Source organism: Heterodontus francisci, unplaced genomic scaffold (assembly GCF_036365525.1).
Source record: "Heterodontus francisci isolate sHetFra1 unplaced genomic scaffold, sHetFra1.hap1 HAP1_SCAFFOLD_313, whole genome shotgun sequence".
Taxonomy (NCBI): Eukaryota; Metazoa; Chordata; class Chondrichthyes; order Heterodontiformes; family Heterodontidae; genus Heterodontus; species Heterodontus francisci.
This window is the reverse complement of record NW_027141364.1, coordinates 446,226-585,891: the sequence shown is the minus strand read 5'-3', so window position 1 is coordinate 585,891 and position 139,666 is coordinate 446,226.

Sequence of the window (139,666 nt, the reverse complement as noted above, 5' to 3'; positions counted from 1 at the left end):
TGTCTGTGTTACTGGGTATCAGTGTATGTCTTTGTTACTTGGTGTCAGTGTATGTCTGTGTTACTTGGTGTAAGTGTGTGTCTGTGTTACTTGGTGTCCGTGTGTGTCTGAGTTACTTGGTGTAAGTGTGTGTCTTTGTTACTTGGTGTCCGTGTGTGGCTTTGTTACTTGGTGTAAATGTGTGTCTGTGTTCCTGGGTATCATTGTATGTCTTTGTTACTTGGTGTCAGTGTATGTCTGTGTTACTTCCTGTAAGTGTGTGTCTGTGTTACTGGGTATCAGTGTATGTCTTTGTTACTTGGTGTCAGTGTATGTCTGTGTTACTTGGTGTAAATGTGTGTCTGTGTTACTGGGTGTCAGTGTGTGTCTGTGTAACTTGGTGTCCGTGTGTGTCTGTGTAACTGGGTGTCAGTGCATGTCTTTGTTACATGGTGCCATTGTATATCTGTGTTACTTGGTGTAAGTGTGTGTCTTTGTTACTTATTGTAATTGTATGTCTTTGTTACTTGGTGTCAGTGTATGTCAGTGTTACTTAGTGTAAGTGTATGTCTTTGTTACTTGGTATTAGTGTGTGTCTGTTTTACTTGGTGTCAGAGTATTTCTGTGTTCCTGGGTATCAGTGTATGTCTTTGTTACTTGGTGTAAGTGTGTGTCTGTGCTACTGGGTATCAGTGTGTGTCTGTGTTACTTGGTGTATGTGCATGTCTTTGTTACTTGGTGTAAGTGTGTGTCTGTGTTACTTGGTGTAAGTTTGTATCTTTGTTAATTGGTGTCCGTGTGTGTCTGTGTTACTGTGTGTCAGTGCATGTCTTTGTTACTTGGTGCCAGTGTATATCTGTGTTACTTGGTGTAAGTGTGTGTCTTTGTTACTTGGTGTAATTGTATGTCTTTGTTACTTGGTGTCAGTATATGTCTGTGTTACTTGGTGTAAGTGTATGTCTTTGTTACTTGGTGTAAGTGTGTGTCTGTATTACTTGGTGTACGTGTGTGTCTGTGTTCCTGGGTATCAGTGTATGTCTTTGCTACTTGGAGTCAGTGTATGTCTTTGTTACTTGGTGTAAGTGTGTGTCTGTGTTACTGGGTATCAGTGTATGTCTTTGTTACTTGGTGTCAGTGTATGTCTGTGTTACTTGCTGTAAGTGTGTGTCTGTGTTACTTGGTGTCCGTGTGTGTCTGAGTTACTTGGTGTAAGTGTGTGTCTTTGTTACTTGGTGTCCGTGTGTGGCTTTGTTACTTGGTGTAAGTGTGTGTCTTTGTTACTGGGTGTCAGTGTATGTCTTTGTTACTTGGTGTAAGTGTGTGTCTGTGTTACTGAGTATCAGTGTCTGTCTTTGTTACTTGGTGTAAGTGTGTGTCTGTGTTACTTGGTGTAAGTGTGTGTCTTTGTTACTTGTTGTCCGTGTGTGTCTGTGTTACTGGGTGGCAGTGCATGTCTTTGTTACTGCGTGTCAGTGTGTGTCTATGTTACTTGGTGTAAGTGTGTGTCTTTGTTACTTGGTGTCCGTGTGCATCTTTGTTACTTGGTGTCAGTGTATGTCTTTGTTACTGGGTGTCAGTGTATGTCCTTGTTACTTGGTGTAAGTGTGTGTCTGTGTTACTGGGTATCAGTGTATGTCTTTGTTACTTGATGTCAGTGTATGTCTGTGTTACTTGGTGTAAGTGTGTGTCTGTGTTACTGGCTGTCAGTGCGTGTCTGTGTTACTTGGTGTAAGTCTGTGTCTTTGTTACTTGGTGTCCGTGTGTGTCTGCGTTACTGGGTGTCAGTGTATGTCTTTGTTACTGGGTGTCAGTGTATGTCCTTGTTACTTGGCGTCAGTGCATGTCTGTGTTACTTGGTGTAAGTGTGTGTCTGTGTTACTGGGTGTCAGTGTGTGTCTGAGTTACTTGGTGTAAGTGTGTGTCTTTGTGACTTGGTGTCCGTGTGTGTCTGTGTTACTTGGTTAAAGTGTGTGTCTTTGTTACTGGGTGTCAGTGTGTGTCTGTGTTACATGGTGTAATTGTGTGTCTTTGATACTTGGTGTCCGTGTGTGTCTTTGTTACTGGGTGTCAGTGTATGTCTTTGTTACTGCGTGTCAGTGTATGTCTTTGTTACTTGGTGTAAGTGAGTGTCTGTGTTACTGGGTATCAGTGTCTTTCTTTGTTACTTGGTGTAAGTGTGTGTCTGTGTTACTGGGTGTCAGAGTATGTCTTTGTTACTTGGTGTAAGTGTGTGTCTGTGTTACTTGGTGTAAGTGTGTGTCTTTGTTACTTGGTGTCCGTGTGTGTCTGTTTTACTTGGTGTAAGAGTATTTCTGTGTTCCTGGGTATCAGTGTATGTCTTTGTTACTTGGTGTAAGTGTGTGTCTGTGCTACTGGGTATCTGTGTGTGTCTGTGTTACTTGGTGTATGTGCATGTCTTTGTTACTTGGTGTAAGTGTGTGTCTGTGTTACTTGGTGTACGTTTGTATCTTTGTTACTTGGTGTAAGTGTGTGTCTGTGCTACTGGGTATCTGTGTGTGTCTGTGTTACTTGGTGTATGTGCATGTCTTTGTTACTTGGTGCCAGTGTATATCTGTGTTACTTGGTGTAAGTGTGTGTCTTTGTTACTTGGTGTAATTGTATCTATTTGTTACTTGGTGTCAGTGTATGTCTGTGTTACTTGGTGTAAGTGTATGTCTTTGTTACTTGGTGTAAGTGTGTGTCTGTATTACTTGGTGTACGTGTGTGTCTGTGTTCCTGGGTATCAGTGTATGTCTTTGCTACTTGGTGTCAGTGTATGTCTTTGTTACTTGGTTTAAGTGTGTGTCTGTGTTACTGGGTATCAGTGTATGTCTTTGTTACTTGGTGTCAGTGTATGTCTGTGTTACTTGGTGTAAGTGTGTGTCTGTGTTACTTGGTGTCCGTGTGTGTCTGAGTTACTTGGTGTAAGTGTGTGTCTTTGTTACTTGGTGTCCGTGTGTGGCTTTGTTACTTGGTGTAAATGTGTGTCTGTGTTCCTGGGTATCATTGTATGTCTTTGTTACTTGGTGTCAGTGTATGTCTGTGTTACTTCCTGTAAGTGTGTGTCTGTGTTACTGGGTATCAGTGTATGTCTTTGTTACTTGGTGTCAGTGTATGTCTGTGTTACTTGGTGTAAATGTGTGTCTGTGTTACTGGGTGTCAGTGTGTGTCTGTGTAACTTGGTGTCCGTGTGTGTCTGTGTAACTGGGTGTCAGTGCATGTCTTTGTTACATGGTGCCATTGTATATCTGTGTTACTTGGTGTAAGTGTGTGTCTTTGTTACTTATTGTAATTGTATGTCTTTGTTACTTGGTGTCAGTGTATGTCAGTGTTACTTAGTGTAAGTGTATGTCTTTTTTACTTGGTATTAGTGTGTGTCTGTTTTACTTGGTGTCAGAGTATTTCTGTGTTCCTGGGTATCAGTGTATGTCTTTGTTACTTGGTGTAAGTGTGTGTCTGTGCTACTGGGTATCAGTGTGTGTCTGTGTTACTTGGTGTATGTGCATGTCTTTGTTACTTGGTGTAAGTGTGTGTCTGTGTTACTTGGTGTAAGTTTGTATCTTTGTTAATTGGTGTCCGTGTGTGTCTGTGTTACTGTGTGTCAGTGCATGTCTTTGTTACTTGGTGCCAGTGTATATCTGTGTTACTTGGTGTAAGTGTGTGTCTTTGTTACTTGGTGTAATTGTATGTCTTTGTTACTTGGTGTCAGTATATGTCTGTGTTACTTGGTGTAAGTGTATGTCTTTGTTACTTGGTGTAAGTGTGTGTCTGTATTACTTGGTGTACGTGTGTGTCTGTGTTCCTGGGTATCAGTGTATGTCTTTGCTACTTGGAGTCAGTGTATGTCTTTGTTACTTGGTGTAAGTGTGTGTCTGTGTTACTGGGTATCAGTGTATGTCTTTGTTACTTGGTGTCAGTGTATGTCTGTGTTACTTGCTGTAAGTGTGTGTCTGTGTTACTTGGTGTCCGTGTGTGTCTGAGTTACTTGGTGTAAGTGTGTGTCTTTGTTACTTGGTGTCCGTGTGTGGCTTTGTTACTTGGTGTAAGTGTGTGTCTTTGTTACTGGGTGTCAGTGTATGTCTTTGTTACTTGGTGTAAGTTTGTGTCTGTGTTACTGAGTATCAGTGTCTGTCTTTGTTACTTGGTGTAAGTGTGTGTCTGTGTTACTTGGTGTAAGTGTGTGTCTTTGTTACTTGTTGTCCGTGTGTGTCTGTGTTACTGGGTGGCAGTGCATGTCTTTGTTACTGCGTGTCAGTGTGTGTCTATGTTACTTGGTGTAAGTGTGTGTCTTTGTTACTTGGTGTCCGTGTGCATCTTTGTTACTTGGTGTCAGTGTATGTCTTTGTTACTGGGTGTCAGTGTATGTCTTTGTTACTTGGTGTAAGTGTGTGTCTGTGTTACTGGGTATCAGTGTATGTCTTTGTTACTTGATGTCAGTGTATGTCTGTGTTACTTGGTGTAAGTGTGTGTCTGTGTTACTGGCTGTCAGTGCGTGTCTGTGTTACTTGGTGTAAGTCTGTGTCTTTGTTACTTGGTGTCCGTGTGTGTCTGCGTTACTGGGTGTCAGTGTATGTCTTTGTTACTGGGTGTCAGTGTATGTCCTTGTTACTTGGCGTCAGTGCATGTCTGTGTTACTTGGTGTAAGTGTGTGTCTGTGTTACTGGGTGTCAGTGTGTGTCTGAGTTACTTGGTGTAAGTGTGTGTCTTTGTGACTTGGTGTCCGTGTGTGTCTGTGTTACTTGGTTAAAGTGTGTGTCTTTGTTACTGGGTGTCAGTGTATGTCTTTGTTACTTGGTGTATGTGTTTGTCTGTGTTACTGGGTATCAGTGTCTGTCTTTGTTACTTGGTGTAAGTGTGTGTCTGTGTTACTTGGTGTCAGTGTGTGTCTTTGTTACTTGGTGTCCGTGTGTGTCTGTGTTACTCGGTGTCAGTGCATGTCTTTGTTACTGGGTGTCAGTGTGTGTCTGTGTTACATGGTGTAATTGTGTGTCTTTGATACTTGGTGTCCGTGTGTGTCTTTGTTACTGGGTGTCAGTGTATGTCTTTGTTACTGCGTGTCAGTGTATGTCTTTGTTACTTGGTGTAAGTGAGTGTCTGTGTTACTGGGTATCAGTGTCTTTCTTTGTTACTTGGTGTAAGTGTGTGTCTGTGTTACTGGGTGTCAGAGTATGTCTTTGTTACTTGGTGTAAGTGTGTGTCTGTGTTACTTGGTGTAAGTGTGTGTCTTTGTTACTTGGTGTCCGTGTGTGTCTGTGTTACTGGGTGTCAGTGCATGTCGTTGTTACTGGGTGTCAGTGTGTGCCTGTGTTACTTGGTGTAAGTGTGTGTCTTTGTTACTTGGTGTCCGTGTGTGTCTTTGTTACTGGGTGTCAGTGTATGTCTTTGTTACTTGGTGTAAGTGTGTGTCTGTGTTACTGGGTATCAGTGTCTGTCTTTGTTACTTGCTGTAAGTGTGTGTCTGTGTTACTTTGTATCTGTGCATGTCTTTGTTACTTGGTGTCAGTGTATGTCTGTGTTACTTGGTGTAAGAATGTGCCTGTGTTACTGGGTATCAGTGTATGTCTTTGTTACTTGGTGTCAGTGCATGTCTGTGTTACTTGGTGTACGTATGTGTCTGTGTTACTGGCTGTCAGTGTGTGATTGTGTTACTTGGTGCAATTCTGTGTCTCTGTTACTTGGTGTCCGTGTGTGTCTGCGTTACTGGGTGTCAGTGTATGTCTTTGTTACGGTGTGTCATTGTATGTCTTTGTTACTTTGTGTAAGTGTGTGTCTGTGTTACTGGGTATCAGTGTATGTCTTTGTTACTTGATGTCAGTGTATGTCTGTGTTACTTGGTGTAAGTGTGTGTCTGTGTTACTGGGTGTCAGTGTGTGTCTGTGTTACTTGGTGTAAGTGTGTGTCTTTGTTACTTGGTGTCCGTGTGTGTCTGTGTTACTTGGTGTAAGTGTGTGTCTTTGTTACTTGGTGTCCGTGTGTGTCTGTGTTACTGGGTGTCAGTGCATGTCTTTGTTCCTGGGTGTCTGTGTGTGTCTGTGTTACTTGGTGTAAGTGTGTGTCTTTGTTACTTGGTGTCCGTGTGTGTCTTTGTCACTGGGTTTCAATGTATGTCTTTGTTACTGGGTGTCAGTGTATGTCTGTGTTAATTGGTGTAAGTGTGTGTCTGTGTTACTGGGTATCAGTGTATGTCTTTGTTACTTGGTGTAAGTGTGTGTCTGTGTTACCGGTTATCAGTGTATGTCTTTGTTACTTTGTGTAAGTGCATGTCTTTGTTACCTGGTGTCAGTGTATGTCTTTGTTACTTGGTGTAAGTGTGTGTCTGTGATACTGGGTATCATTGTGTGTCTGTGTTACTTGGTGTAAGTGTGTGTCTTTGTTACTTGGTTTCCGTTTGTGTCTCTGTTACTGGGTATAAGTGTATGTCTGTGTTACTGGGGGTCAGTGTGTGTCTGTGTTACTGGGGGTCAGTGTGTGTTTCTAACTCGGTGTCAGTGTGTGTCTGTGTTACTGGGTATCAGTATAAGTCTTTGTTACTTGGTGCAAGTGTATGTCTTTGTTACTTGGTGTCAGTGTATGTGTTTGTGACTTGGTGTCATTGCATGTCTTTGTTACTTGGTGTAAGTCTGTGTCTGTGTTACTGGGTATCAATTTATGTCTTTGTTACTTGGTGTAAGTGTATGTCTTTGTTACTTGGTGTCAGTGTATGTGTTTGTGACTTGGTGTAAGTCTGTGTCTTTGTTACTTGGTGTCCGTGTGTGTAAGTGTTACTGGGTGTCAGTGTATGTCTTTGTTACTGGGAGTCAGTTTATGTCTTTGTTACTTAGTGTAAGTGTGTGTCTGTGTTACTGGGAATCAGTGTGTGTCTTTGTTACTTGGTGTAAGTGTGTGTCTGTGTTACTGGGTATCAGTGTATGTCTTTGTTACTGGGTATCAGTGTATGTCTTTGTGACTTGGTGTCAGTGATGTCTTTGTTACTGGGTGTCAGTGTGTGTCTTTGTGACTTGGTGTAAGAGTGTGTCTGTATTACTGGGTATCAGTGTATGTCTTTGTTACTTGGTTTCAGTGCATGTCTTTGTTACTGGGTGTCAGTGTGTGTCTTTGTGACTTGGTGTCAGTGTATGTCTGTGTTACTGGGGGTCAGTGTGTGTCTGTGTTACTGGGGGACAGTGTGTGTTTCTAACTGGGAGTCAGTGCGTGTCTGTGTTAATGGGTATCTGTGTATGTCTTTGTTACTTGGTGTCAGTGTATGTCTGTGTTACTTGGTGTAAGTGTATGTCTTTGTTACTTGGTGTAAGTGTGTGTCTGTGTTACTTGGTGTAAGTGTGTGTCTGTGTTCCTGGGTATCATTGTATGTCTTTGTAACTTGGTGTCAGTGTATGCCTGTGTTACTTGGTGTAAGTGTGTGTCTGTGTTACTGGGTATCAGTGTATGTCTTTGTTACTTGGTGTAAATGTGTGTCTGTGTTACTGGGTGTCAGTGTGTGTCTGTGTTACTTGGCGTCCGTGTGTGACTGTGTAACTGGGTGTCCGTGCATGTCTTTGTTACTTGGTGCCATTGTATATCTGTGTTACTTGGTGTACGTGTGTGTCTTTGTTACTTGGTGTAATTGTATGTCTTTGTTACTTGGTGTCAGTGTATGTCTGTGTTACTTGGTGTAAGTGTATGTCTTTGTTACCTGGTATTAGTGTGTGTCTGTGTTACTTGGTGTAAGAGTGTGTCTGTGTTCCTGGGTATCAGTGTATGTCTTTGTTACTTGTGTCAGTATATGTCTGTGTTACTTGGTGGAAGTGTGTGTCTGTGTTACTGGGTATCAGTGTATGTCTTTGTTACTTGGTGTCAGTGTATGTCTGTGTTACTTGGTGTAAGTGTGTGTCTGTGTTACTGGGTATCAGTGTGTGTCTGTGTTACTTGGTGTAAGTGTATGTCTTTGTTACTTGGTGTAAGTGTGTGTCTGTGTTACTTGGTGTAAGTGTGTGTCTCTGTTATTTGGTGTCCGTGTGTGTCTTTGTTACTGGGTATCAGTGTATGTCTTTGTTACTTGGTGTCAGTGTATGTCTGTGTTACTTGGTGTAAGTGTGTGTCTGTGTTACTGGGTATCAGTGTGTGTCTGTGTTACTTGGTGTAAGTGTATGTCTTTGTTACTTGGTGCCAGTGTATATCTGTGTTACTTGGTGTCCGTGTGTGTCTGTGTTACTGGGTGTCAGTGTATGTCTTTGTTACTGGGAGTCAGTGTATGTCTTTGTTACTTAGTGTAAGTGTGTGTCTGTGTTACTGGGTATCAGTGTGTGTCCTTGTTACTTGGTGTAAGTGTGTGTCTGTGTTACTGGGTATCAGTATATGTCTTTGTTACTTTGTGCCAGTGTATATCTGTGTTGCTTGGTGTAAGTGTGTGTCTTTGTTACTTTGTGTAATTGTATGTCTTTGTTACTTGGTGTCGGTGTATGTCTGTGTTACTTGGTGTAAGTGTATGTCTGTGTTACTTGGTGTACGTGTTTGTCTGTGTTACTGGGTATCAGTGCATGTCTTTGTTACTTGGTGTCAGTGTTTGTCTGTGTTACTTGGTGTAAGTGTGTGTCCTTGTTACTGGGTGTCAGTGTATGTCTTTGTTACTTGGTGTAAGTGTGTGTCTGTGTTACTGGGTATCAGTGTCTGTCTTTGTTACTGGGTGTCAGTGTGTGTCTGTGTTACTTGGTGTAAGTGTGTGTCTTTGTTACTTGGCGTCCGTGTGTGTCTGTGTTACTTGGTGAAAGTGTGTGTCTTTGTTACTGGGTGTCAGTGTATGTCTTTGTTACTTGGTGTAAGTGTCTGTCTATGTTACTGGGTATCAGTGTCTGTCTTTGTTACTTGGTGTAAGTGTGTGTCTGTGTTACTTGTTGTAAGTGTGTGTCTTTGTTACTTGGTGTCCGTGTGTGTCTGTGTTACTGGGTGTCAGTGCATGTCTTTGTTACTGGGTGTCAGTGTGTGTCTGTTTTACATGGTGCAATTGTGTGTCTTTGTTACTTGGTGTCCGTGTGTGTCTTTGTTACTGGGTGTCAGTGTATGTCTTTGTTACTATGTGTCAGTGTATGTCTTTGTTACATGGTGTAAGTGTGTGTCTGTGTTACTTGTTGTAAGTGTGTGTCTTTGTTACTTGGTGTCCGTGTGTGTCTGTGTTACTGGGTGTCAGTGCATGTCTTTGTTTCTGGGTGTCAGTGTGTGTCTGTGTTACATGGTGTAATTGTGTGTCTTTGTTACTTGGTGTCCGTGTGTGTCTTTGTTACTGGGTGTCAGTGTATGTCTTTGTTTCTATGTGTCATTGTATGTCTTTGTTACATGGTGTAAGTGTGTGTCTGTGTTACTGGGTATCAGTGTCTGTCTTTGTTACTTGGTGTAAGTGTGTGTCTGTGTTACTTGGTGTAAGTGTGTGTCTTTGTTACTTGGTGTCCGTGTGTGTCTGTGTTACTGGGTGTCAGTGCATGTCGTTGTTACTGGGTGTCAGTGTGTGCCTGTGTTACTTGGTGTATGTGTGTGTCTTTGTTACTGGGTGTCAGTGTATGTCTTTGTTACTTGTTGTAAGTGTGTGTCTGTGTTACTTGGTATCTGTGCATGTCTTTGTTACTTGTTGTCAGTGTATGTCTGTGTTACTTGGAGTAGGAGTGTGCCTGTGTTACTGGGTATCAGTGTATGTCTTTGTTACTTGGTGTCAGTGTATGTCTGTGTTACTTGGTGTAAGTGTGTGTCTGTGTTACTGGGTGTCAGGGTGTGTCTTTGTTACTTGGTGTCAGTGTATGTCTTTGTTACTTGGTGGAAGTGTGTGTCAGTATTACTTGGTGTAAGTGTGTGTCTTTGTTACTTGGTGTCCGTGTGTGTCTGTGTTACTGGGTGTCAGTGCATGTCTTTGTTCCTGGGTGTCTGTGTGTGTCTCTGTTACTTGGTGTAAGTGTGTGTCTTTGTTACTTGGTGTCCGTGTGTGTCTTTGTTACAGGGTGTCACTGTATGTCTTTGTTACTGGGTGTCAGTGTATGTCTGTGTTAATTGGTGTAAGTGTGTGTCTGTGTTACTGGGTATCAGTGTATGTCTTTGTTACTTGGTGTAAGTGTGTGTCTGTGTTACCGGTTATCAGTGTATGTCTTTGTTCCTTTGTGTAAGTGTATGTCTTTGTTACTTAGTATCTGTGCATGTCTTTGTTACTTGTTGTCCGTGTATGTCTGTGTTACTTGGTGTAAGAGTGTGCCTGTGTTACCTGGTATCAGTGTATGTCTTTGTTACTTGGTGTCAGTGTATGTCTGTGTTACTTGGTGTACGTGTGTGTCTGTGTTAATGGCTGTCAGTGTGTGTCTGTGTTACTTGGTGTAAGTCTGTGTCTCTGTTACTTGGTGTCCGTGTGTGTCTGCGTTACTGGGTGTCAGTGTATGTCATTGTTACTGGGTGTCATTGTATGTCTTTGTTACTTGTTATAAGTGTGTGTCTGTGTTACTGGGTATCAGTGTATGTCTTTGTTACTTGGTGTCAGTGTATGTCTGTGTTACATGGTGTAAGTGTGTGTCTGTGTTACTGGGTGTCAGTGTGTGTCTGTGTTACTTGGTGTAAGTGTGTGTCTTTGTTACTTGGTGTCCGTGTGTGTCTGTGTTACTTGGTGTAAGTCTGTGTCTGTGTTAAAGGGTATCAGTTTCTGTCTTTGTTACTTGGTGTAAGTGTGTGTCAGTATTACTTGGTGTAAGTGTGTGTCTTTGTTACTGGGTGTCAGTGCATGTCTTTGTTACTGGGTGCCAGTGTATGTCTTTGTTAGTTTGTGTAAGTGTGTGTCTGTGTTAAAGGGTATCAGTTTCTGTCTTTGTTACTTGGTGTAAGTGTGTGTCAGTATTACTTGGTGTAAGTGTGTGTCTTTGTTACTGGGTGTCAGTGTATGTCTGTGTTACTTTGTGTAAATGTGTATCTGTGTTACTGGGTGTCAGTGTGTGTCCGTGTTACTTGGTGTTCGTGTGTGACTGTGTAACTGGGTGTCAGTGCATGTCTTTGTTACTTGGTGCCATTGTATATCTGTGTTACTTGGTGTAAGTGTGTGTCTTTGTTACTTGGTGTAATTGTATGTCTTTGTTACTTGGTGTCAGTGCATGTCTGTGTTACTTGGTGTAAGTGTATGTCTTTGTTACTTGGTATTAGTGTGTGTCTGTGTTCCTGGGTATCAGTGTATGTCTTTGTTACTTGTGTCAGTATATGTCTGTGTTACTTGATGAAAGTGTGTGTCTGTGTTACTTGGTATCGGTGCATGTCTGTGTTAATTGGTGTAAGTGTATGTCTTTGTTACTTGGTGTAAGTGTGTGTCTGTGTTACTTGGTGTAAGTGTGTGTCTTTGTTACTTGGTGTCCGTGTGTGTCTGTGTTACTGTGTGTCAGTGCATATCTTTGTTACTTGGTGCCAGTGTATATCTGTGTTACTTGGTGTAAGTGTGTGTCTTTGTTCCTTGGTGTAATTGTATGTCTTTGTTACTTGGTGTCGGTGTATGTCTGTGTTACTTGATGTAAGTGTATGTCTGTGTTACTTGGTGTACGTGTGTGTCTGTATTCATGGGTACCAGTGTATGTCTTTGTTACTTGGTGTCAGTGTATGTCTTTGTTACTTGGTGTAAGTGTTTGTCTGTGTTACTGGGTATCAGTGTATGTCTTTGTTACTTGGTGTCAGTGTGTGTCTGTGTTACTTGGTATAAGTGTGTGTCTTTGTTACTTGGTGTCTGTGTGTGTCTGTGTTACTTCGTATAAGTGTGTGTCCTTGTTACTGGGTGTCAGTGCATGTCTTTGTTACTTGGTGTAAGTGTGTGTCTGTGTTACTTGGTGTAAGTGTGTGTCTTTGTTACTTGGTGTCCGTGTGTGTCTGTGTTACTTGGTGAAAGTGTGTGTCTTTGTTACTGGGTGTCAGTGTATGTCTTTGTTACTTGGTGTAAGTGTGTGTCTGTGTTACTGGGTATCAGTGTCTGTCTTTGTTACTTGGTGTAAGTGTGTGTCTGTGTTACTTGTTGTAAGTGTGTCTTTGTTACTTGGTGTCCGTGTGTGTCTGTGTTACTGGGTGTCAGATCATGTCTTTGTTACTTGGTGTCCGTGTGTGTCTTTGTTACTGGGTGTCAGTGTTTGTCTTTGTTACTGGGTGTCAGTGTATGTCTTTGTTACTTGGTGCAAGTGTGTGTCTTTGTTACTAGGTGTCAGTGTATGTCTTTGTTACTTGGTGTAAGTGTGTGTCTGTGTTACTGGGTATCAGAGTCTGTCTTTTTTACTTGGTGTAAGTGTGTGTCTGTGTTACTTGGTGTAAGTGTGTGTCTTTGTTACTTGGTGTCCGTGTGTGTCTGTGTTACTTGGTGTAAGTGTGTGTCTGTGTTATTTGGTGTAAGTCTGTGTCTTTGTTACTGGGTGTCAGTGTATGTCTTTGTTACTTGGTGTAAGTGTGTGTCTGTGTTACTGGGTATCAGTGTATGTCTTTGTTACTTGGTGTCAGTGTATGTCTGTGTTACTTGGTGTAAGTGTGTGTCTGTGTTACTGGGTGTCAGTGTGTGTCTGTGTTACTTGGTGCAAGTGTGTGTCTTTGTTACTTGGTGTCCGTGTGTGTCTGTGTTACCTGGTGTCAGTGTGTGTCTTTGCTACTGGGTGTCATTGTATGTCTTTGTTAGTTTGTGTAAGTGTGTGTCTGTGTTACTGGGTATCAGTTTCTGTCTTTGTTACTTGGTGTAAGTGTGTGTCTGTGTTACTTGGTGTAAGTGTGTGTCTTTGTTACTTGGTGTCCGTGTGTGTCTGTGTTACTGGGTGGCAGTGCATGTCTTTGTTAGTTTGTGTAAGTGTGTGTCTGTGTTACTGGGTATCAGTTTCTGTCTTTGTTACTTGGTGTAAGTGTGTGTCTGTGTTACTTGGTGTAAGTGTGTGTCTTTGTTACTTGTTGTCCGTGTGTGTCTGTGTTACTGGGTGGCAGTGCATGTCTTTGTTACTGGGTGTCAGTGTGTGTCTGTGTTACTTGGTGTAAGTGTGTGTCTTTGTTACTTGGTGTCCGTGTGTGTCTTTGTTACTGGGTGTCAGTGTATGTCTTTGTTACTTGGTGTAAGTGTGTGTCTGTGTTACTGGATATCAGTGTCTGTCTTTGTTACTTTGTGTAAGTGTATGTCAGTGTACCTAGGTATCTGTGCATGTCTTTGTTACTTGGTGTCAGTGTATGTCTGTGTTACTTGGTGCAACTGTGTGTCTGTGTTAATGGCTGTCAGTGTGTGTCTGTGTTACTTGGTGTAAGTCTGTGTCTCTGTTACTTGGTGTCCGTGTGTGTCTGCGTTACTGGGTGTCAGTGTATGTCATTGTTACTGGGTGTCATTGTATGTCTTTGTTACTTGGTGTCCGTGTGTGTCTGTGTTACTTGGTGTAAGTGTGTGTCCTTGTTACTGGGTGTCAGTGTATGTCTTTGTTACTTGGTGTAAGTGTGTGTCTGTGTTACTGGGTATCAGTGTCTGTCTTTGTTACTGGGTGTCAGTGTGTGTCTGTGTTACTTGGTGTAAGTGTGTGTCTTTGTTACTTGGCGTCCGTGTGTGTCTGTGTTACTTGGTGAAAGTGTGTGTCTTTGTTACTGGGTGTCAGTGTATGTCTTTGTTACTTGGTGTAAGTGTCTGTCTATGTTACTGGGTATCAGTGTCTGTCTTTGTTACTTGGTGTAAGTGTGTGTCTGTGTTACTTGTTGTAAGTGTGTGTCTTTGTTACTTGGTGTCCGTGTGTGTCTGTGTTACTGGGTGTCAGTGCATGTCTTTGTTACTGGGTGTCAGTGTGTGTCTGTTTTACATGGTGCAATTGTGTGTCTTTGTTACTTGGTGTCCGTGTGTGTCTTTGTTACTGGGTGTCAGTGTATGTCTTTGTTACTATGTGTCAGTGTATGTCTTTGTTACATGGTGTAAGTGTGTGTCTGTGTTACTTGTTGTAAGTGTGTGTCTTTGTTACTTGGTGTCCGTGTGTGTCTGTGTTACTGGGTGTCAGTGCATGTCTTTGTTTCTGGGTGTCAGTGTGTGTCTGTGTTACATGGTGTAATTGTGTGTCTTTGTTACTTGGTGTCCGTGTGTGTCTTTGTTACTGGGTGTCAGTGTATGTCTTTGTTTCTATGTGTCAGTGTATGTCTTTGTTACATGGTGTAAGTGTGTGTCTGTGTTACTGGGTATCAGTGTCTGTCTTTGTTACTTGGTGTAAGTGTGTGTCTGTGTTACTTGGTGTAAGTGTGTGTCTTTGTTACTTGGTGTCCGTGTGTGTCTGTGTTACTGGGTGTCAGTGCATGTCGTTGTTACTGGGTGTCAGTGTGTGCCTGTGTTACTTGGTGTATGTGTGTGTCTTTGTTACTGGGTGTCAGTGTATGTCTTTGTTACTTGTTGTAAGTGTGTGTCTGTGTTACTTGGTATCTGTGCATGTCTTTGTTACTTGTTGTCAGTGTATGTCTGTGTTACTTGGAGTAAGAGTGTGCCTGTGTTACTGGGTATCAGTGTATGTCTTTGTTACTTGGTGTCAGTGTATGTCTGTGTTACTTGGTGTAAGTGTGTGTCTGTGTTACTGGGTGTCAGGGTGTGTCTTTGTTACTTGGTGTCAGTGTATGTCTTTGTTACTTGGTGGAAGTGTGTGTCAGTATTACTTGGTGTAAGTGTGTGTCTTTGTTACTTGGTGTCCGTGTGTGTCTGTGTTACTGGGTGTCAGTGCATGTCTTTGTTCCTGGGTGTCTGTGTGTGTCTCTGTTACTTGGTGTAAGTGTGTGTCTTTGTTACTTGGTGTCCGTGTGTGTCTTTGTTACAGGGTGTCACTGTATGTCTTTGTTACTGGGTGTCAGTGTATGTCTGTGTTAATTGGTGTAAGTGTGTGTCTGTGTTACTGGGTATCAGTGTATGTCTTTGTTACTTGGTGTAAGTGTGTGTCTGTGTTACCGGTTATCAGTGTATGTCTTTGTTCCTTTGTGTAAGTGTATGTCTTTGTTACTTAGTATCTGTGCATGTCTTTGTTACTTGTTGTCCGTGTATGTCTGTGTTACTTGGTGTAAGAGTGTGCCTGTGTTACCGGGTATCAGTGTATGTCTTTGTTACTTGGTGTCAGTGTATGTCTGTGTTACTTGGTGTACGTGTGTGTCTGTGTTAATGGCTGTCAGTGTGTGTCTGTGTTACTTGGTGTAAGTCTGTGTCTCTGTTACTTGGTGTCCGTGTGTGTCTGCGTTACTGGGTGTCAATGTATGTCATTGTTACTGGGTGTCATTGTATGTCTTTGTTACTTGGTATAAGTGTGTGTCTGTGTTACTGGGTATCAGTGTATGTCTTTGTTACTTGGTGTCAGTGTATGTCTGTGTTACATGGTGTAAGTGTGTGTCTGTGTTACTGGGTGTCAGTGTGTGTCTGTGTTACTTGGTGTAAGTGTGTGTCTTTGTTACTTGGTGTCCGTGTGTGTCTGTGTTACTTGGTGTAAGTGTGTGTCTGTGTTAAAGGGTATCAGTTTCTGTCTTTGTTACTTGGTGTAAGTGTGTGTCAGTATTACTTGGTGTAAGTGTGTGTCTTTGTTACTGGGTGTCAGTGCATGTCTTTGTTATTGGGTGCCAGTGTATGTCTTTGTTAGTTTGTGTAAGTGTGTGTCTGTGTTAAAGGGTATCAGTTTCTGTCTTTGTTACTAGGTGTAAGTGTGTGTCAGTATTACTTGGTGTAAGTGTGTGTCTTTGTTACTGGGTGTCAGTGTATGTCTGTGTTACTTTGTGTAAATGTGTATCTGTGTTACTGGGTGTCAGTGTGTGTCCGTGTTACTTGGTGTTCGTGTGTGACTGTGTAACTGGGTGTCAGTGCATGTCTTTGTTACTTGGTGCCATTGTATATCTGTGTTACTTGGTGTAAGTGTGTGTCTTTGTTACTTGGTGTAATTGTATGTCTTTGTTACTTGGTGTCAGTGCATGTCTGTGTTACTTGGTGTAAGTGTATGTCTTTGTTACTTGGTATTAGTGTGTGTCTGTGTTCCTGGGTATCAGTGTATGTCTTTGTTACTTGTGTCAGTATATGTCTGTGTTACTTGATGAAAGTGTGTGTCTGTGTTACTTGGTATCGGTGCATGTCTGTGTTAATTGGTGTAAGTGTATGTCTTTGTTACTTGGTGTAAGTGTGTGTCTGTGTTACTTGGTGTAAGTGTGTGTCTTTGTTACTTGGTGTCCGTGTGTGTCTGTGTTACTGTGTGTCAGTGCATATCTTTGTTACTTGGTGCCAGTGTATATCTGTGTTACTTGGTGTAAGTGTGTGTCTTTGTTCCTTGGTGTAATTGTATGTCTTTGTTACTTGGTGTCGGTGTATGTCTGTGTTACTTGATGTAAGTGTATGTCTGTGTTACTTGGTGTACGTGTGTGTCTGTATTCATGGGTACCAGTGTATGTCTTTGTTACTTGGTGTCAGTGTATGTCTTTGTTACTTGGTGTAAGTGTTTGTCTGTGTTACTGGGTATCAGTGTATGTCTTTGTTACTTGGTGTCAGTGTGTGTCTGTGTTACTTGGTATAATTGTGTGTCTTTGTTACTTGGTGTCTGTGTGTGTCTGTGTTACTTCGTGTAAGTGTGTGTCCTTGTTACTGGGTGTCAGTGCATGTCTTTGTTACTTGGTGTAAGTGTGTGTCTGTGTTACTTGGTGTAAGTGTGTGTCTTTGTTACTTGGTGTCCGTGTGTGTCTGTGTTACTTGGTGAAAGTGTGTGTCTTTGTTACTGGGTGTCAGTGTATGTCTTTGTTACTTGGTGTAAGTGTGTGTCTGTGTTACTGGGTATCAGTGTCTGTCTTTGTTACTTGGTGTAAGTGTGTGTCTGTGTTACTTGTTGTAAGTGTGTCTTTGTTACTTGGTGTCCGTGTGTGTCTGTGTTACTGGGTGTCAGATCATGTCTTTGTTACTTGGTGTCCGTGTGTGTCTTTGTTACTGGGTGTCAGTGTTTGTCTTTGTTACTGGGTGTCAGTGTATGTCTTTGTTACTTGGTGCAAGTGTGTGTCTTTGTTACTAGGTGTCAGTGTATGTCTTTGTTACTTGGTGTAAGTGTGTGTCTGTGTTACTGGGTATCAGAGTCTGTCTTTTTTACTTGGTGTAAGTGTGTGTCTGTGTTACTTGGTGTAAGTGTGTGTCTTTGTTACTTGGTGTCCGTGTGTGTCTGTGTTACTTGGTGTAAGTGTGTGTCTGTGTTACTTGGTGTAAGTGTGTGTCTTTGTTACTGGGTGTCAGTGTATGTCTTTGTTACTTGGTGTAAGTGTGTGTCTGTGTTACTGGGTATCAGTGTATGTCTTTGTTACTTGGTGTCAGTGTATGTCTGTGTTACTTGTTGTAAGTGTGTGTCTGTGTTACTGGGTGTCAGTGTGTGTCTGTGTTACTTGGTGCAAGTGTGTGTCTTTGTTACTTGGTGTCCGTGTGTGTCTGTGTTACTTGGTGTCAGTGTGTGTCTTTGCTACTGGGTGTCATTGTATGTCTTTGTTAGTTTGTGTAAGTGTGTGTCTGTGTTACTGGGTATCAGTTTCTGTCTTTGTTACTTGGTGTAAGTGTGTGTCTGTGTTACTTGGTGTAAGTGTGTGTCTTTGTTACTTGGTGTCCGTGTGTGTCTGTGTTACTGGGTGGCAGTGCATGTCTTTGTTAGTTTGTGTAAGTGTGTGTCTGTGTTACTGGGTATCAGTTTCTGTCTTTGTTACTTGGTGTAAGTGTGTGTCTGTGTTACTTGGTGTAAGTGTGTGTCTTTGTTACTTGTTGTCCGTGTGTGTCTGTGTTACTGGGTGGCAGTGCATGTCTTTGTTACTGGGTGTCAGTGTGTGTCTGTGTTACTTGGTGTAAGTGTGTGTCTTTGTTACGTGGTGTCCGTGTGTGTCTTTGTTACTGGGTGTCAGTGTATGTCTTTGTTACTTGGTGTAAGTGTGTGTCTGTGTTACTGGATATCAGTGTCTGTCTTTGTTACTTTGTGTAAGTGTATGTCAGTGTACCTAGGTATCTGTGCATGTCTTTGTTACTTGGTGTCAGTGTATGTCTGTGTTACTTGGTGTAACTGTGTGTCTGTGTTAATGGCTGTCAGTGTGTGTCTGTGTTACTTGGTGTAAGTCTGTGTCTCTGTTACTTGGTGTCCGTGTGTGTCTGCGTTACTGGGTGTCAGTGTATGTCATTGTTACTGGGTGTCATTGTATGTCTTTGTTACTTGGTATAAGTGTGTGTCTGTGTTACTGGGTATCAGTGTATGTCTTTGTTACTTGGTGTCAGTGTATGTCTGTGTTACATGGTGTAAGTGTGTGTCTGTGTTACTGGGTGTCAGTGTGTGTCTGTGTTACTTGGTGTAAGTGTGTGTCTTTGTTACTTGGTGTCCGTGTGTGTCTGTGTTACTTGGTGTAAGTGTGTGTCTGTGTTAAAGGGTATCAGTTTCTGTCTTTGTTACTTGGTGTAAGTGTGTGTCAGTATTACTTGGAGTAAGTGTGTGTCTTTGTTACTGGGTGTCAGTGCATGTCTTTGTTACTGGGTGCCAGTGTATGTCTTTGTTAGTTTGTGTAAGTGTGTGTCTGTGTTAAAGGGTATCAGTTTCTGTCTTTGTTACTTGGTGTAAGTGTGTGTCAGTATTACTTGGTGTAAGTGTGTGTCTTTGTTACTGGGTGTCAGTGTATGTCTGTGTTACTTTGTGTAAATGTGTATCTGTGTTACTGGGTGTCAGTGTGTGTCCGTGTTACTTGGTGTTCGTGTGTGACTGTGTAACTGGGTGTCAGTGCATGTCTTTGTTACTTGGTGCCATTGTATATCTGTGTTACTTGGTGTAAGTGTGTGTCTTTGTTACTTGGTGTAATTGTATGTCTTTGTTACTTGGTGTCAGTGCATGTCTGTGTTACTTGGTGTAAGTGTATGTCTTTGTTACTTGGTATTAGTGTGTGTCTGTGTTCCTGGGTATCAGTGTATGTCTTTGTTACTTGTGTCAGTATATGTCTGTGTTACTTGATGAAAGTGTGTGTCTGTGTTACTTGGTATCGGTGCATGTCTGTGTTAATTGGTGTAAGTGTATGTCTTTGTTACTTGGTGTAAGTGTGTGTCTGTGTTACTTGGTGTAAGTGTGTGTCTTTGTTACTTGGTGTCCGTGTGTGTCTGTGTTACTGTGTGTCAGTGCATATCTTTGTTACTTGGTGCCAGTGTATATCTGTGTTACTTGGTGTAAGTGTGTGTCTTTGTTCCTTGGTGTAATTGTATGTCTTTGTTACTTGGTGTCGGTGTATGTATGTGTTACTTGGTGTAAGTGTATGTCTGTGTTACTTGGTGTACGTGCGTGACTGTATTCATGGGTACCAGTGTATGTCTTTGTTACTTGGTGTCAGTGTATGTCTTTGTTACTTGGTGTAAGTGTTTGTCTGTGTTACTGGGTATCAGTGTATGTCTTTGTTACTTGGTGTCAGTGTGTGTCTGTGTTACTTGGTATAAGTGTGTGTCTTTGTTACTTGGTGTCTGTGTGTGTCTGTGTTACTTCGTGTAAGTGTGTGTCCTTGTTACTGGGTGTCAGTGCATGTCTTTGTTACTTGGTGTAAGTGTGTGTCTGTGTTACTTGGTGTAAGTGTGTGTCTTTGTTACTTGGTGTCCGTGTGTGTCTGTGTTACTTGGTGAAAGTGTGTGTCTTTGTTACTGGGTGTCAGTGTATGTCTTTGTTACTTGGTGTAAGTGTGTGTCTGTGTTACTGGGTATCAGTGTCTGTCTTTGTTACTTGGTGTAAGTGTGTGTCTGTGTTACTTGTTGTAAGTGTGTCTTTGTTACTTGGTGTCCGTGTGTGTCTGTGTTACTGGGTGTCAGATCATGTCTTTGTTACTTGGTGTCCGTGTGTGTCTTTGTTACTGGGTGTCAGTGTTTGTCTTTGTTACTGGGTGTCAGTGTATGTCTTTGTTACTTGGTGCAAGTGTGTGTCTTTGTTACTAGGTGTCAGTGTATGTCTTTGTTACTTGGTGTAAGTGTGTGTCTGTGTTACTGGGTATCAGAGTCTGTCTTTTTTACTTGGTGTAAGTGTGTGTCTGTGTTACTTGGTGTAAGTGTGTGTCTTTGTTACTTGGTGTCCGTGTGTGTCTGTGTTACTTGGTGTAAGTGTGTGTCTGTGTTACTTGGTGTAAGTGTGTGTCTTTGTTACTGGGTGTCAGTGTATGTCTTTGTTACTTGGTGTAAGTGTGTGTCTGTGTTACTGGGTATCAGTGTATGTCTTTGTTACTTGGTGTCAGTGTATGTCTGTGTTACTTGGTGTAAGTGTGTGTCTGTGTTACTGGGTGTCAGTGTGTGTCTGTGTTACTTGGTGCAAGTGTGTGTCTTTGTTACTTGGTGTCCGTGTGTGTCTGTGTTACTTGGTGTCAGTGTGTGTCTTTGCTACTGGGTGTCATTGTATGTCTTTGTTAGTTTGTGTAAGTGTGTGTCTGTGTTACTGGGTATCAGTTTCTGTCTTTGTTACTTGGTGTAAGTGTGTGTCTGTGTTACTTGGTGTAAGTGTGTGTCTTTGTTACTTGGTGTCCGTGTGTGTCTGTGTTACTGGGTGGCAGTGCATGTCTTTGTTAGTTTGTGTAAGTGTGTGTCTGTATTACTGGGTATCAGTTTCTGTCTTTGTTACTTGGTGTAAGTGTGTGTCTGTGTTACTTGGTGTAAGTGTGTGTCTTTGTTACTTGTTGTCCGTGTGTGTCTGTGTTACTGGGTGGCAGTGCATGTCTTTGTTACTGGGTGTCAGTGTGTGTCTGTGTTACTTGGTGTAAGTGTGTGTCTTTGTTACTTGGTGTCCGTGTGTGTCTTTGTTACTGGGTGTCAGTGTATGTCTTTGTTACTTGGTGTAAGTGTGTGTCTGTGTTACTGGATATCAGTGTCTGTCTTTGTTACTTTGTGTAAGTGTATGTCAGTGTACCTAGGTATCTGTGCATGTCTTTGTTACTTGGTGTCAGTGTATGTCTGTGTTACTTGGTGTAACTGTGTGTCTGTGTTAATGGCTGTCAGTGTGTGTCTGTGTTACTTGGTGGAAGTCTGTGTCTCTGTTACTTGGTGTCCGTGTGTGTCTGCGTTACTGGGTGTCAGTGTATGTCATTGTTACTGGGTGTCATTGTATGTCTTTGTTACTTGGTATAAGTGTGTGTCTGTGTTACTGGGTATCAGTGTATGTCTTTGTTACTTGGTGTCAGTGTATGTCTGTGTTACATGGTGTAAGTGTGTGTCTGTGTTACTGGGTGTCAGTGTGTGTCTGTGTTACTTGGTGTAAGTGTGTGTCTTTGTTACTTGGTGTCCGTGTGTGTCTGTGTTACTTGGTGTAAGTGTGTGTCTGTGTTAAAGGGTATCAGTTTCTGTCTTTGTTACTTGGTGTAAGTGTGTGTCAGTATTACTTGGTGTAAGTGTGTGTCTTTGTTACTGGGTGTCAGTGCATGTCTTTGTTACTGGGTGCCAGTGTATGTCTTTGTTAGTTTGTGTAAGTGTGTGTCTGTGTTAAAGGGTATCAGTTTCTGTCTTTGTTACTTGGTGTAAGTGTGTGTCAGTATTACTTGGTGTAAGTGTGTGTCTTTGTTACTGGGTGTCAGTGTATGTCTGTGTTACTTTGTGTAAATGTGTATCTGTGTTACTGGGTGTCAGTGTGTGTCCGTGTTACTTGGTGTTCGTGTGTGACTGTGTAACTGGGTGTCAGTGCATGTCTTTGTTACTTGGTGCCATTGTATATCTGTGTTACTTGGTGTAATTGTATGTCTTTGTTACTTGGTGTAATTGTATGTCTTTGTTGCTTGGTGTCAGTGCATGTCTGTGTTACTTGGTGTAAGTGTATGTCTTTGTTACTTGGTATTAGTGTGTGTCTGTGTTCCTGGGTATCAGTGTATGTCTTTGTTACTTGTGTCAGTATATGTCTGTGTTACTTGGTGAAAGTGTGTGTCTGTGTTACTTGGTATCGGTGTATGTCTGTGTTAATTGGTGTAAGTGTATGTCTTTGTTACTTGGTGTAAGTGTGTGTCTGTGTTACTTGGTGTAAGTGTGTGTCTTTGTTACTTGGTGTCCGTGTGTGTCTGTGTTACTGTGTGTCAGTGCATATCTTTGTTACTTGGTGCCAGTGTATATCTGTGTTACTTGGTGTAAGTGTGTGTCTTTGTTCCTTGGTGTAATTGTATGTCTTTGTTACTTGGTGTCGGTGCATGTATGTGTTACTTGGTGTAAGTGTATGTCTGTGTTACTTGGTGTACGTGTGTGTCTGTATTCATGGGTACCAGTGTATGTCTTTGTTACTTGGTGTCAGTGTATGTCTTTGTTACTTGGTGTAAGTGTTTGTCTGTGTTACTGGGTATCAGTGTATGTCTTTGTTACTTGGTGTCAGTGTGTGTCTGTGTTACTTGGTATAAGTGTGTGTCTTTGTTACTTGGTGTCTGTGTGTGTCTGTGTTACTTCGTGTAAGTGTGTGTCCTTGTTACTGGGTGTCAGTGCATGTCTTTGTTACTTGGTGTAAGTGTGTGTCTGTGTTACTTGGTGTAAGTGTGTGTCTTTGTTACTTGGTGTCCGTGTGTGTCTGTGTTACTTGGTGAAAGTGTGTGTCTTTGTTACTGGGTGTCAGTGTATGTCTTTGTTGCTTGGTGTAAGTGTGTGTCTGTGTTACTGGGTATCAGTGTCTGTCTTTGTTACTTGGTGTAAGTGTGTGTCTGTGTTACTTGTTGTAAGTGTGTCTTTGTTACTTGGTGTCCGTGTGTGTCTGTGTTACTGGGTGTCAGTGCATGTCTTTGTTACTTGGTGTCCGTGTGTGTCTTTGTTACTGGGTGTCAGTGTTTGTCTTTGTTACTGGGTGTCAGTGTATGTCTTTGTTACTTGGTGCAAGTGTGTGTCTGTGTTACTGGGTATCAGTGTCTGTCTTTGTTACTTGGTGTAAGTGTGTGTCTTTGTTACTAGGTGTCAGTGTATGTCTTTGTTACTTGGTGTAAGTGTGTGTCTGTGTTACTGGGTATCAGAGTCTGTCTTTTTTACTTGGTGTAAGTGTGTGTCTGTGTTACTTGGTGTAAGTGTGTGTCTTTGTTACTTGGTGTCCGTGTGTGTCTGTGTTACTGGGTGTCAGTGCATGTCGTTGTTACTGGGTGTCAGTGTGTGCCTGTGTTACTTGGTGTAAGTGTGTGTCTTTGTTACTTGGTGTCCGTGTGTGTCTTTGTTACTGGGTGTCCGTGTGTGTCTGCGTTACTGCGTGTCAGTGTATGTCTTTGTTACTGGGTGTCAGTGTATGTATTTGTTACTTGGTGTAAGTGTGTGTCTGTGTTATTGGGTATCAGTGTATGTCTTTGTTACTTGGTGTCAGTGCATGTCTGTGTTACTTGGTGTAAGTGTGTGTCTGTGTTACTGGGTATCAGTGTATGTCTTTGTTACTTGGTGTCAGTGTATGTCTGTGTTACTTGGTGTAAGTGTGTGTCTGTGTTACTGGGTGTCAGTGTGTGTCTGTGTTACTTGGTGCAAGTGTGTGTCTTTGTTACTTGGTGTCCGTGTGTGTCTGTGTTACTTGGTGTCAGTGTGTGTCTTTGCTACTGGGTGTCATTGTATGTCTTTGTTAGTTTGTGTAAGTGTGTGTCTGTGTTACTGGGTATCAGTTTCTGTCTTTGTTACTTGGTGTAAGTGTGTGTCTGCGTTACTGGGTGTCAGTGTATGTCATTGTTACTGGGTGTCATTGTATGTCTTTGTTACTTGGTGTCCGTGTGTGTCTGTGTTACTTGGTGTAAGTGTGTGTCCTTGTTACTGGGTGTCAGTGTATGTCTTTGTTACTTGGTGTAAGTGTGTGTCTGTGTTACTGGGTATCAGTGTCTGTCTTTGTTACTGGGTGTCAGTGTGTGTCTGTGTTACTTGGTGTAAGTGTGTGTCTTTGTTACTTGGCGTCCGTGTGTGTCTGTGTTACTTGGTGAAAGTGTGTGTCTTTGTTACTGGGTGTCAGTGTATGTCTTTGTTACTTGGTGTAAGTGTCTGTCTATGTTACTGGGTATCAGTGTCTGTCTTTGTTACTTGGTGTAAGTGTGTGTCTGTGTTACTTGTTGTAAGTGTGTGTCTTTGTTACTTGGTGTCCGTGTGTGTCTGTGTTACTGGGTGTCAGTGCATGTCTTTGTTACTGGGTGTCAGTGTGTGTCTGTTTTACATGGTGCAATTGTGTGTCTTTGTTACTTGGTGTCCGTGTGTGTCTTTGTTACTGGGTGTCAGTGTATGTCTTTGTTACTATGTGTCAGTGTATGTCTTTGTTACATGGTGTAAGTGTGTGTCTGTGTTACTTGTTGTAAGTGTGTGTCTTTGTTACTTGGTGTCCGTGTGTGTCTGTGTTACTGGGTGTCAGTGCATGTCTTTGTTTCTGGGTGTCAGTGTGTGTCTGTGTTACATGGTGTAATTATGTGTCTTTGTTACTTGGTGTCCGTGTGTGTCTTTGTTACTGGGTGTCAGTGTATGTCTTTGTTTCTATGTGTCAGTGTATGTCTTTGTTACATGGTGTAAGTGTGTGTCTGTGTTACTGGGTATCAGTGTCTGTCTTTGTTACTTGGTGTAAGTGTGTGTCTGTGTTACTTGGTGTAAGTGTGTGTCTTTGTTACTTGGTGTCCGTGTGTGTCTGTGTTACTGGGTGTCAGTGCATGTCGTTGTTACTGGGTGTCAGTGTGTGCCTGTGTTACTTGGTGTATGTGTGTGTCTTTGTTACTGGGTGTCAGTGTATGTCTTTGTTACTTGTTGTAAGTGTGTGTCTGTGTTACTTGGTATCTGTGCATGTCTTTGTTACTTGTTGTCAGTGTATGTCTGTGTTACTTGGAGTAAGAGTGTGCCTGTGTTACTGGGTATCAGTGTATGTCTTTGTTACTTGGTGTCAGTGTATGTCTGTGTTACTTGGTGTAAGTGTGTGTCTGTGTTACTGGGTGTCAGGGTGTGTCTTTGTTACTTGGTGTCAGTGTATGTCTTTGTTACTTGGTGGAAGTGTGTGTCAGTATTACTTGGTGTAAGTGTGTGTCTTTGTTACTTGGTGTCCGTGTGTGTCTGTGTTACTGGGTGTCAGTGCATGTCTTTGTTCCTGGGTGTCTGTGTGTGTCTCTGTTACTTGGTGTAAGTGTGTGTCTTTGTTACTTGGTGTCCGTGTGTGTCTTTGTTACAGGGTGTCACTGTATGTCTTTGTTACTGGGTGTCAGTGTATGTCTGTGTTAATTGGTGTAAGTGTGTGTCTGTGTTACTGGGTATCAGTGTATGTCTTTGTTACTTGGTGTAAGTGTGTGTCTGTGTTACCGGTTATCAGTGTATGTCTTTGTTCCTTTGTGTAAGTGTATGTCTTTGTTACTTAGTATCTGTGCATGTCTTTGTTACTTGTTGTCCGTGTATGTCTGTGTTACTTGGTGTAAGAGTGTGCCTGTGTTACCGGGTATCAGTGTATGTCTTTGTTACTTGGTGTCAGTGTATGTCTGTGTTACTTGGTGTACGTGTGTGTCTGTGTTAATGGCTGTCAGTGTGTGTCTGTGTTACTTGGTGTAAGTCTGTGTCTCTGTTACTTGGTGTCCGTGTGTGTCTGCGTTACTGGGTGTCAATGTATGTCATTGTTACTGGGTGTCATTGTATGTCTTTGTTACTTGGTATAAGTGTGTGTCTGTGTTACTGGGTATCAGTGTATGTCTTTGTTACTTGGTGTCAGTGTATGTCTGTGTTACATGGTGTAAGTGTGTGTCTGTGTTACTGGGTGTCAGTGTGTGTCTGTGTTACTTGGTGTAAGTGTGTGTCTTTGTTACTTGGTGTCCGTGTGTGTCTGTGTTACTTGGTGTAAGTGTGTGTCTGTGTTAAAGGGTATCAGTTTCTGTCTTTGTTACTTGGTGTAAGTGTGTGTCAGTATTACTTGGTGTAAGTGTGTGTCTTTGTTACTGGGTGTCAGTGCATGTCTTTGTTATTGGGTGCCAGTGTATGTCTTTGTTAGTTTGTGTAAGTGTGTGTCTGTGTTAAAGGGTATCAGTTTCTGTCTTTGTTACTTGGTGTAAGTGTGTGTCAGTATTACTTGGTGTAAGTGTGTGTCTTTGTTACTGGGTGTCAGTGTATGTCTGTGTTACTTTGTGTAAATGTGTATCTGTGTTACTGGGTGTCAGTGTGTGTCCGTGTTACTTGGTGTTCGTGTGTGACTGTGTAACTGGGTGTCAGTGCATGTCTTTGTTACTTGGTGCCATTGTATATCTGTGTTACTTGGTGTAAGTGTGTGTCTTTGTTACTTGGTGTAATTGTATGTCTTTGTTACTTGGTGTCAGTGCATGTCTGTGTTACTTGGTGTAAGTGTATGTCTTTGTTACTTGGTATTAGTGTGTGTCTGTGTTCCTGGGTATCAGTGTATGTCTTTGTTACTTGTGTCAGTATATGTCTGTGTTACTTGATGAAAGTGTGTGTCTGTGTTACTTGGTATCGGTGCATGTCTGTGTTAATTGGTGTAAGTGTATGTCTTTGTTACTTGGTGTAAGTGTGTGTCTGTGTTACTTGGTGTAAGTGTGTGTCTTTGTTACTTGGTGTCCGTGTGTGTCTGTGTTACTGTGTGTCAGTGCATATCTTTGTTACTTGGTGCCAGTGTATATCTGTGTTACTTGGTGTAAGTGTGTGTCTTTGTTCCTTGGTGTAATTGTATGTCTTTGTTACTTGGTGTCGGTGTATGTCTGTGTTACTTGATGTAAGTGTATGTCTGTGTTACTTGGTGTACGTGTGTGTCTGTATTCATGGGTACCAGTGTATGTCTTTGTTACTTGGTGTCAGTGTATGTCTTTGTTACTTGGTGTAAGTGTTTGTCTGTGTTACTGGGTATCAGTGTATGTCTTTGTTACTTGGTGTCAGTGTGTGTCTGTGTTACTTGGTATAATTGTGTGTCTTTGTTACTTGGTGTCTGTGTGTGTCTGTGTTACTTCGTGTAAGTGTGTGTCCTTGTTACTGGGTGTCAGTGCATGTCTTTGTTACTTGGTGTAAGTGTGTGTCTGTGTTACTTGGTGTAAGTGTGTGTCTTTGTTACTTGGTGTCCGTGTGTGTCTGTGTTACTTGGTGAAAGTGTGTGTCTTTGTTACTGGGTGTCAGTGTATGTCTTTGTTACTTGGTGTAAGTGTGTGTCTGTGTTACTGGGTATCAGTGTCTGTCTTTGTTACTTGGTGTAAGTGTGTGTCTGTGTTACTTGTTGTAAGTGTGTCTTTGTTACTTGGTGTCCGTGTGTGTCTGTGTTACTGGGTGTCAGATCATGTCTTTGTTACTTGGTGTCCGTGTGTGTCTTTGTTACTGGGTGTCAGTGTTTGTCTTTGTTACTGGGTGTCAGTGTATGTCTTTGTTACTTGGTGCAAGTGTGTGTCTTTGTTACTAGGTGTCAGTGTATGTCTTTGTTACTTGGTGTAAGTGTGTGTCTGTGTTACTGGGTATCAGAGTCTGTCTTTTTTACTTGGTGTAAGTGTGTGTCTGTGTTACTTGGTGTAAGTGTGTGTCTTTGTTACTTGGTGTCCGTGTGTGTCTGTGTTACTTGGTGTAAGTGTGTGTCTGTGTTACTTGGTGTAAGTGTGTGTCTTTGTTACTGGGTGTCAGTGTATGTCTTTGTTACTTGGTGTAAGTGTGTGTCTGTGTTACTGGGTATCAGTGTATGTCTTTGTTACTTGGTGTCAGTGTATGTCTGTGTTACTTGTTGTAAGTGTGTGTCTGTGTTACTGGGTGTCAGTGTGTGTCTGTGTTACTTGGTGCAAGTGTGTGTCTTTGTTACTTGGTGTCCGTGTGTGTCTGTGTTACTTGGTGTCAGTGTGTGTCTTTGCTACTGGGTGTCATTGTATGTCTTTGTTAGTTTGTGTAAGTGTGTGTCTGTGTTACTGGGTATCAGTTTCTGTCTTTGTTACTTGGTGTAAGTGTGTGTCTGTGTTACTTGGTGTAAGTGTGTGTCTTTGTTACTTGGTGTCCGTGTGTGTCTGTGTTACTGGGTGGCAGTGCATGTCTTTGTTAGTTTGTGTAAGTGTGTGTCTGTGTTACTGGGTATCAGTTTCTGTCTTTGTTACTTGGTGTAAGTGTGTGTCTGTGTTACTTGGTGTAAGTGTGTGTCTTTGTTACTTGTTGTCCGTGTGTGTCTGTGTTACTGGGTGGCAGTGCATGTCTTTGTTACTGGGTGTCAGTGTGTGTCTGTGTTACTTGGTGTAAGTGTGTGTCTTTGTTACGTGGTGTCCGTGTGTGTCTTTGTTACTGGGTGTCAGTGTATGTCTTTGTTACTTGGTGTAAGTGTGTGTCTGTGTTACTGGATATCAGTGTCTGTCTTTGTTACTTTGTGTAAGTGTATGTCAGTGTACCTAGGTATCTGTGCATGTCTTTGTTACTTGGTGTCAGTGTATGTCTGTGTTACTTGGTGTAACTGTGTGTCTGTGTTAATGGCTGTCAGTGTGTGTCTGTGTTACTTGGTGTAAGTCTGTGTCTCTGTTACTTGGTGTCCGTGTGTGTCTGCGTTACTGGGTGTCAGTGTATGTCATTGTTACTGGGTGTCATTGTATGTCTTTGTTACTTGGTATAAGTGTGTGTCTGTGTTACTGGGTATCAGTGTATGTCTTTGTTACTTGGTGTCAGTGTATGTCTGTGTTACATGGTGTAAGTGTGTGTCTGTGTTACTGGGTGTCAGTGTGTGTCTGTGTTACTTGGTGTAAGTGTGTGTCTTTGTTACTTGGTGTCCGTGTGTGTCTGTGTTACTTGGTGTAAGTGTGTGTCTGTGTTAAAGGGTATCAGTTTCTGTCTTTGTTACTTGGTGTAAGTGTGTGTCAGTATTACTTGGAGTAAGTGTGTGTCTTTGTTACTGGGTGTCAGTGCATGTCTTTGTTACTGGGTGCCAGTGTATGTCTTTGTTAGTTTGTGTAAGTGTGTGTCTGTGTTAAAGGGTATCAGTTTCTGTCTTTGTTACTTGGTGTAAGTGTGTGTCAGTATTACTTGGTGTAAGTGTGTGTCTTTGTTACTGGGTGTCAGTGTATGTCTGTGTTACTTTGTGTAAATGTGTATCTGTGTTACTGGGTGTCAGTGTGTGTCCGTGTTACTTGGTGTTCGTGTGTGACTGTGTAACTGGGTGTCAGTGCATGTCTTTGTTACTTGGTGCCATTGTATATCTGTGTTACTTGGTGTAAGTGTGTGTCTTTGTTACTTGGTGTAATTGTATGTCTTTGTTACTTGGTGTCAGTGCATGTCTGTGTTACTTGGTGTAAGTGTATGTCTTTGTTACTTGGTATTAGTGTGTGTCTGTGTTCCTGGGTATCAGTGTATGTCTTTGTTACTTGTGTCAGTATATGTCTGTGTTACTTGATGAAAGTGTGTGTCTGTGTTACTTGGTATCGGTGCATGTCTGTGTTAATTGGTGTAAGTGTATGTCTTTGTTACTTGGTGTAAGTGTGTGTCTGTGTTACTTGGTGTAAGTGTGTGTCTTTGTTACTTGGTGTCCGTGTGTGTCTGTGTTACTGTGTGTCAGTGCATATCTTTGTTACTTGGTGCCAGTGTATATCTGTGTTACTTGGTGTAAGTGTGTGTCTTTGTTCCTTGGTGTAATTGTATGTCTTTGTTACTTGGTGTCGGTGTATGTATGTGTTACTTGGTGTAAGTGTATGTCTGTGTTACTTGGTGTACGTGCGTGACTGTATTCATGGGTACCAGTGTATGTCTTTGTTACTTGGTGTCAGTGTATGTCTTTGTTACTTGGTGTAAGTGTTTGTCTGTGTTACTGGGTATCAGTGTATGTCTTTGTTACTTGGTGTCAGTGTGTGTCTGTGTTACTTGGTATAAGTGTGTGTCTTTGTTACTTGGTGTCTGTGTGTGTCTGTGTTACTTCGTGTAAGTGTGTGTCCTTGTTACTGGGTGTCAGTGCATGTCTTTGTTACTTGGTGTAAGTGTGTGTCTGTGTTACTTGGTGTAAGTGTGTGTCTTTGTTACTTGGTGTCCGTGTGTGTCTGTGTTACTTGGTGAAAGTGTGTGTCTTTGTTACTGGGTGTCAGTGTATGTCTTTGTTACTTGGTGTAAGTGTGTGTCTGTGTTACTGGGTATCAGTGTCTGTCTTTGTTACTTGGTGTAAGTGTGTGTCTGTGTTACTTGTTGTAAGTGTGTCTTTGTTACTTGGTGTCCGTGTGTGTCTGTGTTACTGGGTGTCAGATCATGTCTTTGTTACTTGGTGTCCGTGTGTGTCTTTGTTACTGGGTGTCAGTGTTTGTCTTTGTTACTGGGTGTCAGTGTATGTCTTTGTTACTTGGTGCAAGTGTGTGTCTTTGTTACTAGGTGTCAGTGTATGTCTTTGTTACTTGGTGTAAGTGTGTGTCTGTGTTACTGGGTATCAGAGTCTGTCTTTTTTACTTGGTGTAAGTGTGTGTCTGTGTTACTTGGTGTAAGTGTGTGTCTTTGTTACTTGGTGTCCGTGTGTGTCTGTGTTACTTGGTGTAAGTGTGTGTCTGTGTTACTTGGTGTAAGTGTGTGTCTTTGTTACTGGGTGTCAGTGTATGTCTTTGTTACTTGGTGTAAGTGTGTGTCTGTGTTACTGGGTATCAGTGTATGTCTTTGTTACTTGGTGTCAGTGTATGTCTGTGTTACTTGGTGTAAGTGTGTGTCTGTGTTACTGGGTGTCAGTGTGTGTCTGTGTTACTTGGTGCAAGTGTGTGTCTTTGTTACTTGGTGTCCGTGTGTGTCTGTGTTACTTGGTGTCAGTGTGTGTCTTTGCTACTGGGTGTCATTGTATGTCTTTGTTAGTTTGTGTAAGTGTGTGTCTGTGTTACTGGGTATCAGTTTCTGTCTTTGTTACTTGGTGTAAGTGTGTGTCTGTGTTACTTGGTGTAAGTGTGTGTCTTTGTTACTTGGTGTCCGTGTGTGTCTGTGTTACTGGGTTGCAGTGCATGTCTTTGTTAGTTTGTGTAAGTGTGTGTCTGTATTACTGGGTATCAGTTTCTGTCTTTGTTACTTGGTGTAAGTGTGTGTCTGTGTTACTTGGTGTAAGTGTGTGTCTTTGTTACTTGTTGTCCGTGTGTGTCTGTGTTACTGGGTGGCAGTGCATGTCTTTGTTACTGGGTGTCAGTGTGTGTCTGTGTTACTTGGTGTAAGTGTGTGTCTTTGTTACTTGGTGTCCGTGTGTGTCTTTGTTACTGGGTGTCAGTGTATGTCTTTGTTACTTGGTGTAAGTGTGTGTCTGTGTTACTGGATATCAGTGTCTGTCTTTGTTACTTTGTGTAAGTGTATGTCAGTGTACCTAGGTATCTGTGCATGTCTGTGTTACTTGGTGTAAGTGTGTGTCTGTGTTACTGGGTGTCAGTGTGTGTCTGTGTTACTTGGTGCAAGTGTGTGTCTTTGTTACTTGGTGTCCGTGTGTGTCTGTGTTACTTGGTGTCAGTGTGTGTCTTTGCTACTGGGTGTCATTGTATGTCTTTGTTAGTTTGTGTAAGTGTGTGTCTGTGTTACTGGGTATCAGTTTCTGTCTTTGTTACTTGGTGTAAGTGTGTGTCTGTGTTACTTGGTGTAAGTGTGTGTCTTTGTTACTTGGTGTCCGTGTGTGTCTGTGTTACTGGGTGGCAGTGCATGTCTTTGTTAGTTTGTGTAAGTGTGTGTCTGTATTACTGGGTATCAGTTTCTGTCTTTGTTACTTGGTGTAAGTGTGTGTCTGTGTTACTTGGTGTAAGTGTGTGTCTTTGTTACTTGTTGTCCGTGTGTGTCTGTGTTACTGGGTGGCAGTGCATGTCTTTGTTACTGGGTGTCAGTGTGTGTATGTGTTACTTGGTGTAAGTGTGTGTCTTTGTTACTTGGTGTCCGTGTGTGTCTGTGTTACTGGGTGTCAGTGTATGTCTTTGTTACTTGGTGTAAGTGTGTGTCTGTGTTACTGGATATCAGTGTCTGTCTTTGTTACTTTGTGTAAGTGTATGTCAGTGTACCTAGGTATCTGTGCATGTCTTTGTTACTTGGTGTCAGTGTATGTCTGTGTTACTTGGTGTAACTGTGTGTCTGTGTTAATGGCTGTCAGTGTGTGTCTGTGTTACTTGGTGGAAGTCTGTGTCTCTGTTACTTGGTGTCCGTGTGTGTCTGCGTTACTGGGTGTCAGTGTATGTCATTGTTACTGGGTGTCATTGTATGTCTTTGTTACTTGGTATAAGTGTGTGTCTGTGTTACTGGGTATCAGTGTATGTCTTTGTTACTTGGTGTCAGTGTATGTCTGTGTTACATGGTGTAAGTGTGTGTCTGTGTTACTGGGTGTCAGTGTGTGTCTGTGTTACTTGGTGTAAGTGTGTGTCTTTGTTACTTGGTGTCCGTGTGTGTCTGTGTTACTTGGTGTAAGTGTGTGTCTGTGTTAAAGGGTATCAGTTTCTGTCTTTGTTACTTGGTGTAAGTGTGTGTCAGTATTACTTGGTGTAAGTGTGTGTCTTTGTTACTGGGTGTCAGTGCATGTCTTTGTTACTGGGTGCCAGTGTATGTCTTTGTTAGTTTGTGTAAGTGTGTGTCTGTGTTAAAGGGTATCAGTTTCTGTCTTTGTTACTTGGTGTAAGTGTGTGTCAGTATTACTTGGTGTAAGTGTGTGTCTTTGTTACTGGGTGTCAGTGTATGTCTGTGTTACTTTGTGTAAATGTGTATCTGTGTTACTGGGTGTCAGTGTGTGTCCGTGTTACTTGGTGTTCGTGTGTGACTGTGTAACTGGGTGTCAGTGCATGTCTTTGTTACTTGGTGCCATTGTATATCTGTGTTACTTGGTGTAATTGTATGTCTTTGTTACTTGGTGTAATTGTATGTCTTTGTTGCTTGGTGTCAGTGCATGTCTGTGTTACTTGGTGTAAGTGTATGTCTTTGTTACTTGGTATTAGTGTGTGTCTGTGTTCCTGGGTATCAGTGTATGTCTTTGTTACTTGTGTCAGTATATGTCTGTGTTACTTGGTGAAAGTGTGTGTCTGTGTTACTTGGTATCGGTGTATGTCTGTGTTAATTGGTGTAAGTGTATGTCTTTGTTACTTGGTGTAAGTGTGTGTCTGTGTTACTTGGTGTAAGTGTGTGTCTTTGTTACTTGGTGTCCGTGTGTGTCTGTGTTACTGTGTGTCAGTGCATATCTTTGTTACTTGGTGCCAGTGTATATCTGTGTTACTTGGTGTAAGTGTGTGTCTTTGTTCCTTGGTGTAATTGTATGTCTTTGTTACTTGGTGTCGGTGCATGTATGTGTTACTTGGTGTAAGTGTATGTCTGTGTTACTTGGTGTACGTGTGTGTCTGTATTCATGGGTACCAGTGTATGTCTTTGTTACTTGGTGTCAGTGTATGTCTTTGTTACTTGGTGTAAGTGTTTGTCTGTGTTACTGGGTATCAGTGTATGTCTTTGTTACTTGGTGTCAGTGTGTGTCTGTGTTACTTGGTATAAGTGTGTGTCTTTGTTACTTGGTGTCTGTGTGTGTCTGTGTTACTTCGTGTAAGTGTGTGTCCTTGTTACTGGGTGTCAGTGCATGTCTTTGTTACTTGGTGTAAGTGTGTGTCTGTGTTACTTGGTGTAAGTGTGTGTCTTTGTTACTTGGTGTCCGTGTGTGTCTGTGTTACTTGGTGAAAGTGTGTGTCTTTGTTACTGGGTGTCAGTGTATGTCTTTGTTGCTTGGTGTAAGTGTGTGTCTGTGTTACTGGGTATCAGTGTCTGTCTTTGTTACTTGGTGTAAGTGTGTGTCTGTGTTACTTGTTGTAAGTGTGTCTTTGTTACTTGGTGTCCGTGTGTGTCTGTGTTACTGGGTGTCAGTGCATGTCTTTGTTACTTGGTGTCCGTGTGTGTCTTTGTTACTGGGTGTCAGTGTTTGTCTTTGTTACTGGGTGTCAGTGTATGTCTTTGTTACTTGGTGCAAGTGTGTGTCTGTGTTACTGGGTATCAGTGTCTGTCTTTGTTACTTGGTGTAAGTGTGTGTCTTTGTTACTAGGTGTCAGTGTATGTCTTTGTTACTTGGTGTAAGTGTGTGTCTGTGTTACTGGGTATCAGAGTCTGTCTTTTTTACTTGGTGTAAGTGTGTGTCTGTGTTACTTGGTGTAAGTGTGTGTCTTTGTTACTTGGTGTCCGTGTGTGTCTGTGTTACTGGGTGTCAGTGCATGTCGTTGTTACTGGGTGTCAGTGTGTGCCTGTGTTACTTGGTGTAAGTGTGTGTCTTTGTTACTTGGTGTCCGTGTGTGTCTTTGTTACTGGGTGTCCGTGTGTGTCTGCGTTACTGCGTGTCAGTGTATGTCTTTGTTACTGGGTGTCAGTGTATGTATTTGTTACTTGGTGTAAGTGTGTGTCTGTGTTATTGGGTATCAGTGTATGTCTTTGTTACTTGGTGTCAGTGCATGTCTGTGTTACTTGGTGTAAGTGTGTGTCTGTGTTACTGGGTATCAGTGTATGTCTTTGTTACTTGGTGTCAGTGTATGTCTGTGTTACTTGGTGTAAGTGTGTGTCTGTGTTACTGGGTGTCAGTGTGTGTCTGTGTTACTTGGTGCAAGTGTGTGTCTTTGTTACTTGGTGTCCGTGTGTGTCTGTGTTACTTGGTGTCAGTGTGTGTCTTTGCTACTGGGTGTCATTGTATGTCTTTGTTAGTTTGTGTAAGTGTGTGTCTGTGTTACTTGGTGTCTGTGTGTGTCTGTGTTACTTCGTGTAAGTGTGTGTCCTTGTTACTGGGTGTCAGTGCATGTCTTTGTTACTTGGTGTAAGTGTGTGTCTGTGTTACTTGGTGTAAGTGTGTGTCTTTGTTACTTGGTGTCCGTGTGTGTCTGTGTTACTTGGTGAAAGTGTGTGTCTTTGTTACTGGGTGTCAGTGTATGTCTTTGTTGCTTGGTGTAAGTGTGTGTCTGTGTTACTGGGTATCAGTGTCTGTCTTTGTTACTTGGTGTAAGTGTGTGTCTGTGTTACTTGTTGTAAGTGTGTCTTTGTTACTTGGTGTCCGTGTGTGTCTGTGTTACTGGGTGTCAGTGCATGTCTTTGTTACTTGGTGTCCGTGTGTGTCTTTGTTACTGGGTGTCAGTGTTTGTCTTTGTTACTGGGTGTCAGTGTATGTCTTTGTTACTTGGTGCAAGTGTGTGTCTGTGTTACTGGGTATCAGTGTCTGTCTTTGTTACTTGGTGTAAGTGTGTGTCTTTGTTACTAGGTGTCAGTGTATGTCTTTGTTACTTGGTGTAAGTGTGTGTCTGTGTTACTGGGTATCAGAGTCTGTCTTTTTTACTTGGTGTAAGTGTGTGTCTGTGTTACTTGGTGTAAGTGTGTGTCTTTGTTACTTGGTGTCCGTGTGTGTCTGTGTTACTGGGTGTCAGTGCATGTCGTTGTTACTGGGTGTCAGTGTGTGCCTGTGTTACTTGGTGTAAGTGTGTGTCTTTGTTACTTGGTGTCCGTGTGTGTCTTTGTTACTGGGTGTCCGTGTGTGTCTGCGTTACTGCGTGTCAGTGTATGTCTTTGTTACTGGGTGTCAGTGTATGTATTTGTTACTTGGTGTAAGTGTGTGTCTGTGTTATTGGGTATCAGTGTATGTCTTTGTTACTTGGTGTCAGTGCATGTCTGTGTTACTTGGTGTAAGTGTGTGTCTGTGTTACTGGGTATCAGTGTATGTCTTTGTTACTTGGTGTCAGTGTATGTCTGTGTTACTTGGTGTAAGTGTGTGTCTGTGTTACTGGGTGTCAGTGTGTGTCTGTGTTACTTGGTGCAAGTGTGTGTCTTTGTTACTTGGTGTCCGTGTGTGTCTGTGTTACTTGGTGTCAGTGTGTGTCTTTGCTACTGGGTGTCATTGTATGTCTTTGTTAGTTTGTGTAAGTGTGTGTCTGTGTTACTGGGTATCAGTTTCTGTCTTTGTTACTTGGTGTAAGTGTGTGTCTGCGTTACTGGGTGTCAGTGTATGTCATTGTTACTGGGTGTCATTGTATGTCTTTGTTACTTGGTGTCCGTGTGTGTCTGTGTTACTTGGTGTAAGTGTGTGTCCTTGTTACTGGGTGTCAGTGTATGTCTTTGTTACTTGGTGTAAGTGTGTGTCTGTGTTACTGGGTATCAGTGTCTGTCTTTGTTACTGGGTGTCAGTGTGTGTCTGTGTTACTTGGTGTAAGTGTGTGTCTTTGTTACTTGGCGTCCGTGTGTGTCTGTGTTACTTGGTGAAAGTGTGTGTCTTTGTTACTGGGTGTCAGTGTATGTCTTTGTTACTTGGTGTAAGTGTCTGTCTATGTTACTGGGTATCAGTGTCTGTCTTTGTTACTTGGTGTAAGTGTGTGTCTGTGTTACTTGTTGTAAGTGTGTGTCTTTGTTACTTGGTGTCCGTGTGTGTCTGTGTTACTGGGTGTCAGTGCATGTCTTTGTTACTGGGTGTCAGTGTGTGTCTGTTTTACATGGTGCAATTGTGTGTCTTTGTTACTTGGTGTCCGTGTGTGTCTTTGTTACTGGGTGTCAGTGTATGTCTTTGTTACTATGTGTCAGTGTATGTCTTTGTTACATGGTGTAAGTGTGTGTCTGTGTTACTTGTTGTAAGTGTGTGTCTTTGTTACTTGGTGTCCGTGTGTGTCTGTGTTACTGGGTGTCAGTGCATGTCTTTGTTTCTGGGTGTCAGTGTGTGTCTGTGTTACATGGTGTAATTGTGTGTCTTTGTTACTTGGTGTCCGTGTGTGTCTTTGTTACTGGGTGTCAGTGTATGTCTTTGTTTCTATGTGTCAGTGTATGTCTTTGTTACATGGTGTAAGTGTGTGTCTGTGTTACTGGGTATCAGTGTCTGTCTTTGTTACTTGGTGTAAGTGTGTGTCTGTGTTACTTGGTGTAAGTGTGTGTCTTTGTTACTTGGTGTCCGTGTGTGTCTGTGTTACTGGGTGTCAGTGCATGTCGTTGTTACTGGGTGTCAGTGTGTGCCTGTGTTACTTGGTGTATGTGTGTGTCTTTGTTACTGGGTGTCAGTGTATGTCTTTGTTACTTGTTGTAAGTGTGTGTCTGTGTTACTTGGTATCTGTGCATGTCTTTGTTACTTGTTGTCAGTGTATGTCTGTGTTACTTGGAGTAAGAGTGTGCCTGTGTTACTGGGTATCAGTGTATGTCTTTGTTACTTGGTGTCAGTGTATGTCTGTGTTACTTGGTGTAAGTGTGTGTCTGTGTTACTGGGTGTCAGGGTGTGTCTTTGTTACTTGGTGTCAGTGTATGTCTTTGTTACTTGGTGGAAGTGTGTGTCAGTATTACTTGGTGTAAGTGTGTGTCTTTGTTACTTGGTGTCCGTGTGTGTCTGTGTTACTGGGTGTCAGTGCATGTCTTTGTTCCTGGGTGTCTGTGTGTGTCTCTGTTACTTGGTGTAAGTGTGTGTCTTTGTTACTTGGTGTCCGTGTGTGTCTTTGTTACAGGGTGTCACTGTATGTCTTTGTTACTGGGTGTCAGTGTATGTCTGTGTTAATTGGTGTAAGTGTGTGTCTGTGTTACTGGGTATCAGTGTATGTCTTTGTTACTTGGTGTAAGTGTGTGTCTGTGTTACCGGTTATCAGTGTATGTCTTTGTTCCTTTGTGTAAGTGTATGTCTTTGTTACTTAGTATCTGTGCATGTCTTTGTTACTTGTTGTCCGTGTATGTCTGTGTTACTTGGTGTAAGAGTGTGCCTGTGTTACCGGGTATCAGTGTATGTCTTTGTTACTTGGTGTCAGTGTATGTCTGTGTTACTTGGTGTACGTGTGTGTCTGTGTTAATGGCTGTCAGTGTGTGTCTGTGTTACTTGGTGTAAGTCTGTGTCTCTGTTACTTGGTGTCCGTGTGTGTCTGCGTTACTGGGTGTCAATGTATGTCATTGTTACTGGGTGTCATTGTATGTCTTTGTTACTTGGTATAAGTGTGTGTCTGTGTTACTGGGTATCAGTGTATGTCTTTGTTACTTGGTGTCAGTGTATGTCTGTGTTACATGGTGTAAGTGTGTGTCTGTGTTACTGGGTGTCAGTGTGTGTCTGTGTTACTTGGTGTAAGTGTGTGTCTTTGTTACTTGGTGTCCGTGTGTGTCTGTGTTACTTGGTGTAAGTGTGTGTCTGTGTTAAAGGGTATCAGTTTCTGTCTTTGTTACTTGGTGTAAGTGTGTGTCAGTATTACTTGGTGTAAGTGTGTGTCTTTGTTACTGGGTGTCAGTGCATGTCTTTGTTATTGGGTGCCAGTGTATGTCTTTGTTAGTTTGTGTAAGTGTGTGTCTGTGTTAAAGGGTATCAGTTTCTGTCTTTGTTACTTGGTGTAAGTGTGTGTCAGTATTACTTGGTGTAAGTGTGTGTCTTTGTTACTGGGTGTCAGTGTATGTCTGTGTTACTTTGTGTAAATGTGTATCTGTGTTACTGGGTGTCAGTGTGTGTCCGTGTTACTTGGTGTTCGTGTGTGACTGTGTAACTGGGTGTCAGTGCATGTCTTTGTTACTTGGTGCCATTGTATATCTGTGTTACTTGGTGTAAGTGTGTGTCTTTGTTACTTGGTGTAATTGTATGTCTTTGTTACTTGGTGTCAGTGCATGTCTGTGTTACTTGGTGTAAGTGTATGTCTTTGTTACTTGGTATTAGTGTGTGTCTGTGTTCCTGGGTATCAGTGTATGTCTTTGTTACTTGTGTCAGTATATGTCTGTGTTACTTGATGAAAGTGTGTGTCTGTGTTACTTGGTATCGGTGCATGTCTGTGTTAATTGGTGTAAGTGTATGTCTTTGTTACTTGGTGTAAGTGTGTGTCTGTGTTACTTGGTGTAAGTGTGTGTCTTTGTTACTTGGTGTCCGTGTGTGTCTGTGTTACTGTGTGTCAGTGCATATCTTTGTTACTTGGTGCCAGTGTATATCTGTGTTACTTGGTGTAAGTGTGTGTCTTTGTTCCTTGGTGTAATTGTATGTCTTTGTTACTTGGTGTCGGTGTATGTCTGTGTTACTTGATGTAAGTGTATGTCTGTGTTACTTGGTGTACGTGTGTGTCTGTATTCATGGGTACCAGTGTATGTCTTTGTTACTTGGTGTCAGTGTATGTCTTTGTTACTTGGTGTAAGTGTTTGTCTGTGTTACTGGGTATCAGTGTATGTCTTTGTTACTTGGTGTCAGTGTGTGTCTGTGTTACTTGGTATAATTGTGTGTCTTTGTTACTTGGTGTCTGTGTGTGTCTGTGTTACTTCGTGTAAGTGTGTGTCCTTGTTACTGGGTGTCAGTGCATGTCTTTGTTACTTGGTGTAAGTGTGTGTCTGTGTTACTTGGTGTAAGTGTGTGTCTTTGTTACTTGGTGTCCGTGTGTGTCTGTGTTACTTGGTGAAAGTGTGTGTCTTTGTTACTGGGTGTCAGTGTATGTCTTTGTTACTTGGTGTAAGTGTGTGTCTGTGTTACTGGGTATCAGTGTCTGTCTTTGTTACTTGGTGTAAGTGTGTGTCTGTGTTACTTGTTGTAAGTGTGTCTTTGTTACTTGGTGTCCGTGTGTGTCTGTGTTACTGGGTGTCAGATCATGTCTTTGTTACTTGGTGTCCGTGTGTGTCTTTGTTACTGGGTGTCAGTGTTTGTCTTTGTTACTGGGTGTCAGTGTATGTCTTTGTTACTTGGTGCAAGTGTGTGTCTTTGTTACTAGGTGTCAGTGTATGTCTTTGTTACTTGGTGTAAGTGTGTGTCTGTGTTACTGGGTATCAGAGTCTGTCTTTTTTACTTGGTGTAAGTGTGTGTCTGTGTTACTTGGTGTAAGTGTGTGTCTTTGTTACTTGGTGTCCGTGTGTGTCTGTGTTACTTGGTGTAAGTGTGTGTCTGTGTTACTTGGTGTAAGTGTGTGTCTTTGTTACTGGGTGTCAGTGTATGTCTTTGTTACTTGGTGTAAGTGTGTGTCTGTGTTACTGGGTATCAGTGTATGTCTTTGTTACTTGGTGTCAGTGTATGTCTGTGTTACTTGTTGTAAGTGTGTGTCTGTGTTACTGGGTGTCAGTGTGTGTCTGTGTTACTTGGTGCAAGTGTGTGTCTTTGTTACTTGGTGTCCGTGTGTGTCTGTGTTACTTGGTGTCAGTGTGTGTCTTTGCTACTGGGTGTCATTGTATGTCTTTGTTAGTTTGTGTAAGTGTGTGTCTGTGTTACTGGGTATCAGTTTCTGTCTTTGTTACTTGGTGTAAGTGTGTGTCTGTGTTACTTGGTGTAAGTGTGTGTCTTTGTTACTTGGTGTCCGTGTGTGTCTGTGTTACTGGGTGGCAGTGCATGTCTTTGTTAGTTTGTGTAAGTGTGTGTCTGTGTTACTGGGTATCAGTTTCTGTCTTTGTTACTTGGTGTAAGTGTGTGTCTGTGTTACTTGGTGTAAGTGTGTGTCTTTGTTACTTGTTGTCCGTGTGTGTCTGTGTTACTGGGTGGCAGTGCATGTCTTTGTTACTGGGTGTCAGTGTGTGTCTGTGTTACTTGGTGTAAGTGTGTGTCTTTGTTACGTGGTGTCCGTGTGTGTCTTTGTTACTGGGTGTCAGTGTATGTCTTTGTTACTTGGTGTAAGTGTGTGTCTGTGTTACTGGATATCAGTGTCTGTCTTTGTTACTTTGTGTAAGTGTATGTCAGTGTACCTAGGTATCTGTGCATGTCTTTGTTACTTGGTGTCAGTGTATGTCTGTGTTACTTGGTGTAACTGTGTGTCTGTGTTAATGGCTGTCAGTGTGTGTCTGTGTTACTTGGTGTAAGTCTGTGTCTCTGTTACTTGGTGTCCGTGTGTGTCTGCGTTACTGGGTGTCAGTGTATGTCATTGTTACTGGGTGTCATTGTATGTCTTTGTTACTTGGTATAAGTGTGTGTCTGTGTTACTGGGTATCAGTGTATGTCTTTGTTACTTGGTGTCAGTGTATGTCTGTGTTACATGGTGTAAGTGTGTGTCTGTGTTACTGGGTGTCAGTGTGTGTCTGTGTTACTTGGTGTAAGTGTGTGTCTTTGTTACTTGGTGTCCGTGTGTGTCTGTGTTACTTGGTGTAAGTGTGTGTCTGTGTTAAAGGGTATCAGTTTCTGTCTTTGTTACTTGGTGTAAGTGTGTGTCAGTATTACTTGGAGTAAGTGTGTGTCTTTGTTACTGGGTGTCAGTGCATGTCTTTGTTACTGGGTGCCAGTGTATGTCTTTGTTAGTTTGTGTAAGTGTGTGTCTGTGTTAAAGGGTATCAGTTTCTGTCTTTGTTACTTGGTGTAAGTGTGTGTCAGTATTACTTGGTGTAAGTGTGTGTCTTTGTTACTGGGTGTCAGTGTATGTCTGTGTTACTTTGTGTAAATGTGTATCTGTGTTACTGGGTGTCAGTGTGTGTCCGTGTTACTTGGTGTTCGTGTGTGACTGTGTAACTGGGTGTCAGTGCATGTCTTTGTTACTTGGTGCCATTGTATATCTGTGTTACTTGGTGTAAGTGTGTGTCTTTGTTACTTGGTGTAATTGTATGTCTTTGTTACTTGGTGTCAGTGCATGTCTGTGTTACTTGGTGTAAGTGTATGTCTTTGTTACTTGGTATTAGTGTGTGTCTGTGTTCCTGGGTATCAGTGTATGTCTTTGTTACTTGTGTCAGTATATGTCTGTGTTACTTGATGAAAGTGTGTGTCTGTGTTACTTGGTATCGGTGCATGTCTGTGTTAATTGGTGTAAGTGTATGTCTTTGTTACTTGGTGTAAGTGTGTGTCTGTGTTACTTGGTGTAAGTGTGTGTCTTTGTTACTTGGTGTCCGTGTGTGTCTGTGTTACTGTGTGTCAGTGCATATCTTTGTTACTTGGTGCCAGTGTATATCTGTGTTACTTGGTGTAAGTGTGTGTCTTTGTTCCTTGGTGTAATTGTATGTCTTTGTTACTTGGTGTCGGTGTATGTATGTGTTACTTGGTGTAAGTGTATGTCTGTGTTACTTGGTGTACGTGCGTGACTGTATTCATGGGTACCAGTGTATGTCTTTGTTACTTGGTGTCAGTGTATGTCTTTGTTACTTGGTGTAAGTGTTTGTCTGTGTTACTGGGTATCAGTGTATGTCTTTGTTACTTGGTGTCAGTGTGTGTCTGTGTTACTTGGTATAAGTGTGTGTCTTTGTTACTTGGTGTCTGTGTGTGTCTGTGTTACTTCGTGTAAGTGTGTGTCCTTGTTACTGGGTGTCAGTGCATGTCTTTGTTACTTGGTGTAAGTGTGTGTCTGTGTTACTTGGTGTAAGTGTGTGTCTTTGTTACTTGGTGTCCGTGTGTGTCTGTGTTACTTGGTGAAAGTGTGTGTCTTTGTTACTGGGTGTCAGTGTATGTCTTTGTTACTTGGTGTAAGTGTGTGTCTGTGTTACTGGGTATCAGTGTCTGTCTTTGTTACTTGGTGTAAGTGTGTGTCTGTGTTACTTGTTGTAAGTGTGTCTTTGTTACTTGGTGTCCGTGTGTGTCTGTGTTACTGGGTGTCAGATCATGTCTTTGTTACTTGGTGTCCGTGTGTGTCTTTGTTACTGGGTGTCAGTGTTTGTCTTTGTTACTGGGTGTCAGTGTATGTCTTTGTTACTTGGTGCAAGTGTGTGTCTTTGTTACTAGGTGTCAGTGTATGTCTTTGTTACTTGGTGTAAGTGTGTGTCTGTGTTACTGGGTATCAGAGTCTGTCTTTTTTACTTGGTGTAAGTGTGTGTCTGTGTTACTTGGTGTAAGTGTGTGTCTTTGTTACTTGGTGTCCGTGTGTGTCTGTGTTACTTGGTGTAAGTGTGTGTCTGTGTTACTTGGTGTAAGTGTGTGTCTTTGTTACTGGGTGTCAGTGTATGTCTTTGTTACTTGGTGTAAGTGTGTGTCTGTGTTACTGGGTATCAGTGTATGTCTTTGTTACTTGGTGTCAGTGTATGTCTGTGTTACTTGGTGTAAGTGTGTGTCTGTGTTACTGGGTGTCAGTGTGTGTCTGTGTTACTTGGTGCAAGTGTGTGTCTTTGTTACTTGGTGTCCGTGTGTGTCTGTGTTACTTGGTGTCAGTGTGTGTCTTTGCTACTGGGTGTCATTGTATGTCTTTGTTAGTTTGTGTAAGTGTGTGTCTGTGTTACTGGGTATCAGTTTCTGTCTTTGTTACTTGGTGTAAGTGTGTGTCTGTGTTACTTGGTGTAAGTGTGTGTCTTTGTTACTTGGTGTCCGTGTGTGTCTGTGTTACTGGGTGGCAGTGCATGTCTTTGTTAGTTTGTGTAAGTGTGTGTCTGTATTACTGGGTATCAGTTTCTGTCTTTGTTACTTGGTGTAAGTGTGTGTCTGTGTTACTTGGTGTAAGTGTGTGTCTTTGTTACTTGTTGTCCGTGTGTGTCTGTGTTACTGGGTGGCAGTGCATGTCTTTGTTACTGGGTGTCAGTGTGTGTCTGTGTTACTTGGTGTAAGTGTGTGTCTTTGTTACTTGGTGTCCGTGTGTGTCTTTGTTACTGGGTGTCAGTGTATGTCTTTGTTACTTGGTGTAAGTGTGTGTCTGTGTTACTGGATATCAGTGTCTGTCTTTGTTACTTTGTGTAAGTGTATGTCAGTGTACCTAGGTATCTGTGCATGTCTTTGTTACTTGGTGTCAGTGTATGTCTGTGTTACTTGGTGTAACTGTGTGTCTGTGTTAATGGCTGTCAGTGTGTGTCTGTGTTACTTGGTGGAAGTCTGTGTCTCTGTTACTTGGTGTCCGTGTGTGTCTGCGTTACTGGGTGTCAGTGTATGTCATTGTTACTGGGTGTCATTGTATGTCTTTGTTACTTGGTATAAGTGTGTGTCTGTGTTACTGGGTATCAGTGTATGTCTTTGTTACTTGGTGTCAGTGTATGTCTGTGTTACATGGTGTAAGTGTGTGTCTGTGTTACTGGGTGTCAGTGTGTGTCTGTGTTACTTGGTGTAAGTGTGTGTCTTTGTTACTTGGTGTCCGTGTGTGTCTGTGTTACTTGGTGTAAGTGTGTGTCTGTGTTAAAGGGTATCAGTTTCTGTCTTTGTTACTTGGTGTAAGTGTGTGTCAGTATTACTTGGTGTAAGTGTGTGTCTTTGTTACTGGGTGTCAGTGCATGTCTTTGTTACTGGGTGCCAGTGTATGTCTTTGTTAGTTTGTGTAAGTGTGTGTCTGTGTTAAAGGGTATCAGTTTCTGTCTTTGTTACTTGGTGTAAGTGTGTGTCAGTATTACTTGGTGTAAGTGTGTGTCTTTGTTACTGGGTGTCAGTGTATGTCTGTGTTACTTTGTGTAAATGTGTATCTGTGTTACTGGGTGTCAGTGTGTGTCCGTGTTACTTGGTGTTCGTGTGTGACTGTGTAACTGGGTGTCAGTGCATGTCTTTGTTACTTGGTGCCATTGTATATCTGTGTTACTTGGTGTAATTGTATGTCTTTGTTACTTGGTGTAATTGTATGTCTTTGTTGCTTGGTGTCAGTGCATGTCTGTGTTACTTGGTGTAAGTGTATGTCTTTGTTACTTGGTATTAGTGTGTGTCTGTGTTCCTGGGTATCAGTGTATGTCTTTGTTACTTGTGTCAGTATATGTCTGTGTTACTTGGTGAAAGTGTGTGTCTGTGTTACTTGGTATCGGTGTATGTCTGTGTTAATTGGTGTAAGTGTATGTCTTTGTTACTTGGTGTAAGTGTGTGTCTGTGTTACTTGGTGTAAGTGTGTGTCTTTGTTACTTGGTGTCCGTGTGTGTCTGTGTTACTGTGTGTCAGTGCATATCTTTGTTACTTGGTGCCAGTGTATATCTGTGTTACTTGGTGTAAGTGTGTGTCTTTGTTCCTTGGTGTAATTGTATGTCTTTGTTACTTGGTGTCGGTGCATGTATGTGTTACTTGGTGTAAGTGTATGTCTGTGTTACTTGGTGTACGTGTGTGTCTGTATTCATGGGTACCAGTGTATGTCTTTGTTACTTGGTGTCAGTGTATGTCTTTGTTACTTGGTGTAAGTGTTTGTCTGTGTTACTGGGTATCAGTGTATGTCTTTGTTACTTGGTGTCAGTGTGTGTCTGTGTTACTTGGTATAAGTGTGTGTCTTTGTTACTTGGTGTCTGTGTGTGTCTGTGTTACTTCGTGTAAGTGTGTGTCCTTGTTACTGGGTGTCAGTGCATGTCTTTGTTACTTGGTGTAAGTGTGTGTCTGTGTTACTTGGTGTAAGTGTGTGTCTTTGTTACTTGGTGTCCGTGTGTGTCTGTGTTACTTGGTGAAAGTGTGTGTCTTTGTTACTGGGTGTCAGTGTATGTCTTTGTTGCTTGGTGTAAGTGTGTGTCTGTGTTACTGGGTATCAGTGTCTGTCTTTGTTACTTGGTGTAAGTGTGTGTCTGTGTTACTTGTTGTAAGTGTGTCTTTGTTACTTGGTGTCCGTGTGTGTCTGTGTTACTGGGTGTCAGTGCATGTCTTTGTTACTTGGTGTCCGTGTGTGTCTTTGTTACTGGGTGTCAGTGTTTGTCTTTGTTACTGGGTGTCAGTGTATGTCTTTGTTACTTGGTGCAAGTGTGTGTCTGTGTTACTGGGTATCAGTGTCTGTCTTTGTTACTTGGTGTAAGTGTGTGTCTTTGTTACTAGGTGTCAGTGTATGTCTTTGTTACTTGGTGTAAGTGTGTGTCTGTGTTACTGGGTATCAGAGTCTGTCTTTTTTACTTGGTGTAAGTGTGTGTCTGTGTTACTTGGTGTAAGTGTGTGTCTTTGTTACTTGGTGTCCGTGTGTGTCTGTGTTACTGGGTGTCAGTGCATGTCGTTGTTACTGGGTGTCAGTGTGTGCCTGTGTTACTTGGTGTAAGTGTGTGTCTTTGTTACTTGGTGTCCGTGTGTGTCTTTGTTACTGGGTGTCCGTGTGTGTCTGCGTTACTGCGTGTCAGTGTATGTCTTTGTTACTGGGTGTCAGTGTATGTATTTGTTACTTGGTGTAAGTGTGTGTCTGTGTTATTGGGTATCAGTGTATGTCTTTGTTACTTGGTGTCAGTGCATGTCTGTGTTACTTGGTGTAAGTGTGTGTCTGTGTTACTGGGTATCAGTGTATGTCTTTGTTACTTGGTGTCAGTGTATGTCTGTGTTACTTGGTGTAAGTGTGTGTCTGTGTTACTGGGTGTCAGTGTGTGTCTGTGTTACTTGGTGCAAGTGTGTGTCTTTGTTACTTGGTGTCCGTGTGTGTCTGTGTTACTTGGTGTCAGTGTGTGTCTTTGCTACTGGGTGTCATTGTATGTCTTTGTTAGTTTGTGTAAGTGTGTGTCTGTGTTACTGGGTATCAGTTTCTGTCTTTGTTACTTGGTGTAAGTGTGTGTCTGTGTTACTTGGTGTAAGTGTGTGTCTTTGTTACTTGGTGTCCGTGTGTGTCTGTGTTACTGGGTGGCAGTGCATGTCTTTGTTAGTTTGTGTAAGTGTGTGTCTGTATTACTGGGTATCAGTTTCTGTCTTTGTTACTTGGTGTAAGTGTGTGTCTGTGTTACTTGGTGTAAGTGTGTGTCTTTGTTACTTGTTGTCCGTGTGTGTCTGTGTTACTGGGTGGCAGTGCATGTCTTTGTTACTGGGTGTCAGTGTGTGTCTGTGTTACTTGGTGTAAGTGTGTGTCTTTGTTACTTGGTGTCCGTGTGTGTCTTTGTTACTGGGTGTCAGTGTATGTCTTTGTTACTTGGTGTAAGTGTGTGTCTGTGTTACTGGATATCAGTGTCTGTCTTTGTTACTTTGTGTAAGTGTATGTCAGTGTACCTAGGTATCTGTGCATGTCTTTGTTACTTGGTGTCAGTGTATGTCTGTGTTACTTGGTGTAACTGTGTGTCTGTGTTAATGGCTGTCAGTGTGTGTCTGTGTTACTTGGTGGAAGTCTGTGTCTCTGTTACTTGGTGTCCGTGTGTGTCTGCGTTACTGGGTGTCAGTGTATGTCATTGTTACTGGGTGTCATTGTATGTCTTTGTTACTTGGTATAAGTGTGTGTCTGTGTTACTGGGTATCAGTGTATGTCTTTGTTACTTGGTGTCAGTGTATGTCTGTGTTACATGGTGTAAGTGTGTGTCTGTGTTACTGGGTGTCAGTGTGTGTCTGTGTTACTTGGTGTAAGTGTGTGTCTTTGTTACTTGGTGTCCGTGTGTGTCTGTGTTACTTGGTGTAAGTGTGTGTCTGTGTTAAAGGGTATCAGTTTCTGTCTTTGTTACTTGGTGTAAGTGTGTGTCAGTATTACTTGGTGTAAGTGTGTGTCTTTGTTACTGGGTGTCAGTGCATGTCTTTGTTACTGGGTGCCAGTGTATGTCTTTGTTAGTTTGTGTAAGTGTGTGTCTGTGTTAAAGGGTATCAGTTTCTGTCTTTGTTACTTGGTGTAAGTGTGTGTCAGTATTACTTGGTGTAAGTGTGTGTCTTTGTTACTGGGTGTCAGTGTATGTCTGTGTTACTTTGTGTAAATGTGTATCTGTGTTACTGGGTGTCAGTGTGTGTCCGTGTTACTTGGTGTTCGTGTGTGACTGTGTAACTGGGTGTCAGTGCATGTCTTTGTTACTTGGTGCCATTGTATATCTGTGTTACTTGGTGTAATTGTATGTCTTTGTTACTTGGTGTAATTGTATGTCTTTGTTGCTTGGTGTCAGTGCATGTCTGTGTTACTTGGTGTAAGTGTATGTCTTTGTTACTTGGTATTAGTGTGTGTCTGTGTTCCTGGGTATCAGTGTATGTCTTTGTTACTTGTGTCAGTATATGTCTGTGTTACTTGGTGAAAGTGTGTGTCTGTGTTACTTGGTATCGGTGTATGTCTGTGTTAATTGGTGTAAGTGTATGTCTTTGTTACTTGGTGTAAGTGTGTGTCTGTGTTACTTGGTGTAAGTGTGTGTCTTTGTTACTTGGTGTCCGTGTGTGTCTGTGTTACTGTGTGTCAGTGCATATCTTTGTTACTTGGTGCCAGTGTATATCTGTGTTACTTGGTGTAAGTGTGTGTCTTTGTTCCTTGGTGTAATTGTATGTCTTTGTTACTTGGTGTCGGTGCATGTATGTGTTACTTGGTGTAAGTGTATGTCTGTGTTACTTGGTGTACGTGTGTGTCTGTATTCATGGGTACCAGTGTATGTCTTTGTTACTTGGTGTCAGTGTATGTCTTTGTTACTTGGTGTAAGTGTTTGTCTGTGTTACTGGGTATCAGTGTATGTCTTTGTTACTTGGTGTCAGTGTGTGTCTGTGTTACTTGGTATAAGTGTGTGTCTTTGTTACTTGGTGTCTGTGTGTGTCTGTGTTACTTCGTGTAAGTGTGTGTCCTTGTTACTGGGTGTCAGTGCATGTCTTTGTTACTTGGTGTAAGTGTGTGTCTGTGTTACTTGGTGTAAGTGTGTGTCTTTGTTACTTGGTGTCCGTGTGTGTCTGTGTTACTTGGTGAAAGTGTGTGTCTTTGTTACTGGGTGTCAGTGTATGTCTTTGTTGCTTGGTGTAAGTGTGTGTCTGTGTTACTGGGTATCAGTGTCTGTCTTTGTTACTTGGTGTAAGTGTGTGTCTGTGTTACTTGTTGTAAGTGTGTCTTTGTTACTTGGTGTCCGTGTGTGTCTGTGTTACTGGGTGTCAGTGCATGTCTTTGTTACTTGGTGTCCGTGTGTGTCTTTGTTACTGGGTGTCAGTGTTTGTCTTTGTTACTGGGTGTCAGTGTATGTCTTTGTTACTTGGTGCAAGTGTGTGTCTGTGTTACTGGGTATCAGTGTCTGTCTTTGTTACTTGGTGTAAGTGTGTGTCTTTGTTACTAGGTGTCAGTGTATGTCTTTGTTACTTGGTGTAAGTGTGTGTCTGTGTTACTGGGTATCAGAGTCTGTCTTTTTTACTTGGTGTAAGTGTGTGTCTGTGTTACTTGGTGTAAGTGTGTGTCTTTGTTACTTGGTGTCCGTGTGTGTCTGTGTTACTGGGTGTCAGTGCATGTCGTTGTTACTGGGTGTCAGTGTGTGCCTGTGTTACTTGGTGTAAGTGTGTGTCTTTGTTACTTGGTGTCCGTGTGTGTCTTTGTTACTGGGTGTCAGTGTATGTCTTTGTTACTTGATGTAAGTGTGTGTCTGTGTTACTGGGTATCAGTGTCTGTCTTTGTTACTTGGTGTAAGTGTGTGTCTGTGTTACTTGGTATCTGTGCATGTCTTTGATACTTGTTGTCAGTGTATGTCTGTGTTACTTGGTGTAAGAGTGAGCCTGTGTTACTAGGTATCAGTGTATGTCTTTGTTACTTGGTGTCAGTGTATGTCTGTGTTACTTGATGTACGTGTGTGTCTGTGTTACTGGATGTCAGTGTGTGTCTGTGTTACTTGGTGTAAGTCTGTGTCTCTGTTACTTGGTGTCCGTGTGTGTCTGCGTTACTGGGTGTCAGTGTATGTCATTGTTACTGGGTGTCATTGTATGTCTTAGTTACTTGGTTTAAGTGTGTGTCTGTGTTACTGGGTATCAGTGTATGTCTTTGTTACTTGGTGTCAGTGTATGTCTGTGTTACTTGGTGTAAGTGTGTGTCTGTGTTACTGGGTGTCAGTGTGTGTCTGTGTTACTTGGTGTAAGTGTGTGTCTTTGTTACTTGGTGTCCGTGTGTGTCTGTGTTACTTGGTGTCAGTGTGTGTCTTTGCTACTGGGTGTCATTGTATGTCTTTGTTAGTTTGTGTAAGTGTGTGTCTGTGTTACTGGGTATCAGTTTCTGTCTTTGTTACTTGGTGTAAGTGTGTGTCTGTGTTACTTGGTGTAAGTGTGTGTCTTTGTTACTTGTTGTCCGTGTGTGTCTGTGTTACTGGGTGGCAGTGCATGTCTTTGTTACTGGGTGTCAGTGTGTGTCTGTGTTACTTGGTGTAAGTGTGTGTCTTTGTTACTTGGTGTCCGTGTGTGTCTTTGTTACTGGGTGTCAGTGTATGTCTTTGTTACTTGGTGTAAGTGTGTGTCTGTGTTACTGGATATCAGTGTCTGTCTTTGTTACTTTGTGTAAGTGTATGTCAGTGTACCTAGGTATCTGTGCATGTCTTTGTTACTTGGTGTCAGTGTATGTCTGTGTTACTTGGTGTAACTGTGTGCCTGTGTTTCTGGGTATCAGTGTATGTCTTTGTTACTTGGTGTCAGTGTATGTCTCTGTTACTTGGTGTAAGTTTGTGCCTGTGTTACTGGCTGTCAGTGCGTGTCTGTGTTACTTGGTGTAAGTCTGTGTCTTTGTTACTTCGTGTCAGTGTGTGTCTGCGTTACTGGGTGTCTGTGTATGTTTTTGTTACTGGGTGTCAGTGTATGTCTTTGTTACTTGGTGTCAGTGCATGTCTGTGTTACTTGGTGTAAGTGTGTGTCTGTGTTACTGGGTGTCAGTGTGTGTCTGTGTTACTTGGTGTAAGTGTGTGTCTTTGTTACTTGGTGTCCGTGTATGTCTTTGTTACTTGGTGTAAGTGTGTGTCTGTGTTACTTGGTGTAAGTGTGTGTCTTTGTTACTTGTTGTCAGTGTGTGTCTGTGTTGCTGGGTGTCAGTGCATGTCTTTGTTACTGCGTGTCAGTGTGTGTCTGTGTTACATGGTGTAAGTGTGTGTCTTTGTTACTTGGTGTCCGTGTGTGTCTTTGTTACTGGGTGTCAGTGTATGTCTTTGTTACTGGGTGTCAGTGTATGTCTTTGTTACTTGGTGTAAGTGTGTGTCTGTGTTACTGGGTATCAGTGTCTGTCTTTGTTACTTGGTGTAAGTGTGTGTCTTTGTTACTGGGTGCCAGTGTATGTCTTTGTTACTTGGTGTAAGTGTGTGTATGTGTTACTGGGTATCAGTGTCTGTCTTTGTTACTTGCAGTAAGTGTGTGTCTGTGTTACTTGGTGTAAGTTTGTGTCTTTGTTACTTGGTGTCCGTGTGTGTCTGTGTTACTGGGTGTCAGTGCATGTCTTTGTTACTGGGTGTCAGTGTGTGCCTGTGTTACTAGGTGTAAGGGTGTGTATTTGTTACTTGGTGTCCGTGTGTGTCTTTGTTACTCGGTGTCAGTGTATGTCTTCGTTACTGGGTGTCAGTGTTTGTCTTTGTTACTTGGTGTAAGTGTGTGTCTGTGTTACTGGGTATCAGTGTCTGTCTTTGTAACTTGGTGTAAGTGTGTGTCTGTGTTACTTGGTATCTGTGCATGTCTTTGTTACTTGGTGTCAGTGTCTGTCTGTGTTACTTGGTGTCAGAGTGTGCCTGTGTTACTGGGTATCAGTGTATGTCTTTGTTACTTGGTGTCAGTGTATGTCTGTGTTACTTGGTGTACGTGTGTGTCTGTGTTACTGGCTGTCAGTGTGTGTCTGTGTTACTTGGTGTAAGTCTGTGTCTCTGTTACTTGGTGTCCGTGTGTGTCTGCGTTACTGCGTGTCAGTGTATGTCTTTGTTACTGGGTGTCAGTGTATGTATTTGTTACTTGGTGTAAGTGTGTGTCTGTGTTATTGGGTATCAGTGTATGTCTTTGTTACTTGGTGTCAGTGCATGTCTGTGTTACTTGGTGTAAGTGTTTGTCTGTGTTACTGGGTGTCAGTGTATGTCTGTGTTACTTGGTGTAAGTGTGTGTCTTTGTTACTTGGTGTCCGCGTGTGTCTGTGTTACTTGGTGTAAGTGTGTGTCTTTGTTACTGGGTGTCAGTGTATGTCTTTGTTACTTTGTGTAAGTGTGTGTCTGTGTTACTGGGTATCAGTGTCTGTCTTTGTTACTTGGTGTAAGAGTGTGTCTGTGTTACTTGGTGTAAGTGTATGTCTTTGTTACTTGGTGTAAGTGTGTTTCTGTGTTACTGGGTATCAGAGTCTGTCTTTTTTACTTGGTGTAAGTGTGTGTCTGTGTTACTTGGTGTAAGTGTGTGTCTTTGTTACTTGGTGTCCGTGTGTGTCTGTGTTACTGGGTGTCAGTGCATGTCGTTGTTACTGGGTGTCAGTGTGTGCCTGTGTTACTTGGTGTAAGTGTGTGTCTTTGTTACTTGGTGTCCGTGTGTGTCTTTGTTACTGGGTGTCAGTGTATGTCTTTGTTACTTGGTGTAAGTGTGTGTCTGTGTTACTGGGTATCAGTGTCTGTCTTTGTTACTTGGTGTAAGTGTGTGTCTGTGTTACTTGGTATCTGTGCATGTCTTTGACACTTGTTGTCAGTGTATGTCTGTGTTACTTGGTGTAAGAGTGAGCCTGTTTTACTAGGTATCAGTGTATGTCTTTGTTACTTGGTGTCAGTGTATGTCTGTGTTACTTGATGTACGTGTGTGTCTGTGTTACTGGATGTCAGTGTGTGTCTGTGTTACTTGGTGTAAGTCTGTGTCTCTGTTACTTGGTGTCCGTGTGTGTCTGCGTTACTGGGTGTCAGTGTATGTCATTGTTACTGGGTGTCATTGTATGTCTTAGTTACTTGGTGTAAGTGTGTGTCTGTGTTACTGGGTATCAGTGTATGTCTTTGTTACTTGGTGTCAGTGTATGTCTGTGTTACTTGGTGTAAGTGTGTGTCTGTGTTACTGGGTGTCAGTGTGTGTCTGTGTTACTTGGTGTAAGTGTGTGTCTTTGTTACTTGGTGTCCGTGTGTGTCTGTGTTACTTGGTGTCAGTGTGTGTCTTTGCTACTGGGTGTCATTGTATGTCTTTGTTAGTTTGTGTAAGTGTGTGTCTGTGTTACTGGGTATCAGTTTCTGTCTTTGATACTTGGTGTAAGTGTGTGTCTGTGTTACTTGGTGTAAGTGTGTGTCTTTGTTACTTGTTGTCCGTGTGTGTCTGTGTTACTGGGTGGCAGTGCATGTCTTTGTTACTGGGTGTCAGTGTGTGTCTGTGTTACTTGGTGTAAGTGTGTGTCTTTGTTACTTGGTGTCCGTGTGTGTCTTTGTTACTGGGTGTCAGTGTATGTCTTTGTTACTTGGTGTAAGTGTGTGTCTGTGTTACTGGATATCAGTGTCTGTCTTTGTTACTTTGTGTAAGTGTATGTCAGTGTACCTAGGTATCTGTGCATGTCTTTGTTACTTGGTGTAAGTGTATGTCTGTGTTACTTGGTGTAACTGTGTGCCTGTGTTTCTGGGTATCAGTGTATGTCTTTGTTACTTGGTGTCAGTGTATGTCTGTGTTACTTGGTGTAAGTTTGTGCCTGTGTTACTGGCTGTCAGTGCGTGTCTGTGTTACTTGGTGTAAGTCTGTGTCTTTGTTACTTCGTGTCAGTGTGTGTCTGCGTTACTGGGTGTCTGTGTATGTTTTTGTTACTGGGTGTCAGTGTATGTCTTTGTTACTTGGTGTCAGTGCATGTCTGTGTTACTTGGTGTAAGTGTGTGTCTGTGTTACTGGGTGTCAGTGTGTGTCTGTGTTACTTGGTGTAAGTGTGTGTCTTTGTTACTTGGTGTCCGTGTGTGTCTGTGTTACTTGGTGAAAGTGTATGTCTTTGTTACTGGGTGTCAGTGTATGTCTTTGTTACTTGGTGTAAGTGTGTGTCTGTGTTACTGGGTATCAGTGTCTGTCTTTGTTACTTGGTGTAAGTGTGTGTCTGTGTTACTTGGTGTAAGTGTGTGTCTTTGTTACTTGTTGTCAGTGTGTGTCTTTGTTACTGGGTGTCAGTGCATGTCTTTGTTACTGCGTGTCAGTGTGTGTCTGTGTTACATGGTGTAAGTGTGTGTCTTTGTTACTTGGTGTCCGTGTGTGTCTTTGTTACTGGGTGTCAGTGTATGTCTTTGTTACTGGGTGTCAGTGTATGTCTTTGTTACTTGGTGTAAGTGTGTGTCTGTGTTACTGGGTATCAGTGTCTGTCTTTGTTACTTGGTGTAAGTGTGTGTCTTTGTTACTGGGTGCCAGTGTATGTCTTTGTTACTTGGTGTAAGTGTGTGTATGTGTTACTGGGTATCAGTGTCTGTCTTTGTTACTTGCAGTAAGTGTGTGTCTGTGTTACTTGGTGTAAGTTTGTGTCTTTGTTACTTGGTGTCCGTGTGTGTCTGTGTTACTGGGTGTCAGTGCATGTCTTTGTTACTGGGTGTCAGTGTGTGCCTGTGTTACTAGGTGTAAGTGTGTGTATTTGTTACTTGGTGTCCGTGTGTGTCTTTGTTACTCGGTGTCAGTGTATGTCTTCGTTACTGGGTGTCAGTGTATGTCTTTGTTACTTGGTGTAAGTGTGTGTCTGTGTTACTGGGTATCAGTGTCTGTCTTTGTAACTTGGTGTAAGTGTGTGTCTGTGTTACTTGGTATCTGTGCATGTCTTTGTTACTTGGTGTCAGTGTCTGTCTGTGTTACTTGGTGTCAGAGTGTGCCTGTGTTACTGGGTATCAGTGTATGTCTTTGTTACTTGGTGTCAGTGTATGTCTGTGTTACTTGGTGTACGTGTGTGTCTCTGATACTTGGTGTCCGTGTGTGTCTGCGTTACTGCGTGTCAGTGTATGTCTTTGTTACTGGGTGTCAGTGTATGTATTTGTTACTTGGTGTAAGTGTGTGTCTGTGTTATTGGGTATCAGTGTATGTCTTTGTTACTTGGTGTCAGTGTATGTCTGTGTTACTTGGTGTAAGTGTTTGTCTGTGTTACTGGGTGTCAGTGTGTGTCTGTGTTACTTGGTGTAAGTGTGTGTCTTTGTTACTTGGTGTCCGTGTGTGTCTGTGTTACTTGGTGTAAGTGTGTGTCTTTGTTACTGGGTGTCAGTGTATGTCTTTGTTACTTTGTGTAAGTGTGTGTCTGTGTTACTGGGTATCAGTGTCTGTCTTTGTTACTTGGTGTAAGAGTGTGTCTGTGTTACTTGGTGTAAGTGTCTGTCTTTGTTACTTGGTGTCCGTGTGTGTCTGTGTTACTGGGTGTCAATGCATGTCTTTGTTACTGGGTGTCAGTGTTTGTCTGTGTTACTTGGTGTAAGTGTGTGTCTTTGTTACTTGGTGTCCGTGTGTGTCTTTGTTACTGGGTGTCAGTGTATGTATTTGTTACTGGGTGTCAGTGTATGTCAGTGTTACTTGGTGTAAGTGTGTGTCTGTGTTACTGGGGATCAGTGTATGTCTTTGTTACTTGGTGTAAGTGTATGTCTTTGTTACTTGGTGTCAGTGTATGTCTTTGTTACTTGGTGTAAGTGTGTGTCTGTGTTACTGGGTGTCAGTGAGTGTCTGTGTTACTTGGTGTAAATGTGTGTCTTTGTTACTTGGTGTCCGTGTGTGTCTGTGTTACTGGGTATCAGTGTATGTCTGTGTTACTGGGGGTCAGTGTGTTTCTGTGTTCCTGGGGGTCAGTTTGTGTTTCTAACTGGGTGTCAGTTTGTGTCTGTGTTACTGGGTATCAGTGTATGTCTTTGTTACTTGGTGTAAGTGTATGTCTTTGTTACTTGGTGTCAGTGTATGTGTTTGTGACTTGGTGTCAGTGTGTGTCTTTGTTACTTGGTGTAAGTCGGTGTCTGTTTTACTGGGTATCAGTTTATGTCTTTGTTACTTGGTGTAAGTGTATGTCTTTGTTACTTGGTGTCAGTGTATGTCTTTGTTACTTGGTGTCCGTGTGTGTCTGTGTTACTGGGTGTCAGTTCATGTCTTTTTTACTGTGTATCAGTGTATGTCTTTGTGACTTGGTGTCAGTGTATGTCTTTGCTACTTGGTGTAAGTGTGTATCTGTGTTACTGGGTATCAGTGTATGTCTTTGTTACATGGTGTCAGTGTATTTCAAAATACATGGTGTAGGTGTAGGTCTTTGTTACTTGATGTAATTGTCTCTCTTTGTTACTTGGTGTCAGTGTATGCCTGTGTTACTTGGTGTAAGTGTGTGTCTTTGTTACTTGGTGTACGTGTGTGTCTTTGTTACTGGGTGTCAGTGTATGTCTTTGTTACTTGGTGTAAGTGTGTGTCTGTGTTACTGGGTATCAGTGTCTGTCTTTGTTACTTGGTGTAAGTGTGTGTCTGTGTTACTTGGTATCTGTGCATGTCTTTGATACTTGTTGTCAGTGTATGTCTGTGTTACTTGGTGAAAGAGTGAGCCTGTGTTACTAGGTATCAGTGTATGTCTTTGTTACTTGGTGTCAGTGTATGTCTGTGTTACTTGATGTACGTGTGTGTCTGTGTTACTGGCTGTCAGTGTGTGTCTGTGTTACTTGGTGTAAGTCTGTGTCTCTGTTACTTGGTGTCCGTGTGTGTCTGCGTTACTGGGTGTCAGAGTATGTCATTGTTACTGGGTGTCATTGTATGTCTTAGTTACTTGGTGTAAGTGTGTGTCTGTGTTACTGGGTATCAGTGTATGTCTTTGTTACTTGGTGTCAGTGTATGTCTGTGTTACTTGGTGTAAGTGTGTGTCTGTGTTACTGGGTGTCAGTGTGTGTCTGTGTTACTTGGTGTAAGTGTGTGTCTTTGTTACTTGGTGTCCGTGTGTGTCTGTGTTACTTGGTGTCAGTGTGTGTCTTTGCTACTGGGTGTCATTGTATGTCTTTGTTAGTTTGTGTAAGTGTTTGTCTGTGTTACTGGGTATCAGTTTCTGTCTTTGTTACTTGGTGTAAGTGTGTGTCTGTGTTACTTGGTGTAAGTGTGTGTCTTTGTTACTTGTTGTCCGTGTGTGTCTGTGTTACTGGGTGGCAGTGCATGTCTTTGTTACTGGGTGTCAGTGTGTGTCTGTGTTACTTGGTGTAAGTGTGTGTCTTTGTTACTTGGTGTCCGTGTGTGTCTTTGTTACTGGGTGTCAGTGTATGTCTTTGTTACTTGGTGTAAGTGTGTGTCTGTGTTACTGGATATCAGTGTCTGTCTTTGTTACTTTGTGTAAGTGTATGTCAGTGTACCTAGGTATCTGTGCATGTCTTTGTTACTTGGTGTCAGTGTATGTCTGTGTTACTTGGTGTAACTGTGTGCCTGTGTTTCTGGGTATCAGTGTATGTCTTTGTTACTTGGTGTCAGTGTATGTCTGTGTTACTTGGTGTAAGTTTGTGCCTGTGTTACTGGCTGTCAGTGCGTGTCTGTGTTACTTGGTGTAAGTCTGTGTCTTTGTTACTTCGTGTCAGTGTGTGTCCGCGTTACTGGGTGTCTGTGTATGTTTTTGTTACTGTGTGTCAGTGTATGTCTTTGTTACTTGGTGTCAGTGCATGTCTGTGTTGCTTGGTGTAAGTGTGTGTCTGTGTTACTGGGTGTCAGTGTGTGTCTGTGTTACTTGGTGTAAGTGTGTGTCTTTGTTACTTGTTGTCAGTGTGTGTCTGTGTTGCTGGGTGTCAGTGCATGTCTTTGTTACTGCGTGTCAGTGTGTGTCTGTGTTACATGGTGTAAGTGTGTGTCTTTGTTACTTGGTGTCCGTGTGTGTCTTTGTTACTGGGTGTCAGTGTATGTCTTTGTTACCGGGTGTCAGTGTATGTCTTTGTTACTTGGTGTAAGTGTGTGTCTGTGTTACTGGGTATCAGTGTCTGTCTTTGTTACTTGGTGTAAGTGTGTGTCTTTGTTACTGGGTGCCAGTGTATGTCTTTGTTACTTGGTGTAAGTGTGTGTATGTGTTACTGGGTATCAGTGTCTGTCTTTGTTACTTGCAGTAAGTGTGTGTCTGTGTTACTTGGTGTAAGTGTGTGTCTTTGTTACTTGGTGTGTGTGTGTGTCTGTGTTACTGGGTGTCAGTGCATGTCTTTGTTACTGGGTGTCAGAGTGTGCCTGTGTTACTAGGTGTAAGTGTGTGTATTTGTTACTTGGTGTCCGTGTGTGTCTTTGTTACTCGGTGTCAGTGTATGTCTTCGTTACTGGGTGTCAGTGTTTGTCTTTGTTACTTGGTGTAAGTGTGTGTCTGTGTTACTGGGTATCAGTGTCTGTCTTTGTAACTTGGTGTAAGTGTGTGTCTGTGTTACTTGGTATCTGTGCATGTCTTTGTTACTTGGTGTCAGTGTCTGTCTGTGTTACTTGGTGTCAGAGTGTGCCTGTGTTTCTGGGTATCAGTGTATGTCTTTGTTACTTGGTGTCAGTTTATGTCTGTGTTACTTGGTGTACGTGTGTGTCTGTGTTACTGGCTGTCAGTGTGTGTCTGTGTTACTTGGTGTAAGTCTGTGTCTCTGTTACTTGGTGTCCGTGTGTGTCTGCGTTACTGCGTGTCAGTGTATGTCTTTGTTCCTGGGTGTCAGTGTATGTATTTGTTACTTGGTGTAAGTGTGTGTCTGTGTTATTCGGTATCAGTGTATGTCTTTGTTACTTGGTGTCCGTGTGTGTCTGTGTTACTGGGTGTCAGTTTATGTCTTTGTTACTTGGTGTAAGTGTATGTCTTTGTTACTTGGTGTCAGTGTATGTCTTTGTTACTTGGTGTCCGTGTGTGTCTGTGTTACTGGGTGTCAGTTCATGTCTTTTTTACTGTGTATCAGTGTATGTCTTTGTGACTTGGTGTCAGTGTATGTCTTTGCTACTTGGTGTAAGTGTGTCTCTGTGTTACTGGGTATCAGTGTATGTCTTTGTTACATGGTGTCAGTGTATTTCAAAATACATGGTGTAGGTGTAGGTCTTTGTTACTTGATGTAATTGTCTGTCTTTGTTACTTGGTGTCTGTTTTTGTCTGTGTTACTTGGTGTAAGTGTGTGTCTTTGTTACTTTTTGTCAGTGTATGTCTTTGTTACTTGGTGTAAGTGTGTGTCTTTGTTACTTGGTGTAAGTGTATGTCTTTGTTCACTGGTGTCATTGTATGTGTTTGTGAATTGTTGTCAGTGAATGTCTTTGTTACTGGGTGTCAGTGTGTGCCTGTGTTACTTGGTGTAAGTGTGTGTCTTTGTTACTTGGTGTCCGTGTGTGTCTTTGTTACTCGGTGTCAGTGTATGTCTTCGTTACTGGGTGTCAGTGTATGTCTGTGTTACTTGGTGTAAGTGTGTGTCTGTGTTACTGGGTATCAGTGTCTGTCTTTGTTACTTGGTGTACGTGTGTGTCTGTGTTACTGAGTGTCAATGCATGTCTTTGTTACTGGGTGTCAGTGTGTGTCTGTGTTACTTGGTGTAAGTGTGTGTCTTTGTTACTTGGTGTCCGTGTGTGGCTTTGTTACTGGGTGTCAGTGAATGTCTTTGTTACTGGGTGTCAGTGTATGTCTGTGTTACTTGGTGTAAGTGTGTGTTTGTGTTACTGGGTATCAGTGTCTGTCTGTGTTACTTGGTGTACGTGTGTGTCTGTGTTACTTGGTATCTGTGCATGTCTTTGTTACTTGGTGTCAGTGTCTGTCTGTGTTACTTGGTGTAAGAGTGTGCCTGTGTTACTGGGTATCAGTGTATGTCTTTGTTACTTGGTGTCAGAGTATGTCTGTGTTACTTGGTGTACGTGTGTGTCTGTGTTACTGGCTGTCAGTGTGTGTCTGTGTTACTTGGTGTAAGTCTGTGTCTCTGTTACTTGGTGTCCGTGTGTGTCTGCGTTACTGCGTGTCAGTGTATGTCTTTGTGACTGGGTGTCAGTGTATGTATTTGTTACTTGGTGTAAGTGTGTGTCTGTGTTACTGGGTATCGGTGTATGTCTTTGTTACTTGGTGTCAGTGTATGTCAAAATACATGGTGTAGGTGTAGGTCTTTGTTACTTGATGTAATTGTCTGTCTTTGTTACTTGGTGTCAGTGTATGTCTGTGTTACTTGGTGTAAGTGTGTGTCTTTGTTACTTGGTGTAAGTGTGTGTCTTTGTTACTTGGTGTAAGTATATGTCTTTGCTCACTGCTGTCATTGTATGTGTTTGTGAATTGTTGTCAGTGAATGTCTTTGTTACTGGGTGTCAGTGTGTGCCTGTGTTACTTGGTGTATGTGTGTGTCTTTGTTACTTGGTGTCCGTGTGTGTCTTTGTTACTCGGTGTCAGTGTATGTCTTCGTTACTGGGTGTCAGTGTATGTCTTTGTTACTTGGTGTAAGTATGTGTCTGTGTTACTGGGTATCAGTGTCTGTCTTTGTTACTTGGTGTAAGTGTGTGTCTGTGTTACTTGGTATCTGTGCATGTCTTTGTTACTGGGTGTCAGTGCATGTCTTTGTTACTGGGTGTCAGAGTGTGTCTGTGTTACTTGGTGTAAGTGTGTGTCTTTGTTACTAGGTGTCCGTGTGTGTCTTTGTTACTGGGTGTCAGTGTATGTCATTGTTACTGGGTGTCAGTGTATGTCTGTGTTACTTGGTGTAAGAGTGTGTCTGTGTTACTGGGGATCAGTGTATGTCTTTGTTACTTGGTGTAAGTGTGTGTCTCTGTTACTGGTTATCAGTGTATGTCTTTGTTACTTTGTGTAAGTGTATGTCTTTGTTACTTGGTGTCAGTGTCTGTCTGTGTTACTTGGTGTAAGTCTGTGTCTCTGTTACTTGGTGTCCGTGTGTGTCTGCGTTACTGCGTGTCAGTGTATGTCTTTGTTACTGGGTGTCAGTGTATGTATTTGTTACTTGGTGTAAGTGTGTGTCTGTGTTACTGGGTATCAGTGTATGTCTTTGTTACTTGGTGTCAGTGTATGTCTGTGTTACTTGGTGTAAGTGTGTGTCTGTGTTACTGGGTGTCAGTGTGTGTCTGTGTTACTTGGTGTAAGTGTGTGTCTTTGTTACTTGGTGTCCGTGTGTGTCTGTGTTACTTGGTGTAAGTGTGTGTCCTTGTTACTGGGTGTCAGTGTATGTCTTTGTTACTTTGTGTAAGTGTGTGTCTGTGTTACTGGGTATCAGTGTCTGTCTTTGTTACTTGGTGTAAGTGTGTGTCTGTGTTACTTGGTGTAAGTGTGCGTCTTTGTTGCTTGTTGTCCATGTGTGTCTGTGTTACTGGGTGTCAGTGCATGTCTTTGTTACTGGGTGTCAGAGTGTGTCTGTGTTACTTGGTGTAAGTGTGTGTCTTTGTTACTTGGTGTCCGTGTGTGTCTTTGTTACTGGGTGTCAGTGTATGTCATTGTTACTGGGTGTCAGTGTATGTCTGTGTTACTTGATGTAAGAGTGTGTCTGTGTTACTGGGGATCAGTGTATGTCTTTGTTACTTGGTGTAAGTGTGTGTCTCTGTTACTGGTTATCAGTGTATGTCTTTGTTACTTTGTGTAAGTGTATGTCTTTGTTACTTGGTGTCAGTGTATGTCTTTGTTACTTGGTGTAAGTGTGTGTCTTTGTTACTGGGTGTCAGTGTGTGTCCGTGTTACTTGGTGTAAATGTGTGTCTTTGTTACTTGGTGTCCGTGTGTGTCTGTGTTACTGGGTATCAGTGTATGTCTGTGTTACTGGGGGTCAGTGTGTTTCTGTGTTCCTGGGGGTCAGTGTATGTTTCTAACTCGGTGTCAGTGTGTGTCTGTGTTACTGGGTATCAGTGCATGTCTTGGTTACTTGGTGCATGTGTATGTCTTTGTTACTTGGTGTCAGTGTATGTGTTTGTGACTTGGTGTCAGTGTGTGTCTTTGTTACTTGGTGTAAGTCTGTGTCTGTTTTACTGGGTATCAGTTTATGTCTTTGTTACTTGGTGTAAGTGTATGTCTTTGTTACTTGGTGTCAGTGTATGTCTTTGTTACTTGGTGTCCGTGTGTGTCTGTGTTACTGGGTGCCAGTGCATGTCTTTGTTACTGGGTATCAGTGTATGTCTTTGTTACTTTGTTTCAGTGCATGTCTTTGTTACTGGGTGTCAGTGTGTGTCTTTGTGACTTGGTGTCAGTGTATGTCTTTGCTACTTGGTGTAAGTGTGTCTCTGTGTTACTGGGTATCAGTGTATGTCTTTGTTACATGGTGTCAGTGTATGTCAAAATACATGGTGTAGGTGTAGGTCTTTGTTACTTGATGTAATTGTCTGTCTTTGTTACTTGGTGTCAGTGTATGTCTGTGTTACTTGGTGTAAGTGTGTGTCTTTGTTACTTCTTGTCAGTGTATGTCTTTGTTACTTGGTGTCATTGTATGTGTTTGTGAATTGTTGTCAGTGAATGTCTTTGTTACTGGGTGTCAGTGTATGTCTTTGTTACTTGGTGTAAGTGTATGTCAAAATACCTGGTGTAAGTGTATGTCTGTGTTACTTGGTGTAAGTGTATGTCTTTGTTACTTGGTGTAAGTGTGCGTCTGTGTCACTGGGTATCAGTGTATGTCTTTGTTACTGGGTATCAGTGTTTGTCTTTGAGACTTGGTGTCAGTGTATGTCTTTGTTACTGGTTGTCAGTGTGTGTCTTTGTGACTTGGTGTCAGTGTGTGTCTTTGTTACTGGGTATCAGTGTATGTCTTGAATACTTGGTGTCATTGTATGACTTTGTTACTGTTTGTCACTGTGTGTCTTTGTGACTTGGTGTCAGTGTCTGCCTTTGTTACTTGGTGTAAGTGTGTGTCTGTGTTACTGGGTATCAGTGTATGTCTCTGTTACCTGGTGTCAGTGTATCTCTTTGTTACTGGGTGTCAGTGTATGTCTTTGTTACTTGGTGTAAGTGTGTGTCTGTGTTACTGGGTATCAGTGTATGTATTTGTTACTTGGAGACAGTGTATGTCAAAATAAATGGTGTAATTGTATGTCTTTGTTACTTGGTGTAATTGTCTGTCTTTGTTACTTGGTGTCAGTGTCTGTCTATGTTACTTGGTGTAAGTGTGTGTCTTTGTTACTTCTTGTCAGTGTATGTCTTTGTTACTTGGTGTAAGTGTATGTCTTTGTTACTTGGTGTCAGTGCATGTGTTTGTGACTTGTTGTCAGTGGATGTCTTTGTTACTGGGTCTCAGTGTGTGTCTTTGCTAGTTGGTGTAAGTGTATGTCAAAATACTTGGTGTAAGTGTATGTCTGTGTTACTTGGTGTAAGTGTATGTCTTTGTTACTTGGTGTAAGTTTGCGTCTGTGTTACTGGGTATCATTGTATGTCTTTGTTACTGGGTATCAGTGTATGTCTTTGGACTCGGTGTCTGTGTATGTCTTTGTTACGGGGTGTCAGTGTGTGTCTTTGTGACTTGGGGTCAGTGCATGTCTTTGTTACTTGGTGTAAGTTTGTGTCTGTGTTACTGGGTATCAGTGTATGTCTTTGTTACTTGGTGGCAGTGTATGTCAAAATACTTGGTGTAAGTGTATGTCTTTGTTACTTGGAGTAATGAGTGTCTTTGTTACTTGGTGTCAGTGTGTGTATGTGTTCCTGGGTGGCAGTGTATGTCTTTGTTACTTGGTGTCAGTGGATTTCTTTGTTACTGGGTGTCAGTGTATGTCTTTGTTACTTGGTGTAAGTGTGCGTCTGTGTTAATGAGTATCAGTGCATGTCTTTGATACTTGGTGTCATTGTATGTCTTTGTTACTTGGTGTAAGTGTGCGTTGTGTTACTGGTATCAGTTTATGTCTTTGTTACTTGGTGTCAGTGTATGTCTTTGTTACTTGGTGTACGTGTGTGTCTGTGTTACTGGGGGTCAGTCTGTGTCTGTGTTACTGGGGGTCATTGTGTGTTTCTAACTGGGTGTCAGTGTGTGTCTGTGTTACTGGGTATCAATGTATGTCTTTGTTACTTGGTGTAAGTGTATGTCTTTGTTACTTGGTGTCATTGTATGTCTTAGTTACCGGGTGTCTGTGTCTGTCTTTGTGACTTGGTGTCAGTGTATGTCTTTGTTACTTGATGTAAGTGTGTGTCTGTGTTACTGTGTATCAGTGTATGTCTTTGTTACTTGGTGGCAGTGTATGTCAAAATACTTGGTGTAAGTGTATGTCTTTGTTACTTGGAGTAAGTGAGTGTCTTTGTTACTTGGTGTCAGTGTATGTCTTTGTTACTGGGTGTAAGTGTGTGTCTTTGTGACTTGGTGTCCGTGAGTGTCTTTGTTACTTGGTGTAAGTGTGTGTCTGTGTTACTGGGGGTCAGTATGTGTCTGTGTTACTGGGGGTCATTGTGTGTTTCTAACTGGGTGTCAGTGTGTGTCTGTGTTACTGGGTATCAATGTATGTCTTTGTTACTTGGTGTATGTGTATGTGTTTGTGACTTGGTGTCATTGAATGTCTTAGTAACCGGGTGTCAGTGTATGTCTTTGTTACTTGGTGCAAGTGTATGTCAAAATACTTGTTGTAAGTGTATGTCTTTGTTACTTGGTGTAATTGTCTGTCTTTGTTTCTTGGTGTAAGTGTATGTCTTTGTTACTTGGTGTCAGTGTATGTCTGTGTTACTTGGTGTAAGTATGTGTCTTTGTTACTTGGTGTAAGTGTATGTCTCTGTTAATGGGTATCAGTGTATGTCTTTGTTACTTGGTGTCAGTATATGTCTTTGTTATTTGGTGTCCGTGTGTGTCTGTGTTACTGGGTGTCAGTGTATGTCTTTGTTACTGGGTGTCTGTGTATGTCTTTGTTACTTGGTGTGAGTGTGTGTCTGTGTTACTGGGTATCAGTGTGTGTCTTTGTTACTTGGTGTAAGTGTGTGTCTGTGCTACATGGTGTCAGTGTATGTCTTTGTTACTTGGTGTAAGTGTATGTCAAAATACTGGGTGTCAGTGTATGTCTTTGTTACTTGGTGTAAGTGTGTGTCTGTGTTACTGGGTATCAGTGTGTGTCTTTGTTACTTGGTGTAAGTGTGTGTCTGTGTTACTGGGTATCAGTGTGTGTCTTTGTTACTTGGTGTAAGTGTGTGTCTGTGTTACATGGTATCAGTGTATGTCTTTGTTACTTGGTGTCAGTGTATGTCTGTGTTACTTGGTGTCAGTATGTGTCTTTGTTACTTGGTGTAAGTGTATGTCTGTGTTAATGGGTATCAGTGTATGTCTTTGTTACTTGGTGTCAGTATATGTCTTTGTTATTTGGTGTCCGTGTGTGTCTGTGTTACTGGGTGTCAGTGTATGTCTTTGTTACTGGGTGTCAGTGTGTGTTTGTGTTACTTGGTGTAAGTGTGTGTCTTTGTTACTTGGTGTCCGTGTGTGTCTGTGTTACTGGGTGTCAGTGTATGTCTTTGTTACTGGGTGTCAGTGTATGTCTTTGTTACTTGGTGTAAGTGTGTGTCTGTGTTACTGGGTATCAGTGTGTGTCTTTGTTACTTGGTGTAAGTGTGTGTCTGTGTTACATGGTGTCAGTGTATGTCTTTGTTACTTGGTGTAAGTGTATGTCAAAATACTTGGTGTCAGTGTGTGTCTGTGTTACTGGGTGTCAGTGTGTTTCTGGGTGTCAGTGTGTGTCTGTGACACTAGGTGTCAGTATTTAGTTTAGTTTGGAGATACAGCACTGAAACAGGCCCTCCGGCCCACCGAGTCTGTGCCGACCATCAACCAACCATTTATACTAATTCTACACGAATCCCGTATTCCAGTAACATCCCCACCGGTCCCTGTATATTTCCCAACCACCTACCTATACTAGGGGCAATTTATAATGGCCAATTAACCAATCAACCTGCAAGTCTTTGGCATGTGGGAGGAAACCGGAGCACACGGAGGAAATCCACGCAGACACAGGGAGAACTTGCAAACTCCGCACAGGCAGTACCCAGAATCGAACCCTGGTCCCTGGAGCTGTGAGGCTGCAGTGCTAACCACTGCGCCACTGTGCCGCCCAGTGTGTTTGCCTGTGTTACTGGGTGTCAGTGTATGTCTTTGTTACTTGGTGTCAGTGTGTGTCTGTGTTACTGGGTGTCAGTGTGTGTCTTTGTTACCTGGTGTCAGTGTATCTCTTTGTTACTGGGTGTCAGTGTATGTCTTTGTTACTTGGTGTAAGTGTGTGTCTGTGTTACTGGGTATCAGTGTATGTATTTGTTACTTGGAGTCAGTGTATGTCAAAATAAATGGTGTAATTGTATGTCTTTGTTACGTGGTATAATTGTCTGTCTTTGTTACTTGGTGTCAGTGTATGTCTATGTTACTTGGTGTAAGTGTGTGTCTTTGTTACTTCTTGTCAGTGTATGTCTTTGTTACTTGGTGTAAGTGTATGTCTTTGTTACTTGGTGTCAGTGCATGTGTTTGTGACCTGTTGTCAGTGGATGTCTTTGTTACTGGGTGTCAGTGTGTGTCTTTGCTAGTTGGTGTAAGTGTATGTCAAAATACTTGGTGTAAGTGTATGTCTGTGTTACTTGGTGAAAGTGTATGTCTTTGTTACTTGGTGTAAGTTTGCGTCTGTGTTACTGGGTATCATTGTATGTCTTTGTTACTGGGTATCAGTGTATGTCTTTGTGACTTGGTGTCTGTGTATGTCTTTGTTACTGGGTGTCAGTGTGTGTCTTTGTGACTTGGGGTCAGTGCATGTCTTTGTTACTTGGTGTAAGTTTGTGTCTGTGTTACTGGGTATCAGTGTATGTCTTTGTTACTTGGTGGCAGTGTATGTCAAAATACTTGGTGTAAGTGTATGTCTTTGTTACTTGGATTAAGTGAGTGTCTTTGTTACTTGGTGTCAGTGTGTGTATGTGTTCCTGGGTGGCAGTGTATGTCTTTGTTACTGGGTGTCAGTGTGTTTCTGGGTGTCAGTGTGTGTCTGTGACACTAGGTGTCAGTATTTAGTTTAGTTTGGAGATACAGCACTGAAACAGGCCCTCCGGCCCACCGAGTCTGTGCCGACCATCAAACAACCATTTATACTAATTCTACACGAATCCCGTATTCCAGTAACATCCCCACCGGTCCCTGTATATTTCCCTACCACCTACCTATACTAGGGGCAATTTATAATGGCCAATTAACCAATCAACCTGCAAGTCTTTGGCATGTGGGAGGAAACCGGAGCACACGGAGGAAATCCACGCAGACACAGGGAGAACTTGCAAACTCCGCACAGGCAGTACCCAGAATCGAACCCTGGTCCCTGGAGCTGTGAGGCTGCAGTGCTAACCACTGCGCCACTGTGCCGCCCAGTGTGTTTGCCTGTGTTACTGGGTGTCAGTGTATGTCTTTGTTACTTGGTGTCAGTGTGTGTCTGTGTTACTGGGTGTCAGTGTGTTTGTTTGTGTTACTGGGTGTCAGTGTGTCCGTGTTACTTGGTGTAAGTGTGTGTCTTTGTTACTTGGTGTCCGTGTGTGTCTGTGTTACTGGGTGTCAGTGTATGTCTTTGTCACTGGGTGTCAGTGTATGTCTTTGTTACTTGGTGTAAGTGTGTGTCTGTGTTACTGGGTATCAGTGTGTGTCTTTGTTACTTGGTGTAAGTGTGTATCTGTGTTACTGGGTATCAGTGTATGTCTTTGTTACTGGGTATCAGTGTATGTCTTTGTGACTTGGTGTCATTGTATGTCATTGTTACTGGGTGTCAATGTGTGTCTTTGTGACTTGGTGTCAGTGTATGGCTTTATTACTTGGTGTAAGTGTGTGTCTGTGTTACTGGGTATCAGTGTATGTCTTTGTTACCTGGTGTCAGTGTATCTCTTTGTTACTGGGTGTCAGTGTATGTCTTTGTTACTTGGTGTAAGTGTGTGTCTGTGTTACTGGGTATCAGTGTATGTATTTGTTACTTGGAGTCAGTGTATGTCAAAATAAATGGTGTAATTGTATGTCTTTGTTACGTGGTATAATTGTCTGTCTTTGTTACTTGGTGTCAGTGTATGTCTATGTTACTTGGTGTAAGTGTGTGTCTTTGTTACTTCTTGTCAGTGTATGTCTTTGTTACTTGGTGTAAGTGTATGTCTTTGTTACTTGGTGTCAGTGCATGTGTTTGTGACCTGTTGTCAGTGGATGTCTTTGTTACTGGGTGTCAGTGTGTGTCTTTGCTAGTTGGTGTAAGTGTATGTCAAAATACTTGGTGTAAGTGTATGTCTGTGTTACTTGGTGAAAGTGTATGTCTTTGTTACTTGGTGTAAGTTTGCGTCTGTGTTACTGGGTATCATTGTATGTCTTTGTTACTGGGTATCAGTGTATGTCTTTGTGACTTGGTGTCTGTGTATGTCTTTGTTACTGGGTGTCAGTGTGTGTCTTTGTGACTTGGGGTCAGTGCATGTCTTTGTTACTTGGTGTAAGTTTGTGTCTGTGTTACTGGGTATCAGTGTATGTCTTTGTTACTTGGTGGCAGTGTATGTCAAAATACTTGGTGTAAGTGTATGTCTTTGTTACTTGGATTAAGTGAGTGTCTTTGTTACTTGGTGTCAGTGTGTGTATGTGTTCCTGGGTGGCAGTGTATGTCTTTGTTACTTGGTGTCAGTGGATTTCTTTGTTACTGTGTGTCAGTGTATGTCTTTGTTACTTGGTGTAAGTGTGCGTCTGTGTTAATGGGTATCAGTGCATGTCTTTGAGACTTGGTGTCATTGTATGTCTTTGTTACTTGGTGTAAGTGTGCGTCTGTGTTACTGGGTATCAGTTTATGTCTTTGTTACTTGGTGTCAGTGTATGTCTTTGTTACTTGGTGTACGTGTGTGTCTGTGTTACTGGGGGTCAGTGTGTGTCTGTGTTACTGGGGGTCATTGTGTGTTTCTAACTGGGTGTCAGTGTGTGCCTGTGTTACTGGGTATCAATGTAAGTCTTTGTTACTTGGTGTAAGTGTATGTCTTTGTTACTTGGTGTCATTGTATGTCTTATTACCGGGTGTCTGTGTCTGTCTTTGTGACTAGGTGTCAGTGTATGTCTTTGTTACTTGATGTAAGTGTGTGTCTGTGTTACTGTGTATCAGTGTATGTCTTTGTTACTTGGTGGCAGTGTATGTCAAAATACTTGGTGTAAGTGTATGTCTTTGTTACTTGGAGTAAGTGAGTGTCTTTGTTACTTGGTGTCAGTGTATGTCTTTGTTACTGGGTGTAAGTGTGTGTCTTTGTGACTTGGTGTCAGTGTATGTCTTTGTTACTTGATGTAAGTGTGTGTCTGTGTTACTGTGTCAGTGTATGTCTTTGTTACTTGGTGGCAGTGTATGTCAAAATACTTGGTGTAAGTGGATGTCTTTGTTACTTGGAGTACGTGAGTGTCTTTGTTACTTGGTGTAAGTGTGTGTCTGTGTTACTGGGGGTCAGTGTGTGTCTGTGTTACTGGGGGTTATTGTGTGTTTCTAACTGGGTGTCAGTGTGTGTCTGTGTTACTGGGTATCAATGTATGTCTTTGTTACTTGGTGTATGTGTATGTGTTTGTGACTTGGTGTCATTGAATGTCTTAGTTAACGGGTGTCAGTGTATGTCTTTGTTACTTGGTGCAAGTGTATGTCAAAATACTTGTTGTAAGTGTATGTCTTTGTTACTTGGTGTAATTATCTGTCTTTGTTTCTTGGTGTAAGTGTATGTCTTTGTTACTTGGTGTCAGTGTATGTCTGTGTTACTTGGTGTAAGTATGTGTCTTTGTTACTTGGTGTCAGTGTATGTCTGTGTTAATGGGTATCAGTGTATGTCTTTGTTACTTGGTGTCAGTATATGTCTTTGTTACTTGGTGTCCGTGTGTGTCTGTGTTACTGGGTGTCAGTGTATGTCTTTGTTACTGGGTGTCAGTGTGTGTTTGTGTTACTTGGTGTAAGTGTGTGTCTTTGTTACTTGGTGTCCGTGTGTGTCTGTGTTACTGGGTGTCAGTGTATGTCTTTGTTACTGGGTGTCAGTGTATGTCTTTGTTACTTGGTGTAAGTGTGTGTCTGTGTTACTGGGTATCAGTGTGTGTCTTTGTTACTTGGTGTAAGTGTGTGTCTGTGTTACATGGTGTCAGTGTATGTCTTTGTTACTTGGTGTAAGTGTATGTCAAAATACTGGGTGTACGTGTATGTCTGTGTTACTTGGTGTATGTGTATGTCTTTGTTACTTGGTGTAAGTGTGCGTCTGTGTTACTGGGTATCAGTGTATGTCTTTGTTGCATGGTGTAAGCGTATGTCTTTGTTACTTGGTGTATGTGTGCGTCTGTGTTACTGGGTATCAGTGTATGTCTTTGTTACTTGGTGTAAGTGTGTGTATGTGTTACTGGGTATCAGTGTATGTCTTTGTTACTTGGTGTAAGTGTGTGTCTGTGTTACAGGGTGTCAGTGTATGGCTTTGTTACTTGGTGTAAGTGTATGTCAAACTATTTGATGTAAGTGTATGTCTGTGTTACTTGGTGTAAGTGTATGTCTTTGTTACTTGGTGTAAGTGTGCGTCTCTGTTACTGGGTATCAGTGTATGTCTTTGTTACTTGGTGTCAGCGTATGTCTTTGTTACTTGGTGTATGTGTGCGTCTGTGTTACTGGGTATCAGTGTATGTCTTTGTTACTTGGTGTCAGTGCATGTCAAAATACTTGGTGCAGGTGTATGTCTTTGTTACTTGGTGTAACTGTCTGTCTTTGTTACTTGGTGTCAGTGTATGTCTGTGTTACTTGGTGTAAGTGTGTGTCTTTGTTACTTGGTGTAAGTGTGTGTCTTTGTGACTTGGTATCAGTGTATGCCTTTGTTACTGGATGTCAGTGTGTGTCTGTGAAACTGGGTATCAGTGTATGTCTTCGTGACTTGGTATCAGTGCATGTCTTTGTTACTGGGTGTCAGTGTGTGTCTGTGTTACTTGGTGTAAGTGTATGTCTGAGTTACCTGGTGCAAGTGTATGTCTTTGTTACTTGGTGTAAGTGTGCGTCTGTGTTGCTGGGTATCAGTGTATGTCTTTGTTACTGGTGATCAGTGTATGTCTTTGTGACTTGGTGTCAGTGTATGTCTTTGTTACTTGGTGTCCGTGTGTGTCTGTGTTTCTGGGTGTCAGTGCATGTCTTTGTTACTGGGTGTCAGTGTATGTCTTTGTTACTTGGTGTAAGTGTATGTCTGCGTTACTGGGTATCAGCATATGTCTTTGTGACTTGGTATCAGTGTTTGTCTTTGTTACTGGGTGTCAGTGTGTGTCTGTGTTACTGGGTATCAGTGTATGTCTTTGTGACTTGGTATCAGTGCATGCCTTTGTTACTGGGTGTCAGTGTGTGTCTGTGTTACTGGGTATCAGTGTATGTCTTTGTTACTGGGTGTCAGTGTGTGTCTGTGTTCCTGGGTATCAGTGTGTGTCTTTGTGACTTGGTGTCAGTGTGTGTCTATGTTACTTGGTGTAATTGTATGTCTTTGTTACTTGGTGTCAGTGTATGTCTTTGTTACTTGGTGTCAGTGTGTTTCTGTGTTACTGGGTATCAGCTTATGTCTTTGTGACTTGGTATCAGTGTATGTCTTTGTTACTGGGTGTCAGTGTGTGTCTGTGTTACTGGGTATCAGTGCATGTCTGTGTTAATGTGTTTCAGAGCGTGTTACTGGGTGTTACTGTGTATCAGTGACACTCGGTGTCAGTATTTAGTTTAATTTGGAGATCCAGCACTGAAACAGGGCCTTCGGCCCACCGAGTCTGTGCCGACCCTCAACCAACAATTTATACTAATCCTACACGAATCCCATATTCCAATAACATCCCCACCGGTCCCTATATATTTCCCGACCACCTACCTATACTAGGGGCAATTTATAATGGCCAATTACCCTACCAAGCTGCAAGTCTTTGGCATGTGGGAGGAAACCGGAGCTCACGGAGGAAACCCACGCAGACACAGGGAGAACTTGCAAACTCCGCACAGGCAGTAACCAGAATCGAACCCGGGTCCCTGGAGCTGTGAGGCTGCAGTACTAACCACTGCGCCACTGTGCCACCCAGTGTGTATCTGTTTTACTGCGTGTCAGTGTATGTCTTTGTTACTTGGTGTCCGTGTGTGTCTGTGTTACTGGGTGTCAGTGCATCTCTTTGTTACTGGGTGTCAGTGTATGTCTTTGTTACTTGGTGTAAGTGTGTGTCTGTCTTACTGGGTATCAGTGTGTGTCTTTGTTACTTGGTGTAAGTGTGTGTCTGTGCTACTGGGTATCAGTGTATGTCTTTGTAACTGGGTATCAGTGCATGTCTTTGTGACTTGGTGTCAGTGTATGTCTTTGTTACTGGGTGTCAGTGTCTGTCTTTGTGACTTGGTGTCAGTGTATGTCTTTGTTACTTGGTGTACGTGTGTGTCTGTCTTACTTGGTATCAGTGTATGTCTTTGTTACTTGGTGTCAGTGTATGTCTTTGTTACTGGGTGTCCGAGTGTGTCTTTGTGACTTGGTGTCAGTGTATGTCTTTGTTTCTTGGTGTAAGTGTGTGTCTGTGTTACTGGGTATCAGTGTATGTCTTTGATACTTGATGTCAGTGTATGTCAAAATTCTTTGTGTAAGTGTAGGTCTTTGTTACTTGGTGTTAGTGTCTGTCTCTTTTACTTGGTGTATATGTATGTCTTTGTTACTTGGTGTAATTGTATGTCTTTGTTACTTGGTGTCAGTGTATGTCTTTGTTACTTGGTGTCAGTGTGTGTCTGTGTTACTGCGTATCAGTGTATGTCTTTGTGAAATGGTATCAGTGTATGCCTTTGTTACTGGGTGTCAGTGTGTGTCTGTGTTACTGGGTATCAGTGTATGTCTTTGTGACTTGGTATCAGTGTATGTCTTTGTTACTGGGTGTCAGTGTGTGTCTGTGTTCCTGGGTATCAGTGTATGTCTTTGTGACTTGGTGTAAGTGTGTGTCTTTGTTACTTGGTGTAATTGTATGTCTTTGTTACTTGGTTTCAGTGTATGTCTTTGTTACTTGGTGTCAGTGTGTTTCTGTGTTACTGGGTATCAGCTTATGTCTTTGTGACTTGGTACCAGTGTATGTCTTTGTTACTGGGTGTCAGTGTGTGTCTGTGTTACTGGGTATCAGTGTATGTCTTTGTGGCTTGGTATCAGTGTATGTCTTTGTTACTGGGTGTCAGTGTGCGTTTGTGTTCCTGCGTATCAGTGTATGTCTTTGTGACTTGGTGTCAGTGTATGTCTTTGTTACTGGGTGTCAGTGTGTGCCTTTGTGACTTGGTGTCAGTGTATGTCTTTGTTACTTGGTGTAAGTGTGTGTCTGTGATACTGGGCATCAGTGTATCACTTTGTTACTTGGTGTCAGTTTATGTCTTTGTTACTTGGTGTAAGTGTATGTCTCTGTTACTTGGTGTCAGTGTATGTGTTTGTGACTTTTTGTCAGTGGATGTCTTTGTTACTGGGTGTCAGTGTATGTCTTTGTTGCTTGGTGTAAGTGTATGTCTGTGTTACTTGGTGTAAGTGTATGTCTGTGTTACTTGGTGTAAGTGTATGTCTTTGTTCTTTGGTGTAAGTGTGCGTCTGTGTTACCTGGTATCAGTGTATGACATTGTTACTGGGTATCAGTGTATCTCTTTGTGTCTTGGTGTCAGTGTATGTCTTTGTTACTTGGTGTCAGTGTGTGTCTTTGTGACTTGGTGTCAGTGTATGTCTTTGTTACTTGGTGTAAGTGTCTGTCTGTGTTACTGGGTATCAGTGTATGTCTTTGATACTTGGTGTCAGTGTATGTCTTTTTTACTGGGTGTCTGTGTGTGTCTTTGTGACTTGGTGCCAGTGTACGTCTTTGTTACTTGGTGTAAGTGTGTGTCTGTGTTACTGGGTATCAGTGTATGTCATTGTTACTTGGTGTCAGTTTACGTCTTTGTTACTTGGTGTAAGTGTATGTCAAAATACTTGGTGTCAGGGTATGTCTGTGTTACTTGGTGTAAGTGTATGTCTTTGTTACTTGGTGTAAGTGTGCGTCTGTGTTACTGGGTGTTAGTGTATGTCTTTGTTACTTGGTGTCAGTGCATGTCTTTGTTACTTGGTGTACGTGTGCGTCTGTGTTAGTGGGTATCAGTGTATGTCTTTGTTACTTGGTGTCAGTGTATGTCTTTGTTACTTGGTGTAAGTGTGTGTCTGTGTTACTGGGGGTCAGTGTGTGTCTGTGTTACTGGGGGTCTTTGTGTGTTTCCAACTGGGTGTCAGTGTGTGTCTGTGTTACTGGGTATCAATGTATGTCTTTGTTACTGGGTGTAAGTGTGTGTCTTTGTTACTTGGTGTCAGTGTATGTGTTTGTGACTTGGTGTCATTGTATGTCTTTGTTACTGGGTGTCAGTGTATGTCTTTGTTACTTGGTGCAAGTGCATGTCAAAATACTTGGTGTAAGTGTATGTCTTTGTTACTTGGTGTAATTGTCTGTCTTTGTTACTTGGTGTGAGTGTATGTCTGTGTTACTTGGTGTAAGTATGTGTCTTTGTTACTTGGTGTAGGTGTATGTCTTTGTTACTGGGTAACAGTGTACGTCTTTGTGACTTGGTGTCAGTGTATGTCTTTGTTACTGGGTGTCAGTGTGTGTCTTTGTGACTTGGTGTCAGTGCATGTCTTTGTTATTTGGTGTAAGTGTGTGTCTGTGTTACTGGGTATCAGTGTATGTCTTTGTTACTTGGTGGCAGTGTGTGTCTTTGTTACTTGGTGTCAGTGTGTGTCTGTGTTCCTGGTTGTCAGTCTATGTCTTTGTTACTTGGTGTCAGTGTGTGTCAAAATATTTGGTGTAAGTGTATGTCTTTGTTACTTGGTGTAATTATGTGTCTTTGTTACTTGGTGTAAGTGTATGTCTGTGTTACTGGGTATCAGCTTATGTCTTTGTGACTTGGTATCAGTGTTTGTCTTTGTTACTGGGTGTCAGTGTCTGTCTGTGTTACTGGGTATCAGTGTATGTCTTTGTGACTTGGTATCAGTGTATGCCTTTTTGACTGGGTGTCAGTGTGTGTCTGTGTTACTGGGTATCAGTGTATGTCTTTGTGACTTGGTATCAGTGTATGTCTTTGTTACTGGGTGTCAGTGTGTGTCTGTGTTCCTGGGTATCAGTGTGTGTCTTTGTGACTTGGTGTAAGTGTGTGTCTATGTTACTTGGTGTAATTGTATGTCTTTGTTACTTGGTGACAGTGTGTTTCTGTGTTACTGGGTATCAGCTTATGACTTTGTGACTTGGTATCAGTGTATGTCTTTGTTACTGGGTGTCAGTGTGTGTCTGTGTTACTGGGTATCAGTGCATGTCTGTGTTAATGTGTTTCAGAGCTTGTTACTGGGTGTTACTGTGTATCAGTGACACTAGGTGTCAGTATTTAGTTTAGTTTGGAGATCCAGCACTGAAACAGGGCCTTCGGCCCACCGAGTCTGTGCCGACCCTCAACCAACAATTTATACTAATCCTACACGAATCCCATATTCCAATAACATCCCCACCGGTCCCTATATATTTCCCGACCACCTACCTATACTAGGGGCAATTTATAATGGCCAATTAACCTACCAAGCTGCAAGTCTTTGGCATGTGGGAGGAAACCGGAGCTCACGGAGGAAACCCACGCAGACACAGGGAGAACTTGCAAACTCCGCACAGGCAGTACCCAGAATCGAACCCGGGTCCCTGGAGCTGTGAGGCTGCAGTACTAACCACTGCGCCACTGTGCCACCCAGTGTGTATCTGTTTTACTGCGTGTCAGTGTATGTCTTTGTTACTTGGTGTCCGTGTGTGTCTGTGTTACTGGGTGTCAGTGCATGTCTTTGTTACTGGGTGTCAGTGTTTGTCTTTGTTACTTGGTGTAAGTGTGTGTCTGTCTTACTGGGTATCAGTGTGTGTCTTTGTTACTTGGTGTAAGTGTGTGTCTGTGCTACTGGGTATCAGTGTATGTCTTTGTAACTGGGTATCAGTGCATGTCTTTGTGACTTGGTGTCAGTGTATGTCTTTGTTACTGGGTGTCAGTGTCTGTCTTTGTGACTTGGTGTCAGTGTATGTCTTTGTTACTTGGTGTAAGTGTGTGTCTGTCTTACTTGGTATCAGTGTATGTCTTTGTTACTTGGTGTCAGTGTATGTCTTTGTTACTGGGTGTCCGAGTGTGTCTTTGTTACTTGGTGTAAGTGTGTGTATGTGTTACTGGGTATCAGTGTATGTCTTTGTTACTTGGTGTAAGTGTGTGTCTGTGTTACAGGGTGTCAGTGTATGGCTTTGTTACTTGGTGTAAGTGTATGTCAAACTATTTGATGTAAGTGTATGTCTGTGTTACTTGGTGTAAGTGTATGTCTTTGTTACTTGGTGTAAGTGTGCGTCTGTGTTACTGGGTATCAGTGTATGTCTTTGTTACTTGGTGTCAGCGTATGTCTTTGTTACTTGGTGTATGTGTGCGTCTGTGTTACTGGGTATCAGTGTATGTCTTTGTTACTTGGTGTCAGTGCATGTCAAAATACTTGGTGCAGGTGTATGTCTTTGTTACTTGGTGTAACTGTCTGTCTTTGTTACTTGGTGTCAGTGTATGTCTGTGTTACTTGGTGTAAGTGTGTGTCTTTGTTACTTGGTGTAAGTGTGTGTCTTTGTGACTTGGTATCAGTGTATGCCTTTGTTACTGGATGTCAGTGTGTGTCTGTGAAACTGGGTATCAGTGTATGTCTTCGTGACTTGGTATCAGTGCATGTCTTTGTTACTGGGTGTCAGTGTGTGTCTGTGTTACTTGGTGTAAGTGTATGTCTGAGTTACCTGGTGCAAGTGTATGTCTTTGTTACTTGGTGTAAGTGTGCGTCTGTGTTGCTGGGTATCAGTGTATGTCTTTGTTACTGGTGATCAGTGTATGTCTTTGTGACTTGGTGTCAGTGTATGTCTTTGTTACTTGGTGTCCGTGTGTGTCTGTGTTTCTGGGTGTCAGTGCATGTCTTTGTTACTGGGTGTCAGTGTATGTCTTTGTTACTTGGTGTAAGTGTATGTCTGCGTTACTGGGTATCAGCATATGTCTTTGTGACTTGGTATCAGTGTTTGTCTTTGTTACTGGGTGTCAGTGTGTGTCTGTGTTACTGGGTATCAGTGTATGTCTTTGTGACTTGGTATCAGTGCATGCCTTTGTTACTGGGTGTCAGTGTGTGTCTGTGTTACTGGGTATCAGTGTATGTCTTTGTTACTGGGTGTCAGTGTGTGTCTGTGTTCCTGGGTATCAGTGTGTGTCTTTGTGACTTGGTGTCAGTGTGTGTCTATGTTACTTGGTGTAATTGTATGTCTTTGTTACTTGGTGTCAGTGTATGTCTTTGTTACTTGGTGTCAGTGTGTTTCTGTGTTACTGGGTATCAGCTTATGTCTTTGTGACTTGGTATCAGTGTATGTCTTTGTTACTGGGTGTCAGTGTGTGTCTGTGTTACTGGGTATCAGTGCATGTCTGTGTTAATGTGTTTCAGAGCGTGTTACTGGGTGTTACTGTGTATCAGTGACACTCGGTGTCAGTATTTAGTTTAATTTGGAGATCCAGCACTGAAACAGGGCCTTCGGCCCACCGAGTCTGTGCCGACCCTCAACCAACAATTTATACTAATCCTACACGAATCCCATATTCCAATAACATCCCCACCGGTCCCTATATATTTCCCGACCACCTACCTATACTAGGGGCAATTTATAACGGCCAATTACCCTACCAAGCTGCAAGTCTTTGGCATGTGGGAGGAAACCGGAGCTCACGGAGGAAACCCACGCAGACACAGGGAGAACTTGCAAACTCCGCACAGGCAGTAACCAGAATCGAACCCGGGTCCCTGGAGCTGTGAGGCTGCAGTACTAACCACTGCGCCACTGTGCCACCCAGTGTGTATCTGTTTTACTGCGTGTCAGTGTATGTCTTTGTTACTTGGTGTCCGTGTGTGTCTGTGTTACTGGGTGTCAGTGCATCTCTTTGTTACTGGGTGTCAGTGTATGTCTTTGTTACTTGGTGTAAGTGTGTGTCTGTCTTACTGGGTATCAGTGTGTGTCTTTGTTACTTGGTGTAAGTGTGTGTCTGTGCTACTGGGTATCAGTGTATGTCTTTGTAACTGGGTATCAGTGCATGTCTTTGTGACTTGGTGTCAGTGTATGTCTTTGTTACTGGGTGTCAGTGTCTGTCTTTGTGACTTGGTGTCAGTGTATGTCTTTGTTACTTGGTGTACGTGTGTGTCTGTCTTACTTGGTATCAGTGTATGTCTTTGTTACTTGGTGTCAGTGTATGTCTTTGTTACTGGGTGTCCGAGTGTGTCTTTGTGACTTGGTGTCAGTGTATGTCTTTGTTTCTTGGTGTAAGTGTGTGTCTGTGTTACTGGGTATCAGTGTATGTCTTTGATACTTGATGTCAGTGTATGTCAAAATTCTTTGTGTAAGTGTAGGTCTTTGTTACTTGGTGTTAGTGTCTGTCTCTTTTACTTGGTGTATATGTATGTCTTTGTTACTTGGTGTAATTGTATGTCTTTGTTACTTGGTGTCAGTGTATGTCTTTGTTACTTGGTGTCAGTGTGTGTCTGTGTTACTGCGTATCAGTGTATGTCTTTGTGAAATGGTATCAGTGTATGCCTTTGTTACTGGGTGTCAGTGTGTGTCTGTGTTACTGGGTATCAGTGTATGTCTTTGTGACTTGGTATCAGTGTATGTCTTTGTTACTGGGTGTCAGTGTGTGTCTGTGTTCCTGGGTATCAGTGTATGTCTTTGTGACTTGGTGTAAGTGTGTGTCTTTGTTACTTGGTGTAATTGTATGTCTTTGTTACTTGGTTTCAGTGTATGTCTTTGTTACTTGGTGTCAGTGTGTTTCTGTGTTACTGGGTATCAGCTTATGTCTTTGTGACTTGGTACCAGTGTATGTCTTTGTTACTGGGTGTCAGTGTGTGTCTGTGTTACTGGGTATCAGTGTATGTCTTTGTGGCTTGGTATCAGTGTATGTCTTTGTTACTGGGTGTCAGTGTGCGTTTGTGTTCCTGCGTATCAGTGTATGTCTTTGTGACTTGGTGTCAGTGTATGTCTTTGTTACTGGGTGTCAGTGTGTGCCTTTGTGACTTGGTGTCAGTGTATGTCTTTGTTACTTGGTGTAAGTGTGTGTCTGTGATACTGGGCATCAGTGTATCACTTTGTTACTTGGTGTCAGTTTATGTCTTTGTTACTTGGTGTAAGTGTATGTCTCTGTTACTTGGTGTCAGTGTATGTGTTTGTGACTTTTTGTCAGTGGATGTCTTTGTTACTGGGTGTCAGTGTATGTCTTTGTTGCTTGGTGTAAGTGTATGTCTGTGTTACTTGGTGTAAGTGTATGTCTGTGTTACTTGGTGTAAGTGTATGTCTTTGTTCTTTGGTGTAAGTGTGCGTCTGTGTTACCTGGTATCAGTGTATGACATTGTTACTGGGTATCAGTGTATCTCTTTGTGTCTTGGTGTCAGTGTATGTCTTTGTTACTTGGTGTCAGTGTGTGTCTTTGTGACTTGGTGTCAGTGTATGTCTTTGTTACTTGGTGTAAGTGTCTGTCTGTGTTACTGGGTATCAGTGTATGTCTTTGATACTTGGTGTCAGTGTATGTCTTTTTTACTGGGTGTCTGTGTGTGTCTTTGTGACTTGGTGCCAGTGTACGTCTTTGTTACTTGGTGTAAGTGTGTGTCTGTGTTACTGGGTATCAGTGTATGTCATTGTTACTTGGTGTCAGTTTACGTCTTTGTTACTTGGTGTAAGTGTATGTCAAAATACTTGGTGTCAGGGTATGTCTGTGTTACTTGGTGTAAGTGTATGTCTTTGTTACTTGGTGTAAGTGTGCGTCTGTGTTACTGGGTGTTAGTGTATGTCTTTGTTACTTGGTGTCAGTGCATGTCTTTGTTACTTGGTGTACGTGTGCGTCTGTGTTAGTGGGTATCAGTGTATGTCTTTGTTACTTGGTGTCAGTGTATGTCTTTGTTACTTGGTGTAAGTGTGTGTCTGTGTTACTGGGGGTCAGTGTGTGTCTGTGTTACTGGGGGTCTTTGTGTGTTTCCAACTGGGTGTCAGTGTGTGTCTGTGTTACTGGGTATCAATGTATGTCTTTGTTACTGGGTGTAAGTGTGTGTCTTTGTTACTTGGTGTCAGTGTATGTGTTTGTGACTTGGTGTCATTGTATGTCTTTGTTACTGGGTGTCAGTGTATGTCTTTGTTACTTGGTGCAAGTGCATGTCAAAATACTTGGTGTAAGTGTATGTCTTTGTTACTTGGTGTAATTGTCTGTCTTTGTTACTTGGTGTGAGTGTATGTCTGTGTTACTTGGTGTAAGTATGTGTCTTTGTTACTTGGTGTAGGTGTATGTCTTTGTTACTGGGTATCAGTGTATGTCTTTGTGACTTGGTGTCAGTGTATGTCTTTGTTACTGGGTGTCAGTGTGTGTCTTTGTGACTTGGTGTCAGTGCATGTCTTTGTTATTTGGTGTAAGTGTGTGTCTGTGTTACTGGGTATCAGTGTATGTCTTTGTTACTTGGTGGCAGTGTGTGTCTTTGTTACTTGGTGTCAGTGTGTGTCTGTGTTCCTGGTTGTCAGTCTATGTCTTTGTTACTTGGTGTCAGTGTGTGTCAAAATATTTGGTGTAAGTGTATGTCTTTGTTACTTGGTGTAATTATGTGTCTTTGTTACTTGGTGTAAGTGTATGTCTGTGTTACTGGGTATCAGCTTATGTCTTTGTGACTTGGTATCAGTGTTTGTCTTTGTTACTGGGTGTCAGTGTCTGTCTGTGTTACTGGGTATCAGTGTATGTCTTTGTGACTTGGTATCAGTGTATGCCTTTTTGACTGGGTGTCAGTGTGTGTCTGTGTTACTGGGTATCAGTGTATGTCTTTGTGACTTGGTATCAGTGTATGTCTTTGTTACTGGGTGTCAGTGTGTGTCTGTGTTCCTGGGTATCAGTGTGTGTCTTTGTGACTTGGTGTAAGTGTGTGTCTATGTTACTTGGTGTAATTGTATGTCTTTGTTACTTGGTGACAGTGTGTTTCTGTGTTACTGGGTATCAGCTTATGACTTTGTGACTTGGTATCAGTGTATGTCTTTGTTACTGGGTGTCAGTGTGTGTCTGTGTTACTGGGTATCAGTGCATGTCTGTGTTAATGTGTTTCAGAGCTTGTTACTGGGTGTTACTGTGTATCAGTGACACTAGGTGTCAGTATTTAGTTTAGTTTGGAGATCCAGCACTGAAACAGGGCCTTCGGCCCACCGAGTCTGTGCCGACCCTCAACCAACAATTTATACTAATCCTACACGAATCCCATATTCCAATAACATCCCCACCGGTCCCTATATATTTCCCGACCACCTACCTATACTAGGGGCAATTTATAATGGCCAATTAACCTACCAAGCTGCAAGTCTTTGGCATGTGGGAGGAAACCGGAGCTCACGGAGGAAACCCACGCAGACACAGGGAGAACTTGCAAACTCCGCACAGGCAGTACCCAGAATCGAACCCGGGTCCCTGGAGCTGTGAGGCTGCAGTACTAACCACTGCGCCACTGTGCCACCCAGTGTGTATCTGTTTTACTGCGTGTCAGTGTATGTCTTTGTTACTTGGTGTCCGTGTGTGTCTGTGTTACTGGGTGTCAGTGCATGTCTTTGTTACTGGGTGTCAGTGTTTGTCTTTGTTACTTGGTGTAAGTGTGTGTCTGTCTTACTGGGTATCAGTGTGTGTCTTTGTTACTTGGTGTAAGTGTGTGTCTGTGCTACTGGGTATCAGTGTATGTCTTTGTAACTGGGTATCAGTGCATGTCTTTGTGACTTGGTGTCAGTGTATGTCTTTGTTACTGGGTGTCAGTGTCTGTCTTTGTGACTTGGTGTCAGTGTATGTCTTTGTTACTTGGTGTAAGTGTGTGTCTGTCTTACTTGGTATCAGTGTATGTCTTTGTTACTTGGTGTCAGTGTATGTCTTTGTTACTGGGTGTCCGAGTGTGTCTTTGTGACTTGGTGTCAGTGTATGTCTTTGTTTCTTGGTGTAAGTGTGTGTCTGTGTTACTGGGTATCAGTGTATGTCTTTGATACTTGGTGTCAGTGTATGTCAAAATTCTTTGTGTAAGTGTAGGTCTTTGTTACTTGGTGTTAGTGTCTGTCTCTTTTACTTGGTGTAAGTGTATGTCTTTGTTACTTGGTGTAATTGTATGTCTTTGTTACTTGGTGTCAGTGTATGTCTTTGTTACTTGGTGTCAGTGTGTGTCTGTGTTACTGCGTATCAGTGTATGTCTTTGTGACTTGGTATCAGTGTATGCCCTTGTTACTGGGTGTCAGTGTGTGTCTGTGTTACTGGGTATCAGTGTATGTCTTTGTGACTTGGTATCAGTGTATGTCTTTGTTACTGGGTGTCAGTGTGTGTCTGTGTTCCTGGGTATCAGTGTATGTCTTTGTGACTTGGTGTATGTGTGTGTCTTTGTTACTTGGTGTAATTGTATGTCTTTGTTACTTGGTGTCAGTGTATGTCTTTGTTACTTGGTGTCAGTGTGTTTCTGTGTTACTGGGTATCAGCTTATGACTTTGTGACTTGGTACCAGTGTATGTCTTTGTTACTGGGTGTCAGTGTGTGTCTGTGTTACTGGGTATCAGTGTATGTCTTTGTGACTTGGTATCAGTGTATGTCTTTGTTACTGGGTGTCAGTGTGCGTTTGTGTTCCTGGGTATCAGTGTATGTCTTTGTGACTTGGTGTCAGTGTATGTCTTTGTTACTGGGTGTCAGTGTGTGCCTTTGTGACTTGGTGTCAGTGTATGTCTTTGTTACTTGGTGTAAGTGTGTGTCTGTGATACTGGGCATCAGTGTATGTCTTTGTTACTGGGTGTCAGTGTATGTCTTTGTTGCTTGGTGTAAGTGTATGTCTGTGTTACTTGGTGTAAGTGTATGTCTGTGTTACTTGGTGTAAGTGTATGTCTTTGTTCTTTGGTGTAAGTGTGCGTCTGTGTTACCGGGTATCAGTGTATGACATTGTTACTGGGTATCAGTGTATCTCTTTGTGTCTTGGTGTCAGTGTATGTCTTTGTTACTTGGTGTCAGTGTGTGTCTTTGTGACTTGGTGTCAGTGTATGTCTTTGTTACTTGGTGTAAGTGTGTGTCTGTGTTACTGGGTATCAGTGTATGTCTTTGATACTTGGTGTCAGTGTATGTCTTTTTACTGGGTGTCAGTGTGTGTCTTTGTGACTTGGTGCCAGTGTACGTCTTTGTTACTTGGTGTAAGTGTGTGTCTGTGTTACTGGGTATCAGTGTATGTCATTGTTACTTGGTGTCAGTGTACGTCTTTGTTACTTGGTGTAAGTGTATGTCAAAATACTTGGTGTCAGGGTATGTCTGTGTTACTTGGTGTAAGTGTATGTCTTTGTTACTTGGTGTAAGTGTGCGTCTGTGTTACTGGGTGTTAGTGTATGTCTTTGTTACTTGGTGTCAGTGTATGTCTTTGTTACTTGGTGTACGTGTGCGTCTGTGTTAGTGGGTATCAGTGTATGTCTTTGTTACTTGGTGTCAGTGTATGTCTTTGTTACTTGGTGTAAGTGTGTGTCTGTGTTACTGGGGGTCAGTGTGTGTCTGTGTTACTGGGGGTCTTTGTGTGTTTCCAACTGGGTGTCAGTGTGTGTCTGTGTTACTGGGTATCAATGTATGTCTTTGTTACTGGGTGTAAGTGTGTGTCTTTGTTACTTGGTGTCAGTGTATGTGTTTGTGACTTGGTGTCATTGTATGTCTTTGTTACTGGGTGTCAGTGTATGTCTTTGTTACTTGGTGCAAGTGCATGTCAAAATACTTGGTGTAAGTGTATGTCTTTGTTACTTGGTGTAATTGTCTGTCTTTGTTACTTGGTGTGAGTGTATGTCTGTGTTACTTGGTGTAAGTATGTGTCTTTGTTACTTGGTGTAGGTGTATGTCTTTGTTACTGGGTATCAGTGTATGTCTTTGTGACTTGGTGTCAGTGTATGTCTTTGTTACTGGGTGTCAGTGTGTGTCTTTGTGACTTGGTGTCAGTGCATGTCTTTGTTATTTGGTGTAAGTGTGTGTCTGTGTTACTGGGTATCAGTGTATGTCTTTGTTACTTGGTGGCAGTGTGTGTCTTTGTTACTTGGTGTCAGTGTGTGTCTGTGTTCCTGGTTGTCAGTGTATGTCTTTGTTACTTGGTGTCAGTGTGTGTCAAAATATTTGGTGTAAGTGTATGTCTTTGTTACTTGGTGTAATTATGTGTCTTTGTTACTTGGTGTAAGTGTATGTCTGTGTTACTGGGTATCAGCTTATGTCTTTGTGACTTGGTATCAGTGTTTGTCTTTGTTACTGGGTGTCAGTGTCTGTCTGTGTTACTGGGTATCAGTGTATGTCTTTGTGACTTGGTATCAGTGTATGCCTTTTTGACTGGGTGTCAGTGTGTGTCTGTGTTACTGGGTATCAGTGTATGTCTTTGTGACTTGGTATCAGTGTATGTCTTTGTTACTGGGTGTCAGTGTGTGTCTGTGTTCCTGGGTATCAGTGTGTGTCTTTGTGACTTGGTGTAAGTGTGTGTCTATGTTACTTGGTGTAATTGTATGTCTTTGTTACTTGGTGACAGTGTGTTTCTGTGTTACTGGGTATCAGCTTATGACTTTGTGACTTGGTATCAGTGTATGTCTTTGTTACTGGGTGTCAGTGTGTGTCTGTGTTACTGGGTATCAGTGCATGTCTGTGTTAATGTGTTTCAGAGCTTGTTACTGCATGTTACTGTGTATCAGTGACACTAGGTGTCAGTATTTAGTTTAGTTTGGAGATCCAGCACTGAAACAGGGCCTTCGGCCCACCGAGTCTGTGCCGACCCTCAACCAACAATTTATACCAATCCTACACGAATCCCATATTCCAATAACATCCCCACCGGTCCCTATATATTTCCCGACCACCTACCTATACTAGGGGCAATTTATAATGGCCAATTAACCTACCAAGCTGCAAGTCTTTGGCATGTGGGAGGAAACCGGAGCTCACGGAGGAAACCCACGCAGACACAGGGAGAACTTGCAAACTCCGCACAGGCAGTACCCAGAATCGAACCCGCGTCCCTGGAGCTGTGAGGCTGCAGTACTAACCACTGCGCCACTGTGCCGCCCAGTGTGTATCTTTTTTCCTGCGTGTCAGTGTATGTCTTTGTTACTTGGTGTCCGTGTGTGTCTGTGTTACTGGGTGTCAGTGCATGTCTTTGTTACTGGGTGTCAGTGTATGTCTTTGTTACTTGGTGTAAGTGTGTGTCTGTCTTACTGGGTATCAGTGTGTGTCTTTGTTACTTGGTGTAAGTGTGTGTCTGTGCTACTGGGTATCAGTGTATGTCTTTGTTACTGGGTATCAGTGCATGTCTTTGTGACTTGGTGTCAGTGAATGTCTTTGTTACTGGGTGTCAGTGTCTGTCTTTGTGACTTGGTGTCAGTGTATGTCTTTGTTACTTGGTGTAAGTGTGTGTCTGTGTTACTTGGTATCAGTGTATGTCTTTGTTACTTGGTGTCAGTGTATGTCAAAATTATTTGTGTAAGTGTAGGTCATTGTTAATTGGTGTTAGTGTCTGTCTCTTTTACTTGGTGTAAGTGTATGTCTTTGTTACTTGGTGTAATTGTATGTCTTTGTTGCTTGGTGTCAGTGTATGTCTTTGTTACTTGGTGTCAGTGTGTGTCTGTGTTACTGGGTATCAGCTTATGTCTTTGTGACTTGGTATCAGTGTCTGTCTTTGTTAATGGGTGTCAGTGTGTGTCTGTGTTACTGGGTATCAGTGTATGTCTTTGTGACTTGGTATCAGTGCATGCCTTTGTTACTGGGTGTCAGTGTGTGTCTGTGTTACTGGGTATCAGTGTATGTCTTTGTGACTTGGTATCAGTGTATGTCTTTGTTACTGGGTGTCAGTGTATGTCTTTGTTACTTGGTGTAAGTGTGTGTCTGTGTTACTGGGTATCAGTGTATGTCTTTTTTACTGGGTGTCAGTGTGTGTCTTTGTGACTTGGTGCCAGTGTACGTCTTTGTTACTTGGTGTAAGTGTGTGTCTGTGTTACTGGGTATCAGTGTATGTCATTGTTACTTGGTGTCAGTGTACGTCTTTGTTACTTGGTGTAAGTGTATGTCAAAATACTTGGTGTCAGTGTATGTCTGTGTTACTTGGTGTAAGTGTATGTCTTTGTTACTTGGTGTAAGTGTGCGTCTGTGTTACTGGGTGTCAGTGTATGTCTTTGTTACTTGGTGTCAGTGTATGTCTTTGTTACTTGGTGTAAGTGTGCGTCTGTGTTAGTGGGTATCAGTGCATGTCTTTGTTACTTGGTGTCAGTGTATGTCTTTGTTACTTGGTGCAAGTGTGTGTCTGTGTTACTGGGGGTCAGTGTGTGTCTGTGTTACTGGGGGTCTTTGTGTGTTTCCAACTGGGTGTCAGTGTGTGTCTGTGTTACTGGGTATCAATGTATGTCTTTGTTACTGGGTGTAAGTGTATGTCTTTGTTACTTGGTGTCAGTGTATGTCTTTGTGACTTGGTGTCATTGTATGTCTTTGTTACTGGGTGTCAGTGTATGTCTTTGTTACTTGGTGCAAGTGCATGTCAAAATACTTGGTGTAAGTGTATGTCTTTGTTACTTGGTGTAATTGTCTGTCTTTGTTACTTGGTGTCAGTGTATGTCTGTGTTACTTGGTGTAAGTATGTGTCTTTGTTAATTGGTGTAAGTGTATGTCTTTGTTACTGGGTATCAGTGTATGTCTTTGTGACTTGGTGTCAGTGTATGTCTTTGTTACTGGGTGTCAGTGTGTGTCTTTGTGACCTGGTGTCAGTGCATGTCTTTGTTATTTGGTGTAAGTGTGTGTCTGTGTTACTGGGTATCAGTGTATGTCTTTGTTACTTGGTGGCAGTGTGTGTCTTTGTTACTTGGTGTCAGTGTGTGTCTGTGTTCCTGGTTGTCAGTGTTTGTCTTTGTTACTTGGTGTCAGTGTGTGTCAAAATACTTGGTGTAAGTGTATGTATTTGTTACTTGGTGTAATTATGTGTCTTTGTTACTTGGTGTAAGTATACGTCTGTGTTACTGGGTATCAGCTTATGTCTTTGTGACTTGGTATCAGTGTTTGTCTTTGTTACTGGGTGTCAGTGTGTGTCTGTGTTACTGGGTATCAGTGTATGTCTTTGTGACTTGGTATCAGTGTATGCCTTTGTTACTGGGTGTCAGTGTGTGTCTGTGTTACTGGGTATCAGTGTATGTCTTTGTGACTTGGTATCAGTGTATGTCTTTGTTACTGGGTGTCAGTGTGTGTCTGTGTTCCTGGGTATCAGTGTGTGTCTTTGTGACTTGGTGTAAGTGTGTGTCTATGTTACTTGGTGTAATTGTATGTCTTTGTTACTTGGTGTCAGTGTGTTTCTGTGTTACTGGGTATCAGCTTATGTCTTTGTGACTTGGTATCAGTGTATGTCTTTGTTACTGGGTGTCAGTGTGTGTCTGTGTTACTGGGTATCAGTGTATGTCTTTGTGACTTGGTATCAGTGCATGCCTTTGTTACTGGGTGTCAGTGTGCGTCTGTGTTACTGGGTATCAGTGTATGTCTTTGTGACTTGGTATCAGTGTATGTCTTTGTTACTGGGTGTCAGTGTGTGTCTGTGTTCCTGGGTATCAGTGTGTGTCTTTGTTACTTGGTGTAATTGTATGTCTTTGTTACTTGGTGTCAGTGTATGTCTTTGTTACTGGGTGTCAGTGTGTGTCTGTGTTACTGGGTATCAGTGCATGTCTGTGTTACTGGGTATCAGTGCATGTCTGTGTTAATGTGTTTCAGAGAGTGTTACTGGGTGTTACTGTGTATCAGTGACACTAGGTGTCAGTATTTAGTTTAGTTTGGAGATCCAGCACTGAAACAGGGCCTTCGGCCCACCGAGTCTGTGCCGACCCACAACCAACAATTTATACTAATCCTACACGAATCCCATATTCCAATAACATCCCCACCGGTCCCTATATATTTCCCGACCACCTACCTATACTAGGGGCAATTTATAATGGCCAATTAACCTGCCAAGCAGCAAGTCTTTCGCATGTGGGAGGAAACAGGAGCTCACGGAGGATACACACGCAGACACAGGGAGAACTTGCAAACTCCGCACAGGCAGTACCAAGAATCGAACCCTGGTCCCTGGAGCTGTGAGGCTGCAGTACTAACCACTGCGCCACTGTGCCGCCCAGTGTGTATCTGTTTTACTGCGTGTCAGTGTATGTCTTTGTTACTTGGTGTCCGTGTGTGTCTGTGTTACTGGGTGTCAGTGCATGTCTTTGTTACTGGGTGTCAGTGTATGTCTTTGTTACTTGGTGTAAGTGTGTGTCTGTCTTACTGGGTATCAGTGTGTGTCTTTGTTACTTGGTGTAAGTGTGTGTCTGTGCTACTGGGTATCAGTGTATGTCTTTGTTACTGGGTATCAGTGCATGTCTTTGTGACTTGGTGTCAGTGTATGTCTTTGTTACTGGGTGTCAGTGTCTGTCTTTGTGACTTGGTGTCAGTGTATGTCTTTGTTACTTGGTGTAAGTGTATGTCTGTGTTACTTGGTATCAGTGTATGTCTTTGTTACTTGGTGTCAGTGTATGTCTTTGTTACTGGGTGTAAGTGTGTGTCTGTGTTACTGGGTATCAGTGTATGTCTTTGATACTTGGTGTCAGTGTATGTCAAAATTCTTTGTGTAAGTGTAGGTCTTTGTCACTTGGTGTTAGTGTCTGTCTCTTTTACTTGGTGTAAGTGTATGTCTTTGTTACTTGGTGTAATTGTATGTCTTTGTTACTTGGTGTCAGTGTATGTCTTTGTTACTTGGTGTCAGTGTGTGTCTGTGTTACTGGGTATCAGCTTATGTCTTTGTGACTTGGTATCAGTGTATGTCTTTGTTACTGGGTGTCAGTGTGTGTCTGTGTTACTGGGTATCAGTGTATGTCTTTGTGACTTGGTATCAGTGTATGCCTTTGTTACTGGGTGTCAGTGTGTGTCTGTGTTACTGGGTATCAGTGTATGTCTTTGTGACTTGGTATCAGTGTATGTCTTTGTTACTGGGTGTCAGTGTGTGTCTGTGTTCCTGGGTATCAGTGTATGTCTTTGTGACTTGGTGTCAGTGTATGTCTTTGTTACTGGGTGTCGGTGTGTGTCTTTGTGACTTGGTGTCAGTGTATGTTTTTGTTACTTGGTGTAAGTGTGTGTCTGTGATACTGGGTATCAGTGTATGTCTTTGTTACTTGGTGTCAGTTTATGTCTTTGTTACTTGGTGTAAGTGTATGTCTTTGTTACTCGGTGTCAGTGTATGTGTTTGTGACTTGTTGTCAGTGGATGTCTTTGTTACTGGGTGTCAGTGTATGTCTTTGTTACTTGGTGTAAGTGTATGTCAAAATACTTGGTGTAAGTGTATGTCTGCGTTACTTGGTGTTAGTGTATGTCTTTGTTACTTGGTGTAAGTGTGCGTCTGTGTTACTGGGTATCAGTGTATGTCTTTGTTACTGGCTGTCAGTGTATGTCTTTGCGACTTGGTGTCAGTGTATGTCTTTGTTACTTGGTGCAAGTGTGTGTCTGTATTACTGGGTATCAGTGTATGTCTTTGATACTTCGTGTCAGTTTATGTCTTTGTTCCTGGGTGTCAGTGTGTGTCTTTGTGACTTGGTGCCAGTGTACGTCTTTGTGACTTGGTGTCAGTGTGTGTCTGTGTTACTTGGTGTAAGTGTGTGTCTTTATAACTTGGTGTCCGTGTGTGTCTGTGTTACTGGGTGTCAGTGCATGTCTTTGTTACTGGGTGTCAGTGTATGTCTTTGTTACTTGGTGTAAGTGTGTGTCTGTGTTACTGGGTATCAGTGTGTGTCTTTGTTTCTTGGTGCAAGTGTGTGTCTGTCTTATTGGGTATCAGTGTATGTCTTTGTTAATGGGTAACAGTGTATGTCTTTGTGACTTGGTGTCAGTGTATGTCTTTGTTACTGGGTGTCAGTGTCTGTCTTTGTGACTTGGTGTCAGTGTATGTCTTTGTTACTTGGTGTAAGTGTGTGTCTGTGTTAATTGGTATCAGTGTATGTCTTTGTCACTTGGTGTCAGTGTATGTCTTTGTTACTGGGTGTCAGTGTGTGTTTTTGTGACTTGGTGTCAGTGTATGTCTTTGATACTTAGTGTCAGAGTATGTCAAAATTCTTGGTGTAAGTGTATGTCTTTGTTACTTGGTGTAATTGTCTGTCTCTGTTACTTGGTGTAAGTGTATGTCTTTGTTACTGGGTGTCAGTGTGTGTCTGTGTTACTGGGTATCAGTGTATGTCTTTGTGACTTGGTATCAGTGTATGTCTTGGTTACTGGGTGTCAGTGTGTGTCTGTGTTCCTGTGTATCAGTGTATGTCTTTGTGACTTGGTGTCAGTGTATGTCTTTGTTACTGGGTGTAAGTGTGTGTCTTTGTGACTTGGTGTCAGTGTATGTCTTTGTTACTTGGTGTAAGTGTGTGTCTGTGATACTGGGTATCAGTGTATGTCTTTGTTACTTGGTGTCAGTTTATGTCTTTGTTACTTGGTGGAAGTGTACGTCTTTGTTACTTGGTGTCAGTGTATGTGTTTGTGACTTGTTGTCAGTGGATGTCTTTGTTACTGGGTGTCAGTGTATGTCTTTGTTACTTGGTGTAAGTGTATGTCAAAATACTTGTTCTAAGTGTATGTCTGTGTTACCTGGAGCAAGTGTATGTCTTTGTTACTTGGTGTAAGTGTGCGTCTGTGTTACTGGGTATCAGTGTATGTCTTTGTTACTGGGTATCAGTGTATGTCTTTGTGACTTGGTGTCAGTGTATGTCTTTGTTACTGGCTGTCAGTGTGTGTCTTTGTGACTTGGTGTCAGTGTATGTCTTTGTTACTTGGTGTAAGTGTGTGTCTGTATTACTGGGTATCAATGTATATCTTTGATACTTCGTGTCAGTGCATGTCTTTGTTACTGGGTGTCAGTGTGTGTCTTTGTGACTTGGTGCCAGTGTACGTCTTTGTTACTTGGTGTAAGTGTGTGTCTGTGTTACTGGGTATCAGTGCATGTCTTTGTTACTTGGTGTCAGTGTATGTCAAAATGCTTGGTGTAAGTGTATGTCTTTGTTACTTGTTGTAATTGCCTGTCTTTGTTACTTGGTGTCAGTGTATGTCTGTGTTACTTGGTGTAAGTGTGTGTCTTTGTTATTTCTTGTCAGTGTATGTTTTTGTTACTTGGTGTAATTATGTGTCTTTGTTACTTGGTGTCAGTGTGTGTTTGTGTTCCTGGGTGTCAGTGTTTGTCTTTGTTACTTGGTGTAAGTCTATGTCTTTGTCAGTTGGTGTCAGTGTAAATGTTTGTGAGTTGTTGTCAGTGGATTTCTTTGTTACTGGGTGTCAGTGTATGTCTTTGTTACTTGGTGTAAGTGTGCGTCTGTGTTCCTGGGTATCAGTGTATGTCTTTGTTACTTGTTGTAAGTGTATGTCTTTGTTCCTGGGTATCAGTGTATGTCTTTGAGACTTGGTGTCAGTTTATGTCTTTGTTAGTGGGTGTCAGTGTGTGTCTGTTTTCCTGGGTGTCAGTGTATGTCTTTGTTACTTGGTGTCAGTGGATTTCTTTGTTACTGGGTGTCAGTGTATGTCTTTGTTACTTGGTGTAAGTGTATGTCAAAATACTTGGTGGAGGTGGATGCCTGTGTTACTTGGTGTAAGTGTATGTCTTTTTTACTTGGTGTAAGTGTGCGTCTGTGTTACTGGGTATCAGTGTATGTCTTTGTTACTTGTTGTAAGTGTATGTCTTTGTTACTTGGTGTCAGTGTGTGTCTGTGTTACTGGGTATCAGTGTCTGTCTGTGTTACTGTGTATCAGTGTATGTCTGTGTTCCTGTGCATCAGTGCGTGTTACTGGGTGTCAGTGTGTGTCTGTGACACTAGGTGTCAGTATTTAGTTTAGTTTAGAGATACAGCACTGAAACAGGCCCTTCGGTCCACCGAGTCTGTGCCGACCATCAACCAACAATTTATACTAATCCTACACGAATCCCATATTCCAATAACATCCCCACAGGTCCCTATATATTTCCCGACCACCTACCTATACTAGGGGCAATTTATAATGGCCAATTAACCTACCAACCTGCAAGTCTTTGGCATGTGGGAGGAAACCGGAGCACACGGAGGAAACCCACGCAGACACAGAGAGAACTTGCAAACTCCGCACAGGCAGTACCCAGAATCGAACCGGTTCCCTGGAGCTGTGAGGCTTCAGTGCTGATCACTGCACCACTGTGCCGCCCAGTGTGTATCTGTGTTTCTGGGTGTCAGTGTATGTCTTTGTTACTAGGTGTCAGTGTGTGTCAGTGTTACTGGGTGTCAGTGTGTTTCTTTGTCTTACTTGGTGTCAGTGTGTGTCTGTGTTACTTGGTGTAAGTGTGTGTCTTTGTTACTTGGTGTCCGTGTGTGTCTGTGTTACTGGGTATCAGTGTATGTCTTTGTGACTTGGAGTCAGTGTATGTCTTTGTTACTGGGTGTCAGTGTCTGTCTTTGTGACTTGGTGTCAGTGTATGTCTTTGTTACTGGGTGTCAGTGTCTGTCTTTGTGACTTGGTATCAGTGTATGTCTTTGTTACTTGGTGTAAGTGTGTGTCTGTGTTCCTTGGTATCAGTGTATGTCTTTGTTACTTGGTGTCAGTGTTTGTCTTTGTTACTGGGTGTCAGTGTGTGTCTTTGTGACTTGGTGTCAGTGTATGTCTTTGATACTTGGTTTCAGTGTATGTCAAAAGTCTTGGTGTAAGTGTATGTCTTTGTTACTTTGTGTAATTGTCTGTCTCTGTTACTGGGTGTAAGTGCATGTCTTTGTTACTGGGTGTCAGTGTGTGTCTGTGTTACTGGGTATCGGTGTATGTCTTTGTGACTTGGTATCAGTGTATGTCTTTGTTACTGGGTGTCAGTGTGTGTCTGTGTTCCTGGGTATCAGTGTATGTCTTTGTGACTTGGTGTCAGTGTATGTCTTTGTTACTGGGTGTCGGTGTGAGTCTTTGTGACTTGGTGTCAGTGTATGTCTTTGTTACTTGGTGTAAGTGTGTGTCTGTGATACTGGGTATCAGTGTATGTCTTTGTTACTTGGTGTCAGTTTATGTCTTTGTTACTTGGTGTAAGTGTATGTCTTTGTTACTCGGTGTCAGTGTATGTGTTTGTGACTTGTTGTCAGTGGATGTCTTTGTTACTGGGTGTCAGTGTATGTCTTTGTTACTTGGTGTAAGTGTATGTCAAAATACTTGGTGTAAGTGTATGTCTGTGTTACTTGGTGTTAGTGTATGTCTTTGTTACTTGGTGTAAGTGCGCGTCTGTGTTACTGGGTATCAGTGTATGTCTTTGTTAGTGGGTATCACTGTATGTCTTTGCGACTTGGTGTCAGTGTATGTCTTTGTTACTTGGTGCAAGTGTGTGTCTGTATTACTGGGTATCAGTGTATGTCTTTGATACTTCGTGTCAGTGTATGTCTTTGTTCCTGGGTGTCAGTGTGTGTCTGTGTTACTTGGTGTAAGTGTGTGTCTTTCTAACTTGGTGTCCGTCTGTGTCTGTGTTACTGGTTGTCAGTGCATGTCTTTGTTACTGGGTGTCAGTGTATGTCTTTGTTACTTGGTGTAAGTGTGTGTCTGTGTTACTGGGTATCAGTGTGTGTCTTTGTTACTTGGTGTAAGTGTGTGTCTGTCTTATTGGGTATCAGTGTATGTATTTGTGACTTGGTGTCAGTGTGTGTCTGTGTTACTGGGTATCAGTGTGTGTCTTTGTTACTTGGTGTAAGTGTGTGTCTGTCTTATTGGGTATCAGTGTATGTCTTTGTGACTTGGTGTCAGTGTATGTCTTTGTTACTGGGTGTCAGTGTCTGTCTTTGTGACTTGCTGTCAGTGTATGTCTTTGTTACTTGGTGTAAGTGTCTGTCTGTGTTAATTGGTATCAGTGTATGTCTTTGTTACTTGGTGTCAGTGTATGTCTTTGTTACTGGGTGTCAGTGTATGTCTTTGTGACTTGGTGTCAGTGTATGTCTTTGTTACTGTGTGTCAGTGTCTGTCTTTGTGACTTGGTGTCAGTGTATGTCTTTGTTACTTGGTGTAAGAATGTGTCTGTGTTAATTGGTATCAGTGTATGTCTTTGTTACTTGGTGTCAGTGTATGTCTTTGTTACTGGGTGTCAGTGTGTGTTTTTGTGACTTGGTGTCAGTGTATGTCTTTGATACTTAGTGTCAGTGTATGTCAAAATTCTTGGTGTAAGTGTATGTCTTTGTTACTTGGTGTAATTGTCTGTCTCTGTTACTTGGTGTAAGTGTATGTCTTTGTTACTGGGTGTCAGTGTGTGTCTGTGTTACTGGGTATCAGTGTATGTCTTTGTGACTTGGTATCAGTGTATGTCTTTGTTACTGGGTGTCAGTGTGTGTCTGTGTTCCTGTGTATCAGTGTATGTCTTTGTGACTTGGTGTCAGTGTATGTCTTTGTTACTGGGTGTAAGTGTGTGTCTTTGTGACTTGGTGTCAGTGTATGTCTTTGTTACTTGATGTAAGTGTGTGTCTGTGATACTGGGTATCAGTGTATGTCTTTGTTACTTGGTGTCAGTTTATGTCTTTGTTACTTGGTGGAAGTGTATGTCTTTGTTACTTGGTGTCAGTGTATGTGTTTGTGACTTGTTGTCAGTGGATGTCTTTGTTACTGGGTGTCAGTGTATGTCTTTGTTACTTGGTGTAAGTGTATGTCAAAATACTTGGTCTAAGTGTATGTCTGTGTTACCTGGTGTAAGTGTATGTCTTTGTTACTTGGTGTAAGTGTGCGTCTGTGTTACTGGGTATCAGTGTATGTCTTTGTTACTGGGTATCAGTGTATGTCGTTGTGACTTGGTGTCAGTGCATGTCTTTGTTACTGGCTGTCAGTGTGTGTCTTTGTGACTTGGTGTCAGTGTATGTCTTTGTTACTTGGTGTAAGTGTGTGTCTGTATTACTGGGTGTCAGTGTATGTCTTTGATACTTCGTGTCAGTGCATGTCTTTGTTACTGGGTGTCAGTGTGTGTCTTTGTGACTTGGTGCCAGTGTACGTCTTTGTTACTTGATGTAAGTGTATGTCTGTGTTACTGGGTATCAGTGTATGTCTTTGTTACTTGGTGTCAGTGTATGTCAAAATGCTTGGTGTAAGTGTATGTCTTTGTTACTTGTTGTAATTGCCTGTCTTTGTTACTTGGTGTCAGTGTATGTCTGTGTTACTTGGTGTAAGTGTGTGTCTTTGTTATTTCTTGTCAGTGTATGTTTTTGTTACTTGGTGTAATTATGTGTCTTTGTTACTTGGTGTCAGTGTGTGTCTGTGTTCCTGGGTGTCAGTGTTTGTCTTTGTTACTTGGTGGAAGTCTATGTCTTTGTCAGTTGGTGTCAGTGTATGAGTTTGTGACTTGTTGTCAGTGGATTTCTTTGTTCCTGGATGTCAGTGTATGTCTTTGTTACTTGGTGTAAGTGTATGTCAAAATACTTGGTGTAAGTGGATGTCTGTGTTACATGGTGTCAGTGTATGTCTTTGTTACTTGGTGTAAGTGTGCGTCTGTGTTACTGGGTATCAGTGTATGTCTTTGTTACTTGGTGTCAGTGCATGTCTTTGTTACTTGGTGTAAGTGTGTGTCTGTGTTACTGGGTATCAGTGTATGTCCTTGTTACTTGGTGGCAGTGTATGTCAAAATACTTGCTGTAAGTGCATGTCTTTGTTACTGGGTGTCAGTGTATGTCTTTGTTACTTGGTGTCAGTGGATTTCTTTGTTACTTGGTGTAAGTGTATGTCTTTGTTATTGGTGTCAGTGTCTGTCTGTGTTACTTGATGTAAGTATGTGTCTTTGTTACTTGGTGCAAGAGTATGTATTTGTTACTTGGTGTAAGTGTGCGTCTGTGTCACTGGGTATCAGTGTATGTCTTTGTTACTGGGTATCAGTGTATGTCTTTGTGACTTTGTGTCAGTTTATGTCTTTGTTACTGGGTGTCAGTGTGTGTCTTTGTGACTTGGTGTCAGTGTATGTCTTTGTTACTTGGTGTAAGTGTGTGTCTGTGTTACTGGGTATCAGTGTATGTCTTTGTTACTTGGTGTCAGTGTATGTCTTTGTTACTGGGTGTCAGTGTGTTTCTTTGTGACTTGGTGTCAGTGTATGTCTTTGTTACTTGGTGTAAGTGTGTGTCTGTGTTACTGTGTATCAGTGTATGTCCTTGTTACTTGGTGGCAGTGTATGTCAAAATACTTGGTGTAAGTGTATGTCTTTGTTACTTGGTGTAAGTGTATGTCTTTGTTACTTGGTGTAAGTGTGTGTCTTTGTTACTTGGTGTCAGTGTGTGTCTGTGTTCCTGGGTGTCAGTGTATGTCTTTGTTACTTGGTGTCAGTGGATTTCTTTGTTACTGGTTGTCAGTGTATGTCTTTGTTACTTGGTGTAAGTGTATGTCAAAATACTTGGTGTAGGTGTATGTCTGTGTTACTTGGTGTAAGTATATGTCTTTGTTACTTTGTGTAAGTGTGCGTCTGTGTTACTGGGTATCAGTGTATGTCTTTGTTACTTGGTGTCATTGTATGTATTTGTTACTTGGTATAAGTATGCGTCTGTGTTACTGGGTATCAGTGTATGTCTTTGTTACTTGGTGTCAGTGTATGCCTTTGTTACTTGGTGTAAGTGTGTGTCTGTGTTACTGGGTGTCAGTGTGTGTCTGTGTTACTGGGTGTCAGTGCATGTCTTTGTTACTTGGTGTCAGTGTATGTCTTTGTTACTTGGTGTAAGTGTGTGTCTGTGTTACTGGGTATCAGTGTGTGTCTTTGTTACTTGGTGTATGTGTGTGTCTGTCTTACTGGGTATCAGTGTATGTCTTTGTTACTGGGTATCAGTGTATGTCTTTGTGACTTGGTGTCAGTGTATGTCTTTGTTACTGGGTGTCAGTGTCTGTCTTTGTGACTTGGTGTCAGTGTATGTCTTTGTTACTTGGTGTCAGTGTATGTCTTTGTTACTTGGTGTAAGTGTGTGTCTGTCTTACTGGGTATCAGTGTATGTCTTTGTTACTGGGTATCAGTGTATGTCTTTGTGACTTGGTGTCAGTGTATGTCTTTGTTACTGGGTGTCAGTGTCTGTCTTTGTGACTTGGTGTCAGTGTATATCTTTGTTACTTGGTGTAAGTTTGTGTCTGTGTTACTGGGTGTCAGTGTGTGTCTCTGTGACTTGGTGTCAGTGTATGTCTTTGTTACTTGGTGTAAGTGTGTGTCTGTGTTAATTGGTGTAATTGTCTGTCTCTGTTACTTGGTGTAAGTGTATGTCTTTGTTACTGGGTGTCAATGTCTATCTTTGTGACTTGGTGTCAGTGTATGTCTTTGTTACTTTGTGTAAGTGTGTGTCTTTGTTACAGGGTATCAGTGTATGTCTTTGTGACTTGGAATCGTGTATGTCTTTGTTACTGGGTGTCTGTGTGTGTCTGTGTTACTGGGTATTAGTGTATGTCTTTGTTACTTGGTATCAGTGTATGTCTTTGTTACTGGGTGTCAGTGTGTGTCTGTGTTCCTGGGTATCAGTGTATGTCTTTGTGACTTGGTGTCAGTGTATGTCTTTGTTACTGGGTGTCGGTGTGTGTCTTTGTGACTTGGTGTCAGTGTATGGCTTTGTTTCTTGGTGTAAGTGTGTGTCTGTGATACTGGGTATCAGTGTATGTCTTTGTTACTTGGTGTCAGTTTATGTCTTTGTTACTTGGTGTAAGTGTGTGTCTGTGATACTGGGTATCAGTGTATGTCTTTGTGACTTGGTGTCAGTGTATGTCTTTGTTACTTGTTGGAAGTGTGTGTCTGTGATACTGGGTATCAGTGTATGTCTTTGTTACTTGGTGTCAGTGTAAGTGTTTGTGACTTGTTGTCAGTGTATGTCTTTGTTACTGGGTGTCAGTGTATGTCTTTGTTACTTGATGTAAGTGTATGTCAAAATACCTGGTGTAAGTGTATGTCTGTGTTACTTGGTGTAAGTGTATGTCTTTGTTACTGGGTGTCAGTGTGTGTCTTTGTGACTTGGTGCCAGTGTACGTCTTTGTTACTTGGTGTGAGTGTGTGTCTGTGTTACTGGGTATCAGTGTTTGTCTTTGATACTTCGTGTCAGTGTATGTCTTTGTTACTGGGTGTCAGCGTGTGTCTTTGTGACTTGGTGCCAGTGTACGTCTTTGTTACTTGGTGTGAGTGTGTGTCTGTGTTACTGGGTATCAGTGTATGTGTTTGTTACTTGGTGTCAGTGTATGTCAAAATGCTTGGTGTAAGTGTATGTCTTTGTTACTTGTTGTAATTGCCTGTCTTTGTTACTTGGCGTCAGTGTATGTCTGTGTTACTTGGTGTAAGTGTGTGTCTTTGTTATTTCCGTCAGTGTATGTTTTTGTTACTTGGAGTAATTATGTGTCTTTGTTACTTGGTGTCAGTGTGTGTCTGTGTCCCTGGGTCAGTGTTTGTCTTTGTTACTTGGTGTAAGTGTATGTCTTTGTCAGTTGGTGTCAGTGTATGTGTTTGTGACTTGGTGTAAGTGTATGTCAAAATACTTGGTGTAAGTGGATGTCTGTGTCACATGGTGTAAGTGTATGTCTTTGTTACTTGGTGTAAGTGTGCGTCTGTGTTACTGGGTATCAGTGTATGTCTTTGTTACTTGGTGTCAGTGTATGTCTTTGTTACTTGGTGTAAGTGTGTGTCTGTGTTACTGGGTATCAGTGTATGTCCTTGTTACTTGGTGGCGGTGTATGTCAAAATACTTGGCGTAAGTGTATGTCTTTGTTCCTGGTTGTCAGTGTATGTCTTTGTTACTTGGTGTCAGTGGATTTCTTTGTTACTGGGTGTCAGTGTATGTCTTTGTTACTTGGTGTAAGTGTATGTCAAAATACTTGGTGTAGGTGTATGTCTGTGTTACTTGGTGTAAGTGTATGTCTTTGTTACTTTGTGTAAGTGTGCGTCAGTGTTACTGGGTATCAGTGTATGTCTTTGTTACTTGGTGTCAGTGTATGTCTTTGTTACTTGGTATAAGTGTGCGTCTGTGTTACTGGGTATCAGTGTATGTCTTTGCTACTTGGTGTCAGTGTATGTCTTTGTTACTTGGTATAAGTGTGCGTCTGTGTTACTGGGTATCAGTGTATGTCTTTGTTACTTGGTGTCAGTGTATGTCTTTGTTACTTGGTGTAAGTGTGTGTCTGTGTTAACGGGGGTCAGTGTGTGTCTGTGTTACTGGGTGTCAGTGCATGTCTTTGTTACTGGGTGTCAGTGTATGTCTTTGTTACTTGGTGTAAGTGTGTGTCTGTGTTACTGGGTATCAGTGTGTGTCTTTGTTACTTGGTGTATGTGTGTGTCTGTCTTACTGGGTATCAGTGTATGTCTTTGTTACTGGGTATCAGTGTATGCCTTTGTGACTTGGTGCCAGTGTATGTCTTTGTTACTGGGTGTCAGTGTCTGTCTTTGTGACTTGGTGTCAGTGTATGTCTTTGTGACTTGGTGCCAGTGTATGCCTTTGTTACTGGGTGTCAGTGTCTGTCTTTGTGACTTAGTGTCAGTGTATGTCTTTGTTACTTGGTGTCAGTGTATGTCTTTGTTGTTTGGTGTAAGTGTGTGTCTGTCTTACTGGGTATCAGTGTATGTCTTTGCTACTGGGTATCAGTGTATGTCTTTGTGACTTGGTGTCAGTGTATGTCTTTGTTATGGGTGTCAGTGTCTGTCTTTGTGACTTGGTGTCAGTGTATGTCTTTGTTACTTGGTGTAAGTGTTTGTCTGTGTTACTGGGTGTCAGTGTGTGTCTCTTTGACTTGGTGACAGTGTATGTCTTTGTTACTTGGTGTAAGTGTGTGTCTGTGTTACTTGGTGTAATTATCTGTCCCTGTTACTTGGTGTTAGTGTATGTCTTTGTTACTGGGTGTCAGTGTGTGTCTTTGTGACTTGCTGTCAGTGTATGTCTTTGTTACTTGGTGTAAGTGTGTGTCTGTGTTACTGTGTATCAGTGTATGTCCTTGTTACTTGGTGGCAGTGTATGTCAAAATACTTGGTGTAGTTGGATGTCTTTGTTACTTGGTGTAAGTGTGTGTCTTTGTTACTTGGTGTCAGTGTGTGTCTGTGTTCCTGGGTGTCAGTGTATGTCTTTGTTACTTGTTGTCAGTGGATTTCTTTGTTACTGGGTGTCAGTGTATGTCTTTGTTACTTGGTGTAAGTGTATGTCAAAATACTTGGTGTAGGTTTATGTCTGTGTTACTTGGTGTAAGTATATGTCTTTGTTACTTTGTGTAAGTGTGCGTCTGTGTTACTGGGTATCAGTGTATGTCTTTGTTACTTGGTGTCATTGTATGTCTTTGTTACTTGGTATAAGGGTGCGTCTGTGTTACTGGGTATCAGTGCATGTCTTTGTTACTTGGTGTCAGTGTATGCCTTTGTTACTTGGTGTAAGTGTGTGTCTGTGTTACTGGGGGTCAGTGTGTGTCTGTGTTACTGGGTGTCAGTGCATGTCTTTGTTACTGGGTGTCAGTGTATGTCTTTGTTACTTGGTGTCAGTGTATGTCTTTGTTACTTGGTGTAAGTGTGTGTCTGTGTTACTGGGTATCAGTGTGTGTCTTTGTTACTTGGTGTATGTGTGTGTCTGTCTTACTGGGTATCAGTGTATGTCTTTGTTACTGGGTGTCAGTGTCTGTCTTTGTGACTTGGTGTCAGTGTATGTCTTTGTTTCTTGGTGTCAGTGTATGTCTTTGTTACTTGGTGTAAGTGTGTGTCTGTCTTACTGGGTATCAGTGTATGTCTTTGTTACTGGGTATCAGTGTATGTCTTTGTGACTTGGTGTCAGTGTATGTCTTTGTTACTGGGTGTCAGTGTCTGTCTTTGTGACTTGGTGTCAGTGTAAGTCTTTGTTACTTGGTGTAAGTTTGTGTCTGTGTTACTGGGTGTCAGTGTGTGTCTCTGTGACTTGGTGTCAGTGTATGTCTTTGTTACTTGGTGTAAGTGTGTGTCTGTGTTACTTGGTGTAATTGTCCGTCTCTGTTACTTGGTGTAAGTGTATGTCTTTGTTACTGGGTGTCAGTGTCTATCTTTGTGACTTGGTGTCAGTGTATGTCTTTGTTACTTGGTGTAAGTGTGTGTTTTTGTTACTGGGTATCAGTGTATGTCTTTGTGACTTGGTATCAGTGTATGTCTTTGTTACTGGGTGTCTGTGTGTGTCTGTGTTACTGGGTATTAGTGTATGTCTTTGTTACTTGGTATCAGTGTATGTCTTTGTTACTGGGTGTCAGTGTGTGTCTGTGTTCCTGGGTATCAGTGTATATCTTTTTGACTTGGTGTCAGTGTATGTCTTTGTTACTGGGTGTCGGTGTGTGCCTTTGTGACTTGCTGTCAGTGTATGTCTTTGTTACTTGGTGTAAGTGTGTGTCTGTGATACTGGGTATCAGTGTATGTCTTTGTTACTTGGTGTCAGTTTATGTTTTTGTTACTTGGTGTAAGTGTATGTCTTTGTTACTTGGTGTCAGTGTATGTGTTTGTGACTTGTTATCAGTGGATGTCTTTGTTACTGGGTGTCAGTGTATGTCTTTGTTACTTGGTGTAAGTGTATGTCAAAATACTTGGTGCAACTGTATGTCTGTGTTACTTGGTGTAAGTGTATGTCTTTGTTACTTGGTGTAAGTGTGCGTCTGTGTTACTGGGTATCAGTGTATGTCTTTGTTACTGGGTATCAGTGTATGTCTTTGTGACTTGGTGTCAGTGTATGTCTTTGTTACTGGCTGTCAGTGTGTGTCTTTGTGATTTGGTGTCAGTGTATGTCTTTGTTACTTGGTGTAAGTGTGTGTCTGTATTACTGGGTATCAGTGTATGTCTTTGATACTTCGTGTCATTGTATGTCTTTGTTACTTGGTATAAGGGTGCGTCTGTGTTACTGGGTATCAGTGCATGTCTTTTTTACTTGGTGTCAGTGTATGCCTTTGTTACTTGGTGTAAGTGTGTGTCTGTGTTACTGGGGGTCAGTGTGTGTCTGTGTTACTGGGTGTCAGTGCATGTCTTTGTTACTGGGTGTCAGTGTATGTCTTTGTTACTTGGTGTCAGTGTATGTCTTTGTTACTTGGTGTAAGTGTGTGTCTGTGTTACTGGGTATCAGTGTGTGTCTTTGTTACTTGGTGTATGTGTGTGTGTGTCTTACTGGGTATCAGTGTATGTCTTTGTTACTGGGTGTCAGTGTCAGTCTTTGTGACTTGGTGTCAGTGTATGTCTTTGTTTCTTGGTGTCAGTGTCTGTCTTTGTTACTTGGTGTAAGTGTGTGTCTGTCTTACTGGGTATCAGTGTATGTCTTTGTTACTGGGTATCAGTGTATGTCTTTGTGACTTGGTGTCAGTGTATGTCTTTGTTACTGGGTGTCAGTGTCTGTCTTTGTGACTTGGTGTCAGTGTAAGTCTTTGTTACTTGGTGTAAGTTTGTGTCTGTGTTACTGGGTGTCAGTGTGTGTCTCTGTGACTTGGTGTCAGTGTATGTCTTTGTTACTTGGTGTAAGTGTGTGTCTGTGTTACTTGGTGTAATTGTCCGTCTCTGTTACTTGGTGTAAGCGTATGTCTTTGTTACTGGGTGTCAGTGTCTATCTTTGTGACTTGGTGTCAGTGTATGTCTTTATTACTTGGTGTAAGTGTGTGTTTTTGTTACTGGGTATCAGTGTATGTCTTTGTGACTTGGTATCAGTGTATGTCTTTGTTACTGGGTGTCTGTGTGTGTCTGTGTTACTGGGTATTAGTGTATTTCTTTGTTACTTGGTATCAGTGTATGTCTTTGTTACTGGGTGTCAGTGTGTGTCTGTGTTCCTGGGTATCAGTGTATATCTTTGTGACTTGGTGTCAGTGTATGTCTTTGTTACTGGGTGTCGGTGTGTGCCTTTGTGACTTGGTGTCAGTGTATGTCTTTGTTACTTGGTGTAAGTGTGTGTCTGTGATACTGGGTATCAGTGTATGTCTTTGTTACTTGGTGTCAGTTTATGTCTTTGTTACTTGGTGTAAGTGTATGTCTTTGTTACTTGGTGTCAGTGTATGTGTTTGTGACTTGTTATCAGTGGATGTCTTTGTTACTGGGTGTCAGTGTATGTCTTTGTTACTTGGTGTAAGTGTATGTCAAAATACTTGGTGCAACTGTATGTCTGTGTTACTTGTTGTAAGTGTATGTCTTTGTTACTTGGTGTAAGTGTGCGTCTGTGTTACTGGGTATCAGTGTATGTCTTTGTTACTGGGTATCAGTGTATGTCTTTGTGACTTGGTGTCAGTGTATGTCTTTGTTACTGGCTGTCAGTGTGTGTCTTTGTGATTTGGTGTCAGTGTATGTCTTTGTTACTTGGTGTCAGTGTGTGTCTGTATTACTGGGTATCAGTGTATGTCTTTGATACTTCGTGTCAGTGTATGTCTTTGTTAATGGGTGTCAGTGTGTGTCTTTGTGACTTGGTGCCAGTGTACGTCTTTGTTACTTGGTGTAAGTGTGTGTCTGTGTTACTGGGTATCAATGTATGTCTTTGTTACTTGGTGTCAGTGTATGTCAAAATGCTTGGTGCAAGTGTATGTCTTTGTTACTTGTTGTAATTGCCTGTCTTTGTTACTTGGTGTCAGTGTATGTCTGTGTTACTTGGTGTAAGTGCGTGTCTTTGTTATTTCTTGTCAGTGTATGTTTTTGTTACTTGGTGTAATTATGTGTCTTTGTTACTTGGTGTCAGTGAGTGTCTGTGTTCCTGGGTGTCAGTGTTTGTCTTTGTTACTTGGTGTAAGTGTATGTCTTTGTCAGTAGGTGTCAGTGTATGTGTTTGTGACTTGTAGTCAGTGGAATTCTTTGTTACTGGGTATCAGTGTATGTCCTTGTTACTTGGTGGCAGTGTATGTCAAAGTACGTGGCGTAAGTGTCTGTCTTTGTTCCTGGGTGTCAGTGTATGTCTTTGTTACTTGGTGTCTGTGGATTTCTTTGTTACTGGGTGTCAGTGTATGTCTTTGTTACTTGGTGTAAGTGTATTTCAAAATACTTGGTGTAGGTGTATGTCTGTGTTACTTGGTGTAAGTGTATGTCTTTGTTACTTTGTGTAAGTATGCGTCTGTGTTACTGGGTATCAGTGTATGTCTTTGTTACTTGGTGTCATTGTATGTCTTTGTTACTTGGCATAAGTGTGCGTCTGTGTTACTGGGTATCAGTGTATGTCTTTGTTACTTGGTGTCAGTGTATGTCTTTGTTAATTGGTGTAAGTGTGTGTCTGTGTTACAGGGGGTCAGTGTGTGTCTGTGTTACTTGGTGTATGTGTGTGTGTCTGTCTTACTGGGTATCAGTGTATGTCTTTGTTACTGGGTATCAGTGTATGTCTTTCTGACTTGGTGCCAGTGTATGTCTTTGTTACTGGGTGTCAGTGTCTGTCTTTGTGACTTGGTGTCAGTGTATGTCTTTGTTACTTGGTGTCAGTGTATGTCTTTGTTACTTGGTGTAAGTGTTTGTCTGTGTTACTGGGTGTCAGTGTGTGTCTCTGTGACTTGGTGTCAGTGTATGTCTTTGTTACTTGGTGTAAGTGTGTGTCTGTGTTACTTGGTGTAATTATCTGTCTCTGTTACTTGGTGTAAGTGTATGACTTTGTTACTGGGTGTCAGAGTCTGTCTTTGTGACTTGGTGTCAGTGTATGTCTTTGTTACTTGGTGTAAGTATGTGTCTGTGTTACTGGGTATCAGTGTATGTCTTTGTGACTTGGTATCAGTGTATGTCTTTGTTACTGGGTGTCTGTGTGTGTCTGTGTTACTGGGTATTAGTGTATGTCTTTGTTACTTGGTTTCAGTGTATGTCTTTGTTACTGGGTGTCAGTGTGTGTCTGTGTTCCTGGGTATCGGTGTATATCTTTGTGACTTGGTGTCAGTGTATGTCTTTGTTACTGGGTGTCGGTGTGTGCCTTTGTGACTTGGTGTCAGTGTATGTCTTTGTTACTTGGTGTAAGTGTGTGTCTGTGATACTGGGTATCAGTGTATGTCTTTGTTACTTGGTGTCAGTTTATGTCTTTGTTACTTGGTGTTAGTGTATGTCTTTGTTACTTGGTGTCAGTGTATGTGTTTGTGACTTGTTATCAGTGGATGTCTTTGTTACTGGGTGTCAGTGTATGTCTTTGTTACTTGGTGTAAGTGTATGTCAAAATACTTGGTGCAACTGTATGTCTGTGTTACTTGGTGTAAGTGTATGTCTTTGTAACTTGGTGTAAGTGTGCGTCTGTGTTACTGGGTATCAGTGTATGTCTTTGTTACTGGGTATCAGTGTATGTCTTTGTGACTTGGTGTGAGTGTATGTCTTTGTTACTGGCTGTCAGTGTGTGTCTTTGTGATTTGGTGTCAGTGTATGTCTTTGTTACTTGGTGTAAGTGTGTGTCTGTATTACTGGGTATCAGTGTATGTCTTTGATACTTCGTGTCAGTGTATGTCTTTGTTAATGGGTGTCAGTGTGTGTCTTTGTGACTTGGTGCCAGTGTACGTCTTTGTTACTTGGTGTAAGTGTGTGTCTGTGTTACTGGGTATCAATGTATGTCTTTGTTACTTGGTGTCAGTGTATGTCAAAATGCTTGGTGTAAGTGTATGTCTTTGTTACTTGTTGTAATTGCCTGTCTTTGTTACTTGGTGTCAGTGTATGTCTGTGTTACTTGGTGTAAGTGCGTGTCTTTGTTATTTCTTGTCAGTGTATGTTTTTGTTACTTGGTGTAATTATGTGTCTTTGTTACTTGGTGTCAGTGTGTGTCTGTGTTCCTGTGTGTCAGTGTTTGTCTTTGTTACTTGGTGTAAGTGTATGTCTTTGTCAGTAGGTGTCAGTGTATGTGTTTGTGACTTGTTGTCAGTGGATTTCTTTGTTACTGGGTATCAGTGTATGTCCTTGTTACTTGGTGGCAGTGTATGTCAAAGTACGTGGCGTAAGTGTCTGTCTTTGTTCCTGGGTGTCAGTGTATGTCTTTGTTACTTGGTGCCTGTGGATTTCTTTGTTACTGGGTGTCAGTGTATGTCTTTGTTACTTGTTGTAAGTGTATGTCAAAATACTTGGTGTAGGTGTATGTCTGTGTTACTTGGTGTAAGTGTATGTCTTTGTTACTTTGTGTAAGTCTGCGTCTGTGTTACTGGGTATCAGTGTATGTCTTTGTTACTTGGGCTCATTGTATGTCTTTGTTACTTGGCATAAGTGTGCGTCTGTGTTACTGGGTATCAGTGTATGTCTTTGTTACTTGGTGTCAGTGTATGTCTTTGTTACTTGGTGTAAGTGTGTGTCTGTGTTACAGGGGGTCAGTGTGTGTCTGTGTTACTGGGTGTCAGTGCATGTCTTTGTTACTGGGTGTCAGTGTATGTCTCTGTTACTTGGTGTAAGTGTGTGTCTGTGTTACTGGGTATCAGTGTGTGTCTTTGTTCCTTGGTGTATGTGTGTGTGTCTGTCTTACTGGGTATCAGTGTATGTCTTTGTTACTGGGTATCAGTGTATGTCTTTGTGACTTGGTGCCAGTGTATGTCTTTGTTACTGGGTGTCAGTGTCTGTCTTTGTGACTTGGTGTCAGTGTATGTCTTTGTTACTTGGTGTCAGTGTATGTCTTTGTTACTTGGTGTAAGTGTGTGTCTGTCTTACTGGGTATCAGTGTATGTCTTTGATACTGGGTATCAGTGTATGTCTTTGTGACTTTGTGTCAGTGTATGTCTTTGTTGCTGGGTGTCAGTGTCTGTCTTTGTGACTTGGTGTCAGTGTCTGTCTTTGTTACTTGGTGTAAGTGTTTGTCTGTGTTACTGGGTGTCAGTGTGTGTCTCTCTGACTTGGTGTCAGTGTATGTCTTTGTTACTTGGTGTAAGTGTGTGTCTGTGTTACTTGGTGTAATTATCTGTCTCTGTTACTTGGTGTAAGTGTATGTCTTTGTTACTGGGTGTCAGTGTCTGTCTTTGTGACTTAGTGTCAGTGTATGTCTTTGTTACTTGGTATCAGTGTATGTCTTTGTTTCTGGGTGTCAGTGTGTGTCTGTGTTACTGGGTATTAGTGTATGTCTTTGTGACTTGGTGTCAGTGTATGTCTTTGTTACTGGGTGTCGGCCCCAACAAACAAATTTCTCTGCAGCACCTGTGGAAGAGCCTGTCACTCCAGAATTGGCCTTTATAGCCACTCCAGGCGCTGCTTCACAAACCACTGACCACCTCCAGGCGCGTATCCATTGTCTCTCGAGATAAGGAGGCCCAAAAGAAAGAAAAAGAAATGTCTTTGTTACTTGGTATCAGTGTATGTCTTTGTTACTGGGTGTCAGTGTGTGTCTGTGTTACTGGGTATTAGTGTATGTCTTTGTGACTTGGTGTCAGTGTATGTCTTTGTTACTGGGTGTCGGTGTGTGTCTTTGTGATTTGGTGTCAGTGTATGTCTTTGTTACTTGGTGTCAGTGTATGTCTTTGTTACTTGGTGTAAGTGTGTGCCTGTGATACTGGGTATCAGTGTATGTCTTTGTTACTTGGTGTCAGTTTATGTCTTTGTTACTTGGTGTAAGTGTATGTCTTTGTTACTTGGTGTCAGTGTATGTGTTTGTGACTTGTTGTCAGTGGATGTCTTTGTTACTGGGTATCAGTGTATGTCTTTGTTACTTGGTGTAAGTGTATGTCAAAATACTTGGTGTAAGTGTATGTCTGTGTTACTTGGTGTAAGTGTATGTCTTTGTTACTTGGTGTAAGTGTGCGTCTGTGTTACTGGGTATCAGTGTATGTCTTTGTTACTGGGTATCAGTGTATGTCTTTGTGACTTGGTGTCAGTGCAAGTCTTTGTTACTGGCTGTCAGTGTGTGTCTTTGTGACTTGGTGTCAGTGTATGTCTTTGTTACTTGGTGTAACTGTGTGTCTGTATTACTGGGTATCAGTGTATGTCTTTGATACTTCGTGTCAGTGTATGTCTTTGTTACTGGGTGTCAGTGTGTGTCTTTGTGACTTGGTGCCAGTGTACGTCTTTGTTACTTGGTGTAAGTGTGTGTCTGTGTTACTGGGTATCAGTGTATGTCTTTGTTGCTTGGTGTCAGTGTATGTCTTTGTTACTTGTTGTAATTGCCTGTCTTTGTTACTTGGTGTCAGTGTATGTCTGTGTTACTTGGTGTAAGTGTGTGTCTTTGTTATTTCTAGTCAGTGTATGTTTTTGTTCCTTGGTGTAATTATGTGTCTTTGTTACTTGGTGTCAGTGTGTGTCTGTGTTCCTGTGTGTCAGTGTTTGTCTTTGTTACTTGGTGTAAGTGTATGTCTTTGTCAGTTGGTGTCAGTGTATGTGTTTGTGACTTATTGTCAGTGGATTTCTTTGTTACTGGGTGTCAGTATGTCTTTGTTACTTGGTGTAAGTGTATGTCAAAATACTTGGTGTAAGTGTATGTCTCTGTTACATGGTGTAAGTGTATGTCTTTGTTACTGGGTGTCAGTGTATGTCTTTGTTACTTGGTGTAAGTGTGTGTCTGTGATACTTGGTGTAATTATCTGTCTCTGTTACTTGGTGTAAGTGTATGTCTTTGTTACTGGGTGTCAGTGTCTGTCTTTGTGACTTAGTGTCAGTGTATGTCTTTGTTACTTGGTATCAGTGTATGTCTTTGTTACTGGGTGTCAGTGTGTGTCTGTGTTACTGGGTATTAGTGTATGTCTTTGTGACTTGGTGTCAGTGTATGTCTTTGTTACTGGGTGTCGGCCCCAACAAACAAATTTCTCTGCAGCACCTGTGGAAGATCCTGTCACTCCAGAATTGGCCTTTATAGCCACTCCAGGCGCTGCTTCACAAACCACTGACCACCTCCAGGCGCGTATCCATTGTCTCTCGAGATAAGGAGGCCCAAAAGAAAGAAAAAGAAATGTCTTTGTTACTTGGTATCAGTGTATGTCTTTGTTACTGGGTGTCAGTGTGTGTCTGTGTTACTGGGTATTAGTGTATGTCTTTGTGACTTGGTGTCAGTGTATGTCTTTGTTACTGGGTGTCGGTGTGTGTCTTTGTGATTTGGTGTCAGTGTATGTCTTTGTTACTTGGTGTCAGTGTATGTCTTTGTTACTTGGTGTAAGTGTGTGCCTGTGATACTGGGTATCAGTGTATGTCTTTGTTACTTGGTGTCAGTTTATGTCTTTGTTACTTGGTGTAAGTGTATGTCTTTGTTACTTGGTGTCAGTGTATGTGTTTGTGACTTGTTGTCAGTGGATGTCTTTGTTACTGGGTATCAGTGTATGTCTTTGTTACTTGGTGTAAGTGTATGTCAAAATACTTGGTGTAAGTGTATGTCTGTGTTACTTGGTGTAAGTGTATGTCTTTGTTACTTGGTGTAAGTGTGCGTCTGTGTTACTGGGTATCAGTGTATGTCTTTGTTACTGGGTATCAGTGTATGTCTTTGTGACTTGGTGTCAGTGCAAGTCTTTGTTACTGGCTGTCAGTGTGTGTCTTTGTGACTTGGTGTCAGTGTATGTCTTTGTTACTTGGTGTAAGTGTGTGTCTGTATTACTGGGTATCAGTGTATGTCTTTGATACTTCGTGTCAGTGTATGTCTTTGTTACTGGGTGTCAGTGTGTGTCTTTGTGACTTGGTGCCAGTGTACGTCTTTGTTACTTGGTGTAAGTGTGTGTCTGTGTTACTGGGTATCAGTGTATGTCTTTGTTGCTTGGTGTCAGTGTATGTCTTTGTTACTTGTTGTAATTGCCTGTCTTTGTTACTTGGTGTCAGTGTATGTCTGTGTTACTTGGTGTAAGTGTGTGTCTTTGTTATTTCTAGTCAGTGTATGTTTTTGTTCCTTGGTGTAATTATGTGTCTTTGTTACTTGGTGTCAGTGTGTGTCTGTGTTCCTGTGTGTCAGTGTTTGTCTTTGTTACTTGGTGTAAGTGTATGTCTTTGTCAGTTGGTGTCAGTGTATGTGTTTGTGACTTATTGTCAGTGGATTTCTTTGTTACTGGGTGTCAGTATGTCTTTGTTACTTGGTGTAAGTGTATGTCAAAATACTTGGTGTAAGTGTATGTCTCTGTTACATGGTGTAAGTGTATGTCTTTGTTACTTGGTGTAAGTGTGCGTCTGTGTTACTGGGTATCAGTGTATGTCTTTGTTACTTGGTGTCAGTGTAAGTCTTTGTTACTTGGTGTAAGTGTGTGTCTGTGTTACTGGGTATCAGTGTATGTCTGTGTTACTGGGGGTTATTGTGTGTTTCTAACTGGGTGTCAGTGTGTGTCTGTGTTACTGGGTATCAATGTATGTCTTTGTTACTTCGTGTAAGTGTATGTCTTTTTTACTTGTTGTCAGTTTATGTATTTGTGACTTGGTGTCATTGTATGTCTTAGTTACTGGGTGTCAGTGTATGTCTTAGTTACTGGGTGTCAGTTTGTGTCTGTGTTACTGGGTATCAGTGTATGTCTTTGTGACTTGGTATCAGTGCATGTCTTTTTTACTTGGTGTAAGTGTGTGTCTGTGTTACTGGGGGTCAGTGTGTGTCTGTGTTACTGGGTGTCAGTGCATGTCTTTGTTACTGGGTGTCAGTGTGTGTCTTTGTTACTTGGTGTATGTGTGTGTCTGTCTTACTGGGTATCAGTGTATGTCTTTGTTACTGGGTATCAGTGTATGTCTTTGTGACTTGGTGCCAGTGTTTGTCTTTGTTACTGGGTGTCAGTGTCTGTCTTTGTGACTTGGTGTCAGTGTATTTCTTTGTTACTTGGTGTCAGTGTATGTCTTTGTTACTTGGTGTAAGTGTGTGTCTGTCTTACTGGGTATCAGTGTATGTCTTTGTTACTGGGTATCAGTGCATGTCTTTGTGACTTGGTGTCAGTGTCTGTCTTTGTTACTGGGTGTCAGTGTCTGTCTTTGTGACTTGGTGTCAGCGTATGTCTTTGTTACTTGGTGTAAGTATGTGTCTGTGTTACTGGGTATCAGTGTATGTCTTTGTGACTTGTTATGAGTGTATGTCTTTGTTACTAGGTGTCAGTGTGTGTCTGTGTTACTGGGTATCAGTGTATGTCTTTGTTACTTGGTATCAGTGTATGTCTTTGTTACTGGGTGTCAGTGTGTGTCTGTGTTCCTGGGTATCAGTGTATGTCTTTGTGACTTGGTGTCAGTGTATGTCTTTGTTACTGGGTGTCGGTGTGTGTCTTTGTGACTTGGTGTCAGTGTATGTCTTTGTTACTTGCTGTAAGTGTGTGTCTGTGATACTGGGTATCAGTGTATGTCTTTGTTACTTGGTGTCAGTTTATGTCTTTGTTACTTCGTGTAAGTGTATGTCTTTGTTACTTGGTGTCAGTGTATGTGTTTGTGACTTGCTGTCAGTGGATGTCTTTGTTACTGGGTGTCAGTGTATGTCTTTGTTACTTGGTGTAAGTGTATGTCAAAATACTTGGTGTAAGTGGATGTCTGTGTTACATGGTGTAAGTGTATGTCTTTGTTACTTGGTGTAAGTGTGCGTCTGTGTTACTGGGTATCAGTGTATGTCTTTGTTACATGGTGTCAGTGTCTGTCTTTGTTACTTGGTGTAAGTGAGTGTCTGTGTTACTGGGTATCAGTGTATGTCCTTGTTACTTGGTGGCAGTGTATGTCAAAATACTTGGCGGAAGTGTATGTCTTTGTTCCTGGGTGTCAGTGTATGTCTTTGTTACTTGGTGTCAGTGGATTTCTTTGTTACTGGGTGTCAGTGTATGTCTTTGTTACTTGGTGTAAGTGTATGTCAAAATACTTGGTGTAGGTGTATGTCTGTGTTACTTGGTGTAAGTGTATGTCTTTGTTACTTTGTGTAAGTGTGCGTCTGTGTTACTGGGTATCACTGTATGTCTTTGTTACTTGGTGTCATTTTATGTCTTTGTTACTTGGTATAAGTGTGCGTCTGTGTTACTGGGTATCAGTGCATGTCTTTGTTACTTCGTGTCAGTGTATGTCTTTGTTACTTGGTGTAAGTGTGTGTCTGTGTTACTGGGGGTCAGTGTGTGTCTGTGTTACTGGGTGTCAGTGCATGTCTTTGTTACTGGGTGTCAGTGTAAGTCTTTGTTACTTGGTGTAAGTGTGTGTCCGTGTTACTGGGTATCAGTGTGTGTCTTTGTTACTTGGTGTATGTGTGTGTCTGTCTTACTGGGTATCAGTGTATGTCTTTGTTACTGGGTATCAGTGTATGTCTTTGTGACTTGCTGCCAGTGTATGTCTTTGTTACTGGGTGTCAGTGTCTGTCTTTGTGACTTGGTGTCAGTGTATGTCTTTGTTACTTGATGTCAGTGTATGTCTTTGTTACTTGGTGTAAGTGTGTGTCTGTCTTACTGGGTATCAGAGTATGTCTTTGTTACTGGGTATCAGTGTATGTCTTTGTGACTTGGTGTCAGTGTATGTCTTTGTTACTGGGTGTCAGTGTCTGTCTTTGTGACTTGGTGTCAGTGTATGTCTTTGTTACTTGGTGTAAGTGTTTGTCTGTGTTACTGGGTGTCAGTGTGTGTCTCTGTGACTTGGTGTCAGTGTATGTTTTTGTTACTTGGTGTAAGTGTGTGTCTGTGTTACTTGGTGTAATTTTCTGTCTCTGTTACTTGGTGTAAGTGTATGTCTTTGTTACTGGGTGTCAGAGTCTGTCTTTGTGACTTGGTGTCAGTGTATGTCTTTGTTACTTGGTGTAAGTATGTGTCTGTGTTACTGGGTATCAGTGTATGTCTTTGTGACTTGGTATCAATGTATGTCTTTGTTACTGGGTGTCAGTGTGTGTCTGTGTTACTGGGTATTAGTGTATGTCTTTGTTACTTGGTATCAGTGTATGTCTTTGTTACTGGGTGTCAGTGTGTGTCTGTGTTCCTGGGTATCAGTGTATGTCTTTGTGACTTGGTGTCAGTGTATGTCTTTGTTACTGGGTGTCGGTGTGTGTCTTTGTGACTTGGTGTCAGTGTATGTCTTTGTTACTGGGTGTAAGTGTGTGCCTGTGATACTGGGTATCAGTGTATGTCTTTGTTACTTGGTGTCAGTTTATGTCTTTGTTACTTGGTGTAAGTGTATGTCTTTGTTGCTTGGTGTCAGTGTATGTGTTTGTGACTTGTTGTCAGTGGATGTCTTTGTTACTGGTTGTCAGTGTATGTCTTTGTTACTTGGTGTAAGTGTATGTCAAAATACTTGGTGTAAGTGTATGTCTGTGTTACTTGGTGTAAGTGTATGTCTTTGTTACTTGGTGTAAGTGTGCGTCTGTGTTACTGGGTTTCAGTGTCTGTCTTTGTTACTGGGTATCAATGTATGTCTTTGTGACTTGGTATCAGTGCAAGTCTTTGTTACTGGCTGTCAGTGTGTGTCTTTGTGACTTGGTGTCAGTGTATGTCTTTGTTACTTGGTGTATGTGTGTCTCTGTATTACTGGGTATCAGTGTATGTCTTTGATACATCGTGTCAGTGTATGTCTTTGTTACTGGGTGTCAGTGTGTGTCTTTGTGACTTGGTGCCAGTGTACGTCTTTGTTACTTGGTGTAAGTGTGTGTCTGTGTTACTGGGTATCAGTGTATGTATTTGTTACTTGGTGTCAGTGTATGTCTTTGTTACTTGTTGTAATTGCCTGACTTTGTTACTTGGTGTCAGTGTATGTCTGTGTTACTTGGTGTAAGTGTGTGTCTTTGTTATTTCTTGTCAGTGTATGTTTTTGTTACTTGGTGTAATTATGTGTCTTTGTTACTTGGTGTCAGTGTGTGTCTGTGTTCCTGGGTGTCAGTGTTTGTCTTTGTTACTTGGTGTAAGTGTATGTCTTTGTCAGTTGGTGTCAGTGTATGTGTTTGTGACTTATTGTCAGTGGATTTCTTTGTTACTGGGTGTCAGTATGTCTTTGTTACTTGGTGTAAGTGTATGTCAAAATACTTGGTGTAAGTGTATGTCTGTGTTACATGGTGTAAGTGTATGTCTTTGTTACTTGGTGTAAGTGTGCGTCTGTGTTACTGGGTATCAGTGTATGTCTTTGTTACTTGGTGTCAGTGTTTGTCTTTGTTACTTGGTGTAAGTGTGTGTCTGTGTTACTGGGTATCAGTGTATGTCTGTGTTACTGGGGGTTATTGTGTGTTTCTAACTGGGTGTCAGTGTGTGTCTGTGTTACTGGGTATCAACGTATGTCTTTGTTACTTCGTGTAAGTGTATGTCTTTTTTACTTGGTGTCAGTGTATGTATTTGTGACTTGGTGTCATTGTATGTCTTAGTTACTGGGTGTCAGTGTATGTCTTTGTTACTGGGTGTCAGTGTGTGTCTGTGTTACTGGGTATCAGTGTATGTCTTTGTGACTTGGTATCAGTGTATGTCTTTTTTACTTGGTGTAAGTGTGTGTCTGTGTTACTGGGGGTCAGTGTGTGTCTGTGTTACTGGGTGTCAGTGTCTGTCTTTGTGACTTGGTGTCAGTGTATGTCTTTGTTACTTGGTGTAAGTGTGTGTCTGTCTTACTGGGTATCAGTGTATGTCTTTGTTACTGGGTATCAGTGCATGTCTTTGTGTCTTGGTGTCAGTGTCTGTCTTTGTTACTGGGTGTCAGTGTCTGTCTTTGTGACTTGGTGTCAGTGTATGTCTTTGTTACTTGGTGTAAGTGTGTGTCTGTGTTACTGGGTGTCAGTGTGTGTCTGTGTTACTGGGTGTCAGTGTCTGTCTTTGTGACTTGGTGTCAGTGTATGTCTTTGTTACTTGGTGTCAGTGTATGTCTTTGTTACTTGGTGTAAGTGTGGGTCTGTCTTACTGGGTATTAGTGTATGTCTTTGTTACTGGGTATCAGTGTATGTCTTTGTGACTTGGTGTCAGTTTCTGTCTTTGTTACTGGGTGTCAGTGTCTGTCTTTGTGACTTGGTGTCAGTGTATGTCTTTGTTACTTGGTGTAAGTGTGTGTCTGTGTTACTGGGTGTCAGTGTGTGTCTCTGTGACTTGGTGTCAGTGTATGTCTTTGTTACTTGGTGTAAGTGTGTGTCTGTGTTACTTGGTGTAATTATCTGTTTCTGTTACTTGGTGTAAGTGTATATCTTTGTTACTGGGTGTCAGTGTCTGTCTTTGTGACTTGGTGTCAGTGTATGTCTTTGTTACTTGGTGTAAGTATGTGTCTGTGTTACTGGGTATCAGTGTATGTCTTTGTGACTTGGTATCAGAGTATGTCTTTGTTACTAGGTGTCAGTGTGTGTCTGTGTTACTGGGTATCAGTGTATGTCTTTGTTACTTGGTATCAGTGTATGTCTTTGTTACTGGGTGTCAGTGTGTGTCTGTGTTCCTGGGTATCAGTGTATGTCTTTGTGACTTGGTGTCAGTGTATGTCTTTGTTACTGGGTGTCGGTGTGTGTCTTTGTGACTTGGTGTCAGTGTATGTCTTTGTTACTTGGTGTAAGTGTGTGTCTGTGTTACTTGGTGTAATTATCTGTCTCTGTTACTTGGTGTAAGTGTATGTCTTTGTTACTGGGTGTCAGTGTCTGTCTTTGTGACTTGGTGTCAGTGTATGTCTTTGTTACTTGGTGTAAGTATGTGTCTGTGTTACTGGGTATCAGTGTATGTCTTTGTGACTTGGTATCAGTGTTAGTCTTTGTTACTGGGTGTCAGTGTGTGTCTGTGTTACTGGGTATTGGTGTATGTCTTTGTTACTTGGTATCAGTGTATGTCTTTGTTTCTGGGTGTCAGTGTGTGTCTGTGTTCCTGGGTATCAGTGTATGTCTTTGTGACTTGGAGTCAGTGTATGTCTTTGTTACTGGGTGTCGGTGTGTGTCTTTGTGACTTGGTGTCAGTGTATGTCTTTGTTACTTGGTGTTAGTGTGTGTCTGTGATACTGGGTATCAGTGTATGTCTTTGTTACTTGGTGTCAGTTTATGTCTTTGTTACTTCGCGTAAGTGTATGTCTTTGTTACTTGGTGTCAGTGTATGTGTTTGTGACTTGTTGTCAGTGGATGTCTTTGTTACTGGGTGTCAGTATATGTCTTTGAGACTTGGTGTAAGTGTATGTCAAAATAATTGGTGTAAGTGTATGTCTTTGTTACTTGGTGGAAGTGTGCGTCTGTGTTACTGGGTATCAGTGTATGTCTTTGTTACATGGTGTCAGTGTATGTCTTTGTTACTTGGTGTAATGAGTGTCTGTGTTACTGGGTATCAGTGTATGTCCTTGTTACTTGGTGGCAGTGTATGTCAAAATACTTGGCGTAAGTGTATGTCTTTGCTCCTGGGTGTCGGTGTATGTCTTTGTTACTTGGTGTCAGTGGATTTCTTTGTTACTGGGTGTCAGTGTATGTCTTTGTTACTTGGTGTCAGTGTATGTCTGTGTTAGTTGGTGTAAGTGTATGTCTTTGTAACATGGTGTAAGTGTGTGTCTGTGTTACTTGGTGTAAGTGTGTGTCTGTGTTCCTGGGTATCATTGCATGACTTTGTGACTTGGTGTCAGTGTATGTCTTTGTTACTTGGTGTAAGTGTGTGTCTGTGTTACTGGGTATCAGTGTATGTCTTTGTTACTTGATGTCAGTGTGTGTCTGTGCTACTTGGTGTAAGTGTGTGTCTTTGTTACTTGGTGTAAGTGTGTGTCTGTGTTACTTGGTGTAAGTGTGTGTCTGTGTTCCTGGGTATCAGTGTATGTCTGTGTTACTTGGTGTAAGTGTGTGTCTTTGTTACTTGGTGTCAGTGTTTGTCTGTGTTACTTGGTGTAATTGTATGTCTTTGTTACTTGGTGTAAGTGTGTGTCTGTGTTACTTGGTGTAAGTGTGTGTCTGTGTTCCTGGGTATCAGTGTATGTCTGTGTTACTTGGTGTAAGTGTGTATCTGTTTTACTGGGTGTCAGTGTCTGTCTTTGATACTTGGTGTCAGTGTATGTCTGTGTTACTTGGTGTAAGTGTGTGTCTGTGTTACTGGGTGTCAGTGTGTGTCTGTGTTACTTGTTGTAAGTGTGTGTCTTTGTTACTTGGTGTCCGTGTGTGTCTGTGTTACTGGGTGTCAGTGTATGTCTTTGTTACTGGGTGTCAGTGTTTGTCTTTGTTACTTGGTGCAAGTGTGTGTCTGTGTTACTGGGTATCAGTGTCTGTCTTTGTTACTTGATGCAAGTCTGTGTCTGTGATACTGGGTATCAGTGTATATCTTTGTTACATGGTGTCAGTGTCTGTCTTTGTTACTTGGTGTAAGTGAGTGTCTGTTTTACTGGGTATCAGTGTATGTCCTTGTTACTTGGTGGCAGTGTATGTCAAAATACTTGGCGTAAGTGTATGTCTTTGTTCCTGGGTGTCAGTGTTTGTCTTTGTTACTTGGTGTCAGTGGATTTCTTTGTTACTGGGTGTCAGTGTATGTCTTTGTTACTTGGTGTAAGTGTATGTCAAAATACTTGGTGTAGGTGTATGTCTGTGTTACTTGGTGTAAGTGTATGTCTTTGTTACCTTGTGTAAGTGTGCGTCTGTGTTACTGGGTATCACTGTATGTCTTTGTTACTTGGTGTCATTGTATGTCTTTGTTACTTGGTGTAAGTGTGTGTCTGTGTTACTGGGGGTCAGTGTGTGTCTGTGTTACTGGGTGTCAGTGCATGTCTTTGTTACTGGGTGTCAGTGTAAGTCTTTGTTACTTGGTGTAAGTGTGTGTCCGTGTTACTGGGTATCAGTGTGTGTCTTTGTTACTTGGTGTATGTGTGTGTCTGTCTTACTGGGTATCAGTGTATGTCTTTGTTACTGGGTATCAATGTATGTCTTTGTGACTTGCTGCCAGTGTATGTCTTTGTTACTGGGTGTCAGTGTCTGTCTTTGTGACTTGGTGTCAGTGTATGTCTTTGTTACTTGATGTCAGTGTATGTCTTTGTTACTTGGTGTAAGTGTGTGTCTGTCTTACTGGGTATCAGAGTATGTCTTTGTTACTGGGTATCAGTGTATGTCTTTGTGACTTGGTGTCAGTGTATGTCTTTGTTACTGGGTGTCAGTATCTGTCTTTGTGACTTGGTGTCAGTGTATGTCTTTGTTACTTGGTGTAAGTGTTTGTCTGTGTTACTGGGTGTCAGTGTGTGTCTCTGTGACTTGGTGTCAGTGTATGTTTTTGTTACTTGGTGTAAGTGTGTGTCTGTGTTACTTGGTGTAATTATCTGTCTCTGTTACTTGGTGTAAGTGTATGTCTTTGTTACTGGGTGTCAGAGTCTGTCTTTGTGACTTGGTGTCAGTGTATGTCTTTGTTACTTGGTGTAAGTATGTGTCAGTGTTACTGGGTATCAGTGTATGTCTTTGTGACTTGGTATCAATGTATGTCTTTGTTACTGGGTGTCAGTGTGTGTCTGTGTTACTGGGTATTAGTGTATGTCTTTGTTACTTGGTATCAGTGTATGTCTTTGTTACTGGGTGTCAGTGTGTGTCTGTGTTCCTGGGTATCAGTGTATGTCTTTGTGACTTGGTGTCAGTGTATGTCTTTGTTACTGGGTGTCGGTGTGTGTCTTTGTGACTTGGTGTCAGTGTATGTCTTTGTTACTTGGTGTAAGTGTGTGCCTGTGATACTGGGTATCAGTGTATGTCTTTGTTACTTGGTGTCAGTTTATGTCTTTGTTACTTGGTGTAAGTGTATGTCTTTGTTGCTTGGTGTCAGTGTATGTGTTTGTGACTTGTTGTCAGTGGATGTCTTTGTTACTGGTTGTCAGTGTATGTCTTTGTTACTTGGTGTAAGTGTATGTCAAAATACTTGGTGTAAGTGTATGTCTGTGTTACTTGGTGTAAGTGTATGTCTTTGTTACTTGGTGTAAGTGTGCGTCTGTGTTACTGGGTATCAGTGTATGTCTTTGTTACTGGGTATCAATGTATGTCTTTGTGACTTGGTATCAGTGCAAGTCTTTGTTACTGGCTGTCAGTGTGTGTCTTTGTGACTTGGTGTCAGTGTATGTCTTTGTTACTTGGTGTATGTGTGTGTCTGTATTACTGGGTATCAGTGTATGTCTTTGATACATCGTGTCAGTGTATGTCTTTGTTACTGGGTGTCAGTGTGTGTCTTTGTGACTTGCTGCCAGTGTACGTCTTTGTTACTTGGTGTAAGTGTGTGTCTGTGTTACTGGGTATCAGTGTATGTCTTTGTTACTTGGTGTCAGTGTATGTCTTTGTTACTTGTTGTAATTGCCTGTCTTTGTTACTTGGTGTCAGTGTATGTCTGTGTTACTTGGTGTAAGTGTGTGTCTTTGTTATTTCTTGTCAGTGTATGTTTTTGTTACTTGGTGTAATTATGTGTCTTTGTTACTTGGTGTCAGTGTGTGTCTGTGTTCCTGGGTGTCAGTGTTTGTCTTTGTTACTTGGTGTAAGTGTATGTCTTTGTCAGTTGGTGTCAGTGTATGTGTTTGTGACTTATTGTCAGTGGATTTCTTTGTTACTGGGTGTCAGTATGTCTTTGTTACTTGGTGTAAGTGTATGTCAAAATACTTGGTGTAATTGTATGTCTGTGTTACATGGTGTAAGTGTATGTCTTTGTTACTTGGTGTTATTGTGCGTCTGTGTTACTGGGTATCAGTGTATGTCTTTGTTACTTGGTGTCAGTGTATGTCTTTGTTACTTGGTGTAAGTGTGTGTCTGTGTTACTGGGTATCAGGGTATGTCTGTGTTACTGGGGGTTATTGTGTGTTTCTAACTGGGTGTCAGTGTGTGTCTGTGTTACTGGGTATCAATGTATGTCTTTGTTACTTCGTGTAAGTGTATGTCTTTTTTACTTGGTGTCAGTGTATGTATTTGTGACTTGGTGTCATTGTATGTCTTAGTTACTGGGTGTCAGTGTATGTCTTTGTTACTGGGTGTCAGTGTGTGTCTGTGTTACTGGGTATCAATGTATGTCTTTGTTACTTCGTGTAAGTGTATGTCTTTTTTACTTGGTGTCAGTGTATGTATTTGTGACCTGGTGTCATTGTATGTCTTAGTTACTGGGTATCAGTGTATGTCTTTGTGACTTGGTATCAGTGTATGTCTTTTTTACTTGGTGTAAGTGTGTGTCTGTGTTACTGGGGGTCAGTGTGTGTCTGTGTTACTGGGTGTCAGTGTCTGTCTTTGTGACTTGGTGTCAGTGTATGTCTTTGTTACTTGGTGTCAGTGTATGTCTTTGTTACTTGGTGTAAGTGTGTGTCTGTCTTACTGGGTATCAGTGTATGTCTTTGTTACTGGGTATCAGTGCATGTCTTTGTGTCTTGGTGTCAGTGTCTGTCTTTGTTACTGGGTGTCAGTGTCTGTCTTTGTGACTTGGTGTCAGTGTATGTCTTTGTTACTTGGTGTAAGTGTGTGTCTGTGTTACTGGGTGTCAGTGTGTGTCTGTGTTACTGGGTGTCAGTGTCTGTCTTTGTGACTTGGTGTCAGTGTATGTCTTTGTTACTTGGTGTCAGTGTATGTCTTTGTTAATTGGTGTAAGTGTGGGTGTGTCTTACTGGGTATCAGTGTATGTCTTTGTTACTGGGTATCAGTGTATGTCTTTGTGACTTGGTGTCAGTGTCTGTCTTTGTTACTGGGTGTCAGTGTCTGTCTTTGTGACTTGGTCTCAGTGTATGTCTTTGTTACTTGGTGTAAGTGTGTGTCTGTGTTACTGGGTGTCAGTGTGTGTCTCTGTGACTTGGTGTCAGTGTATGTCTTTGTTACTTGGTGTAAGTGTGTGTCTGTGTTACTTGGTGTAATTATCTGTTTCTGTTACTTGGTGTAAGTGTATGTCTTTGTTACTGGGTGTCAGTGTCTGTCTTTGTGACTTGGTGTCAGTGTATGTCTTTGTTACTTGGTGTAAGTATATGTCTGTGTTACTGGGTATCAGTGTATGTCTTTGTGACTTGGTATCAGAGTATGTCTTTGTTACTAGGTGTCAGTGTGTGTCTGTGTTACTGGGTATCAGTGTATGTCTTTGTTACTTGGTATCAGTGTATGTCTTTGTTACTGGGTGTCAGTGTGTGTCTGTGTTCCTGGGTATCAGTGTATGTCTTTGTGACTTGGTGTCAGTGTATGTCTTTGTTACTGGGTGTCGGTGTGTGTCTTTGTGACTTGGTGTCAGTGTATGTCTTTGTTACTTGGTGTAAGTGTGTGTCTGTTTTACTTGGTGTAATTATCTGTCTCTGTTACTTGGTGTAAGTGTATGTCTTTGTTACTGGGTGTCAGTGTCTGTCTTTGTGACTTGGTGTCAGTGTATGTCTTTGTTACTTGGTGTAAGTATGTGTCTGTGTTACTGGGTATCAGTGTATGTCTTTGTGACTTGGTATCAGTGTTAGTCTTTGTTACTGGGTGTCAGTGTGTGTCTGTGTTACTGGGTATTGGTGTATGTCTTTGTTACTTGGTATCAGTGTATGTCTTTGTTTCTGGGTGTCAGTGTGTGTCTGTGTTCCTGGGTATCAGTGTATGTCTTTGTGACTTGGAGTCAGTGTATGTCTTTGTTACTGGGTGTCGGTGTGTGTCTTTGTGACTTGGTGTCAGTGTATGTCTTTGTTACTTGGTGTTAGTGTGTGTCTTTGATACTGGGTATCAGTGTATGTCTTTGTTACTTGGTGTCAGTTTATGTCTTTGTTACTTCGTGTAAGTGTATGTCTTTGTTACTTGGTGTCAGTGTATGTGTTTGTGACTTGTTGTCAGTGGATGTCTTTGTTACTGGGTGTCAGTATATGTCTTTGTGACTTGGTGTAAGTGTATGTCAAAATAATTGGTGTAAGTGTATGTCTTTGTTACTTGGTGGAAGTGTGCGTCTGTGTTACTGGGTATCAGTGTATGTCTTTGTTACATGGTGTCAGTGTATGTCTTTGTTACTTGGTGTAAGTGAGTGTCTGTGTTACTGGGTATCAGTGTATGTCCTTGTTACTTGGTGTCAGTGTATGTCAAAATACTTGGCGTAAGTGTATGTCGTTGTTCCTGGGTGTCGGTGTATGTCTTTGTTACTTGGTGTCAGTGGATTTCTTTGTTACTGGGTGTCAGTGTATGTCTTAGTTACTTGGTGTCAGTGTATGTCTGTGTTAGTTGGTGTAAGTGTATGTCTTTGTAACATGGTGTAAGTGTGTGTCTGTGTTACTTGGTGTAAGTGTGTGTCTGTGTTCCTGGGTATCATTGCATGACTTTGTGACTTGGTGTCAGTGTATGTCTGTGTTACTTGGTGTAAGTGTGTGTCTGTGTTACTGGGTATCAGTGTATGTCTTTGTTACTTGATGTCAGTGTGTGTCTGTGCTACTTGGTGTAAGTGTGTGTCTTTGTTACTTGGTGTAAGTGTGTGTCTGTGTTACTTGGTGTAAGTGTGTGTCTGTGTTCCTGGGTATCAGTGTATGTCTGTGTTACTTGGTGTAAGTGTGTGTCTTTGTTACTTGGTGTCAGTGTTTGTCTGTGTTACTTGGTGTAAGTGTATGTCTTTGTTACTTGGTGTAAGTGTGTGTCTGTGTTACTTGGTGTAAGTGTGTGTCTGTGTTCCTGGGTATCAGTGTATGTCTGTGTTACTTGGTGTAAGTGTGTATCTGTTTTACTGGGTGTCAGTGTCTGTCTTTGATACTTGGTGTCAGTGTATGTCTGTGTTACTTGGTGTAAGTGTGTGTCTGTGTTACTGGATGTCAGTGTGTGTCTGTGTTACTTGTTGTAATTGTGTGTCTTTGTTACTTGGTGTCCGTGTGTGTCTGTGTTACTGGGTGTCAGTGTATGTCTTTGTTACTGGGTGTCAGTGTATGTCTTTGTTACTTGGTGCAAGTGTGTGTCTGTGTTACTGGGTATCAGTGTCTGTCTTTGTTACTTGGTGCAAGTCTGTGTCTGTGATACTGGGTATCAGTGTATATCTTTGTTACTTGGTGTCAGTGTATGTCAGTGTTACTTGGTGTAAGTGTGTGTATGTGTTACGGGGTATCAGTGTATGTCTTTGTTACTTGGTGTCAGTGTATGTCTGTGTTAGTTGGTGTAAGTGTCTGTCTTTGTTTCATGGTGTAAGTGTGTGTCTGGGTTACTTGGTGGATGTGTGTGTCTGTGTTCCTGGGTATCATTGTATGACTTTGTGACTTGGTGTCAGTGTATGTCTGTGTTACTTGGTGTAAGTGTGTGTCTGTGTTACTGGGTATCATTGTATGTCTTTGTTACTTGACGTCAGTGTGTGGCTGTGTTACTTGTTGTAAGTGTGTGTCTGTGTTCCTGGGTTTCAGTGTATGTCTGTGTTACTTGGTGTAAGTGTGTGTCTGTTTTACTGGGCATCAGTGTCTGTCTTTGATACTTGGTGTCAGTGTATGTCTGTGTTACTTGGTGTAAGTGTGTGTCTGTGTTACTGGGTGTAATTGTATGTCTTTGTTACTTGGTGTCAGTGTATGTCTTTGTTACTTGGTGTAAGTGTATGTCTGTGTTACTTGGTGTAAGTGTGTGTCTGTGTTCCTGGGTATCAGTGTATGTCTGTGTTACTTGGTGTAAGTGTGTATCTGTTTTACTGGGTATCAGTGTCTGTCTTTGATACTTGGTGTCAGTGTATGTCTGTGTTACTTGGTGTAAGTGTGTGTCTGTGTTACTGGGTGTCAGTGTGTGTCTGTGTTACTTGTTGTAAGTGTGTGTCTTTGTTACTTGGTGTCCGTGTGTGTCTGTGTTACTGGGTGTCAGTGTATGTCTTTGTTACTGGGTGTCAGTGTATGTCTTTGTTACTTGGTGCAAGTGTGTGTCTGTGTTACTGGGTATCAGTGTCTGTCTTTGTTACTTGGTGCAAGTCTGTGTCTGTGATACTGGGTATCAGTGTATATCTTTGTTACTTGGTGTCAGTGTATGTCAGTGTTACTTGGTGTAAGTGTGTGTATGTGTTACGGGGTATCAGTGTATGTCTTTGTTACTTGGTGTCAGTGTATGTCTGTGTTAGTTGGTGTAAGTGTCTGTCTTTGTTTCATGGTGTAAGTGTGTGTCTGGGTTACTTGGTGGATGTGTGTGTCTGTGTTCCTGGGTATCATTGTATGACTTTGTGACTTGGTGTCAGTGTATGTCTGTGTTACTTGGTGTAAGTGTGTGTCTTTGTTACTTGGTGTAAGTGTGTGTCTGTGTTACTTGGTGTAAGTGTGTTTCTGTGTTCCTGGGTTTCAGTGTTTGTCTGTGTTACTTGGTGTAAGTGTGTGTCTGTTTTACTGGGCATCAGTGTCTGTCTTTGATACTTGGTGTCAGTGTATGTCTGTGTTACTTGGTGTAAGTGTGTGTCTGTGTTACTGGGTGTCAGTGTGTGACTGTGTTACTTGGTGTAAGTGTATGTTTTTGTTACTTGGTGTAATTGTCTGTCTTTGTTACTTGGTGTCAGTGTGTGTCTTTGTTATTGGGCATCACTGTATGTCTTTGTGACTTGGTGTCTGTGTGTGTCTGTGTGACTGGGCATCAGTGTATGTCTTTGTGACTTGGTATCAGTGTATGTCTTTGTGACTTGGTGTCAGTGTATGTCTTTTTTACTGGGTGTCAGTGTGTGTCTGTGTTACTTGATGTCAGTGTATGTCTTTGTTACTGTGTACCAGTGTTTCTCTGTGTTACTGGATGTCAGTGTGTGTTTGTCTGTGTTACTTGGTGTAAGTGTGTGTCTGTGTTACTGGGTATCAGTGCATGCCTTTGTTACTTGGTGTGAGTGTGTGTCTGTGTTACTGGGAATCAGTGTATGTCTTTGTTACTTGGTGTCAGTGTATGTCAAAACACTTGGTGTCAGTGCATGTCTGTGTTACTTGGTGTACGTTTGTGACCTTGTTACTTGGTGTCAGCGTATGCCTTTGTTACTTGGTGTCAGTGTGTGTCTGTGTTACTGGTTATCAGTGTATGTCTTTGTGACTTGCTATCATTGTATGTCTTTGTGACTTGGTGTCAGTGTATGTCTTTGTTTCTGTGCATCAGTGGTTCTTTGTGTTACTGGGTGTCAGTGTGTGTCTGTGACACTAGGTGTCAGCATTTAGTTTAGTTTCGATCAAAAGCACTTAAACAGGCCCTTCGGCCCACCGAGTCTGTGCCGACCATCAACCACCCACTTATACTAATCTTGCACTAATCCCGTATTCCAATCACATCCCCACCTGTCCCTATATATTTCCCTACCACCTACCTACACTAGGGGCAATTTATGATAGCCAATTAACCTATCAACCTGCAAGTCTTTGGCATGTGGGAGGAAACCGGAGCACCCGGAGGAAACCCACGCAGACACAGGGAGAACTTGCAAACTCCGCACAGGCAGTCCCCAGAATTAAAATACTTGGTGTAAGTGTATGTCTTTGTTACTTGGTGTAATTGCATGTCTTTGTTCATTGGTGTAAGTGTATGTCAAAATACTTGGTGCAAGTGTATGTCTGAGTTACTTGGTGTAAGTGTATGTCTTTGTTACTTGGTGTAAGTGTGTGTCTGTGTTACTGGGTATCAGTGTCTGTCTTTGTTACTTGGTGTAAGTGTGTGTCTGTGTTACTGGGTATCAGTGCATGTCTGTGTTACTTGGTGTAAGTGTGTGCCTGTGTTACTGGGTATCAGTGTTTGTCTTTGTGACTTGGTATCAGTGTATGTCTTTGTGACTTGATGTCAGTGTATGTCTTTGTTACTGGGTGTCAGTGTGTGTCTGTGTTACTTGGTGTCAGTGTATGTCTTTGTTGCTGTGTTTCAGTGGTTCTCTGTGTTACTGGGTGTCAGTGTGTGTTTGTTTGTCAGTGCGTGTCTGTGACACGAGGTGTCAGTATTTAGTTTCGTTTCGAGATAGAGCACATAAACAGGCCCTTCGGCCCACCGAGTCTGTGCCGAACATCAACCTCCCATTTATACTAATCCTGCACTTATCCCGTATTCCTATCACATCCCCACCTGTCCCTACATATTTCCCTACCACCTACCTATACTAGGGGCAATTTATGATAGCCAATTAACCTATCAACATGCAAGTCTTTGGCATGTGGGAGGAAACCGCAGCACCCGGAGGAAACTCACGCAGACACAGGGAGAAACTGCAAACTCCGCACAGGCAGTACCCAGAATCGAACCCGGGTCCCGGGAGCTGTGAGGCTGCGGTGCTAACCAATGCGCCAATGTGCACCCCCCACCCCAACCCCAGAGTGTGCCTGTGTTACTGGGTATCAGTGTATGTCTTTGTTACTTGATGTCAGTGTATGTCTGTGTTAGTTGGTGTAAGTGTGTGTCTGTGTTACTGGGTATCAGTGTATGTCTTTGTTACTTGGTGTGAGTGAGTGTCTATGTTACTTGGTTTAAGTGTGTTTCTGTGTTACTGGGGGTCAGTGTGTGTTTCCAGCTGGGTGTCAGTGTGTGTGTTACTGGGAGTAATTGTGTGTCTGCGTTACTGGGTATCAGTGTATGTCTTTGTTACTTGGTGTCAGTGTATGTCTTTGTTACTGGGTGTCAGTGCATGTCTTTGTTACTTGGTGTAAGTGTATGTCTTTGTTACTTGGTGTAAGTGTATGTCTTTGTTACTTGGTGTAAGTGTGTGTCTTTGTTACTTTGTGTCAGTGTATGTCTTTGTTACTTGTTGTATGTGTGTGTCTTTGTTACTTGGTGTCAGTGTGTGTCTGTGTTCCTGGGTGTCAGTGTATGTCTTTGTTAATTGGTGTCAGTATGTGTCTGTTTTCCTGGGTGTCAGTGTGTTTGTTTGTGTTACTGGGTGTCAGTGTGTCTCTGTGTTACTTGGTGTAAGTGTTTGTCTTTGTTACTTGGTGTCCGTGTGTGTCTGTGTTACTGGGTGTCAGTGTCTGTCTTTGTTACTGGGTGTCAGTTTATGTCTGTGACACTAGGTGTCAGTACTTAGTTTAGTTTAGAGATACAGCACTGAAAAAGGCCCTTCGGCCCACTGAGTCTGTGCCGACCATCAACCACTCATTTATACTAATCCTACACTAATCCCGTATTCCTATCAACAACTTTGCTTCCAATTGCCACCCTTCTCTCACCTTTATATGGTCCATCTCTGACACATCCCTTCCCTTCCTCGACTTCTCTGTCTCCATCTCTGGGGATAGGTTGTCTACCAATATCCATTACAAGCCCACTGACTCCCACAGCTACCTCGACTACACTTCTTCACACCCTACCTCCTGTAAGAACTCCATTCCATTCTCCCAGTTTCTCCGTCTCCGACGCATCTGCTCTGATGATGCTACCTTCCATGACGGTGCTTATGATATGACCTCCTTTTTCCTCAACCGAGGATTTCCCCCCACTGTGGTTGACAGGGCCCTCAACCGTGTCCGACCCATTCCCCGCACCTCTACGCTCACCCTTCCCCTCCCTCCCAGAACCGTGACAGGGTTTTCCTTGTCCTCACTTTTCATCCCTCCAGTTTACACATCCAAAGGATCATCCTCCGCCATTTTCGCCACCTCCAGCGTGATGCCACTACCTGTCGCATCTTCCCCTCCCTTCCCCTGTCAGCATTCCGAAGGGATCGTTCCCTCCGCGACACCCTGGTCCACTCCTCCATTACCCCCACCACCTCGTCCCCGTCCCAGGGCACCTTCCCTTGCAATCGCAGGAGGTGTAGTACCTGCCCATTTACCTCCTCTCTCCTCACTATCCCAGGCCCCAAACACTCCTTTCAGGTGAAGCAGCGATTTACTTGTACTTCTTTCACTGTAGTATACTGTATTCGCTGCTCACAGTGTGGTCTCCTCTACATTGGGGAGACCAAGTGCAGACTGGGTGACCGCTTTGCGGAACATCTCCGCTCAGTCCGCAAGCAGGACCCTGAGCTTCCGGTTGCTTGCCATTTCAACACTCCCCCCTGCTCTCATGCTCACATCTCTTTCCTGGGATTGCTGCAGTGTTCCAGTGAACATCAACGCAAGCTCGAGGAACAGCATCTCATCTGTCGATTCGGGACACTACAGCCTGCCGGACTGAATATTGAGTTCAATAATTTCAGAGCATGAAAGCCCCCCACTTTACTTTCATTTTTAGTCATTTTTAGTTATTTTTTCTTCCTTTTTTTTGCATTCCTTTTTACATTTTTTACAATCTTTTTTTGCATTTATTTCATTTCATCTTAGTTTGTTCAGTTTGCTTACCCACTGTTTTTTTCAGGTTGTTCTTCTTCAGGTTTGCACTTGCTGATGTTCAATATTCAGTATATTCACACCTAATCTGTACTAATGCTTTGTCTTTCAACACACCATTAACAGATTGTTTGCCTTTGCTCCGTGACCTTTTGGTCAGCTATGTGGCCTGGTCCAATCTTTACCATCTCCTTTGTTATCTCTTGCCCAACCCCCACCTCACTTGTTTATAATCTGTGACTTTTCTAATATTTGTCAGTTCCGAAGAAGGGTCACTGACCCGAAACGTTAACTCTGCTTCTCTTTCCACAGATGCTGCCAGACCTGTTGAGTGAATCCGGTATTTCTTGTTTTTGTTTCAGATTTCCAGCGTCCGCAGTATTTTGCTTTTATTTTATTGTTTAATTCACTGCCACTTCTCTTCCAGGAATGCCTACCTTGAAGAAGTTGTGCTCTTCTCTCCGACGGAATTTTCGTTTGTCTCTTTTACTTTGTTCACCTTCATCGCCAACTTTAAGGGCATTTCAGTGGACATTGGATAGACACATGGATGAAAATGGAATAGTGTAGGTAAGATGTTTTCACAGGTCGGCGCAACATCGAGGGCCGAAGGTCCTGTACTGCGCTGTAATGTTCTAATTCTAATTGCTTTCTATTTCCCGCCTGTTGTTACATAAGGTATCTGCCAAAACTCGTTTTCACAGCCACATCTCCTTCCTCAGTGACTGTCTCCGGCTCCGACTGATTCCACCTGGATTCCAACTGCAGTTTCACCCATCATGCTTTGAAACCACCCAGGATCACAGGTATCTCCGAGAAATACAACGTTCCTCGGACTGCTACTCTCGCCGCATCCTGAGATCCACACTCAATGCTATGCGCCGCCATATGCACACACTGGACCTCTCTCTCCAGCAGCACCGTCTCACCTTATCTCAAATCTGTTCTACTCCGCGGTTTCATCTCATCTTACCTCTCATCCAACGCATTAACAACAAACTTTTTATCTTCCTTTCAGCTGTTAAGGAACGCAAGCTCCAGCAGCTGATGGGGACTAATGCCCCTCCAGATCCTCCTTCCGCTTCACTTCCCTCTGACCCTACCCCTTCTGATCTGACCCCTTGCCGTGTATTCACTATACCCTCTGATCTCCCCCTCTCTGATGCTGAGCGTTCTGTACTCAGCAAAGGTCTCAGTTTTATCCCCTTACACCCCCACCTCAATGAATTTCGCACTCGGCATGACGTTGAGCTCTTCTTCCGTCGCCTCCGCCTCCGGGCTCACTTCTTCGACCAGGAGTCCTCCCCCCGACCAGCAGACCCATTCACCCGCCTCCAGCATTCTCCCTCTACCAGGACCCCTCACCCTGGCCTCTTACCCGCTCTTGATCTCTTCATTGAAAACTGTCGGCGAGACATTGGTCGTCTCAATTTCTCTGCCCCCCTCACTCACTCTAACCTGTCCTCCTCTGAACTTGAGGCACTGCGTTCTCTCAGGTCTAACCCCGACATGGTCATCAAACCTGCAGACAAGGGTGGTGCTGTTGTTGGATGGCGTACCGACCTCTACCTTGCAGAAGCTCATCGCCAACTCACAGACACCTCTTCCTACCTCCCTCTGGACCATGACACCACCACAGAACATCAAGCCACCGTCCAAAGGATTGTCACTGACCTCATCTCCTCTGGACATCTTCCCTCTACAGCTTCCAAACTCATAGTCCCGCAACCCCGGACAGCCCGCTTCTACCTCCTTCCCAAAATCCACAAACGGGACTGTCCCGGCAGACCCATTGTGTCAGCCTGCTCCTGCCCAACTGAACTTATTTCTTCCTATCTAGACTCTATCTTTTCTCCGCTGGTCCAGTCTCTTCCCACCTACATCCGTGACTATTCTGACGCCCTACGTCATTTTGACAATTTCCAGTTTCCTGGTCCCAACCGCCTCCTCTTCATAATGGACGTCCAATCGCTCTACACCTCCATCCCCCACCAGGATGGTTTGAGGGCTCTCCGCTTCTTCCTGGAACAGAGGCCCAACCAGTCCCCATCCACCAACACCCTCCTCCGCCTGGCTGAACTTGTTCTCACATTGAACAACTTCTCCTTCAACTCCATGCATTTCCTTCAAGTAAAAGGTGTCGCTCTGGCTACCCGCATGGGTCCCAGTTATGCTTGTCTTTTTGTGGGATATGTCGAGCATTCTTTGTTCCAGTCCTACTCAGGCCCCCTCCCCCAACTCTTTTTCCGGTACATTGATGACTGTATCGGTGCCCTTTCCTGCTCCCGCACCGAACTAGAAAACTTTATCAACTTTGCTTCCAATTTCCACCCTTCTCTCACCTTTACATGGTCCATCTCTGACACTTCCCTTCCCTTCCTAGACATCTCTGTCTCCATCTCTGGGGATAGGTTGTCTACCAATATCCATTATAAGCCCACTGACTCCCACAGCTACCTCGACTACACTTCTTCACACCCTACCTCCTGTAAGTACTCCATTCCATTCTCCCAGTTTCTCCGTCTCCGACGCATCTGCTCTGATGATGCTACCTTCCATGACGGTGCTTCTGATATGACCTCCTTTTTCCTCAACCGAGGATTTCCCCCCACTGTGGTTGACAGGGCCCTCAACCGTGTCCGACCCATTCCCCGCACCTCTACGCTCACCGCTTCCCCTCCCTCCCAGAACCGTGACAGGGTTCCCCTTGTCCTCACTTTTCATCCCTCCAGTTTACACATCCAAAGGATCATCCTCCGCCATTTTCGCCACCTCCCGCGTGATGCCACTACCAGTCGCATCTTCCCCTCCCTTCCCCTGTCAGCATTCCGAAGGGATCGTTCCCTCCGCGACACCCTGGTCCACTCCTCCATTACCCCCACCACCTCGTCCCCGTCCCAGGGCACCTTCCCTTGCAATCGCAGGAGGTGTAATACCTGCCAATTTACCTCCTCTCTCCTCACTATCCCAGGCCCCAAACACTCCTTTCAGGTGAAGCAGCGATTTACTTGTACTTCTTTCAATGTAGTGTACTGTATTCGCTGCTCACCGTGTGGACTCCTCTACATTAGGGAGACCAAGCGCAGACTGGGTGACCGCTTTGCGGAACATCTCCGCTCAGTCCGCAAGCAGGACCCTGAGCTTCCGGTTGCTTGCCATTTCAACACTCCCCCCTGCTCTCATGCTCACATCTCTTTCCTGGGATTGCTGCAGTGTTCCAGTGAACATCAACGCAAGCTCGAGGAACAGCATCTCATCTACCGATTAGGCACACTACAGCCTGCAAGACTGAACATTGAGTTCAATAATTTCAGAGCATGACAGCCCCCCACTTTACTTTCATTTTTAGTCATTTTTAGTTATTTTTTCTTCCTTTTTTTTGCATTCCTTTTTACATTTTTTACAATCTTTTTTTGCATTTATTTCATTTCATCTTAGTTTGTTCAGTTTGCTTACCCATTGTTTTTTTCAGGTTGTTCTTCTTCAGGTTTGCACTTGCTGATGTTCAATATTCGTATATTCACACCTAATCTGTACTAATGCTTTGTCTTTCAACACACCATTAACAGATTGTTTGCCTTTGCTCCGTGACCTTTTGGTCAGCTATGTGGACTGGTCCAATCTGCACCTTCTCCTTTGTTATCTCTTGCCCAACCCCCACCTCACTTGTTTATAATCTGTGACTTTTCTAATATTTGTCAGTTCCGAAGAAGGGTCACTGACCCGAAACGTTAACTCTGCTTCTCTTGCCACAGATGCTGCCAGACCTGCTGAGTGAATATGGCATTTCTTGTTTTTGTTTCAGATTTCTAGCATCCGCAGTATTTTGCTTTTATTCCCGTATTCCTATCACATCCATTCCTGTCCCTATATATTTCCCTACCAGCTACCTATAGCAGGGGCAATTTATGATGGCCAATTAACCTATCAACCTGCAAGTCTTTGGCATGTGGGAGGAAATCGGAGCACCCGGAGAAAAGCCACGCTGACACAGGGAGAACTTGCAAACTCCGCACAGGAAGCACCCAGAATCGAACCCGGGTCCCTGGAGCTGTGAGGCTGCGGTGCTATCCACAGCGCCGTTGTGACCCCACTCCCCGCCCCCAGCGTGTGCCTGTGTTACTGGGTATCAGTGTATGTCTGTGTTCCTGGGTGTCAGTGTATGTCTTTGTTACTGGGTGTCAGTGTATGTCTTTGTTACTTGGTGTCAGTGTGTGTCTGTGTTACTGGGTATCAGTGTATGTCTTTGTTACTTGGTGTCATTGTGTGTCTTTGTTACTGGGTGTCAGTGCGTGTCTGTGTTCCTGGGTGTCAGTGTATGTCTTTGTTACTGGGTGTCAGTGTATGTCTTTGTTACTTGGTGTAAGTGTGTGTCTGTGTTACTGGGTATCAGTGTATGTCTTTGTTACTTGGTGTCAGTGTATGTCTGTGTTAATTGGTGGAAGTGTGTGTCTGTGTTACTGGGTGTCAGTGTGTTTCTGTGTTCCTGGGTGTCAGTGTATGTCTTTGTTACTGGGTATCAGTGTATGTCTTTGTTACTTGGTGTCAGTGTATGTCTGTGTTAATTGGTGTAAGTGTGTGTCTGTGTTACTGGGTATCAGTGTATGTCTTTGTGACTTGGTGTCAGTGCATGTCTTTGTTACTGGGTGTCAGTATGTGTCTTTGTGACTTGGTGTCAGTGGATGTCTTTGTTACTTGGTGTAAGTGTGTGGCTGTGTTACTGGGTATCAGTGTAAGTCTTTGTGACTTGGTATCAGTGTATGTCTTTGTTACTGGGTGTCAGTGTATGTCTGTGTTACTTGGTGTCAGTGTATGTCTTTGTGACAGTGTATCAGTGTTTCTCTGTGTTAATGGGTGTCAGTGTGTGTTTGTTTGTGTTACTGGGAGTCAGTGACACTAGGTCTCAGTATTTAGTTTAGTTTAGAGATACAGCAATAAAACAGGCCCTTCGGCCCACCGAGTCTGTGTCGACCATCAACCACCCATTTATACTAATCCTACACTAATCCCGTATTCCTATCACATCCCCACCTGTCCCTATATATTTCCCTACCACCTACCAATAATAGGGGCAATTTATGATGGCCAATTAACCTATCAACCGCAAAACATTGGCATGTGGGAGGAAACCGGAGCACCCGGAGGAAAACAACGTAGACACAGGGAGAACATGCAAACTCCGCACAGGCAGTACCCAGAATCGAACCCGGGTCCCTGGGTATCAGTGTATATCTTTGTTACTTGGCGCAAGTGTGTGTCTGTGTTACTGGGTATCAGTGTATGTCTTTGTTACTTGGTGTCAGTGTATGTCTGTGTTACTTGGTGCAAGTGTGTGTCTGTGTTACTGGGTATCAGTGTCTGTCTCTGTTACTTGGTGTAAGTGTGTGTCTGTGTTACTGTGTCTCAGTGTATGTCTTTGTTCCTGGGTGTCAGTGTATGTCTTTGTTACTGGGTGTCAGTGTATGTCTTTGTTACTTGGTGTAAGTGTGTGTCTGTGTTACTGGGTATCAGTGTATGTCTTTGTTACTTGGTGTCAGTATATGTCTGTGTTAATTGGTGAAAGTGTGTGTCTGTGTTACTGGGTATCAGTGTATGTCTTTGTGACTTGATGTCAGTGTATGACTTTGTTACTGGGTGTCAGTGTGTGTCTTTGCGACTTGGTGTCAGTGAATGTCTTTGTTACTTGGTGTAAGTGTGTGTCTGTGTTACTGGGTATCAGTGTATGTCTTTGTTACTTGGTGTCAGTGTATGTCAAAATACTTGGTGTAAATGTGTGTCTTTGTTACTTGGTGTAATTGTCTGTCTTTGTTACTTGGTGTCAGTGTATGTCTGTGTTACTTGGTGCAAGTGTGTGTCTTTGTTACTTGGTGTAAGCGTATGTCTTTGTTACTTGGTGTCAGTGCATGTCTTTGTTACTTGGTGTCAGTTTGTGTCTGTGTTATTCGGTGTAAGAGTGTGCCTGTGTTACTGGGTATCAGTGTATGTCTTTGTTACTTGGTGTCAGTGTATTTCTGTGTTACTTGGTGTCAGTGTGTTTTTTTGTGTTCCTGGGTGTCAGTGTGAGTCTGTGTTACTTGGTGTAAGTGTGTGTCTTTGTGACTTGGTGTCCGTGTGTGTCTGTGTTACTGGGTGTCAGTGTGTGTCTTTGTTACTGGGTGTCAGTGTATGTCTTTGTTACTTGGTGTAAGTGTGTGTCTGTGTTACTGGGTATCAGTGTCTGTCTTTGTTACTTGGTGTAAGTGTGTGTCTGTGTTACTGGGTATCAGTGTTTGTCTTTGTTTCTTGGTGTCAGTGTATGTCTGTGTTACTTGGTGTAAGTGTATGTCTTTGTTACTTGGTGTCAGTGTATGTCTTTGTGACGTGGTGTCATTGTCTGTCTTTGTTACTGGGTGTCAGTGTCTGTCTTCGTTACTTGGTGTCAGTGTTTTTCTTTGTTACTGGGTGTCAGTTTCTGTCTTTGTGACTTGGTGTCAGTGTATGTCTTTGTTACTTGGTGTCAGTGTATGTCTTTGTTACTTGGTATCATTGTATGTCTTTGTGACTTGGTGTCAGTGTATGTCTTTTTTACTGGGTGTCAGTGTTGTCTGTGTTACTTGGTGTCAGTGTATGTCTTTGTTACTTGGTGTCAGTGTGTGTCTGTGTTACTTTGTGTAAGTGTGTGTCTTTGTTACTTGGTGTAATTGTATGTCTTTGTTACGGGGTGTCAGTGTGTGTCTGTGTTACTTGGTGTCAATGTACGTTTTTGTCACTGTGTAGCAGTGGTTCTCTGTGTTACTGGGTGTCAGTGTGTGTTTGTTTGTGTTACTGGGTGTCAGTGTGTGTCTGTGACACTAGGTGTCAGTATTTAGTTTAGTTTTGAGATACAGCACTTAAACAGTGTGTGTTTAAACAGGGTGCACTTAAGCAGGGTGTCAGTGTGTGTTTGTTTGTGTTACTGGGTGTAAGTGTATGTCTTTGTTACTTGGTGTCAGTGTATGTCAAAATACTTGGTGTAAGTGTATGTCCTTGTTACTTGGTGTCAGTGTATGTCTGTGTTACTTGGTGTAAGAGTGTGTCTTTGTTACTTGGTGTAAGTGTATGCCTCTGTTACTTGGTGTCAGTGTATGTCTTTGTTACTTGGTGTCAGTGTGTGTCTGTGTTACTGGGTATCAGTGTATGTCTTTGTTACATGGTGTCAGTGTCTGTCTTTGTTACTTGGTGTAAGTGTATGTCTTTGTTACTTGGTGTCAGTGTGTGTCGTTGTTACTGGGTGTCAGTGTGTGTCTTTGTTACTTGGTGACAGTGTGTGTCTGTGTGTCAGTGTATGACTTTGTTACTGTGTATCAGTGTTTCATATGTTACTGGGTGTCAGTGTGTGTTTGTTTGTGTTACTGGGTGTCAGTATTTAGTTTAGTGAAAGAGCACTGAAGCAGGCCCTTCGGACAACCGAGTCTGTGCCGACCATCAACCACCCATTTATACTAATCCTACACTACTCCCGTATTCCTGTCACATCCCCACCTGTCCCTATATATTTCGCTACCACCTACCTATGCTAGGGTCAATTAATAATGGCCAATTAACCTATCAACCTGCAAGTCTTTGGCATGTGGGAGGAAACCGGAGCACCCGGAGGAAACAGACGCAGACACAGGGAGAACTTGCAAACTCCGCACAGGCAGTACCCAGAATCGAGCCCGGGTCCACCGAACTGTGAGGCTGCTAACCACTGTGCCAATGTGCCGCCTGTTTGTCTGTGTTACTGGGTATCAGTGCATGTCTGTGTTATTTGGTGTAAGTGTGTGTCTTTGTTACTTGGTGTAATTGTACGACTTTGTTCCTTGTTGTCAGTGTATGTCTTTGTTACTTGGTGTCAGTGTATGTCTTAGTGACGTGGTGCCATTGTCTGTCTTCGTTACTTGGTGTCAGTGTTTGTCTTTGTTACTGGGTGTCAGTGTCTGTCTTTGTGACTTGGTGTCAGTGTATGTCTTTGTTACTTGGTGCCAGTGTATGTCTTTGTTACTTGGTGTCAGTGTATGTCTGTGTTACGGGGTATCAGTGTATATCTTTGTTACTTGGTGTAAGTGTGTGTCTTTGTTACTTGGTGTAATTGTACGACTTTGTTCCTTGTTGTCAGTGTATGTCTTTGTTACTTGGTGTCAGTGTATGTCTTAGTGACGTGGTGCCATTGTCTGTCTTCGTTACTTGGTGTCAGTGTTTGTCTTTGTTACTGGGTGTCAGTGTCTGTCTTTGTGACTTGGTGTCAGTGTATGTCTTTGTTACTTGGTGCCAGTGCATGTCTTTGCTACATGGTGACAGTGTATGTCTGTGTTACTTGTTGTAAGTGTGTGTCTTTGTTACTTGGTGTAAGTGTGTGTCTGTGTTACTTGGTATCAGTGTATGTCTTGGTTACTGGGTGTCAGTGTATGTCTGTGTTACTTGGTGTAAGTTTGTGTCTTTGTTACTTTGTGTCAGTGAATGTCATTGTTACTTGGTGTAAGTGTGTGTCTTTGTTACTTGGTGTCAGTGTGTGTCTGTGTTCCTGGGGGTCAGTGTGTGTCTGTGTTACTGGGGGTCAGTGTGTGTTTCTAACTGTGTGTCAGTGTGTGCCTGTGTTACTGGGTATCAGTGTATGTCTTTGTTACTTGGTGTCAGTTTATGTCTGTTTTACTTGGTGACAGTGTATTTGTTTGTGTTGCTGGGTGTCAGGGTGTGTCTGTGTTACGTGGTGTAAGTGTGTGTCTTTGTTACTTGGTGTCCGTGTGTGTCTGTGTTACTGGGTGTCAGTGTATGTCTCTGTTACTGGGTGTCAGTGTATGTCTTTGTTACTTGGTGTAAGTGTGTGACTGTGTTACTGGGTATCAGTGTCTGTCTTTGTTACTTGGTGTAAGTGTGCGTCTGTGTTACTGGGTATCAGTGTCTGTCTTTGTTACTTGGTGTCAGGGTCTGTCTGTGTTACTTGGTGTAAGTGTGTGTCTGTGTTACTGCGTGTCAGTGTATGTCTTTGTGACTTGGTGTCAGTGTATGTCTTTGTTACTGGGTGTCAGTTTCTGTCCTTGTGACTTGGTGTCAGCGTCTGTCTTTGTTACTTGGTGTAAGTGTGTGTCTTTGTTACTTGGTGTAAGTGTATGTCTTTTTTACTTGGTGTCAGTGTATTTCTGTGTTACGTGGTGTAAGTGTGTGTCTTTGTTACTTGGTGTAATTGTATGTCTTTGTTACTTGGTGTCAGTGTATTTCTTTGTTTCTTGGTGTAAGTGAGTGTTTGTGTTACTTGGTGTAAGTGTTTGTCTGTGTCACTGGGTATCAGTGTATGTCTTTGTGACTTGGTATCAATGTATGTCTTTGTTACTTGGTGTCAGTGTATGTCTTTGTTACTGGGTGTCAATGTGTGTCTGTGTTACTTGGTGTCTTTGCATGTCTTTGTTACTTGGTGTCAGTGTATGTCTTTGTTACTGGGTGTCAGTGTATGTCTTTGTGACTTGGTGTCAGTTTATGTCTTTGTTACCGGGTGTCAGTTTATGTCTTTGTTACTTGGTGTCAGTGCATGTCTTTGTTACTTGGTATCAGTGTATGTCTGTGTTACTTGGTGTGAGGGTGTGTCTGTGTTACTGGGTATCAGCGTATGTATTTGTTACTTGGTGTCAGTGAATGTCTTTGTTACTTAGTGTAAGTGTGTGTCTATGTTACGGTGTATCAGTGTCTGTCTTTGTGACTTGCTGTCAGTGTATGTCTTTGTTACTGGGTGTCAGTGTGTGTCTGTGTTACTTGGTGTCAGTGTCTGTCTTTGTTACTGTGTATCAGTGGTTCTCTGTGTTACTGGGTGTCAGTGTGTGTTTGCTTGTGTTACTGGGTGTCAGTGTATGTCTTTGTGACTTGGTGTCAGTGTATGTCTTTGTTACCGGGTGTCAGTTTCTGTCTTTGTGACTTGGTGTCAGGGTATGTCTTTGTTACTTGGTGTAAGTGTGTGTCTGCGGTACTGGGTATCAGTGTATGTCTTTGTTACTTGGTGTAAGTGTGTGTCTTTGTTACTTGGTGTAAGTGTATGTCTTTTTTACTTGGTGTCAGTGTATGCCTGTGTTACGTGGTGTAAGTGTTTGTCTTTGTTACTTGGTGTAATTGAATGTCTTTGTTACTTGGTGTCAGTGTATTTGTTTGTTACTTGGTGTAAGTGAGTGTTTGTGTTACTTGGTGTAAGTGTGTGTCTGTGTTCCTGGGGGTCAGTGTGTGTCTGTGTTACTGGGGGTCAGTGTGTGTTTCAAACTGGGTGTCAGTGTGTGCCTGTGTTACTGGGTATCAGTGTATGTCTTTGTTACTTGGTGTCGGTTTATGTCTCTGTTACTTGGTGTCAGTGTGTTTGTTTGTGTTGCTGGGTGTCAATGTGTGTCTGTGTTACTTGGTGTCAGTGCATGTCTTTGTTACTTGGTGTCAGTGTATGTCTTTGTTACTGGGTGTCAGTGTATGTCTTTGTGACTTGGTGTCAGTGTATGTCTTTGTTACTGGGTGTCAGCTTATGTCTTTGTTACTTGGTGTCAGTGCATGTCTTTGTTACTTGGTATCAGTGTATGTCTGTGTTACTTGGTGGAAGTGTGTGACTGTGTTACTGGGTATCAGCGTATGTCTTTGTTACTTGGTGTCAGTGTATGTCTTTGTTACTGGGTGTCAGTGTGTGTCTGTGTTACTTGGTGTCAGTGTCTGTCTTTGTTACTGTGTATCAGTGGTTCTCTGTGTTACTGGGTGTCAGTGTGTGTTTGCTTGTGTTACTGGGTGTCAGTGTATGTCTATGTGACTTGGTGTCAGTGTATGTCTTTGTTACTGGGTGTCAGTTTCTGTCTTTGTTACTTGGTGTCAGTGTATGTCTTTGTTACTTGGTGTAAGCGTGTATCTATGTTACTGGGTATCAGTGTATGTCTTTGTTACTTGGTGTCAGTGTATGTCTTTGTGACTTGGTGTCAGTGTGTGTCTGTGTTACTTGGTGTAGGTTTGTGTCTGTGTTACTTGGTATCAGTGTATGTGTTTGTTACTTGGTGTAATTGTGTGTCTGTGTTACTGGGTAACAGTGTATGTCTTTGTTACTTGGTGTCAGTGTGTGTCTATGTTACTGGGTATCAGCGAATGCCTTTGTTACTTGGTGTGAGTGTGTGTCTGTGTTACTGGGTATCAGGGTATGTCTTTGTGACTTGGTATCAGTGTATGTCTTTGTTACTTGGTGTCAGTGCATGTCTTTGTTACTGGGTGTCAGTGTGTGTCTTTGTTACTTGGTGTAATTGTATGTCTTTGTTCCTTGGTGTCAGTGTACGTCTGTGTTACTTGGTGTAAGTGTATGTCTTTCTTACTTGGTGTCAGTGGATGACTTTGTTACTTGGTGTAAGTGTGTGTCTGTGTTACTTGGTGTAAGTTTGTGTCTGTGTTACTTGGTATCAGTGTATGTCTTTGTTACTTGGTGTAATTGTGTGTCTGTGTTACTGGGTAACAGTGTATGTCTTTGTTACTTGGTGTCAATGTATGTCTGTGTTACTTGGTGCAAGTGTGTGTCTTTGTTACTTGGTGTAATTGTATGTCTTTGTTTCTTGGTGTCAGTGTATGTCTTTGTTACTTGGTGTAATTGAGTGTTTGTGTTACTTGGTGTAAGTGTGTGTCTGTGTCACTTGGTATCAGTGTTTGTCTGTGTTACTTGGTGTAAGTGTATGTCTTTGTTACTTGGTGTCAGTGTATGTCTGTGTTACTTGGTGTAAGTGTTTGTCTATGTTACTGGGTATCAGTGAATGCCTTTGTTACTTGGTGTGAGTGTGTGTCTGTGTTACTGGGTATCAGTGTATGTCTTTGTGACTTGGTATCAGTGTATGTCTTTGTTACTTGGTGTAAGTGTGTGTCTGTGTTACTTGATGTAAGTTTGTGTCTGTGTTACTTGGTATCAGAGTATGTCTTTGTTACTTGGTGTAATTGTGTGTCTGTGTTACTGGGTAACAGTGTATGTCTTTGTTACTTGGTGTCAGTGTATGTCTGTGTTACTTGGTGTTAGTGTGTGTCTTTGTTACTTGGTGTAATTGTATGTCTTTGTTTCTTGGTGTCAGTGTATGTCTTTGTTACTTGGTGTAATTGAGTGTTTGTGTTACTTGGGGTAAGTGTGTGTCAGTGTCACTTGGTATCAGTGTTTGTCTGTGTTACTTGGTGTAAGTGTATGTCTTTGTTACTTGGTGCCAGTGTATGTCTGTGTTACTTGGTGCAAGTGTATGTCTTTGTTACTTGATGTCAGTGTATGTCTTTGTTACTTGGTGTAAGTGTGTGTATGTCTTACTGGGTATCAATGTATGTCTTTGTTACATGGTGTCAGTGCATGTCTTTGTGACTTGGTGTCAGTGTATGTCTTTGTTACTGGGTGTCAGTGTATGTCTTTGTGACTGTGTGTCAGTGTATGTCTTTGTTACTGGGTGTCAGTTTATGTCTTTGTTACTTGGTGTCAGTGTATGTCTGTGTTACTTGGTGTAAGTGTGTGTCTTTGTTACTTGGTGTAAGTGTATGACTTTGTTAATTGGTGTAAGTGTGTGTCTGTGTTACTTGATGTAAGTTTGTGTCTGTGTTACTTGGTATCAGTGTATGTCTTTGTTACTTGGTGTAATTGTGTGTCTGTGTTGCTGGGTAACAGTGTATGTCTTCGTTACTTGGTGTCAGTGTTTGTCTTTGTTACTTTGTGGAAGTGTGTGTCTGTGTTACTGGGTATCAGTGTATGTCTTTGTGACTTGGTGTCAGTGTATGTCTTTGTTACTTGGTGACAGTGTGTGCCTGTGTTAGTCTTTGTTACTTGCTGTCAGTGTGTGTCTGAGTATGTGTTTGTTACTGTGTGTCATTGTTTCTCTATGTTACTGGGTGTCAGTGTGTGTTTGTTTGTGTTGCTGGGTGTCAATGTGTGTCTGTGTTGCTTGGTGTAAGTGTGTGTCTGTGTTAGTGGGTATCAGTGCATGTCTTTGTTACTTGGTGGAAGTGTGTGCCTGCCTTCCTGGGTATCAGTGTATGTCTTTGTTAATTGGTGTCAGTGTATGTCT